This window comes from Pinus tabuliformis, chromosome 9, assembly GCF_031772625.1.
Source record: "Pinus tabuliformis cultivar Carrire ecotype Pingquan chromosome 9, CPIR1, whole genome shotgun sequence".
NCBI classification, from domain to species: Eukaryota; Viridiplantae; Streptophyta; class Pinopsida; order Pinales; family Pinaceae; genus Pinus; species Pinus tabuliformis.
In genome coordinates, this window is record NC_142307.1 from 53,686,745 (window position 1) to 53,830,923 (window position 144,179).

A 144,179-nucleotide genomic window follows, 5' to 3' on the forward strand; every position below is an offset into this window, starting at 1 on the left:
CTTAAGCAGGGACAACTCAGAGCTAGGGGACATATAAGTTTTCGACTAACTCGTCAGACCATTGACCACATCTTCACCCTCCACGCTATGATTGAGTAGACATGACACAGCTCTTCAAAAGTCTACTGTTGTTTTGTAGATTTTCAGAAAGATTTTGAATTTGTTACGAGGGAAGCCTTACTCCAGAGACTCACGGATATTGACATCTCTGCGAACCTATTGATAGTTATTATGCGCCTATATGAGTCTGTCCTTTGTCATCTTCGTGCAACTCATGGGATGTTTGATTTCATCTGAAGCACCATTGTGGTTAAACAGGGTTGTCCACTGCCCCCTACCTTGTTTGGGATCTATATTGATGAGTTGGAGGGTGCATCATATGTAACGCATCATCCATAAAGTCTAGTAACTCCTGTTCCGTATCGGTAAGTGAAGGGGTATGGGGTGGGAACCCGGCCAGCAGTCATTTCATAAGCCAGTAACTAAGCAAGTAACGAAAGCAGTAATGATGAAGCATTATATCTTTTATTATACCAACCGTGCATAATCATAAGTAGCTGAGTCCAATCGATTTTGAGGAGATTATGAGTCTCTAGTTATAAATATCACATTTCAAATACTAGCACTACTTTCAATAGCCAGGCACCTTTTGCCAGAAGCCATAACCTTATTCCTCCTCTCTCTCACTTTATTTAGCCGAGTCCAACAGATACTGCCTAAACAGCAGCAGGTCCAATAACAAGAGAAACAGATGCCTTCATTTTACTTATTGGGTGGCCCCTCTCAAATAAGTAACTAAAGAGCAACTAAAGTTTCAATTTACTTATTGGGTGGGGGGGCTTATGGTCGAGCCCCTCCGGTCCTCAATTTCGTAACCTCAATCGAGTCCCTCACTATCCAAGAAACTGATGGCTTCCTTCTTCACCAGGTGTTTATATCTATTCTACTCTTTGTTGATGATGTGATCCTCCTCTCCTCATCCCCAGAAGGATTATAGAGGCAGCTGGATGTGTTAGGCCCCTACACTAGTAGTATAGGGACCTAACAGGATGCCTTAGCTCTGTTTTGTGATCTTCGACAATTGACGGTCAACCTAGGTAAAACCAAGGTTATGATCTTCAATGGGGTGAAGAAAACTTCAGACCTTCACTTCCTATTTAGAGAGGAGGAGTTTGAGATCACCAACAAGTATACTTACTTGGGGGTGCAATTCTTAGGTCCCCACTTTAGTTTGTGACCAGCGCTTCAACTCAGATAAAAAAATGATATGGATCCTTAGCCCTTCCTAAGAGACAGTGCTTTCGACATCACTTCCAGGACATCTCGTCCAAGATGAGCCTTATGGATACCTTAATCCGTCCCACTGTTCTATATTTCTCATAGATTTAGGGATCGTCTTTACATATTGGGCTTCAGATGAGAGAGTCCAAATTCTTCTTCTTTGTCGCATCATTAGATGCAAATAGACAGTACCTCAACACATCATCCTCGCAAAGTTTGGAGCTAATCCCTTTCGACTTGAGACAGTCTTCATATTAGTTTCATTCTTGCATTGCGTCTGGAGCTTTGCAGACTCAATAAAGAGTAGGGACAAATATCCTTACTTGGAATATTGCTCTTCCGAGACTATTTCCTGTTCTACTCCCTCGGGCCAGGCTAGATGTTGGTTTACAGGATTTTCATATCTTTTAGAGTAAATGGACATTAAGTTTGATCGCATCCCTCCTTTCTGATATTCCTTGGATGCACCTAGTCACATTTTACCTACTAGACAGGAGTTGAACAAGATCATCAAGGAGGACATCTATAGGATGTTCGTTTAGGTCACCTGGGTCAATCCTCTGGTAGGGTTGTGCCCAAAGATGGCCTTCTACGTTGAGCACTTCTTGGAGTTGACAAACGGGCTCATTGTTTGACCACATTATATGCTTCATCACTCGATGCATGCTCTTCGCATTCCTCTAGCTAGTTCATAGTAGGTTCTCATAGACTTCGAGCAGAGACAAACCACCAGATTAATAGACCAGACAAAATTTTCCAAGTATTTCATTTACAAGAAGTGGAGACCAAGGTGCACTTCATTTTTGGATTCTCTGTCTACTACGAGAGCAGAGCGAGGTTCCATTGCTTGTTTAGATATTTTCAGACTCTCACCAACTTTTTCAAGTATCCCGATCAAACATCTTTGGCCCTATATATGTAGGAGGCTCTCAAGTTTCAAGCACATATTCTTTAGTCTCCCATTAGACCAGACCCCACACAGAGGATCACGACGTTTTTCAGGGTACTACCTTCAGACAGGGGCACCAAGAGACCGATGGATACCAATACACATCCAAACTCTAGATCAGTGAGGATCTATGGGACCTCACCTCGCCACACGAGATCTCAGCAGCATATATGTCTCAAATCCATCCTGGGAGACAGACTAGGTCCTCCAGACCTTAGCAGCGAGCGAACTCCCCCAGGCAACTATTTAATGGATAGTTCGCACTTTCCACCGACTTTTTGTCGAGCCAACAAACTTTGTTGAGTTTCTTTAGTGTTCCTCATTCAGCCTTGGATGTTAGGGAAGATGGGTCTGATCCTCTGACCTATTAGTTCATGGATCTTCTCTGTCAGGGCCAAATGCTAATTTACTTCATGCATTATATCTTTTATAGGAGACCATTTGGTTCTCCTGCTTTGTATGGACATCATTATACTCAACAATCCCTTTGACCTACTTTGTGGTCAATAGTTGGACACAAATATAATTATCTTATCTTATCTTATAGGAAAGCCATCCGTTGAAAGTGGGAGTGCCTTTCTCCTGGAACACATGGTTGCTGGAATTTTGAAAGCATTCTGCATATTTTATAACATTCGACTTTTATTCTCCCACAGGATGTAGTGGGCAGTTTTCTTGCCAAATTTGGTGGAGAATGAAGGTATTTTTCATGCTTTATTATCATTTTTCACTTCTTTGGAGTGTCATTCAATTTTCCCATCTGTGATTGCTTTCATTGTAGACTGTCAATTAAGAATGCTTAAAAAAAACAAAAGCAAATATATCATAGAAATGTAATAAAATATGACCTCAAAATGCCTTGAAACCTATAGAAAAATATGAGCTCAAAACACCTTGAAAAACCTCTGGTCAACATGAATGAAGCTCTAGTCCGCCTGTGAATGAAATAATGAAGCTCCAGTGCAACAGTATTATGAAGCTATGCTTGGTGCGTGCAACTAGAAGCTCTTATTGGTGCAGAGACTTCACTAACAAAATCAATCATTCAACTCATCTTGTTATAATTGAATTTCCTTTTATTTGAATAATTTTCCAAGACAAACCAAGGAAAATATTGAGATACACGACAAATGGGGGAAAAGAAAAAATAAAGAAGTAGGATAAAACACAAAAGTCCAAGAAATTAGAAGTTTACTTATGCATAATAACTTACTTATTTGTGAGCAGAGTATTTTTTGTTGTGCAGTATAAGCACTAATTAGTAACAAGTTATTGAGATGGAATTTCCAGTAAATATTTATCCTTACAAGAAATTTCAAATATGTGATATGGTATAAAATCGTAAAATACATGATTAGAGTGGAGAGAAACTTGGATTTCAAAGCATTTTAATTTTTTCGGTAGCTACTCTAGATGGTCTGATATATTTTTGTATTGCTTCAATTACTATCCAAGTATAAAGCAATGAAATGAAGGTCATGATAAAAATTTCCAACTCCTAATCTTCATTCAGACATTTCTAGTTTACAAACAAAAATGAGATCTATTATTACTTGAAATGTGTCAGAGAAAAGACAACAATCCAATCAATTACTGCTGGAGAAAGGTGGTTATATTTCACTACCACCCATTCATAAGTTTCACCCTGCAGAAACAATGATTAATTTTATGCAATGATTAATTGTAACATAAATATTGGTAAGCAAGAGCTTCATCATAAAACATGTTAAGATTTTCATAGCATATGAAATATCAATCCAATGTTAAGATATTTGTAAATAAGATGGGTTAAAAGTTTTCATCAAAGAAACAAGAGGAAGAGATATCACATCAAAGCAACAAGAGCCTTAGGTAAATTAAAATAATTTTACTAATATACAACAAATAACCAAAATAATAGAACTGGAAATACTAAGCTAAGCAATTAGCTCGCATCTTAAGATTAGCTCTATGTTTTGTTTCATTTCCATTAAAATTAGATATATAATTTATGAAACTTTGGTTTAGGATCTTGAAATTCGTTTTAGTCCATGTAATCGTTCAAAATCAATTATTATAGTCCATGCCCAGAGAGACTAATAATTATTTTTTTATAATATTATTAATTATTAATCATAACTATTTTTTTATAATATATATTTTTATAGATGTAATTAAATCATTCTATTGCATAATAATATATAGTTTTTTTTTTTTTTTTTTTTTCCGAAGGTGACAAAACCTATCAATAATAATATATAGTTTATAATAATAGTTAGCAATATTTTTCTTTAATACTGTATTTAATTTATTATTTACATTGTGTAATATATAATAAATTTTTGTATATTTAAAATGAAAGTCAAATTAATTTTATTTCAAAGTAATTATCATATGCTTGTTATAGACAAGAGAAGGATTTTTAATATAATATAATCTAACCATTTTGACCTAATTCTTTGTTCACATTTTTCATTTTTAAACTCATTGTCAGGGTTTCGGGTTTCTGATCCGGGTTTTATTTAATTCGTCAGGGTTTAGGGTTTCTCAGGTTCAGTGTGGAGTGTTTCCACATCTACCATTTAGGGTTTAACACAGATTTGTTTTCGCGGCGTCATAGATTTGGGAAGGGTTTTGAGGCAAGACGGATTCGCATCCATCTACAGGTTCTCTGACGGGCACTGTTGGTAAGTTTTAATTTCAGTTTTCCTTCAGCTAATTTTCTCTGCGTCAATTTCCATGGCTAATACAAAGAGCAAAGCCCAAGCCCCCTCTAGATTAAGCCATGAAAGGGTGGAAAAAGGAGTGGACGCCCTTTTGAAATGGGTTAAGTCTAAGGCAAAGCATCAGAAACCCCAGCTTCTGGAACATGACGACCTGCTGTATTTGGTCGTTACGCTGAAAAGGATCCCTGATAGGGAAATGATCAATCCTTACAAAATCCGAATACCTCATCCGCTGTTTTCTTTGGATGGAAGCCAGGAGGTTTGCTTGATTATCAATGACAAAGAAAATGGTAGTGCCGACGTAGCCAAGAACAAGGTTAAGGAGGAGGGTTTAGCGATTTCAAAAGTCCTGAAATACTCAAAGCTCAGGACTGATTATAAGCCATTCGAAGCCAAGAGAAAGCTTTGTGGCTCTTTTGATCTGTTTTTTGCCGATAAGTCTGTGGTTCCTCTACTCCCCAAATTGTTGGGGAAAGCATTTTTTAAGAAGAAAAAGCATCCCATACCTGTGGATTTGACCCGGACGCAATGGAGGGGACAGATCGAGTCAGCCTGTAGTTCGGCTTTTCTCTACCTTGGGAAGGGTTCTTGTTGTGTTATTAAAGTTGCTAGGGTTTCTCAAACAAGGAATGAGATTGTAGAGAATGTTGTTGCTGTGATCGATGGTCTTGCATCCGTGATTCCAAAAAAGTGGAATAACATAAGGTCTTTGCATCTGAAATCCTTGGAGTCTTTGGCACTTCCAATTTATCAATCGATTCCCGACATGCCCCTTAGAATTGAAGGTGTCAAAACAGAATCGCAAACGGATAAACCAGAGAAGAGGGAAGTGCGTGATCAAGATGTTGAGAAGAAAAATTTCAAGAAGGGACAGATTCGCGATGTTCGATACATGGATAATATGTTGGGAGATTTTTCTGATGGGTTTACTGGTGGTGAGGACGGGGATGAAGTTGATTTGCTGGATTCCACGGGAGACAGAGAGAAAGATGTTGATTCTTCAGACGAGGAAAAGGAAATAGCAGGCAGGTTTTCAAGTAAGAAGAGAATTGCCGATGCAGAAAAAACCGCTGGTGCAAAGAGGAAGAAAGTCTTATCTTCTGAGGGCATAAAGGGCTCTTTGGATGGTCAAGGTGTTGATGATAGGGTACCAAAGGAGGGTTCTCACAAAAAGGGCATAAAGGGCTCTTTGGATGGTCAAGGTGTTGATGATAGGGTACCAAAGGAGGGTTCTCACAAAAAGAAAAGCAAGTCAGTAGGATTGCAGGGCGAGGCAGTGGCTAACGGTGTTGAGGCTGCAGCCAAGAAAGCAAAGTCAAAGAAATTGAAAAAATCTGTTAATGCTGTATGAGTCCGTAGTTCAAAGTGATTTTTGTGTTTGTACTAACAGAGGCTTCTGTCAAGGGGAATGCCAGTACTAGACCGTGCGGTTTCTACTCCACTGCAATTGGAATCCGGATGAATAGCACTGCGTGAATCCAGAATATTTTATGATGTATTTTGGTCAATTTGGCCTCTTGCTTTCCCTTTCTCGGTAATTGCTGCTTGTTAGGATGTCACGAGGCTCTGATTCATTTTGATTTAAGGGCATGAATGACCTAATGATTTAGGAAATCGTTATGAGCTAAACTTTGCTCCATTTGATTCAAGGACATTAATGAGGTCATGGCTTCAGGCAATATTTAGGACTTCTTCTATTTTACCTTCTAATGTGTAAGGAATTTAATTCTTAATTTTCTTGTTTCACGTCTTTGTTGTTAGAATTATCCATGTAACATAATGTACAGAATAGTAACTGGCAGGAACAGAAATTAGCAGTCTTTAGTTTCATTCTGGCTTTATGCCATTGCTTTCTTGTTATTATTGTTTTTTTGCTTGCGTTCATGGGAAATCAATGTAAAAATGTTTTTTTAGTTGGTTCCTTATATTTGGCATTGGTGCCTATGCAAGGAAATGCTCATGCACTGAAACACAAAATTAATGATTTCTACAATTGAAAGCTGTAAAGAATAATTGCTGAAATGTTAATGTCAAAATTAATGGTTTTAACAATGCAAAAATGTAAAGAAACTGTAGTTGCTGAAATGATAATATCAAAGAAAGATGTTTTCTTTATTAGTAAAAAGATGTGTGGTTATTTCTTATTTTTAAAATATTTATCTTGTTGCTGTAACATGTTAGTCAGATATGTTAGCTCGAAGGGATAGTTAAGTTGGTCCAGTTCCTGTTGCTGATTACCTCACCTATCAGAAGATCATAGGGTCAAATCTCCTTGATGCTTTTGGAGTTTGACCGGCAGGTAAGTTGATCTACCTAGATTTTCCCATGGATGTAGCAGCAGCTCAGTATCCCTGAACCACCTTTAAAAAACGTATCTGTAAAATATGTGATTTTCTGTTTTATCTATTAAATCTAGTTCTACTGGTGACACAATCGTGCAATTGGATGGGATTGTTCTTTCATTCAACATTGCAAGTTAGATCTGGTCTCTTCCCTTGAGAATTTAAGCAAGACATGGTGCTGTGATTCCTAAAGAATTTTTGTAAGACATGGTGCTGTGATGCATATCGAAAAGATGAAATAAAAAAATTAAAGTCAGAATTGCAATCTTAAGTTGACTGGATAAAAAGAATACAATTTCTCAAGCTGTTGAACAATCATTATATCATATTATATTATTACATAGATCTAGATCTGTACTCATATATCATATTATTTTTATTACATAGATCTGTTCTCATTACGGCTCTATTTCTGTAGGCCAATGGAAGCGTTTGAATTAAGTTTCCCTGTAATCCATTTTTAATAAAGAGACTCAAATATGATTATTTATTATTATATCAAATTATCAATATAACAAATAGCTATCTAATTGTTTAATCATATCTATTTTTCAAAAGTAACATATTTAATATCAATTTGCTAAAAACTAATTTATCCATGACATTATGAGGATTTTTTCCTTCCATTTTTATGGGTCTTCTTTATCATGCTGCAACATGTGTAGACATCCTCTTTCTACCCTCTCTCTACAATACTAACGTAGTTGGTGGTTTTGCTAAAAACTAATTTATCCATGACATTATGAGATTTTTTCCTTCCATCTTTATGGGTCTCCTTTATCATGCTGCAAAATGTGTAGGCATGTGTAGACATCCTCTTTCTACCCTCTCTCTACAATGCTAATGTAGTTAATGGTTTTGGTGACATGCATATGGTATGGTGCATATTGTAAAAGATGAAATAATTGAATTACATCACAATTGCAATCTTTAAGTTGATAAGAACATAATTTCTCAAGTTGTTGAACAATCATCATATCATATTATTTTTATTATATAGATCTCATTAGGTCTCCATTTTTCAAAAATAAAATATTTAATATCAATTTGTCAAAACCTGATTTATCCATGACATAGTGAGATATTTTTCCCTCCATCTTTTTGGCCTCTTTTATAAGGCTGCAAAATGTATATAGGCATCATCACTCTATCCAATACTAACATAGTTGTATCAATATAACAGATAGCTATCTAATTGTTTAATCATATCTATTTTTCAAAAATAAAATATTTAATATCAATGTAGCAAAAACTAATTTATCCATGACATTAAGAGATTTTTTTCCTTCCATCTTTATGGGTCTACTTTATAATGCTGCAAAATGTGTAGGCATCCAGCATCCTCTCTCTACAATACTAACATGGTGTTTTGGTGCATGCATATGGTGTTGTGATGCATATTGTGAAAGATGAAATAATAAAATTACATCAATGGAATCACAATGGCAATCTTTAATAATAAAATTACATCAATGAAATCGCATATGGTGTTGTGATGCATATTGTAAAAGATGAAATAATAAAATTACATCAATGAAATCACAATTGCAATCTTTAATAACAAAATTACATCAATGAAATCACAATTGCAATCTTTAATAACAAAATTACATCAATGAAATCACAATTGCTATAAGAACATAATTTCTCAAGCTGTTGAACAATCATCATATTATATTATCTTTATTACATAGATCTCATTAGGTCTCCATTTTTCAAAAATAAAATATTTAATATCTATTTACCAAAAACTGATTTATCCATGACATTACGAGATATTTTTCCCTCCATCATTTTGGGCCTCCTTTATAAGGCTGCAAAATGTATATAGGCATCCTCTCTCTATCCCATACTAACATCGTTGGTGGTTTTGCTAACATGCCTTGTGGAGGCGTTTGAATTGTTGTCATCATCTATGATATCATTATAATTGTATTCCTTTCAACATAGCTCTTTTCTTTGATAACCATATCATTTGATTTGTGTCTATTTCTCCTATTTCTTCTACATTTTGAGGGGAAGTCTTTCTTTTTAGAAAATAAACCACTACCTTATTTCTTTCTTATTTTAAAATAAATCTTGCTTAATTTCCATCTTTTTGGAAAATAAACTCATCTAATTCTATCTTGGATTATCTTTGCTTCTCCCTCTTTCATCCATTCTTGAATTTATACAATATGCTTCACAGATTCTTCAATGATTTCATGTTTTTCTTTGTTCATCTATTCTTGTATTTATGTAATATGCTTACAAATTTTTCGACAACACTTTGTGTAAAAGTTTATCAACATCTATTGAGGGCTGGAACACTTTTTAGTGATTATTCATCTACCATATGAATGGATTCACACTAGAATTATAGGTAAATTATACATCTAATAGGGTTGGATATCATAGCCTTGATAAATCTCCAATGGTGCTAAGTAAATTCTCAACAAGATTTTATACATAGAGTCGATTTCTTTGTGTTTGTGGGCTTTGGTGTTCTAATAGCATGACCTTTGCATTTTTAGATGGCAAGTTGAAAAACCGTGCTCAGTCACTGTGGTAGGCAGTTTTCTCTATCAAACATTCTGTGACCATTTGAAAAATGCATTGTTCATTTCACATGCTTTATGACATTGATTGGTCATTTTTCTATTTAAGAAGTATTCCTAAAATCAGAGTGCAACTCATGTATAGGTGAACCTTTACACTAAGTTGATCATTTGAAATTATAGCCTTTGAGAAGAGTTGTAGGTTGGTGCTTAGGTTGATGAATTGAGCTTGAAGACATTATTTTCGAGAAGTTATGACACTTCACTGAAGATATGGACTTACAATGTGTTGCATTAGTTCTTGAAATGGGGGACTAAGGGGGTTGGGGAGGGTGGCAAAGTGTTCAGAGCAACTAGAGCACATCTCCAAATTTTTCAAGGGATATAGGGTTGGGGATGACAATAATATATTAAAGAAGTTATGACACTCACTTGATAGATTGAGCTTGAAGACATCATTTTCCAAAACTGACGGCACTTCATTGAAGATATGGACTCTATAGAATAAGGGGGTCGGGGGGGCAAGTGTCTAGAAAAACTAGAGCACGCCCCCAAATTTTTTCAAGGGATAGCAGCTTGGGGATGATAATAATATATATAAAGAAAATTTACAACATTGCAATGGAACAATCTACAACACGCACTTGTAGAATCACTAGTGAAAGTCTCAAAGAGATACACTTTGATGTTAGAATCAAATCAAGGTTGAGATTTGTGTATCTAATAAGCCAAACATGAAACATCCATCTGAATCTGACGAAGCTCTATACACAAGAACTCCTTCCCATCAAACCCTTCAAAGTAGATGGCAATTGGTATCTCCATTAATAAAGATAACTAAAAACAATTCAAGCACACTATACTCACCTCTTTAAGACTAGGTGAGCATCATGGGATATCAATATAAATTCTACAACCCCACTGTGAGGTAGTACCATTATTATGGTGCATAGATAGTTTATGTTGTATCAACTAACCTTAAATAGTGTCGTTTAAAGGGGTTTCACTACTCAACCATACAAGCTTCTCAACCAATTTTTAACCCAATTGGAAAGCTACAACATAAGGGATGTCTAGGGATCCTCAAAAATCCAAAGGAATGTGGGGATGATCCCTTAAAAGTCCCCTAAATTTTTCCTAGAATTTTGGAATGGTCCTGTAAAAGCCCTCAAAACCCTAATGGAGCCCTCGAGTAGTTCAAACCATTCTAGAGGAGTTCTGAAATCCCTGAAATATTGAAACGACTCGAGTGTCGTTTTTTAAAGTGTTGGTGGTACCTGTGTAACATAGACCTCACATGATGCACATCCCAATATAATGATCAAATATCCATGTGGGAAGAGCATCTTGCTTGTAGGAGGTAGGTATGGACTTATAGTTATTGCATGGGACCCAGGATATGGCAAAAATACCTTTTCATGAGGATTGCCTAATTTATAGGAGGATAGAAGGCGTCTAATCATCATTTTCTAGGTGAAATGATTCATGAGAAGCATTGGCATGCTTGAGCTTCCAAGTGGTCCTAAAGTCATTGTTTTATGCATGTAACATGGGTACAATGACTATAAGAGGAGTTGAACGATAAATGTGGACCTAGAAGAAGATTCTCTCAATTTGGGGTGCTAGTCTCGAAGGGATAACAAGTGGCCCCAAGACCCCTTTGGATGGATGTAACAAAGTCAATTGCACATCTATTGCAGAGTGCCCAATGTGGAGGCCCCCAAAAGTCACAATTTGGTATATTTAACAAGGTTAACACATATTCTAATTGAGGGTTGTATCTTGGGAGATGTGAAGTCACCAAGTGGAGAAACCAAGTGGAGTTCTCCCTTTCAAACCCAAAAAGAAGGATCATTTCATACTTGTCAAGGAGCGCCCTACTTGGGGAAGATTCCAAGACACTATTTTATGATATTATGGCAGGTATTGAGGATAGTAACTATTATATTATTTCCCAATATTTTGACCTAGTCATGCCATTGTTTTAAAGCAAAGATCTAAAAGAAAGAACTCTCGTTTGCTAGAGGCAGATTCCGGTAGAGGAGAATACCACTATAAGCCGCCAAGTGTATTGGTTTTGGCAGGCAAGGCAGAAATGGCTTGTGACAGATTTATGTGTCCATTATGGTCTTTTTTTGTAGGTTGAATTAAACTGCAAGATTGCCATCGTAAATATGTTGGTGTACTTTCTTACATGAGATATTTCATTAATTTTGGGAGTTGTTTTTGGCTGAGGTAGGAGGTTTGGTTATGATATGTTGAGCCTCATGTGCTTGATGTAATCAGAATTCTTAATAAAGAAATTTTGGTTTGTTCATTCAACTTTGAAGGTTGTTTTATTGTTCTCCTTTGCATTGATAGTTGCATGATACACTGGTTGATGTTTCTTGGAGGTGAAGTTGAATCTTTATGAGCATTTCATTTAGTTTGCACCTTTATTTGGTTGAACTAATTGATAGGGTTTATTCTCAACCAACCTTACTCAATGTCTCCATCTTTTCAAAGCTTATGTGTCAGGTTGCTGCCTAGATTCCATAACCCAAAGGATAAGGCTCTTTTCCTCTTGAAATCCACATTATATTACAAAAACATTAAGAACAAGTTGAGATTCAATTCCCACAAATGGCATGTTGGCCCATTGTGATAAGGCTAGAAGGATAGATGCATTGCGAGTGGGACCCCCCTTGTGGATGTGTCTTCAAACGCCTTGACCCTTGTTGAGGCACAAGTTACCTACTAGGCATCGACTTGCATGTTGTTGGCAACATGGCACTAGCCTAGCGGTTATAATGGAAGCTAGTCAATTTTGAACCTGGGCCTTGCCTAGGTGATCTTGGTGAGTTACCAATTTCTAAGTACCTAAAAACCATCCACTTCTCTAATCTGAATTTTAGACCTGCATTCAAGGACAAGTTAGTGATTTTATAAGTGATTCCTCCCTTATGTTGGGAAAGAACCATCCTAAAATGAGAGAAACAATTGTTGTTTTAATAACGGGTACTGTTCCTACATGCCTAAAGGTTGCCTCATTAATGTCAAGGACTTGATATTTAAAGGTACCATTTTGGGAGGTAACAATTGGTGTCATTGTCAAGTAACAATTGGGGCCATTGTTAGGGACAAAACCTAGTTCCTTGTTTCAATAGAAATGTTAGGAATCACGATTGTCGTTAGACCAAAACCCGCAGGTATTAGTCAATGATTGCATCGCCAGAGATGAGGATCCATGAGAGATAATTAGTCCATGTCGTGAAACACACAGGGAGCATTGGTTTATCCAATGTCCAACAATCTCCCCCCCCCAACACGAGTCGAGTGTGTATCGAACTAATGACCTACGCTTTGATACCACTTGTTGAGAATCACGATTGTCGTTAAATTAAAATCTGCAAGTAGTAGTCAATGATCGCATCGCCAGAGATAAGGATCCACGAGAGGCGGTTAGTCCATGTCGTGAAACACACAGGGAGCATTGGTTTATCCAATGTCCAACAGGACATACAACCATGTGATGAGACATTCCTTTTGAAATATATTTTCTCATTTAGTGACTCTACTAAGAAATGAAGTCCTCATTCCTAAAACTCTGAAGTGTATTGTTGTTTGTAGAGGTGAGAATAACCAACAATGTTTGAGGCATTTCAATAGTTGTTTGTCGACTATGTTGATACAATGAACAAATTTGAAGATCTATCGCATCGTTTTGAGAAGATTGATGGCCTAGTTGTTTGCTCCTTCAAACTTTCAGGGATATTTTGGGATAATATCTAAACTAAATCCCTACTCCAAGATGGAGCAAGCATATTTTGAAGTTTCATGGATGTAATGGTTCAGCGAAGTCACATGCCTTGAATTTGTTTTAAATATTAATTTGTCCATGAGGATGTTTCGATGCAAATGTTTGTATATGCCTTGGAAGATGAAACAAACGAATGATTTAAATGTTGTGGTAAAGGGAAAATATCTTCATTTGCAATTGTTTGTACATACTTTGTCAGATGAAGCAAACAAATGGTTTAAATGTGGTGATAAAGGGAAAATATCTTCATTTGTAGGGTTCACTGAAGTATTTTACAAATATTGGGACCCTGTTATGCAAAAGAATAATATCTTGAGGATTTCTTTGTGAAGGTGGTCAGTGTCCTGTTAGAAGATCCATCATCATATTGTATTGCAGGTTCAGATGAGAAATATGGACAAAAACCTTGAAGATATAATTGCAATGCATCAAGATGAATAACCTAAGGACAATAGATATATTGGAGATCTTTTTTAGGATGTTGTGCTCTCTTGTTCTAGAAGCACCTTGTGATGTCATTTAGACCCTCTTTTAGAGGACATTCTAGTGGCCACCATAATTCTTAGTGATGACAAGGGTTTGGTAATTCATGTTGATATTCCTTTTCAAATTTGTGAATATGATGATGACTCTCTTGATGTTTTGGAGAGGGTGGATCTTGCCACAAAATTCTTGGTTGATGGTGAAATTTCATATGCTTCCATTTGTTTCATGTGATGAATATTATGGCAACAAGGCTTTGATCTTTATAGTTCGACTAGGTACTCCTATACAAACCCAAGTGTATAGGCATGCAAAAAATGTCCAAAGTATCCCTAGGACACTTGCTCAAGTATTGAGTAAGTTGGTATTCTAACTTAGGCTAAGTATAATTTAGGAGCACCACACAATTACTTATGTTGGCTATTGAGCTAAAAAACTTAACTAAAGTAAAGTATTTACTTTAGTGATTATGTTCTAAGCTCAAGTTAGGCAAAATCTAAATCTCGAACGTTCATCACTTTGGAGATTAGGGTTAGGGATTCAGCGCAAGGAAAAGTTATAAAAGCGAGGCTTAGGAGAGGACACATCATACAACAACACAAGCAATTGAGAGAGAAATTTTCTCAAGTCAGAAGTGAGATGCTCAAGTGTGTCAAGTCTGAGGAAGGTGCAGGGTAATAGCATTAGAGACCCAGATCAACTAAGCAAATCAAGCAAGATCTTGGGCTTGATCAACTGAATTGGATCCAAGGTACATTGAAAATGTATTTTCCTCATTTGGGCCATTATCAAAGGACGAGAGCCCAAGTAGGTTCAGATTATTAATTTAACGAAAAATTGTTGATCCAATAGTATTTGTCTGTGTCATATGTGATTGAAATTGGTTAATATTTTTGTTTTAGCTAAATAATTATGTTAAGAACCTAGTTGTGATTTTATTTAGTAGATTAGTAATAATCTGCTGAGAACTAATTATTGGGTGCTAGGTTTATGATTAACATGGTATCAAAGTGTGGATTTTGAGAAACCAATGTAAAAAAAATTGGGTGCCAAGGTTTGTAGGAGCTAGGTTTGGCCTTGATCGTACAAGGCATAAGATTTTGTTTAGGCCGGAATCAAAAGGATGTATGGACGCCATATGCCATAGGATGGCCAAAGAAAGAAACAAATGTGTTGAAAACTCAAATTGTATGGTGATCAAATTTAAAAGTGAAATTAACAAAAAATTAAAGAATAAACAAAAACATTTAAAAAAAAGGGTGTCACAACTAAGGGTCCAGTCGAGGGTGGCCGATAGAATTGGCTATCAAACCCTGCCACCAAGACCAACAACCAACCAACCATGAGGATCACAAAGGGTTTAGAAAGGGCCGAGAAGCAAACATCGACGTAAACAATGGACAAAGCAACAAGGTTGGAGCTCAAGGGGGTAGACACACAGGGAAATTTCGAGCTTGCACGGATGTAAGAGATAGTGGGAGCATTGATCAAGTAAGTAGAAGGGCTACGAGAGGGCAGTGACAACTAAGGCTACATAGTTGCCACACACCGCACAGTTGCCGCTCATCTCACAACTAATCAAATTGTAGGTGAACACCAGCAAGGAGTAGTAGCATTGTGGGGTCTAACAATAACAAAAATAGGATGCAAGCAAGTCGACAAAGGGTTGTGCGGAGGTTTCCAGGGCATGAACAAAGCTAGGTAGGAGTTGCAATAGTTGGGTAGCCGTTGCAATAGTTGGGTAGCCATTATGGGGGTTTGTGTCAACAGAAACAACATCCAAGAGTTTCAGGCAAGAGGTTCTAGGAGTATGGGCAATAGTAGCTACATATTCAGGGAATAACAAGAGATTTGGGTAGCAAAGGAAATTTTGGATGTGTTTGGGTTACTTATTGGGTAGTGGCAAGTTTCCAAGCAGGCATTTAGACATCTAGTAGAAGGAAATAGGATCGGTTTGAGATTAGTAGGATCAGTTTGATGCTTAAAGGACTAAGCAAACTAGTGATCAGGTTGTGTTGTTTTTCCTCTAGAAACTTGGTTCTAATATCAAATTAGTGTCAAAAGTTGAATTCATCTATTAGTTCATGAATATAACCAACTTGTCAATGCTACACAATTCTTCTATCCATCGACTAATAGTTGACTGCATAAACAAGCCTACCGCCCATCAACCATAAGCATGGTTTACTACCACCAACTATGTAGTCAATTCACTGTTCGTCGATAGTATATGCGAAAATGCTATCTGTCGACTAAACATAATAACAATGTCCACCTGGTATCAATTCCATAGTACAACATCCAATTCTTCAAATACCAATTTTGTTCAACATTCTAGTTTTCTTCCCAGATCTAAGTTAGCTACCTAGGCACCTCTGGTACCTCAATGACACTATTCACGCATGTTTATTGCAATTACATGATATGTAACAATATTTATGACCAAAACAACAACATAATCATGCATAAACACCTAAATGTATAAAACAACACTTAAACCTTCAATACATATATGAATTGCACAATAATCTAATGCAATTCACCCACTACCTATAGACCTTAGACTTTCCACCTAGTCATAGGTCACTGTGCTCCAAATATCGGCCATGGATCACCCTTGCGCTGGCGCTATAATGCCATAAGAGCCAAGGCTTACCTAAAGATAACTACAATCATACAAATGGTACCAAACATGTACTAAGCTATGTACCAACTCTAGCAACCTCCCTAACTACAATCTTGCATCCCCCAACCTGCACAATCCAAGGTAGTGCACCCATTCTCTACCTTTGTAGTCCATCAAGTTGTGCCACTACTCTTCTTGGGGTTTCATCACAGGCCAACCAGTAAGTCCCAAAGTACAATAGCTCTGAGAGTTCAAACGACCCTTAGGAGTCATCTTCCAGACACCCCTTTGTGCTCTCAATAGGCAATTCTATCAAACCAATTCCCTCTCGAAGCTCCAACCTTACCGAAGATGAGTAGAGAGAATTGAACATAAAATTCCACCAACAAACATAACATAGTTTTCCCAAGTTATAGGTTCAATGGTTATCCAAGCTCACTTACCCTCAACAATGAACCTACAAGGAATCTAGGAGTAATGATGGTTGAATGATCAAAAATTGATTGGGAGAATGATGGGAACACAACTTTTGTATGCATGTGATATTTTTGCCAAATATCACACGTGGAACTAATCACCACCACTTTGAGACTTACGTAGACAACTCCCCCTAGACTTTTGGACTTAGGCTTATGTCATGTATTAATAACTTTGGGTTATGTTCATAAAATCACCTTTGAAATATATCATTATTTTCATGTCTTAGAAACCATGTCATTGTTCTACCCCCTAAACTTTCCCTCTTGTGAAATCCTAGACCCCCATCTCCCATCTCTAACTTGGTCTACCACAGTGGTGTATATTATTAACATGAATGTGATTTACACATTACATTGTTAGGCTTGTTGGCCTTAATCGCACATGCTCTATGACCTTAAAACATATAAACATAGGCATGTAGACGCCAAAACAAATATATCCACATGGGCATGTAGGACCAACACAACTTGACTGACCAACCTAATAGAAATATGTACAAAAACAACATAGGGGTCATCATAGGGTTGTTATAATTTCAACAAGACTTGCATCAAATTCAAGGGCTAGTTCAAAAGTTCAAAACAATTTGACAAGTGGCCCAATTTGTGTATCAAACCCAATCCAAAAAATGAGGAAGATTGGACAAGTACCAACAAAAAACAAATGATCTGATTAAAATTTAAAATGTTGAACCCGACTTCAAAGTCAAAGAGAAATTCAGAAGGAAAGTAAAGGGAAAAGGGGCAAGGTCCAACCACAACATCAAATTTTGGCTTTAAACTCAAAAAACTTCAGATTCAAACTTTAAAATTCAAGACTCCAATCTGGAAACCAAGGTTGATTTTGAGATCAAGAAAGAACCAAACAATCAAAAGAAAAGGACAAACCAGACCTGGTCTGAAAATCAAGAAGGCAATTCAAGTACCTAACCAAATTGGAAATTTACTGAGAAAGCAGCAGTTGAGTCATGAAAGATAATGAAACCAAGTCATAATTAAGCAAGTGAAACATGACGATTCAATTGACCTATCCATCTCAAAAAATGATTGAGATTACAAAGAAATGAGAAACCAAGATCCATGCAAAACCAATAAAAAAGCATATTCAATATATAAAGAGTATAAAGGCCCAGCCCCCAAGTTTTGCTCAAATGCAGGGGACAGTTGAGGCCTCAACATGCACTGCTACAAACACCGAGGAATATAGATCAACGTCCAAGGTGAAATTCATTGATGAGTTATTTAACTTCTATTTTGTTGGGTTACCTTTCCGTCAAACCAGCAGGTAAGATGGTGCAGTTGCAAATTCACAAGTCAGTGGACATGGCTTCACCTGTCTTATATTTTGGTGGATTTGTTTAACAAGACGTTGAATCTACACTCAAAACATTAAATATAAAACAACGATTTTGAGGATATAAAACAACCATTATTTGGGAAAAATAAATAAAGCATCTCGCTTGCTTGGTGCACTTGAGCATATAGATGTCACGATGCGATGTGATAGCTTCATCCCTCGATACTTGATGAAAGTATTTTCTCATGATTTTTTCCATGAAAGACTATTACCGCATTACAAGATCACTTTAATAGACCATATGTAAGAGTCCAAATATCAATATATAGAGGGAAATCATAAGCATTAACTTGAATTCAATTACAGCTACGTCTACCTTTATTTATTGTGTAAATATTTCAAGGCCACCTCAGCTTTTTAATGTTTGTTTCTATTTTTTGCAACTGTCCCCTAAAGTAGTTAGTTTGTGAGAAAAAATTATAAACAAAATGTTAATAAAGCTAATCAGGTAGATAATAGAATGTTGCTAATCTTTCAAATCATTAAAGAGATTCAAGCGAGCTAAAGAAATGTGTTCGTGCTTCATTATCCATCTAACGGTAGGGGACAAGCGGGAAACATGTTAGCTAAAAAGAACAAAGAACTTGTAAGACACAAGCTATCATACCTTTTCCAATTTTCCCATGTATTTTACTCCATGCGAAATGTAATGAACAAAGATAAGTATTAAAATCATGCTCTACAAATAAAATTAATGCATCCATGCACTTGCAGACTAATAATTATATATATAATCATGCTCTACAAATAAAATTAATGCATCTATGCACTTGCGGACTAATAATTATATATATAATCATGCTCTACAAATAAAATTAATGCATCCATGCACTTGCAGACTAATAATTATATATATATATATATATATATATAAACACAAAGAGCAAAGAAGACACAGAAAACAAAATAGTCTCCTTATGAGAGATCCACAATGAAACCAAACCCAAAGAAATAGATAGTATCATGTTACATTATTGGAGCATTGCAAGTAAAACAAAATTTTCATTTGTAATTCAATAACGCCTGTCTTGAATTTGCAATATAAATTTGTAAAGCTAATCAATATCAAGCCTTGCTAGACATCCAATTCCAGTGAGAGGGGCATAAACTGTGAGGTTCAGCACCATCGTTGTCCTTGACAGAAGCATCTGCACCATTGTCAACTAGATATTTGGCAATATCCTCCCGCTCACAAACAGTAGCATAATGAAGTGGTGTTTGGCCTTCCATATCCTGATAAAACAATTATAGAGTCAAATTAAAAATTAAATGTAACTACTTCTCCAACACTATTACTATTAAACAAGCATCCTGTGTACCTCATTGAAAACATTGATGTCCAAATTTCGGCAACCAAAATGTTTAAACTGGATAAAATATTTCTAAAATGTGTTTCGGTTCCGTTCTATGAATAATCGACGTACATATGAAATTCCAAGAGAACTAGTTCAGTAACTTGGAATGTGAAGAGTCAAATTTCATTTGTTTCAGCACCTCGAAGAGTCAAATTTCATTTGTTTCAACACCTCTTGGTTCATGCTAGTAGGGACCATTTCTCACCAGTAAATTAATTATCAGCCCATCTAAAAAAATTGGTTTTGCACTGATATTCATTGACAAATTCTGGCAAGCCCAAATAAGTTCAACTGTGTTATAACCAGTCTGAAAGTTATAAGTAGCTCATAAGCTAATCTAAGTAGAAGCTATTTGTAGAACACCTAATGCACATGATAACTTATAAGTCAGCCGCTAAATAAATCCAGAACTGATTTTCTTTATCATATCGCAGAAGCACATGCACATAAATTACAAAATGATGAAAATGTGAACCCCACTGTGCATGCCAGGATACCAGAATGATAGTGCTAACTATCATGTTTATTGCCAATGTAATATCTACCATCTTAACAGGCATCCTATTGAAATATTACAGGTGCTTGCAACTGTATTTAACATACCCTAAGAGTTGCCAACGAATGAATGAATCTACTTAGAAGGGCTGAATAACATTGCAGGTACCCCATATATTTTAGGTCAAATAACATGATCCAACTCTCAAGAGGATAACGATGAGAACAACCAACAATCCATCCATATAAAATGACTGAAGCATAACTTAAGAAAATATTAAGTAGGACTCTGATATACATAACTCAAGTCTGACAATGGCACATAGCCATTAAGCAAACAGGAGAAAGTGGAAACTCCTCACATGACAAAATCGATCATAATTTGCATCTAAAAGCCCATAATCATAGGTTTACAACACGAAAGCATTATAACAGCTTTCAAAATGTTTTATCATATCCTGCATACAATACCAAGAAATCCTTTTTTTATCAAACCAGATGAAATGATTTTGCAGATGGGGGTTTCCACAAACTAATGTCAGGCTTTTTAGGTCAACTGGAATGTCATATACAAGAAAATTTACGATGAAACCATCTCTTAAATGACTACAATCAATCCCCTTGTGAATTCTTGTGACAGCTTGATCCATTTGTGAAGGATGTTTACGGATTGAGAAATTTGAATTCTTTTTACTCGTTACCTGTCAAATAACCAACGCAATCTTCATGTAGAAAGGAATTTTTGCTTTTCAATTTCCGAAGAGGTAGTGATTACATGTTTGTCAAATAGATGGATTGCGCATGTTACTAGGCCATGATAAAAAATTAGCCTTTATGCACCAACCATCCACTACAAAATGGAATATCGTGTAGATGGTTCCTGCATATACAAAAATGAAGTTGGGCTTGATAATGGCCATTCTCTGAATAAAAACTGTAGGAACAAAGAGTCGGTTCATGTGTTGCCGAGAAATTATCAATAGCATTGAATAATAAGACAGATGAACAATTAACTCTATTTCGGAGTACATTTTGTGAAATTATGATGTCTTGTAGTGGTAACTAGTACTAGTAGTCTCATCCTTGAGTTTTTGTCGAGGTACAAATTATGACAGTATAATTCCATGCAACTGGTATGATATCAAAAACATTAGTTTTTCGGATATAATTTTCCAAATATCACAACTTTCTGACAAATTGCAACATTTTCAAGAAATAAACTAGCAGCTCCCATTCAAAATAAATTACTTCATAACAAAGTCACAGAATACAAAGAAGCATAATCGGAAAGCTATACACCTTGGCATTGACATATGCTCCTTTGGAGATGAGAGCTTCAATAATGTTCATGTGACCGCGATCCACAGCCCAGTGCAGTGCAGTCCTGCCCTGATTATCTGTAAAAAGGGTTGAATGAGATTAAATGTTTCAACTTTCAGAACATCCTTATAAATTATAAAGACCATAGATTAAGTTTACTTATCATGATACTACAAACCAGTGTCACAGGAGTTGCAAGGCAAACTTGCTGAATCACAAATTTGACTCACAATTATATACTGATCTCAGTTTTTGTAATTGTGTAATTCTTTATGTTTTTTTATGTATATTTTTTAACATTTTGTGTACCTGGTTTTTCACAATCCAAGTCAAACTATTGGCGTTTCTACCTCACGAAGTTTTTCCTAATTCCAAGTCTGGTAACTTTTATATGAACTAACGTTGAAAAACAGATCAGTTATATGGCTAGTAATCTCAGGCAAGTAGATGCCAAACATCAGGATATTACTAAATGTATCTCAAACTGTTTGTGCTTGAAATAAAATGTGACAAGAAATCATTCCTACGGAAATAAATAAAAGTTCCATGTCTAGTGACTTTTTGTATTGTGTGCATTAGCCCATTTTAAGATTAGGAGTCTTTAAAGGCAAATTGGCTTCATAGCTTTCCTATAGCTTTCCTACAGTACAGTATTGAATTACAAAGGAATACGAATGCCCTGACAATTTCTTTTGTGATTTATTCAAACACAATTCATATTCTTAAGATTTTAAAAAGATTCATACATTAAAGAGACGGCCTTAGATCTCCAGAAAGAAAAGAGATCGCATGGCATCTTGTATTATGTATATAATCTTTGACATAGGGGCCATGTTCAGAATAAAGGAACGGGGCAGGAAAGCTAAAAAGGCATAATACAGGCCCCGTAGGGAAAAACAGGGAGAGAGAGGAACAATTACAAATGTATAGAGTAACTAAAAGCAGTAGAGGAGATTCTTAAGATAGTATGGCATTTGGATGACTGTAACTGCACAGTACAAAATCAAGAAGACAACTATGAATTACATGCAACAAAGAGATATAGTTTTATACAGCATTTCAAATAAAAATTTAATTCAGTCATATTTTGTAGAATTTGAACTGCATGGGAGTTGATTCTACATGTTAAAAGCAGATATCATTGAAATAGTAATAACAAGTACCGACTTAAACATTAATAACAAAAAACAGTCTGAACATTAATTAAAAAAACTGGCCTTAAATGGAGTTTTTTCTCCCTAGTTTGCTTATTATTGCAACATCAATATTCAGGAAACATAATTAGAACCAATGTTATCAGAACTCCACTGGTCATTGAACCAGTCAACCCCAAAAATGTGAACTAGACTAAAATCAGAAAAAAACCTGAATAACCAGTCGACCAAAAAATATATAAAATATTCAAATTTTGAACCATAAAAAAACATATATATTCATATGCATCCATATGAATCCAAACCATTATACACATCCCAAGTTTCTCATATATATAGCAAGCAAGCTGCAAGGGTGCATCTAACCAAACTAGCACTGAGTGCAATCCATCATTGAACCAAAAATAAAATAACATAGAGGCTCTAAATGGCCTCTAGAGTCCAAAACAAAAATCATGTTACAACAAATAACTACATATCATCAAAATCATTGCCTACATTGGGATATTCATCATCAATATCACCCTCTAAGCATTAAAATAAGATAGAAAAAGGTAACATTCCAAATCAGTGACTTTGCTTGAGTGAAGGGTACATTTTTCTTAGGATCATGACAGAGGAGTTCAACAATGAATGGTACCAACATTGAGGTACATAGATGGTTTCATGCTCTTGATTGAATGCTAGTTTCATACCCTTATAAATGAAAGAATCCAATGGAACCATTGCAATTCTGCCAATCCTGAAATCCTGGAATTTGTTTAGTCCGTTAAATTTTGAATGTGATATAAAATTTTACTTTCTCCATATAAAATCCAATGAGGCTGGAATGACTCTCAAACAATCTGAAACAATTTGCAATTTGTGTGGGGTCTTGGAAGGGAGACAAATAATCAAGCAGAGTATCTAGCCCTCTGGAAAGGTTTGGAGCTTGCTAGTGAACAAAGGATTACCCGAATCACTATCTTTGTTGACTCTATGTTAGCTATCTGTCAATTCACCAGAGCTAAGAAGGACATTTGTTCTAAGTCCCCTCTAGTTCAAAGAATCCAGGCCTCAATATCTCAATGTGAGAAGGTGGACTTTTTCCATATTTTCAGAGAAAAAAAGGAGCGGATATGAACCAAGGAATTATAGAAATAAAGCTTAAGATTGAGTCCTCCAATCCCTTAAATGGCTCTTAATTATTTAGCAGTTGAATTGACAAGGAGCGCTCTCATTTCTCCACTCTCTAGACTATGGTTTCTATGGTTTTATTAAGAGGCACCCATCCTCACACAACAGTGGATTGTCGGGCCCATCTTTTCTAGTCAGCCCCTCCCTTTTCCCAACCTTTGTATTGCATGGATTAGTCTTGGTGGCACATCCAGGCAAACAGGTGGCATCAATTGTCAGTCTTGTCCATCCCTTGCAGTCTCGTCCATTTATACTGCTCTGGCCCCGAGTTATTGCAGTTTGTTTTGGCTGTGGCATTTTCTTATGCGTACAAGACTATGGATCTAATTCTCCCAGTTGCGATGGGCTCAAGTCATCTCCTCCCTGTCCTGGTGAGAATTTCGTAAAGATATGGATGCAATTGTCTCAGAATGGTTTGTGCCATGGTTTGGGATTCAATTATATAGGAAATCCTCAAGTATTTCATTCCAAATGCTCAGGCGTTAGGGCAATAAGATGTTGTGCAGATCCCTTAAACTGGCGGTAGAATAAGGGTTTACAATTCATACACGACATACTGATAGGTTAGTTCTATTCCCAGATTGATCAATAGGCACCTCGAGAGTGGTACTCGAGGATTGATAGGTACTTGCAACAGATGGGTTTTCAGAGGAGTGAGGATCCTGTTGGTGAAACTCAATCCTACCGACTAGACAAGATAAATAAGAGTGCTCGACCAGTCATTTTCCAGTTGTTGCATGCTCCCACATTCGCCCTTCCTAGTTCTTGAAGCTAATGGTTGGAATTCTCTCATCGCCCTGGGTTGTGGTGCTTTGGCCAATCCCTCCCATCAATTTACACCTTGGTCTGGTGGGAATTTCCTCGCAAATATTTGTGTTCCACGTTCCAAGAACAAGATGGCCAATTGCTCATACCTCTAGAGTTCCATTAGCGCTTCAGAGCTGATTAACAAACTCTTGGACTCCACTCAAGCTCTGGTTACCTCAATCACCAACCTCGAAGATATGATCAAGCGTTAGAAGAACTCATTCCAACTCTTTGTTGAAGCCAAGTTACTAGTGCACCACGCCAATATGGAGGACTCTTTGGATAGGCTCAGTGAGGAAATCCTTTAGCTTAATGCTCAGGTGGCGGTTTTGAAGGTCTTGGCCTCCCAAGCGAAAAGAGTGACAGTCGGTGGCAATGCTTCTGGCGCTTACGCGGAAAGAAGGAGAGCTCATCGTGTCTGAGACTCAGAAGTCAACAACCGTGGGCCGTGGTGATTTCAACTCCTCATCTAATGAGACAGATTTTTGTCTTGTAATTTATTCCATCTATATCTGGTCTTGTAATGTTGGTCTATCAGTTTTGTTTTTTGCTTGGAAATTTCTATAGAGTTTATAGTGGACACTTGTTTTGTTTTAAAAGTTTAATCAGTCATGGAGGATGTAAACATTTTGTTTACTCTATTGAAGACCTGCTTTTTGCATCAGATTCAAGATGTAAGGTTTCTGGTCCCAATTCCAATCTTTTATTAATATAAAAACCCTTACCTCTTTTGTTGGGAAAAAAATTTGTTACTAAATGGATTGCAACTCACTATCTAATGACCCTTCGCAAGCTATGACGAAATGCGCTATCACAAGATGGTACAATTACTACCATATAGATTCAACTTCCATGGTTCCTCCTGTCAACAATGCCATAATAGAGTTTACTTGAACTCGCCTTCCGCTATGTGTTTGAGTGCTTAACATGGTTGCTAAACAGGCCTTGGAATTACGCTACACTTAATTTTGCCTTATGCAACTTCCACCGTAACAATTATTTGCTAATCGTCCATTAGGTATGTCGTGGCCCACACAGTTGGTCACGATAGTTTTCATGCTAGTGTGCATAACTGCCGACGAGAGCCACCACTATAATTTACATTCGCTGCTCTGTAAACCTCACATTGGCATACACTCTGTTGAGCCACTATTACCACGATCGCTTTGTTGATCTACGAGGTAAACTGCCACAATCACCTTCACTTATTCGCAGGGTAAACCGCCAACATCACCTTCACTGACTGCTCGCCAGGTAACCCGTCACAGTGAGATGCTTTCGTTCTTCAAACCCTTGTGCTAAGAGTTGTTTTCACAGTTCACTGATTGGCTAGCTAAACAACCCACACTTGACGTAATTGTAGTTTGTTCCTCCTATATGAATCTGTCGGAGGTCAATCCCCAGAAGAATCTCTTCTTGGCGTGCCACAAATAGATAGTGTTGTCGCAAATCTAGGCCTAGAATGCAATGCAAAATGACTTGAGTGCTCTTGAGTTAAGATTGTTTATAACTTTAAGTACTTAGTTATTATTGATTTTACGACAGAGAGTACTTAACAATGAATGAGAGGCAATCTTAAACACAAGATATAGTGCTCAATATCACAAGTGCCCACAAGATACAAGAGATAGCCAAGAGATATATGACAACAAGCTAAATGCTCTTGCCCAAGATAAAATTATCATTCACAAATAGATGTTAACTATGAAACAAAAATGATAATGATGGCAAGTAAAAGATACTAGAGCACGTATTTACCAAGAACAATTGACCAAGGCTCTTACCAACACTCATATGAGATAACCCATGAATCAAGAGATTGCTCAAAATTTAGATGTTCTTTAAGCACAATTAGCAATTAACCAATTATAATAATGTCAATTATATGTATGGCAATTAGATCTTAATGCCAATGTGAAAGAACGAGTGAATATTCCCAAGTTCAATTGATCAATTAGATAATACCAACTCAAGCAATGTAAACCATTTAACAAGATATTCAACCCTTGAGATTACTGTGTTAAATGCTTTATGAGTGAGTTACTTAGTGCGAGATTCAGGTTTCTTAGATTATGAAACTCACAAGCAAACAAGAAGCAATGTAGCAACTAAACCAAAATCCAATATTACCAATGCTAACAATCCTTTCCACAATAGGGCATTAAACCAATTCAAGAAACCTTATGTATCTTATGTTCCAATGGCACTTAATGAGCAAAATCAAAACTTTTAGGACAAAATATGAGATGCCTATGGGTGCAAAAATGCAAAAGAAGTAACCCAATATCAAGCCACTTAGCCAACACAGGATTTTCAATGATCTAAGCTTCTTCTAGATGCCAATGTCACTATTATATATCAGACCTTAATATGCACTTCAAAACAATATGACAGTTACCCAAATTTGTGAAATTTGCCCAAATAGTGAATGCCCAAGTGATGCAAATGATTTAGAAATGTCTTAGGTGATGTTATGCCACTTGAATGAGTTATATGTCATTATTATCAAGTAATTATATGGCCGTAAGTAAAACAGTGAGGAAGCAAGGGTTTGAGAGAGCAAACCACTTGGTCTTCGGGCCTTGGAAATGGCACACTTGCTTGCCCAAAATTCTCCTGGTGAAATGGTCACTGCAATCACCAATGTTAGCTTTAAAAAATTGGTGCAAACACAAGTATTAGAGGAAAAATCAGATGATAACCCAATGAATGGCTAAATGGGATAAGGGAGGCTAGGAAAAGGGCAATGCTAGGACCTAAAGGGCTAGCGTTAGCGCTGGAGAGGGGTTGCACGGCCAAGTAGGCCTGCGGCTAGGGCAGTGAGGACCTTAAGGCCTACACTAGGGCTAGAAGAGGCCCTTAGGGCCTATGGCAAGGCTAAGGAGTGAAGACGAGAGGGAGAAGAGGGCAGACGGAGGAGAGGAAGGTCGAGATAAGCCTACGGCAAGGGGAAAGCAACCCTAAAGGCTTTGCGTTAGAGGGTTAGAGAGAGGTCGGGGGCCTTAAGGGCATCCCCAAGCCCATGACAAAGGAAAAGGAGGCAGGCCGAGGGGGGGAAAGGCTTGTAGCCAAGGGCAACAACCCTAAAACGCTGACGACATGGAGGATAAGGGCCACGACAAAGGCCTAGCAGGCCTTAGAACTTGACGGCAAGGCCTTAGAGTCCTATTCAGGCCTATGACTAGCCAAGGAAAGGGAAAAGGGAGTTGCAGCTAGGGTTAGGAGGATTGACGATGGGCCCAGGAGGCCCTAAAAAATTTCAAAACCCTACAAAAAATGAATTTCATTTCAAATCTTCGAAAATCGTTCAAATTCACTGCAAAATCTTGGATGTTGGCCATGCAAATTTTATGGAGACTAGATCTTAGCCTCAAGGGCCTAGATCTAGCTCAAAGCCCCAACAAAATCTTCTTAAATAGCTTGAGTCTCACCTGCACATATGAAAATAAAATTTTCCCCAAAACCCCAATATATATACAAAATTTCAAATAAACCCTAAGTACTGCAAAACAAGGGTCAGAATTTTTTTTAAATATTTACACTTATCTAAAGCGAACAAAGTTCCTTCTAAAAACTAATTACTCCAGAAAGCATGGAATATATAGATATCCATTGAGGATATAAATATTATATTAAAATGAATAAGAATAGAATGAATGATTTACAAATGAGAACGAGAGGCTTGCTTATATACCAAGCGTCTCTTCATGAAGAGTCATGTCCTATTAGACATGCCTCTTCAACCTAATTACTACCTTAACTAACTATTATTTATGATTATTATCTTTTACATTATATTTATATTATTTATATATTTTATTCATTACATTGCCTCCTTCCTCAAAAAGCTTTGTCCTCAAAGCTTGTTGATGACAAAAGGCTTGATCTCTTTTTCGGCTTCAAGCGTCTTTCTATCTTGGAACAGTCATCTTCGTCGATACAAGCTGATATGATCTTCTTAGAGACAAACAGAATTGTCGCACTGAGAAGGGATCAGACCATCCCAGATTAATCTTCTATATAGTACTCTGATCACTGGAATTTTGTAACGACTTGTTAGCATAAGACTGGATTGATTTTACGTCATTATTCTCTAAGACATCAATTTGTTGTTTCTGATTTGAATGGTCCCGATAAGTAGCATGGTTGAGTTGTCTACTCTCATGATTCGGATGTCGATATAAAGTTTTTAGATTTTCTTCTAGCGAAGATGTTGTTGAATTGGTTATGGAACATTCACTTGGGATGTCTATTATCTGAACTGCAACATCTACGTGTGCCGTTTCTTCAACTGACTTGTCTTCTTGAAATATCGTATTCACGGGATCGGTATTCGTTCCCTTATTTTCAATTTGAACTGTTGCGACTGGAGATTCTAATACTTCTACTTGAGTGACTTGTTCCAACTTATCTTTTAATGCTTTCTTATCCTCCTTAAGTTTCTTAGTTTGATTCAGTGTTGCGGGGGAGCGCCCCCCCCCCCTTCGAACCCGCTCCCGAAGCGCGCTCCGGGCGGGAGCGGCTCGGGAGCGGGTCGGGAGCGCGCTCCCAAAATCGCTCCCGGACGGGAGCGATTTTCGGGAGCGCGCTCCCTTAAAAAAATTTACGCTCCCTGCTCTGATAGGGAGCGTTTCAGGGAGCGATCGCTCCCGAGCTCCCGGAGCGTTTTTTAATGCCCGGGAGCGATAGGGGAGCGATCGCTCCCTAATCGCTCCCGGGCATTAAAAAACGCTCCGGGAGCGATTTTTAACCGGCCGGGAGCGGTTCGGCGGAAAAAAATTCCGCCGGACCCGAAAAATTAAAAAAATTTAGCTAATTTTTTTTGTTTTATAAGCCCAATGGGCCAAAAACTTGTCATTACAACTTTGTTGAGCAAGTGATTGAGAGCTTGAGCAAGAGATTGAGAGCTGGAGCAAGAGCTGAGGAGCAAGGAGCCAGAGCTGAGGAGCGAGGAGCAAGTGCCAAGGAGCGAGGAGCAAGCTTGCAGAGGTATGTAACTTAATCATTTAGTTAGTTTAGCTGGTTAGGTAGTTAATTTGGTTAGTTTCATTTACCTGTTTGAGTTTAAAGATCATTAATTTAAATTAAATTAATAAATTAAATGAATTAATCCCAATAAACTAAATTAATTTGCAGATTCAAGACTCAAACCCTACAAACATCAAACACGATGGACCTGAGCATTTTTATTGGCATTTTCCTCTTCCTGGTCCCCTTTCTGGTTATTATGGTGGTGGAGAGTAGGAAACGGAGGGGGCCTGACCCTGAAGAGGTGGATGAAGAAGCCGGAGGAAGTCAAATAGGTGAAAACCCCAGTGAGGAGGATGTGGAGGGTGAACATGAGGGTGAAAAAACTAAACAAGACCAAACTCCATTGTGTAAATATGTTCAGAGGCCTGAAACAGGGAGAGGGGGTGGAACCACTAAATTTCATTGCCCCCATTGCAACACTGATTTCACAGGCTCATACACCCGTTTGAGAAGACACCTTTGCGGGAAAAGGGCATGGGATGGAGAGAAACAAATAGGAATCAGAACTTGCAACGGGGTGTCAACAGTTGATAGAGCCAAATACATAAAGGAAGAGGAGGACGCCCAATACAAAGCAAAAAGATCAAGGGGTTTCTTTGAACCAAGCTCACAAAGAACTCCTTCAGCATCCTCCCAAGGCAGTGGATATGGACATGGAGGCTCAGGGTCATCATCTTTACGCCGTAGAAGCATATCAGATTTCCTTGATGAGGGGTGTAGGAATGATGTGGATTCAAAAATTTACAGGTTCCTCTATGCAAATGGGATACCATTCAATGTTCTACGCTCACCTTATTGGCACGAAATGGTTTCTGCCATAAATGATGCCCCTAAAGGATACAAGAGCCCTGGGTATGACAAGGCAAGAACAGTTGGCCTTGATCATGAAAAAGCAAAAATATCACATTCTTTGAATAAAATGACAAGTTCTTGGACTGACAATGGGGTGTCCATTGTATCTGATGGATGGACAAATGTAAAAGGCAAGCCATTGATAAGTGTTCTTGCTGTGTCCCGAAGTGGTCCCATTTTTCTAGCTGCACATGATTACTCAGACAAGTTCAAGACCGCTATCAACATTGCAGAAGCATTGCTTGAAACAATTGAGCGTATTGGCCCATACAATGTCATCCAAGTCATCACTGATAATGCTCCTAATTGTAAGGCAGCGGGAGCAATTATTGAGGATAGATACCCGAACATATTTTGGTCTGGATGTTTGGTTCACACATTGAACCTTCTGTTGCATGATATTGTCAAAAACAAAAATGAACAATACCAATGGATTGGGGATTTGTACAAGAGAGGAAAAAAAATGATAAAATTTATTACAAATCATAGCAATACCCATGGCCTTTTCCGCAGTCACTCGAGATTGGAGTTGCTGAAGATTGCGAGGACTAGATTTGGTAGCTATTACCTCACCTTCAGGCGCCTTTTGAAGGTAAGAGAGGGTTTAGCTAGCATGGTATCAAGTCCAAATTGGCAGGTGTTAAAGGAAAGGGCTACAAATGTAGCTGACATTGCAGGTTTTGATACGGTGGAGGAGGCCGCTCTTGATGGGCAGTTTTGGACAGCTGTGAGACAGGTATTGGATTTCACCAAGCCAATTTATAACATGATTCGGTTTGCAGATACAGACAAACCGGTGATTGGCGAGGTGTATGAGCAAATGGATACCATGTTGGGGGAAATAAAAGACATTGTTAATAACAGAGATCCCGACTTGTACAATCTGATTCACGATTGTGTGTGTGAACGGTGGAAAAAGCTTAACCTTCCACTACATTGCTTGGCGTATATCCTTACGCCAAAATACTACTCAGATTCTTGGTTGGGCAAACCTGCAGCAGGGGGTGGTGTTAGGACCAAACCCCATTTAGATCGAGAGGTAACTAAAGGATATCTGGATGCATTAGAAAAGTTGGTGCCTGACAGGGAGGAATGTGCAGCTGTGCGCCTTGAAATAGGCAGATACTTCACTGGCAGTGGTTTGTATGGTAACTTCCATGCAATGGACGACAAAGATAAATTTGATTCTCTCACATGGTGGGAAACATATGGCGGCGACGGACTTTTGCGAAAATTGGCATTGAAAGTTCTTGCACAGGTTGTAAATTCTTCTTCTGCAGAGAGGTGTTGGAGCACCTACAGTTATATACATAATGTGAAAAGAAACAGGCTCAACGAAAACCGAGCAGAAAGCTTGGTTTATGTGCACTACAATTTGAGGTTGTTGAGCCATTACTGTGATCGGGCCAATGAAGATCCCACATATAAAATTTGGGACAGTCACCCTGAGGACGACAATTTAGAGGATGGCATTGTACATATGGAAGAACTAGAAGATGAGCTTGTACGGGATGAAGCTGAAGCAGCTGCAGCAGCCATGCCACCTCCACCTCCACCATCCAGTAGCAGTTCTCGGGGCCCGAGTCTTGTTCCATTGCTGTCGCCACCTCCATCGACACCCTCGCGTGGAGGCTCGAGTTCTGGTCGTCGGTCTGGGAGGGAGACTCCTAGAAGACCGCCAAGACCTACTTATACTCCTGGAGACTCTCGTGGCAAGGGCCACTTGTAGATTTACACTTTACTTGTCTTTTTTAGTTTCTATTAGACTTGTCACTTTAGTTTTCATAACTGTTCAGTGTTGAGTTTTGAGTCCTTGACTCTTGACTCTTGACTCTTTCATATCATTATGACATTATGATATTTTTTGTAAACATTATATCACTGTGACAATGAAAATTTGAAGTTTGAAGTTGGGCCTTGGCAATTATAACTCATTGGTAATGATTGTGAATTATGAATATGATGCTTTGTGAAAGACTAAAGTTGTTTCATTTCATCTCATTATTCATGTTTCATTTTATAAATTTTTAACATTTCATATCATGTTAACAGTTAGAAGTTAGGACTTAGAAATATCTTCGATATTACTTCTTGTAATGGTTAAACTTGGCTTACAAGTACAACTTGTTACTTTGGTGATCAATGATGATAAATGTTATTGAATTGAATGTTATTTTAATTTATTATTTTACTAAGGTTGATGACGATTATAATTTCTAGATGATTGATGTGATATGGTTCAATGATCAATTTATGTTTTTTTATGTTTTTTATGTCTATTTCATCATTCTACATGTTTTTGTTGACATATATGTATCAAAAATTAAAAAATATAAAAAATATATATATTTTTAAAAAATCGCTCCGGGATTCGCTCCCAAACCGGGAGCTTCTGAAAATGGTCGCTCCCGCTCCCGCTTCCGCTCCCGCTCCCCGCTCCCGCTCCCGCTCCCAAGTAACACTGGTTTGATTGAGCGGACTTTGATTATGGTTTCTCAAACGTAAAAGTTCTTTGGTTTTTTATTCATCAACCTTATTTTCAGTGTTTTGAATTTTAAGTTTTTCATCTTTTAAATCTTTGATTTGTTCTAATAAATTTTTATTAAGGTTCTTTAAACGCAAATTTTCCTCCTTGTTCTGATAAATGCTGCTTGAGTTCTTTCTTTGAGACTTTAGTCTTCTTTACTTGTGCCGGTAATTTTTCGACGTGGTCCTTGAGACGAGAAATTTCTTCATCCTTTTCCATTATTTATTTGTAATGTATATCCACAAGATTTTTATGTTCGCAATCTAACACTTCCTTGCTTTGTTGAATTTTGGCTATTTTGTCATTCTCTTGATCTTTTAGTTGCACTTTCTCGGTACACTGGATAACATCATTGTGTGGAAGTGATGATGGATATAGAGAATCAATGAAGGAATTCATTCTCTTTCTCTCCTCAACCCATCGCTCCATTCTTGTAATTAATTGTTCTATTTCTCTTGCGATTGATTGGTTTTGTTCCCAACTCAGGGATTCCATATTTTTTTCTTTTTTTCTTTTTTTTTTAAATTTACTTCTCTCTTTTAAAAATCTAATATATATATATTTCAAATATTCTCTTCTTATTCTTTTTTTGTTCACTCTTTTAATAAAATTTTTGTATAATAATAATTTTTTTAATATATATAACTATAAATTATATATATTATATAATTTTAATTTATATATATTATAAAATTATAATTATATAAAATTGATATATACTTTTTTGAAACCCAATTTTCATTTTATATGTAACTATATAAGGCTTATATAGTATCCTTTTTTATAAGTATAATAATATTTTTTTCTCAGAAAATTTGGATGAGACGTGAGCCTTGGTACGGTCACAATCTTTAGATTTGAAAGATTAAAATTATTTAGATCACACCTTTTTTCTCCAATGTTATCAAAATATCTTTTACTTTTAAAATACCATGGGCTATTACCATGGGTTGTTTTTAAAACCTCCTGTAAAAAGTTTACCTTTCACGTAAGAGCTTTTGTATCCTTGTTTTTTCTTGAACTTTTAAAATACCATGGGCTATTACCATGGGTTGTTTTTAAAACCTCCGTTAAAATGTTCTCCACGTAAAAATTAAAACGTATTCCTTTCGTTTTTTGTTTTTCCTTTTTTTCCTTTTAACTTTTTAAAATACCATGGGCAATTACCAGGGGTTGTTTTTAAAACCACGGGCTTCTCCACGTAAAAAGTTTTAAATAAAAGGAGAAACTCCCAAATATTGAGCAAAATGCTTCAATTATTACGGCAACAAGGTTGACGAATTTGGATAGTCAAAGACTTGGATCGGAGAACGAGCTTTGTGCACAGGTCAAACAACCACTGCTCTGATACCAAATGAAGCGAACAAAGTTCCTTCAAAAAATTAATTACTCCAGAAAACATGGAATACATAGATATTCATTGAGGATATAAATATTATATTAAAATGAATAAGAGTAGAATGAATGATTTACAAATGAGACCGAGAGGCTTGCTTATATACCAAGCAAGTGTCTCTTCATGAAGAGTCATGTCCTATTAGAAATGCATCTTCAACCTAATTACTAGCTTAACTAACTATTGTTTATGATTATTATCTTTTACATTATATTTATATTATTTATATATTTTATTCGTTACATTATCTACAAATATACAATGTTTGTAAAATGAAATTTTACAAAGATGCACCTACATCAAGAACATCAATGATTGCTATATCCATGGTGATGATTTTGTAAGGACAGTTAGCTAAGGCAACCTATAAGTCTTTAACCCTTTAACCACACCAAGGACTTCAATTTTATTAGATTCCATTAAGCAAATGTTGTGATAAGGCCTTGAAATCCTTAGATTTAGCTAATCCATAACCTTCTTAGTCATGACATTGGTTGAAGCCCCAGAATCCAGCATGCAATTATGAAGGCGGCGGTCATTAACCTCTAAAGTAAGAAAGAAAGGTTGATTATCCCCATTAGTCATTCAGCAATTTAATCCTTCAACTTTATTTCTTCGTCCTTTGGGTTATTGTCAACCTTATCCTGTTGAGCCATGCATAAAGCTTTGAAGAATGTTGCTCTCTGTGTGAAGGGATCTTCAAAAGCTCTAAGATTGGGACAGACATTTTAATACTATTTATCCATGCAGCCCAGTCAACTTTTAATCTTGATTTATAACTTTCAGAGGCAACCTGCTTATTCTGATTCCAATCTTTACTTTACCTTTGATATGTGTAACCTTTACTTTTAGCAATTTCTAAAACCAGTTCCTAAGATGGAGTTTCACCATATATTTGGGTTATAGGATCCTTTTGTCACTGAAGTTGTTTATGGTAAAGGATGAGGGAGTCGTATCTGTGCAATGACCTTCCTTAACCAGTTCCTTAAATGGAGTTTCACCATACATTTGAGTTATAGGATCCTTTTCGTCACTAAAGTTGTTTATGCCAAAGGATGAGGGAATCATATCTGTGCAATGACCTTCCTTAGAAAAATTTTGACTTACATTATTTATCTGTTCATTTGTTGCTTCATCCAAGATTTTTCTAGCAATAGCACATGCACTTTCTTCATGGAAACTTTCACATGGTCTGCAAAATGGGATAGGTTGGTCAACAACATTGGCAGACTCAAGTGGAGTGGGAGGTCTCTGATCATTTGGAGGGTTTCTTCTTGGCCATGGATTGTTGTTACCTCTGTTATTATTGTTATTTCTAGGTTGCACATTCTAAGTTTGATTTCTTTCCATTTGAATCAACCTAGATTGCATGGCACTTATTTCCCTAGCATGCTCAATTCTCATTTCTTTAATCATTTGCATTAACTCCTTAATTGGGTCATGCTCTACCTCCTTTATTTCCTTTCCTTTAGATTTAACTGGACCTCTTTCAAAATCGGGAATCTCTGATTTACTCAAAGCTCTCTTTATCTTTCTTTAATTCTTCCACTGTAGCTTAGGCAGTAGCTAAATTAGCAGGCTTGGCACGTCTTATCTCATATTGAGTGTCAACACAAAAGGCCTTGAGATATTGTTCCAACACTGTTTTGTCAAGTGGCTTGTAATCTTGAGTCATATCTTTAAGGATACCATTGAATCTTTGATTAAACTCTTCAACTGTCTCATTTTCCCTTTTCTTAATAGAGTTAAGTTCTTTGACCAAATATTTTCCTTCTCTTTTGTCCCCAAATTTATCTTTGAATGCACTAGTAAGATCTTGAAAAGAGTCAAAAGTATTATCAGGCTTGTCCTGAAACCATTGCAATGAAACAAAAGTATTATCAAATTCAAGCTTGTCTTGAAACTGTTGCAATGCATCATCTTCTAATGAAAGGACAAAGAGTTTCATTCTGACATCCTCATGATTGTATGCAGTTGCATGGGCATATCTTTGCAGAAAAATGAACTTTTTTACATGAGTATCAACATTGACTGCATTGTTCCCCTGGAAGATCGAAAGCTTGTTTATAGCAGAATCATATGGAAGGTCGGGAGGATACCCTTGAATGTTGGCAAAGTTGCAAGGCATGTAATAATCCATGAAGTCCTGATTTATAGGATCAGGGAAAAGCAAGTGGATATCAGGGAAAGCTTCCTGTCCGAGAAAGATTAAATACTTACTAGATTGTACATTGCTTAACTAAGCTCTTAGAGCCTTTTCAGGATCGGGAGCAACGGTAACCAAGCTACCAGGATTTTTTCTAGAGTAAGCTCTTGTAAATGGATGTATAAGTGGAGTCGCCACCCAAACAAGAAACCAACCGAAACATCCAGGGGCTAAAGGTGCGAATAGAGAAGATGAAAAGATTAGTAAGAGGGCAAAGGATACGGTGATGAAAAGATGAAGAGATAAGGAAAATATCGCAACAGCGCCAAAAAATGTCATGTTGTTGGCTAAAATGAGAAGATGAAGATTGAAAGATTGAAAGATTGAGAAATTGTCGTTGAGGTGTCGAGAACAAGACAAACTTATCCCCGACAAGGGCGCCAAAAAACGTTGTGGCGTTGCCAGCTAAAATGAAAAGATGAAAGATTTAAGGATGAAGATGTCATCAACGCCAAGGACCAAAGGATTAGTCCCCGACAATGACGCCAGAAAATGTCGTTGCTCAAATTGTACAGCGACTGCGACAACAACTCAGGGCAAGGGATGTCACTATGATTCCTGCCCTCTCTGTTCTTGTTGTCTCCCAACAGCAGGCTATGGGGGGTAGTCCCTGTGAAATGAGAGAATGCAAGACCCATTGGCAACCAACAAGTCTGGCAGACACGATTGAATGGCCTAGCCACTTGGTTGATTTTAGCAAGTTCTAAAGATTTGATCAGATTTATATATGAAACCAGTGCCTGATGGAGTCAACTACTTGCTTTAGATCAATTGAAGACCAAATGACCGAATGAACAACCACTGCTTAAAGAATGCTTATCTATCATATATGAAACGCAAACCCTATGACCTAGGTGGGATGCAACAATCTTGACTGATTTTAATTATATGCCTAGCTAAGTGTATCCCTCGATCCTTATCTATTTTGAGGCTACTCTCAAAAGTTAGCGGCAAAGAGAAGTCAAGGTGAAGCAAGAAACGATACTTTCCCTTGAAATCTAACACGACCAGTGCCTCTAACACTACAGAGGTTGTAGCTCTTACGACTGCAAGGTCACCGTTTTAACCACTAGAGAGGGTCTAGCGTTCGCAAGAAAGAGATGAAGGGTGTTTTTATCTTTCTATCAACCAAGCTTATGCTTGGAGGTAATTTAGTTAGTGCAAATCTAGGCCTAGAATGCAATGCAAAATGACTCGAGTGTCCTTGAGTTAAGATTGTTAATGACTTTAAGTACTTAGTTATAACGTATTATTGATTTTATGACAGAGTACTTAACAATGAATGAGAGGCAATCTTAAACACAAGATATAGTGCTCAACATCGCAAGTGCCCATAAGATCTAAGAGATAGCCAAGAGATATATGACAACAAGCTAAATGCTTTTGTCCAAGATGAAATTATCATTCACAAATAGATGTTAACTATGAAATAAAAATGATAATGATGGCAAGTAAAAGAGACTAGAGCATTTATTACTAAGAACAATTGACCAAGGCTCTTACCAACACTTATATGAGATAACACATGAATCAAGAGATTGCTCAAAATTTAGATGTTCTTAAAGCACAATTAGCAATTAACCAGTTATCATAATGCCAATTATATGTATAGAAATTAGATCTTAATGCCAATGTGAAAGAACAAGTGAATATGCCCAAGTTCAATTGATCAATTAGATAATACCAACTTAAGCAATGTAAACCATTTAACAAGATATTCAACCCTTGAGATTAATTTGTTAAATGCTTTATGAGTGAGTTACTTAGTGTGATATTTAGGCTTCTTAGATTATGAAACTCACAAGCAAACAATATGTTAGATCTCTTAAACAATAGAAGCAATGTAGCAACTAAACCAAAATCCAATATTACCAATGCTAACAATCCTTTCCACAATAGAGCATTAAACCAATTCAAAAAAACTTACGTAGCTTATGTTCCAATGGCACTTAATGAGCAAAATTTAAACTTTTAGGACAGCAGTGAGTTAATTCAACTTAGAGAACTTAGGATGCAAAACATGAGATGTCTATAAATGCAAAAATGCAAATGAAGTAACCCAATATCAAACCACTTAGCCAACACAAGATTTTCAATGATCTAAGCTTTCTTCTAGATGCCAATGTCACTGTTATATATCAGACTGTAATATGCACTTCAAAACAGTATGATAGTTACCCAAATTTGTGAAATTTGCCCAAACAGTGAATCCCCAAGTGATGCAAATGATTTAGAAATGTCTTAAACTTAGGTGATTTATGAGGTGATTTTATGCAACTTGAATGAGTTATAAGTCATTACTATCAAGCAATTATATGGCTCTAAGTAAAACAGTGAGGGAGCAAGGGTTTGAGAAAGAAAACCACTTGGCCTTCAAGCCTTGGAGATGGCACACTTGCTTGCCCAAATTTTTTCTGGTGAAATGACCACCTGCAATCACCAATCTTAGCTTGAAAAAATCGCTGCAAACACAAGTATTAGGGGAAAAATCACATGATAACCCAGTGAATGGCTGAATGGGGTAAGGGAGGCTAGGAAAAGGGCAACGCTAGGCCCTAAAGGGCTAGTGTTAGGGCTAGAGAGGGGCTGCAAGGCCAAATAGGTCTGCGGCTAGGGCAGCGAGGGCCTTAAGGCCTACGCTAGGGCTTGAAGAGGCCCTTAGGGCCTATGACAAGGCTGAGGAGGGAAGCCGAGAAGGAGAAGAGGGCAGACGGAGGAGAGGAAGGTCGAGGCAGCAGGGGAAAAGCAGCCCTAAAGGGCTTGCAACAGAGGGTTAGAGAGAGGCTGAGGGCCTTAAGGGCATCCCCAAGCCCACGACAAAGGAAAAGGAGGCAGGTCGAGGGGGGAAAAAGCATGTGGCCAAGGGAAGCAACCTTAAAACCTGTGTTGCATGGGTACCCGCACCCGGGGGTGGGGTTCTCGAACCCGTCCCAGGTTCCCGCACCCAAGTACCGGATTCGGGTACGGGTTCTTCCCAGATGAACCCAGAAGAACCGGGTTCTTCCATGAAGAACTGGGTTCTTCAAAAAAAAAATTGGGTTCTTTTCCTTTAACGGGTTCTTGGGTTCTTCGGGTGCTTGGGTTCTTCAGGTTCTTCGGGTTGGGTTCTTTGGATTCTTCATAAAAAAACTAAATTAAAAATTTAATTTTCAAATAATTTTTTTTATTGAAATTTAAAAAATAACTTATAACAAAGGTAAAACTTATAACAAAACCTAAAAAACCCTAAATCAATTCTTGTAAATCAATTTGGAATGAAACATTCTTCCACGGTCCTTACCATCAAAACTTGTGTTGCATGGGTACTCCCACCCGGTTTTTAAGTTTTTTACAAGTCTTGTTTTTTAAGAATTCTTGTAAATCAATTTGGAATGAAACATTCATTCCCGAACCAAATAACCATCAAATTATAAACTGTAAATGCACACATACAGGTTCAGACATTTTCGGTCAAATAGAAAGTAGGATTGAGACCAGCCATAAGCTGTAATCAGCTGATGCTGTTAAATGGCGAAGGGCTATTTTGGACAATGGCTAAATTAAGTATCAAATTCTGCCAATTTCTCACAGCATTCTGATAGCATCATGTTAAGATTAAAACTAGGAAAATATGCCTAAATCATATATGGTCTCTACAGACTTGGACACCAAGTAATCTCTAAAAACTGCGAAGTTGTTTTATGTTTATATAATTAATATTCAGGCAGAGCTTCGCACTCAAAGACAACTATCCCTCAAGCCATCAGATGGCTGCTGTGCATTTTATTGGGAAACAAAGACTGATAAGCGTGTTTTGTGGAAGGGTAAGGCTGCCACTGTTTTTGGGATTGCTTTACCATAGAGCACACCATGCATGGGCAGGTGGATGATTAGACATCAAGAAAATTCTAGACCACTATCAGGTTGAGAAGAATCTCCTATGAAAAAATTGTGTTTTTATATGGGAGAGACTAAACATTCAAAGCAAAGTTACAAGCTCAAGCTCCAGCCAGAATGAGCAATTTCAATAACGAGAGAAGCTGTCTTGAAATTAGAGCAGGAGGCAGAAATGCTAACACTCCTTGGCTGTGTAGGAGGAAGGGTCTGTACGACCACAGCCTGATTCATTGATAGGCATCCTTGCAAATGAACCTACGCTGCATAGTTATTTTAAAGCCTGTGTGTGACAAAATTTGTCCCAAGTTTCAACAAAATCGCTGAGTCTAGCAGTATGTATTTTGAATTTTCAGTTTTAGTAGTAGCCTTGAGCTCTCTCACATAGCTGTCACAGTGTCATGGTTACACGGAAAAGATTCAAAAGAACAGTTTTTTGGTGATAAATTTTGAAATATCAATGTCAATGTTGAATGTTCAATGATGTGCATGTTTAAATGATTATCATTAAAGTTTTCTTGTTTAATGTTGAAAAAATATGCAAATTCAAATTTCATATATATTATTAACTATAAATTTATAATTTATAAAATATAATTATTAAAATTTAATATTATTATATTACCCGACGAACCCACGCACCCTGTTTCCAAAAATGTCGTCCCCGTCCCCGTCCCCGTCCCCGCACCCACGTTTCCTAGCAACATAGCTTAAAACGCTGACAGCGGAGAGGATAAGGGCCACGACAAAGGCCTAGCAGGCCTTAGGGCTTGATGGAAAGGCCTTAGAGGCCTATTCAAGCCTACGGCTAGCCAAGGAAAGGGAAAAGAGAGTTCCAGCTACGGCTAGGGGGATTGATGTTGGGCCTAGGAGGCCCTAAAAAAATTTCAAACCCCTGCAAAAATGAATCACTTCAGATCTTCAAAAATCGTCCAAATTCACTGCAAAATCTTGGATGTTGGGCCCTGCAAATTTTATGGAAACTAGATCTTACACTCAAGGGCCTAGATCTAGCTCAAAGCCCCAAAAAAGTATTCTTAAATAGCTTGAGTCTCACCTGCACAAATGAAAATAAATTTTCCCCAAAACCCCAATATATATACAAAATTTCAAATAAGCCCCAATTACTGCAAAACAAGGGTTAGAAAAAAAAAAAATATATATATATATATATATATATATATACAAAAAATTTACACTTATCTACAAATATACAATGCTTGTAAAATGAATTTTTTTGAGAAATAATTTTTAAATAATGACAATGGATCAATGTGTTTCGAAAGTTATAGTATTAACCACAGCCTTTAGCGAAGTAAGAAAATCACATAAAAATTCCCAGAGCCCAAACAAGGTCAACTCTTCTCCAAAGTCTATGAACTTGGAGCCCAAGGGCCAATGTACCTGCAAATCTCTATATATTTCTTCAAGCAAACTTGTTAGACATATGGTGAATCAGATCACCTAAGATAGACCCAAAATCTACCAATAGAATGTTCTTATCACTGACAAATGAAATAACAAGCTTATATAAAAATTTAGCACAATATAGGAAAGCACATAACCAGCACGTACCACAGATCAATGGACAAAGAACACCATGAACTGAACCCCAAAGTCTTTTTATTATGATCTCAAACGTTCCCAACAGATCAATGGATCAATACCAACGTTACAAAATTACATAGACTAGAGTCAGAATTTTTCATCATGACTTGAGAAGCAAAATGGCTTCTAATTTATAGATAAATCATCCAAGTGGAAAATAACGGCTAGTTGCCTTGATACCCGTGAAAACAATCTCAATAATCCAAAAATCTCAATAAATATTTTGGATTAATTTCCTCAAAATTTTGACTTTGACTTAACCACCAAGGTCCAAGTGTTCAATTTTTCTTAAAATATCCATTTTTGCCTTGGTGGGGGACCTCCAAAAACTTCTTTTCGACCCACGAATCTTTTGGTCATTTTCCACTTGGAAAAATTAATCTCTAAAATTAATTTTTGACTCTAAATTAATTAGTTTTATGGCTTTAGATTTAATTTTAATTTTGCCAAAAAAAAAATTAATTGACATAAGAGGGTATTAATTAATTTTTTCACCCTCAAATACTTTAGCCATGATCTCTGATTGTGAGGGACCATGCACTATAGATCTAATAGACCCATTCATTATAGACCTTCACAATATTTACCCAATTTTGCGACACAATATGATCTAATAGACCAAGTGATCTGTAATAAAATAATTTAGCCAAATAGCTTAAATTATTCTCAAACCACTTTTACAAAGACTCGATATAATATTAGGATTCACCTAAGACTTTGTCAATAAATTCCACCCTAGCTTTGGGGTTTAAGCTAGAGGAAAAAATTTGTCAATTATCTGTGTTTAGAAACACACATAATGCGGTGAGGTTAAAAAACCTCATAAGATGAAATTCATCGCCAAAAGCAAAGGCTTACCTAGGTGTTGTTACATAATTAAATGGTCGTACTAGCATCATTTACATTGCAATTTGCAGAAATTGGGTTTACAACGATACATCAAAGTGTTGGCTGATGATTAGGAACTTTGAAAATATTTGCACAATTGCTTCCCTGGCCATGTGACAAAATAGGTGCAATAGATAGATCGGGTGACTTAGTAAATTTCCACGGTAATTTAATCCATGAATTCCACCAAGGTAATCCTTGTTGCCTGTTGAAGAGAGTCTTCGGTAGCCACATGAATAGAGTTGGTCTTCGTTTCTCTTTGATCAACAAATTACCATAGAGAGATCACATCCTTACAGCCAACCAGACCAAAGTTGCTTCATATTCTTCTTCCTTGCAATCCAAGACATATGCAAGCTACTCCCAAGAGAATATGTTATGCTAGACAAGATAAAAATCTTCAATCCTCAAACCCAACCAAAGTTTCTCCAATGACTTGTGCCAGAACAAGGAAAAGAGTGTCTAAGTAGAGTGGGATCAGCTCCACCGAAACTAGACAAAAGGATTAGATATGGTGGGATCGCCTCCACCGAAGCTACTAAAAAAGAAGGGGTCTTAAACCCTTAGAACCTCAGCTCAAGAAACAGAGATATCAAGTCCAAATTCATGATCAAAATGATTCTAACTCTCTTGTATTTATAGATTTCCTTGTGGGGGTTTCTCCTCCTTAATTAATTGAAAGGGGTTCATGGCAACCCTCAAATTTGGGCTTTTTGCCCCATCTACCCCAAAACTTACCCCATGTTATCTAAACATTGGGTAATTGAGATTTTCCTCTTTATCAAAGACTATATCCTACGAAGATTGATAGGCTACTACGTCCCCTGGGCAATTAATTCATTGGAGACATTTCATTTTTTGAAACCATGGAACAACTTTGTACGAGGGATTGCTTCTAGAGAGAAGATGACCAATTGGGAGAGACTTTAGAATGATTTCATACAAGACGAATTGAGGCTTGGTTCAGCCTCTACTAGTCAACAACATGGAGATGATGAGGAAAATGTTGCTCTTTCAACAAAGGGCAAGAAAAAGTCCAAGAAAGGTCCTAAAAGTGGGGCCAAGTCAAAGTGTGAACAGAAAAAGGACATAAGCAAAGTCAAGTGCTTTGCATGTCATAAGTTTGGGCACTATGTGGGTCAGTGTTCTAACAATAAGAATAAGAAACAAGTTGCATCTTCAGCTGAAGTGGATGAGTTATCCACTTAGTTTGAGAGAGAGTTTTCATTGCTGACTTCCACAAGTGCATCATCTACAAGTGTTTGGTATATAAATATTAAATAGTGAAGCCTCCAACCACATGACAGGTCTATGTGACCACTTTATAGATCTTGTAGAGGGTGGTGTGGATCTTAAGGTAGTGTGGTGTGGATCTTAAGGTCAAGGCATTTGGGCACAAAACAATTTATTTTCAGAGGGAATTCCAGCAACGCATGATAGTGAGGGATGTCTTGTACACTTTGGGATTGATAAAGAACTTGATATCAGTTTCTACTGTTGAGGACAAGGGGTGCCGAGTATTTTTTTGAGATGGACAGGTACTCATTCATCCTAAGGGATCTAGCTAAGTTGCACGATACGAGGAAATGGGTACGAGTTTTTGAAACGGTACGAGTACGAAACATGACGCCCCCAACTTTTGGAAACGGGGAAACGCAATATATATATATATATATATATATATATTAGGACATTTAAAAAATATGTGCAATCATAAAGCATAAATGATACATTATAATTTATTACATTATGATAAATTGTCCAATGTCAATGCATAAACTATAAGTCTCTAAATTTACATCACATTTACTCATGAATGATCACATAATGAAAATCGCAATATCCAAAATCAGCCACGAGAAAATTTCTAATTTCTTGTCTCGTGCTTAGGAAACGCAATATATATATATATATATATATATATATATATATATATATATGGACATTTAAAAAATATGTGCAATCATAAAGCATACATGATACATTATAATTTATTACATTATGATTAAATTGTCCAATGTCAATGCATAAACTATAAGTCTCTAAATTTACATCACATTTACTCATGAATGATCACATAATGAAAATCGCAATATCCAAAATTAGCCACGAGAAATTTCTAATTTCTTGTGTCGTGCTTGATTGGGAGTCTCCTCCTGCATAGTCGAACGGCCTTAGTGCTCTTGATTAAGTACAAGTTCCATACCCTAGTACCCTAGGTGCTCTTGATTATTGGGAGTCTCCCCTACATAGACGGCTTGGTTCTCTTGATTAAATACGAGTTCCATACCCTAGTACATGACAAAATCCAATGTAAACACTGCAATCCCCCCAATCCTGAAATCCTAAAAAAATGATAAGTCTGATGGATTTTGAGTGAGATTTAAAATTTGAAATCCAATGAGGGCGAAACCACTCTCAAACATCCTGAGTCATTTCATGGTAATGTTAAAAACGTAAGTAAAAGGATCCTTTTACTTTGAGAATTTAACATTACCATGAATTGCGTATCAACACTAGGGTCATAGGCTTGAACATTAGGTTGTGCCACTCAAAAAAATTGTTTCCAATCTTCAATAGCTACCTCTATCACTCCTTAATTGGCAAGGAGTGAAAATCAAAATCAAAACGAAAAAAAAAAGCATACAAAAAAAGTCACTTCATTGTCAAAACATGGTCATATGTCCTAAAAACGCGTTTCAGGTCGTACTGGACCACGTTTCCCCCACGTGAAACATGGCAGTGCGGCCTAAAAAGCGTTTCCATACCTTTTCTGCCTAGAAACAGGCTCAGACCTAGCGTTTCCTACAACATAGGGATCCAGTGTCGCTACAGCGAAAATGATTGGGATCAAACAAGGGAGACTATACAGGTTAATGTTTCATCCTGCACATGCCTTGGCACTCAACAGCAGTGGCAGTGCCTTATGTGAGTTATGGCATAGGAGGATGGCTCATTTGCATCATGGGACTCTTAGGATTCTGAGGGAGATTATGACAGGTCTGCTAGAGTTCAGTACACAGCGTCAAGATGTGTGCAAAGAGTGTGCGCTTCGAAAGTACACCAAGGCTATTTTTCCAAGCATTGACAACAAAGCAAAAAGGCCTCTAGATTTGGTACACCCATATGTATGTGGTCCAATGTCATCGGTCTCTTTGAGTGGGTCTGAGTATTATGTTACCTTTATAGATGACTTCTCCAGGAAGACCTAGATTTACTTCATGAAGACCAAGAGTCAAGTCTTCAGCCAATTCCAAGATTTCAAAGCTCTTGTGGAGAACCAAACAGGGAGGAAAATCAGGGTGTTGAGGTCAAATAATGGGGGTGAGTATACCTCCAATGGCTTCAAGAATTTGTGCACAAGAGGGCATTAAAAGAGAGTTGAAAATTTTGTAGAACCTGCAACATAATGGGGTTGCTGAGAGAAAGAATAAAGCCATTGTTGGACCAGCAATAGCCATGTTACATGATCAACGTCTACCATTTTTCCTTTGGGCTGAGGCATGCAACATAGTTGTTTATATCCAAAACAAGAGTCATCATAAGGTGTTGGGGAGTAAAACACTTGAGGAGGCTTTTACAGGGAAGAAGCCCGAAGTTGGGCACTTGAAAATTTTTGGGTGCTTAAGTTACATGTCCCTTCAAAGAAGGGAACAAAGCTATAGCCCACAGCAAAGAAGGGAATACTTGTTGGGTATAGAGAGACTTCAAAGTCTTACCACATATACATTCTTGCTTTGAAGAAAACCGTGGTTAGGCGGGATATGAGATTTGAATAGGATCAAGCTTTTAGGAAGTCATATGAGTTATAAAAGGGGGAGCAACAAGATCCTAAGTTTTAGGTGGATACATTACAAGTTATAGGGTCAGAATACGAGTTCGCAAGTTTCAAGAGTTGCAAGTCCCCAAGTGATAGGTTCACAAACCACTAGTGCACAATCTTCAAGTGCACGGTCTTCAGATGAGAGGGATGAGAATTCTATTCCACAAGAGGTTACTTCAAGGAAGCTAAAGCCAAGATGGCTTCAACAAACTTGAAGGAAGCCTAGGCATTTGTGGGGAGTCCCAAGAGGGTTGTTAGAAAGAGCAAGGCACCGAAAAGGTATTGCAGTGATATGGCTTTGGTGAGTAGTATCACTGGGTCTAAGCCCTCTACTTTCAAGGAGGCAGCAGACCAACGCGTCATGAGGGATGCCATGGTGGAAGAGTATAATTCCATCATGAAGAATGATGTGTGGGAGGTTGTATCGAGACCTGAGGGGAAGCCAGTGGTGACTTCCAAGTGGCTCTACAAAATCAAGTTGCAAATGGCAGCATTGAGAAGTACAAAGCACGGTTTGTGGCACAGGGGTTTTCACAAATAAAGGGAGTTGACTATGAGGAAACCTTCACACTAGTTGCGAGATACACTTCGATCAACACAGTGATCTCCATTGCAATAGAGATGGGTTGGAGGGCACACCAGATGGATGTAAAGACACTTTTTTGTTGGGTTGGAGGACACATACAGGAGGAGGTGTATATCAAGCAGCGATTGGGCTTTGAGGTACATGGGAGACAATGTGTGCAGGCTAAAAAGGGCCTTATATGGACTAAAGCAAGCTCCTAGAGCTTGGTACTCGAGGATTGATACCTACTTGCAACAAATGGGTTTTAAGAAGAGTGAGACATATCCCAACTTATAGTAAATAGTGGTTGGTGGAGATCCTCTTATTCTCATACTATATGTGGATGATTTGTTCATTACAGGTGTAGAGAGACTCATAGTTGGTTGCAAGCAAGATCTTGCTTCAGAGTTTGAGATGAAAGACATCAGTTTGATGTATTACTTTTTGGGATTGGAAGTTTGGTAGGAACCAAGACACATTTTTCTAGGACAAGGCAAGTATGCAGTTGACATCCTGAAGAGATTTCAGATGGAGAATTGCAAGCCTATGTCGAAACCTGTGATCACCAATTGGAAGAAGCTAACGGCTTCTGAGGGCGCATAGGTTGATCCCACATTGTATCGTCAACCAATACAATCATTGATGTATCTAGTCGACACTAGGATAGATCTATGTTTTGTCAACACTCTCAGTCGGTATATGGTTGAACATAGAAGAGTGCATTGGTATGCGGAAAAACATGTGCTCAAGTACTTACAAGGTACAATGGATTATGGACTAGACAATGCGATATGGAATAGAGTCAAATTGACTAGCTATATAGATTTTGTTATAATCTTTAAATTTTCTAGCGCAATCTTCAATTTTTTGAATTGCTTATACGAGCAATTTCTCCTGTTGGTTCAAAAGCATTTTCAAATAAATCCAACATAATTAGTTTGGCCCAACAAAATAAATTTAGCCTAGCGAATAAATCTGGCTTCTACAAATAAACTCGGCCCTGCAAAAGTCCCCCGACTTAATCTTTGGCATGATCCCACTACAACATTTATCAAATAAAACCATTCAAGCTTGCTGGAAAACCAAGTATGATACCACTATAATATCCCTTTTATTTAATTAACAAGAATTTCAAAGGTTTGAATTAGAAATTTATGGCATTAAAAATTCTATCTCAAAATTTCCTTAGAATCATATAAACTCACATATGGAAACACAAACAATTGAATTAAATGTGAAATTTTCCTTGAAATGCAACAACTAAAATTAATTCTTCTAACTGATTAAATTATGCAATTTATTTTGTTACAACAAAATAACGAATTAATCACACTACAATTTCTTCACAATAAAACGTTGCAGAAAATAAAATGTTGGAAACTGAGAAATATAGAGCACGCACACAAAAATATGACAGTGATTTTTGCACAATTTTCCCCAAAAAACCCATTGTGGGAAAACCGGTGCAGCAGAAGAGGGTTTTATTATTATGCAGCAGTGAAAATCTAAGTACAATCTGGATGTCCAAAAGTAGCAATCCTCTACCAGATAATTTGGCCACAAAAATTAGTGAGACGAATTTTGTCTCACCCGACACTGATCTAGATCCACAACTGGCACAAATTGGGTTGCTCGAAACCCCTTTGTTAGCCTTTGTGCTGCCTCTATGCAATAAAAACTCATATTGCCTAGAAGTTGCTCTAATCAAAACGTCCAACCCAACTCAGCCTCTGAGAATGACTCGCTATTCCTTCTGGAATTTCTCCAGGCCTCCAGCGACTGAATCGATGCTCATTCCAGTTGAATCGAACTCCTCCTCTGAAGAAGCATGTGCAGTCCTTGCCCAGCCTCACTAAGGAAAACTCAGCCCTCCTATAACTAACTCTCAGAAACTGGAATCTCCTCTGGAATCATTGTCCCTGCTCCCTCTCTATCTTTGCGTCCCTTCTGGCTCGAACTCTTCTTCCTGGATCAGTTGTTGCCTTGCATTGCCTCTACGCAAGCCAAAATCGCACTGCCTGGAAGTTGCTCTGATCAAGACATCTAACCCAACTCAGCCTCTGAGAATGACTCATTAGTCTTTCTGGAATTTCTCCCAGCCTCCAGCGACTAAATCAACCCTCACTCCAGTTGAATCGAACTCCTCTAAATTTATCTGCACAACGTCACTGAGGAAAACTTGGTCCTCCTGTAACTGACTCTCTGAAACTAGAATCTCCTTTGGAATCACTCTCCCTGCTCCCTCTTTGTCTCTGCGTCCCTTCTGACTCGAACTCTTCTTCCCGGATCAGTTGTTGCTATTGGATAGCTTGATTTCTGTCAAAGAACTCGACCTCAAGTGTGTCTTACTCCAACCCCATTGATCTCCTCTTATAATCTCTCGTTGGCTCACCAACGGCCATGATTAAATCCTCATCAACAGCTAAGATCATCTTTGAGTCGATCCATGTGAGTTTTTAGAAAGATATCACCTTTCTCAATTAATTCTTGTTAATTAATCACTTTTCCTAATTTAGACTTAGGAAACTTTTAATTATTGACTAACTAACTTAATTGAGCCATCTCTAGGTGTTTTCTCCTGAAACTTTTTCTGGGTTCTAGAGTTCTTGTGTTTCGAAGCCTCTCTAACCAAAGTCAAGACTAGAACACCTATTTGATGCTACAAAACCAACACTCCCTCTTAGCAAGGAAGGTGTTCTACCATACTCTTTGTCTCATAAAATCTCCTCCCATACACGTTGTTGGTGTCTGACAATTGTGACAACCTGCCACTACGCAACTCTAGTTCCTCTGCTACTCTAAGTTGAACCATTCCGCATTTGTGTTGCTGCTAACACTGCATTGTACAACCCTGTACCACTGCCAACTCTGCACTGCACTGCACTGCAACTAATCTCATGTTGTTGCTACTGCAACTACTGCAACTGAGAACCAAAAGACTCTAAATCAACTATGTCTTATGAACTGCAATAGTCTCTTAAGTCAATGACTGCTACATGTCTTTGCATTGTCCACTGGATCTATTTGCACTGCAACTGAATTGTGCCCCTTGGTATCTAACTGCAATTGTCCCTCAAGAACTGACTGCGCCATCTGACCGTGATCCATCTGCTACTGAATATTGTGGGCCCCTGTAGCGAGGGTAATGATCCAAGAAGAAACACCTGTCTGATGCAATGTTCCTTGGACTCTATCCAAACCTGCAACTTTGAACTTTGATCTACTCATACTATTGTTGGTATTGCTTTGTTGCTATCTCTACACTGTTGTGGCAACTACTACAATAATGAGTCTGATCTCCCCAAATCTGGAAGCACTAGCTTCCATAAGGTTGCTCCCTCTGATGCTAGACTCCCTCTGAGTCTCGATCTCCTTATGGGAAAACTCTTTGCTCCCTCTTCGCAACTCACACTGTCCTCCTGCACTAGAAATTGGATTGTGTAGCTCTACGCTAGGAATCTTCTACCTAGAACTGTATCTCCGTCCTGCAACTAGGCAATTCGCACTGCCTGTGTCACTGCAACTAGTTATGCCGACACTGTATCCTGCTATTGTGATATTGTGGGCTCTTGTAGCAAAGGTGATAGTCCCACTGCAACAATCTGGAATTGATTTGATTGATCTCCTTGTTGCAACTACACTGGACCCTGCCCATCTAGCACACTGGAGTCTCATACTCCTCTTGGATCTGGTCCACCACTATCTCCTTTCAAACCTAGTCCCTAACTGGGACCCTTCTTCTCTTTCCAACTTGCACTAGACATCTCGCACTTCCTCCAACCCCTGTTTCCGACAACTAGAAGTCGATCTACTGCCCAGATTTGCATCCTGGTTAACTTGCATGCACTGCTCTAGCAATCTCGTACGTCCATCTTTGGAAAGCTGCAAAATCTATGAAACTCAAATACAGGAAATACGCAGGAATCTCATTTTTTCCTGCTCAGTTGCATGCACTGCAACTCGCGCTCCTTCTTGGAATTTGCAGTTCTGCCTCTGCAACTGGAAATTTCGAATTTCCTTTAAGATTGAAACTGGAAACCCTCTAAGAAAAATCCCTCTGTGTATGCTTCTCTCTTCCACTTGGCATTGATTCCACCACTGCAAAACTATTGCTAATCAACTAGCCCAGATCTGCTCTGCGAATTTATTGATCTGCCCACCAGAACTGCTTCCCGACTTCAGCACTGTCTACTAGAACTACTATTGGACAAATCGAACTTTCCTGCATTCTGCAACTGGAAAATCGAATTCCTGTCTAACAATTCAAATTCCCTGGCCATCCTCTCCGCAGACCCAGACTCCCTCTGAACTGCGAAATTTCTCCCTCTTCGTCTTTGAGCCTTTCATTTGTCAAACTTGCTCTGATACCATGTGAAATTTTCCTTGAAATGTAGCAACTGGAATTAATTCTTCTAATTGATTAACTTATGTAGTTTATTTTGTTAGGACAAAATAATGAATTAATCACACTGCAATTTTTTCACAATAAAAGTGTTGTGGAAAATAAAATGTTGGAAGCTGAAAAATATAGAGCACACACAAAAATATGACACAATTATTTTTGGACAATTGTCCTCGGAAAAACCCAATGTGGGAAAGCTGGTGCAGCGAAAGAGGGTTTTATTATTATGCAACAATGAAATTTTAAGTATAATTTGGATGCCCAAAATTAGCAACCCTCTACAAGATAATTTGGCCACAAAAATTAGTGAGACAAAATTTGTCTCACCCGACACAGACCCAGCTCCACAACTAGCACAAACTAGGATGCTCGAAACCCCCGCGTCAACCTCTGCGATGCCTCTGCGCAGGCCAAACTCACATTGCCTAGAAGCTACTCTAATTAAGACATCCAACCCAACTCAACCTCTGATAATGACTCACTAGTCCTTCCTGAATTTCTCCCAACCTCAAGCAACTGAATCGACCCTCACTCTAGTTGAATCGAACTCCTCTGAAGCTGCATGTGTAGTCCCTACATAACCTCAATGAGGAAAAATTGACCCTCCTATAACTGACTCTCCGAAACTGGAATCTCCACTGGAATCATTGTCCCTACTCCCTCTCTGTCTCTGCATCCCTTCTAGCTCAAACTCTTCTTCCAGGATTAAAATGCTACTACTGGATAGCTCAATTTCTACCATGGAACTTGACCTCAAGTGTGTCTTACTCCAACCCCATTGATCTCCTCTTATAATCTCTCGTTGTCTCACCAACGACCATGATTAAATCCTCATCAACGGCTAAGATCATCTCTAAGTCTATACATGTGAGTTTTTAGAGAAATCTCACCTTTTCTCAATTAATTCTTGTTAATTTATCACTTTTCCTAAGTTAGACTTAGGAAAATTTTAATTATTGACTAATTAACTTAATTTAGCCATCTCTAGGTGTTTCCCCCCAAACTTTTTCTGGGTTTTGGAGTTTTTGTGTTTTTAAACCTCTCTGACCAAAGTCAAGACTAGAACACCTGTCTGATGCTACGAAACCAACATTAAAATGTGCAAACCTAGAAATTAAAATGTCGCAACTCCAACATTATTTATTAGAAGAATTCTTTGGAGGAATTTTTACATGAAATTTTGAGATAGAACCTGGAAAATGTACTTCAAAAAAATGTTTTCCCAAAATATTGAATCAACTCAGCCCTTCCACTGAGAACTTGGCCAAGCAATGTGGCCCCGGCAAAAATTTGGAACTCGACCCCAGTGCAAATACCATGAACTCAACCTTGGAAAATCACAGATTCGGCCCCAGCAATGAGCTCAGCGTACACAATGGATTGTGAAATTGTCCTCCCGAATTAATCTTCTTGGCGATGTGATCAACCTGCAACACAATAATTGGCTAGGGTGTGTCTCTCAAAAACGAAACCAACAATCTTCAGATAGGGTGTGTCTTTCAACACCAAAACTAGAAAATATTAAGGTTTCCCATTTCCTTAGGAGCTCCTAAAGCTCCTTGTCAATTTCTTCAATAATTTATTCTCATGCCCTCCTTCAATCTCCTTCCCCCTTTTAAGAATAATTTCCTCCTCCAAAAACCATGGATAATGTTAAAGAAAGTGTAACTAGGTTCGGTGTTCATAAATGTACTTTTGATATTTGTATTTATTCAAGAAAAGATATATTATTTTTGTTATATTTATCAATGAGTTTCTTGTTCATTGAAGTAGGTCTAGCACATGTCAAAGTGCTATAGATAAGTCAAAGAGTCAAAAGAAAATGTTGAAGACCCTTAAGGGCATGTTACACCATGTATATATTTGTATAAGAGTCAAAAGATATCCCTCCAAGCAAAGTCAAGTCCTCTCCATGCAACGACATCTTCAAAGAAGCAAAAACGATGAAGAAAACTCAAGTTGGCCTCAAGTCAGCCTAAAGGAGGGACAGTCCTCTATATATAGAGGTTGTCCACTCCTCCAACAACAAGCTATCACATCTCTGAAATCAGCAAGAAAAAGAGCCAAGAAAAGAGTGAAGGAAAAGCAAGATAAGGAGCCTCTAGTGCAACGAAGGAGGAGACATAACCGAAGTTGAAGGGACTGTTTTTAGGGTGAATTGCAGTCACACGTGCGAGGAAAGGAGGGTTGTCTGCGGTCACTACAGCAGCCACATCACAGTTGCTCATCTCTCATCGTTTGGGCTAGAAACTTAGGCCTACAAGGCCTCCTACTTAAGCGAAGAAGACTCTCTCTCAAGCGAAGAAGAAAAGGATCAAATACACAAGGAAACCTCTCACACATGTGAGAAACTAGGGTTGCAATACTGTCACATCAAGTCTGCAACCTCACATCAAGAAAAGGCTTGGTTGGTCAAGAGAAGGAAGGTGTCTTCATTGGTAAAGGATCTCATTAAGGATCAAAGGTTGGAGTCTCTTCTAGAGCCAGTATGGCAAGAACTATCAACATTTGAAAGAAGAATGAAGTACCGGAAGGAGGAGGACGAAGTGCCGGGGAATGAAGTGTCAGAAGAAGTAGGAGGAAGTGCCAGGGAAACAAAGTGCAAGAAAGAGGAAGGACTTGACTTGTGCTTGGAGGATATTCGTGTCAAGGGTCTAGGGTTTGGCATTGATCAATAGAGGCTTCAATAAGAGAAATTACGAAAGGGTTTTCCTCTCTAAAAAAGAGAGGTTTTGCCCTGGCAGAGAGCCAACATCTTGTGTTCTTGTTTCTTGTGTTTTGGTAGCAATTTGATGAAGTAAACACACATGCATTAATAAGAAGAGAAGAAGATTAAGCTAACAAGATAAATTGTAAAAATGCTTCACAAAAAGTTATCAAGTCTAGAAGAATCCTACTATATCTAATTGCCCTAGATTCGTCAACAGGTAATACCATGGGTCACTCAATTTCCCAAAAGTCACTTATTCCCCTTTTATTTAATTATTACCTATCTTATTATGGTGGCCCCTTTATTTTTCCTATCAATAGTCGATGGGATCTAGATAGGTTATGACTCAACCTCCTTTTGCTTCTAAGGGTAGCACTAATAGGGCTCTCCAAGGCTCATTTTTATAGTTATTTTCAACACTATCAAGGTGAACTTGGTATGTTTGTAGAAATATGGTGATAGAATTGCAACTGCGCAATAAATTTAATCTAAATCAAGAGACACAATTCTACTCTACTGCTCTGTGGAAATTAATTCACAATTTAGAACAACATAAGCAAACATGCAATAAGAAAAACCACACATGCACAATATTTTTCTAGGGGAACCCAAATAAGAAAAACCCCTCAAGCCTCTTCGCATTAATCAGATGAATAGAGAATGTATTACAATTGTTAGCCCGCTCTGAGCACACTCTGCAAGTGAAAAACCTATCTCTCTACTCAATGAGATGCTTTGACCCAGACTTAGTCAATTTATGCCTCTGCTTGATCCCCTATTTCCTTGCGCAAATCCTAAGGAATTAGCCCCTACTTTTTAGGAATTTTCCTCCAATTGATTGCACAATTCCCAAGGATTGATCATCTGATTGCATGCAACACCTATACACTCAAACTTGTTTACAACTGCTTGTTACACTGCCTTGGAATCTCCACACAGCTGAAGAACTCAAATTCTTTACATGCACTAGCTATTTTGAGTTGATTGATCAGTTAACTGGATCATCACTGAGTTAGACTATTGTCCCACTACACAATTGACCTTCCACTAGTTCCATTAACTGCTAGAACTAATTTAATTGAACACAATTGGATATAACTGAATTGGATTACTAAAATTTAGCAATCACACATGCTTAACTGAACTCCAAGCCCTCCAACTTGAATTTACTGAGTTAACTGAGTGACAAGAGCCATGTCACACAAGATAACTACCTCCAAGTTATATGCTGATGTGGAAATTCGAAGTTTCTCAATTTGACCAAGTCAAAGTCAAATTGTATGCTTGGATCGATCATGAAATACTGGATTCTCAAAGAGCTTAATGTAACTTTGATTATCACAATAGATCACAATTGGATCCATCATCTAACCAAACAATCCCACAAGTATCTTTCTCATCCAGATCGCCTCACATGTTGCTTGACTTGCAGCCATGTATTCAGCTTCTGTCGAGCTGAGTGCCACAGACCTCTGCTTCCTGTTGTACCAGGAAACCGTTGCGGACCCAACACTGAAAATTCCACCTGATGTACTATTTCAGTCGGATGGACTCCCTACCCAATCTACATCTGTGAAGCCACACAGCTTCACTCCCTCTATCCATATGTACCATAATCCATACTGGGTAGTGCCTCTAAGGTATCATAAAACATGCTTAGTTTCCTTCCAATACAATTTGGTCGACCTAACCATAGCTTGGCTTAGTTGGTTGACTGCATAGCACATATTTGGTCATGTGTTCACAAGATACATCAGTGAACCCACTAGCTTCCAGTAAATGGTAGCATCAACCTCTTCACCTAAAGTGGCATTATCCTTCCTCCAGTTGGTCACTAGAGGTGTCTCCATGGGCTTACAACTCTCCATGCAAAATCTCTGCAGTATCTCGTTGGCATACTTGCCTTGAGACACAAACAATTCCCCATTGCCTTGCCATACTTCCAGCCCAAGAAAGTAGTGCATTAGACCCATGTCTTTCATCTTAAATTCCCTTGCAAGGTCCTCCATGCAAGAGTTGATCAGCGGCTCATCACCTGTCAATATTAAATCATCAACATATAAAACAATGATAAGCAATTTACCTTCTAACAAAATATGATAGAGGTTCGCATCTGCTTCACATTTAGTGAAGCCCAAACCAGTGAAATAACTATCAATCCTGGTGTACCAAGCTCGGGGTGCCTGTTTGAGACCGTACAATGCTCGTTTGAGTCTGCACACATGAGACTCCCGATCAAATGTCTCAAAATATTCTGGTTGCTCAATGTACACTTCCTCCTCAATAACACCATTGAGAAATGTTATTTTTACATCCATTTGGTGGATATTCCACTCCATCTGCACAACTAGTGCAAGAATTGATCTAACGGATGAATACCTTGCTACAGAAGCAAAGGTTTCCTCATATTCAATTACCTCAACTTGAGAGAATCCTTTGGCCACAAATCTGGCCTTATACTTCTCTATGCTTCCATCTATTGCATGCTTAACCTTGAAGATCCATCTCGAACCCACAACTGATTTATTTGTCAGTCTTGGGACCACTTCCCAAACACTGTTCTTCATTATGGATCTGTATTCTTCCACCATTGCATCAACCCAAACAAGTTGCTCAACTGCTTCCTCAAAAAAGGATGGCTCAGTCTCTACAAGCTCAGTCATTAGAGGCATGTAGCCAGTGTACCTTTCAGGTGACCTCACTTGCCTGTGCAAATTTGAAGGAGCTCCCACATTCTCGCTCGCATCTTGCACCAATCTATCAGCTTCCCTGGTTCTTTTTTTGCCTTCTCTAGATGTTTGTGCTTGAGTGGATCTCTCCACTTTGCTTACTCTTTGTTCCTCCATTTGTGATTGCTCCACAACTTACTGAGGCTCCTCCTAAGGCTCCTGCTTTGGAGCTAAAAGCTCCGCTTCTGGTGGGATTTAAAGCTCCATCTTAAGAGAGCACTCTTCTGGTGGGATTTGAAGCTCCATCTCAAGAGAGCACCGCATCGCTTTCTCCTCATCAAACATTACATCCCTTCACACAATTGTCATTCTGAGGGAAGGTAAGTATACATGGTAATTGTGTGGAGTTTTAGTGTAACCCACAAAAACTCCCAACTCTACTGTCAGCTCAAGCTTTTTCCTCGAATCTTTAGAGACATAGCAGTGAACAGAGGCTCCAAAAATTTTGAAGTGAGACATCCAGCTTTCTCCCCGAGAAAGCCTCCTCCGATGTAATCATACCAAGAATTCGATAAGGACTTTGGTTCTGCAAGTAGATTGTTGTGTTACAAGCCTCTGCCCACAAATGCAGTGGTAGGCCTTGGTCATGTAGCATAGCTCTCACAATGCTCTGGTTCTTTGTCTCAGCTACCCCATTTGTTGCAGGTTGTGGGGTGTTGTTAGCTCTCTTCGAATTCCTTCTTTGGAACAAAATTCCTTGAAGTCATTCGAAACATACTCACCTCCATTGTCGCTCCTGAGAGCCTTCACCTTCTTGCCAATCTCTTTCTCAACTAGTGCCTTGAATTCTACAAACTTTGAGAATGTCTCATCCTTCTTTCGCATGAAGAAGATCCAACACTTTCTTGAGAAATCATCAATAAAAATAACAAAATACTTATGTCTAGTAGTGGAGGCTGTCGAGAAAGGTCCACAAACATCATAGTGGACTCTTTCCAAGACTGCATGTGCTTTGTTGTCTCGATCATGGAATGTGGATTTCACATACTTCCCCAAGGTACAACCCTTGCAGACATCTTGTTGCTCAAGTGCTCCTTTCGGGAGGCCAGTGGTTATTTGCTGCATAATTTTCAGGGCACCATGATGCAAATGGCCCAATCTCTTGTGCCAGAGCTCAGAGACATCGCAACTTTGCATTATCTTTGCCTTACTGCTTAATGCAGCACAATCTTCCACATCCAACTTGTACAAGTTCTTCACACGAACCCCGATTTGCTTCACCTATCCAGTAGCTATGTGCCTTAGAAAGGCTTTACCTTTACTGAAGATTACATAATAGCCACGATCTTCCAAAACTACTACAGAGATGAGGTTATTCTTTAGGCCTGACACAAACATGACATCTTTGAGGTGAAGAGGGGATCCCGACTCCCTCTTAAATGGTACTGTACCAATCTCAGTACCATTGTACCTTTTGTCATCCCCAAACTCAATATGCATTTGGAGATCTTTCTCCTCCAGGTCATTGAAAACTCTCTACACCCTGTCATGTGGAACGAGGCACCGGAATCCAAGTACCACACACTCCCCATCACAGAGCTGGCCATGCATGCAATAAAGGTGAAGTCTAGCTCAAACTGTGAAGCCAAAGCTTCACCTGCTGCTCCTCTTGAGTTCTTCTTGCTAGACTTTTTATGTGGACACTCTGTAGCATAGTGCCTGAATTCATGACAATTCAAGCATGTTATTTTGGACAAGTCTTCTTGCCCCCTTGGCTAGATTCTAGTTTGGTTTGAGATTTCTTCCCTTTGCCCTTCTTTCCCTTTCGAACCAATGCAAATTTTTCTTCATCCTCTCCCTTGGATGAGGTTCCATCTCTGGTATTCCGCCCGATCTCTTCTTGTACAAATTGGACCACAAGCATTCCCAATTCGGTAATTTCTTCCTCTTGTTCACAGAGTCCTGTTAGCTATGCAACTTTTGGGAAGGCCTAGAAGAGGCTCACCAGGTCATCTTCTGCAACATTCACATCAACCCCTCCAAGCTCATCCCAAACTTGTGTAAATCTAGTGAGATACTGCGGAATAGTATCATTCTTCTACATCTTAATATTTCAAAGTTTGTCTTTGAGGGCCAGTTTTCTATTGGCCATTGTTACTCTGGAATAGCTTTGTCAGTGTTTTCCACATTGCAAAAGGAGTTTCTTTCCCATGGAGATTTGAGACAATGTGGTCTTGCACTCCCTCCAAGATTATTCTCCTCGCCTTGGCTACATATTTCTTCCATTGGGCTAGGTTTTGGGCATCAATTGATCCTAGTTTTGGAATGTTTGTCTTGACATAATCCAACAATCCATTGTCATCAAGCATTGCCTCCATGCAATGAAATTTGAGCTGCCTTCCGAGGCATACTCTAATCTCAGTTCGTTGAAGGTCATTTTCCTGATCCTAAAGAAATCTTGCTACCCTGAAGCTGCAAATTCGAACCTCCTGAGGAACAACTTCAAAATTCTTGTTCTAATGTGAATCCTGCTCTGATACCATGTAGAATTATGGTGATAAAATTGCAACTACTCAAGAAATTTAATCTAAATCAAGAGACAAATTTACTCTACTGCTCTGTGGAAATTAATTCACAATTTAGAACAACATTCCCAAGCATGCAATAAGAAAAACCATACATGCACAATATTTTTCTAAGGAAACCCAACTAGGAAAAACCCCTCAATCCTCTTTGCATTAATCAGATGAATAGAGAATGCATTACAATTGCTTGCCCACTCTAAGCACAACCTACAAGTGAATAACCTATCTCTCTGCTCAATGAGAAGCTCTGACCTAGACTTAGTCAATTTCTGCCTTTGCTTGAGCCCTTATTTCCTTGTGCAAATCCTGAGGAATTAGCCCCTATTTTTTAGGAATTTTCCTCCAATTGATTGTGCAATTCCCAAGGATTGATCATCTGACTGCATGCAACACCTATACACTCAAACTAGTTTACAATTGCTTGTTACACTGCCTTGGAATCTCCACCACAGCTGAGGAACTCGAATTCCTTGCATGCACTAGCTATTTTGAGTTGATTGATCAGTTAACTGGATGATCACTGAGTTAGACTGTTGTCCCACTACACAACTAACCTTCCACTAGTTCCATTAACTGTTAGAACTAGTTTAACTGAACACAACTGGATATAATTGAATTGGATTACTAAAATTTAGCAATCACACATGCTTGACTGAATTCCAAGCCTTCCAACTCAAATTTACTGAGCTAACTAAGTGACAAGAGCCATGTCACACAAGTTAACTGCCTCCAAGTTGTCTACTGATGTGGAAATTCGAATTTTCTCAATTTGACCAAGGCAAAGTCAAATTGAGACTTTCTTGCTACACTTCTCAACAATGCTATTTGCAGCTCTCTGTCAAAATAATAATCACAACGACTATTCAATAGTCGGCGTAGTACAAGTTCTAGATTGTTAGTAATTAATAGTCAGTTGGAGTTGGTTGGAGTCGGTGATTTCACTATAGATTCTACGGCTTGCTTTATGTATAAGTCACAATATGTGGAATGCAATTGTCAAGTGTTTTGTTCTAGGCGTTATCCTTTGATATGGTATCGGGCCAGAGTCATGAGGGCTCGATGGTGTGAAGGGCACATGGAGTCTGCCCTATTGTTGACGTTGTTGGTGAGCGTTGTTTAAGAGCTGTGAGAGAGAGCGTGAGCTCAAAGGTAGATGTTGTTGTGGGAAAGCAACATAGAAGTTTGTGTGAGAGTTGTTCGAAGTCATAAGCAATTGTGAGGAGTCGACGCAGTGGTGTAGTGGTGTTCGGCATCCTTGTTATAAGTTGGAGAAAATAGATGTGCGAGTCAGTAAGCTTTCATTTTCTGTCGAACTTCGACTAGAGAGGAGACAGTTGGGTGTGGAGGAGCGCACCAACCCACAAGAAGTAGATTTGTTGCATTGTTGCAGAGGCGTGAAACCCTTAGCGCGGAGATTAAGGCGAAGGTTTAATCTTAGTTCGAGTTGTGGAATTGACCTGCACATCTATTCTTCAAAGCAACAACATTGAGTTGAGTTGGAGGTTGAGGTATGTGATTGATCTCTGATGTATATGTGTTGAACGTTTTCTAGAGGTGTTGTTGAGCAGATTCGAAAGGTCTTACAAGATCCTGCAAACCTGTGTTTTGTGTGCGTTGTTTTTTGTGACTCGGAGAAGTCAGTAATGGCTTTAGAGCTGTTGCAGGCCGCATTGGTGAAGGCCCACATAGCTGTGGTTGTTGCGGGTTGTATGAGCATGGGAGGAGCTGTATCTATTATTGGAGTTGTGCTCACTATTAAAACTAAGCATTGACCTGTGGTGTGGCAATAGTTTTTGTATGAAGGAACCCGTCAATCAAAAATTCAGAGTTGCTACACGTTGTGGATCGGCTGAAGCACCTAAGGACCCCTTATTCCTTTCGACCCTAGTGACTGGAACTACTAGCAAACACAGTGGCGTAGCAGGAGCCTAGTACGATTTAGAGCTTACTCCAGGTGAATATGGAGTATCGGTAGTAACCCAAGAGGGGAAGAGATTTGTTGGAGTAAGCCCAACTTTCAGAATTACTAGTCTCTTGAAGAGATGGTGGAAGCAGGTATGATGGCAGCAAGTGTCAATCGGCGTGAAGTGGGGAAAATTGTTAATTTTAGGTATGTTCTATGCTTAGAGCAATTTATTTCAATTTTCACAGTTAGCTCCATATCTTTTCCAGATTAGCAATCACATCAGCATTAAAGTAAACTGCAGATAGAACATAAACATAAATCGCAAAAGACAAGCCAAGACAAGAGGACACAAGATGTGGCGCTAGCCAAGGAAAAACCCCAATGTGGGGAAACCCTTGATCAATTCTTCTTATATGTTCTTCAATAGTTCAGCAGAGAGAGAGAGAGATAGTACATTTACAACAGAAGTCAACACTTTGACTTATCTAGATAAGAGCATAGATCATCTCTAAGAAGATGATACATGAGATCAGTTGAAGACATGCTGATTTAACTAATTCTCCAAGGTGACTCCTTCACCTATCGTTGTGCTGCATTTCGTCATCATGCTGCACCTCACCGCACTGCACCATGTTGCACCCATCATCACTATGCTGCATCTCATCATGCTTCATTAATCATGACTGTACCCATCATTGTACTGCATTATGTGCCATTGCTGCACCATGTTGCCATCCTGGCCTATGTGTTGACTGCACCTTGCTTGCTTGTTGTCGCTTGCTTGCTTGTTGTCCCTAGCATGATTGTTGTCCTTAACATGCTTGTTGTTGCATGCTAGTTGTCCCTTGCATGCTAGCTGTAACATTGCATGCTTGGTGTATTTGTTGCTAAGTACCATACAACTGTCCCAATGTTAGTTAGCTGTCCCTTGCATGCTGCTCTCCTTCAAAGACAGAGGCTCCAGCTGTTTCAGCAGTTCTGGCAGTTCTAGCAATTCCGGTTATTCCCGGCAGTTCTGACTTTTTCGGCAGTTCCGACTCTTCTTGCAGTTCCGGCATTTCCGGCTTTTCCGGCAGTTCCGACTTTTCCGGCAGTTACGACTTTTCCGGCTTTTCCGGTATTCCCGGCAATTACGTCTTTTCCGACAGTTCCGGCTTTTCCAGTAGTTCCAACTTTTCCGGCAGGTCCAAATTTTCTGGCTTTTCCGACAGTTCCGGTTTTTTCGGTTTTCTGCCCTCTGGATCAAGGCAACGTTATTCCTTAGGATCTCTCCTCCTACTAAAACCCAAAGACAAGTAGAGAGAGGAAGAGATCCCAAGTGTGTTGAAATGACTTGAAGGCCACCTTTATTTATACTAAAACGTTGAGCACATGTGGGGTTTATTTGGTTGCTGGCCAACCTTGACAAATTGTCTTATAACGCAAATAAATTCATAACTCCATGAATACTTATTAGAATCGAATGATCTTTAGATCAAATCCTACACCTCTCGATGAAAGGGATCTAAGAAAAATATCAGCTGCCATAAATAAAATGACCCACATGGAGTTTGGCCCTAGTTGTCAATTTTAACAAAAATGCATAAATGAGATTTATCCGCAAGAAGATCGAGCCCTCGACAATTCAATTTCGAGAGATGTACAGAAAATCGGGCAAGGATCACTGTGTTGTGAACCTCCTTTGTATGTAAGGAGGGGTTAAGATATCGATGTCGCGGCAAAATACTAAAGAGGATCTTGAGCATTTAATGCGGAGGGTGTAAAAGAGTTCCATTATTGGCAGCTATAGTGTGCGATGTAGCTGAGTATGCATTTGTAGCGGTCGTGTTAAAGCGCCAATGTATTTTATTTAATGCGCATCTCTCGCATGTGATGGCCTTGAGGTAAATTTGGAAAGATAACAAGGGGTTTTCGACTGTACTTGTGGCCGTTGTGTCTTTTTGGCTTTTGTGGCAGAGTCATGGGTCAGGAAAGGAAAATTAAATAGTTTTGGAGAGAATTAGAATGAAAGGGCAAAAGCTATAGAAGAATATCAAATGTTTCCAGCCATAGAACCCATGTCTAATGAAGACATAAATCCAAATATAGATTTGGATCAGCCAAAAGAATTTGAAGAAACTGGTGCAATATTAAAATGATTAATGTCAGTTCTGCCATCTTTCTTAGGTAAAAATTTTAAGCTTTGGGCAATTAAAATGGAGGGAGTGCTTGGTTCAGTGGATTTATGGGAATTTGTTCAAAAACTTCTAGAAATCCCCGAGATAAGCGTAGAGGTGCAGTAGCATTGCTTCTTATTATATCAACACTGGATGAAAATATTTTGTCTAGTATTTTGCATGAATTTGGTGAAGTATGTAATGCAAAAATATTTTGGGATATTTTTGAAATGAAGTATAGCATGAAGTGGAGTGAGAAAGCTAAAGTTGATAAAGGTATTGTTAAAAATGGTGAGAGTGTTGAAAGCATCATAACTGGCATCAAGACTGAAAGTATGTCTGTAGTTCACAATAGAGTAGCATGTGATAGTAAGGAATCTCCCTGGTGATGTAGTATTTAATGATGAATGTGCAACAATTTATGAAACACTATATGATGATGAAAACTTTTCAAGTGAAGGTTGGTCACAAATGTTGCAGGATGTTAAAATTGGCAACTAGGGCCAAACTCCATGTGGGTCATCTTATTTATGGCAGCTGATATTTTTCTTGGATCCCTCTCATCGAGAGGTGTAGAATTGATCTAAAGATCATCCGATTCCAATAAGTATTCATGGAGTTATGAATTTATTTGTGTTATAAGACAATTCATCAAGGTTAACCAGCAACCAAATAACCCCCACATGTGCACAACGTTTTAGTATAAAAGGAGATGACTTGAGAGTCATTTCACACACACTTAACTCATGATTTCTCTCCACTTGTTCTGGGTTTTAGTGGCAAGAGAAATCTAGATGATGAAGCCCTAGCCGCAGTCCTAAGGAGGATGCCCTAGCCACAATCCTAGAGGGGAGATCTAACCCTAGGCACAGCAAAGTCATGGGTCTTTTGGAGGACCAAGTCGCTGTAAAGGAGGCCGAGGAGATTTTGGGACAGTGTGGGAGAAATCTGTGGTTGAAGGTCGAGTTGCTAAAGGTGCAGTGGATGTATTTTGAGGATTGTTCACACTTTCATGGAGGCTGAGTTAGGAAAGAAGAATTACGAATTGGTTGAGGGCAGCAAGAGGTAAGGATTGACTGTTTTGGAGGGTTTTTAGGGTGCCGCAGAGATCTATGGTAGGCCATAGGCCTAGCCACTCCAAAACAAGGCTGCGTGTAGACTTGAGAGGTTACCATATGCCCAGACAGCAGCATGAGAAGGTAGCACTCTACCTTGACTAGGTCGCAGTCATTTAGAGGGCAACTCTTGTTGTGTGTTGGGTTAAGGGCAGTGGCACATGCCCTAACCAGAAGTGCAAGCACAACAATGCTTAAAATGGGCAACAACAATGGCATGGTGCAATGGGACAGTAGCAATGGCATGGTGTAATGATGGCACAACAAGACAACAACATGGTACAACAATGTTACAATGGGACAGTGGCAATAGCATGGTGTTGCAAACACATTGGGACAGCAGCATGGTACAACAATGTTACAATGGGACAGCCATGGTGCTACAAACACAATGGGACAGCATGGTAAGCATGGTGCTGCAAGCACATTGGGACAGATGTATGATAAGCAAGGTGCAGCAAGCACATGGTGGCAAGCATGGTGCAGCAAGCACATGGGGCAATAATGACAAGCATGATGCAGCAAGCACAAGGGACAACAGTGACAAGCATGGTGCAGCAATGGCACATGGGACAACAATGGTACATGATGCAGTACAATGATGGGTACATTCATGATTGGTAAAGCATGATGAGATGCAGCTTAGTGATGATGGGTGCAGCACACTAAGGTGCAGCATAATGATGAGGAGCAGCACAATGATAGGTGCAGCATAATGATGAGGAGCAGCACAATGATAGGTGCAGCATGGTGATGGAGTCACCTGGGAGAATCAGTTGAAGCAGCATGTCTTCAACTGAGTTCAGTTGCCTCATGTATCATCTACTTAGAGATGATCTATGCTCTTACTTAGATAAAGTGTTGACTTTTGTTGTATATGTACTATCTCTCTCTCTCTTCTGAACTATTGAAGAACATATAAGCAAAATTGATCAAGGGTTTCCCCACATTGGGGTCTGTCCCTAGGTAGCGCCACATCTTGTGTCCTCTTGTCTTGGATTGTCTTCAGCGATCTATGTTTATGTTCTATTTTCAATTTAATTTAACACTGATGTGATTGCTAATCTGGAAAAGATATTGAGCTAACTATGAAAATTGAAAAAATTTCTCTAAGCATAGAACATACCTAAAATTAACATGGTATCAGAGGTGGGCGAAGACAAAGCCCAAGCAAGTGATGCAGGAGCATCATGGTTCCGAAAATGTGTACATTTAGTAGAATCTAGGTGGCCTTGTGTTTTCAAAAGAGAGGTCTTCCTAAGTATTCAATTCATGTAATTTTAAATATTTTGAGTGATTTAGGTGAGACATTTAGAATAGGAGTTAATTAAATATTGTGAGGATATTTGTACATGTTCTCAAATGTAGGACAACATGAGTGATGATGAATAATTAGTATGGATTGAGATATTGTAAATCTTAGAAAGTAGTTCATGATTTATGGAGGATCCTTAGGATTAGTTGAAAGTTGAGATCCTCAAGGGATAAAGAAGATATTTTAGGAACTAATTGAGGACTTAGAGGATTCTTAAGATTTAGTTGAGAAGATTGAGGATCTGAACCAGAATTGGAAACAGAATCCTTTTGTATAAATATAAACCTCAAAGGCATAAGGCAAAAAGGCAAAATGAAGAATAATCCTTAGATAGGAAATAGATAGGGTTTGGATTGTGAGCCTACGGGCATTGAAGCGAGAGAAAGACTCTTTTGTATATACATTTGTTTTTGAATACAGAGATTCGTTTTCTGAGTTATATAGTGTGTATTAAGAAATTAATTGATAAATTATGTGTGTAGTGGAGAACTCTATTTAATATATATATGCATGAGAATTTCGAGCAGAGAACGAGTGCAGAGAAGGAATACAGAGGAGGATAGTGGTTAGATTGTATGAATCCGATTAAAGAAATCAGCGCAAAGCTCAGAAGTAGTAGTTTTAAAGAAGCACGTGGAAGAATAACTCAAGAGAAGAGTCACGCAGAAAAGGGAACCAAAGACAAAAAGGCTGAGAAGAATTCCTTTATGAATTCGAGGAGAATTGACAGAGGACCTAAGCAGATAAGAAGAGAAGATATGGCCAAGTGGAGATCAAATTATGATCACGGTGAAACGTTCTAGTACTGTTGGAGATAATCGCATGATTATGGAGGGTGTAGATACACTGATAAAGAAGTCAAAGGGTAGCATTGACCTTACGCTAGACCTGTATATGGTATCAATAAGAGGGAAAGAGCACGATGTTGTGTGGATCATCAAAATTAAATGCTCTGTGTAGCAAACCCGGAGATGAAGTCTGATTGCAAGGTGGAGTGGAGTAACATTCAACGATCCACGTTGAATTTAATCTGAGTGCCAAAGGAAAGCAGAAATTGTGTTATAATCTGTTGGAACAACAGATGGGAAGATCTGCGTGTGTGGAGTTGGAATGTTATAAACCGGCATGAAGATTTATCATGGAAGTCTGGTTCCTGAGGAATTGGAGCCAAAGTGAAACAAGCCAAGGTGAAATGCGTAACTGAGGATTGGATTGGAGCTGTAAGTTGAAGGAATACAGAACAATGTTAGAAGGTATCTAGAATTGCGTGTTGGGATCCTTAGTTTCATAGCTTGGATCAGAACAGGGTCAGAGGAAGGAAATCGAATGTTGAATTCGATGTCATGGGAAATATGCTTGGAGAAGAATGTTGTTAAAGTCATCATGTCAAGAGCAGAGAGGCACAGGATATTAATGGCGAAGGAATAAACTGCGGGGATCAGGAGTGTATGAATGTCTTGATCGTGGCTGAAGGCCCGTGCTAAATCCTAGCCGTCGATCTCATTTTCAAATGCTTACATCACAGTCAACTGCAGGGCTAAGGTATTTGTTAAACCATGCGCTAGTTGAAGACTCGCAAGCCGTAGATCTGATGACCTCGTATATCCAACGGATATCGGGTCAGTAAAGTGATCAGACTTTAACTTCAAAGTCGGACCCGAACATTTATAGATCAAGGATATATAATCCTTATCGGCTTCGTAAGGCCGGTTAAACATTGCGCAGGTAGCCCGTGCAATATTGCTGCTGGCAATTGGATCAAGTGTGTCTTGATCAAACAGTGGAGGATCGCCGATTAGGATGGTTGATCAAGTGAACCATCAACTGTCGGATTGGGTAGAAGATCAACGGCGGAGAATTAATCCAATAAGATTTGTGGGAAAGGCGGAACCGAGAAGTTTATGGACACGGGTTTATATTATTTGAAGTCCGGTCTTGTGCATTGAGGTGGGACCAGCGTTCGTTGGCGGATTATGTGTTAAGCATCGTTTGGTGATTGGTCGGGTTTTTGTTTAAAACCCACCAACGTAAACGCTTCCAATTTGTATAGGTGGTCATAACCCACAGGCCACATAAGGATATTATGAAAGTCAGGGAAATTGCCTTTAGTCGGTTTTTCCTGCATCAGCAAGAGTGAAAGAGCAATCACCAAAGACAGTTGGGAAAGGACAATAGGATCAATGGATTCCTCATCCCTCTTCTAATTCACCAAGAGTGAAGTCAAAGCAGAGAACATTATCAGAACGGCGCAGCAGAAGCTTCTGATGGCCTACCTAAAGATCACTTCAATGGGAAGTACGGATCTAAGGGTGGAAGGAAAGGCAAATTCCTTGTTTGTAATAAGTTTGGCCATTATGCGAAGGAGTGTCCGAATGGCAGGGACACATCCCTTGATGAAGAAAACAATCATTCCAGGGATATCTTCAATGATCGAAGGAATCACAAGTAATGCAGGTCATCAAGGAAATAGTCGATTCTTCGAAGAAAGCACGGAACCCTAGGTATGAAGAATCAAATGTTGTTTCTGATAAGATAAAGAAGCATTATCTTATATTGGCCCTCTCCTCCAGACTCTTTGGGAATCTAGCTTATTGATTGTTGTGCTTCAAGGCACTTCATCGTTAGAAGGGTGCTCTCTCTAATTTGGTAGAGATGGAAACACTCGTGGGATTATACTTGGAGTTAATGCCACCTATCCCGGAAAGGGTGTAGGGAACGTTACCTCTCAATTGAATGAGGGTAACTCGATTCATTTAAAAGAAGCTCTTTATGTACCTGATCGCAAGAAGAAACTGCTATCCATTTCGACAATGGAAGTCAAAGGTTTCAGGGTTTATATTATTTGGAGTCCGGTCTTGTGCATTGAGGTGGGACCAGCGCTCATTGGCGGATTATGTGTTAAGCATCGTTTGGTGATTGGTCGGGTTTTTGTTTAAAACCCACCAACGTAAACGCTTCCAATTTGTATAGGTGGCCATAACCCACAGGCCACATAAGGATATTGTGAAAGTCAGGGAAATTGCCTTTAGGCGGTTTTTCCTGCGTCAGCAAGAGTGAAAGAGCAATCACTGAAGACAGTGGGAAAGGACAATAGGATCAATGGATTCCTCATCCCTCTTCTAATTCACCAAGGGTGAAGTCGAAGCAGAGAACATTATCAGAATGGCGCAGCAGAAGCTTCTGATGGCCTACCTAAAGATCACTTCAATGGGAAGTACAGATCTAAGGGTGGAAGGAAAGGCAAATGCCTTGTTTGTAATAAGTTCGGCCATTATGCGAAGGAGTGTCCGAATGGCAAGGACACATCACTTGATGAAGAAAACAATCATTCCAGGGATATCTTCAATGATCGAAGGAATCACAGGTAATGTCGGTCATCAAGGAAATAGCCGATTCTTCGAAGAAAGCACGGAACCCTAAGTATGAAGAATCAAATGTTGTTTCTGATAAAGATAAAGAAGCATTATCTTATATTGGCCCTCTCCTCCAGACTCTTTGGGAATCTGGCTTATTGATTGTTGTGCTTCAAGGCACTTCATCGTTAGAAGGGTGCTCTCTCTAATTTGGTAGAGATGGAAACACTCGTGGGATTATACTTGGAGTTAATGCCACCTATCCCGGAAAGGGTGTAGGGAATGTTACCTCTCAATTGAATGAGGGTAACTCGATTCATTTAAACGAAGCTCTTTATGTACCTGATCGCAAGAAGAACCTGCTGTCCATTTCGACAATGGAAGTCAAAGGTTTCAAGGTGGCATTCATCGATGGAAAGGTACGTGTTTGAAAATAGAATTTTCAAAGAAGCTTTTACTCATGGGTTCAGGGTTGGCAATTTGTATCGAGTTGCAGGATGGTCCATTCAGGGCCATGTCAGTTGTCACATCTCATCTATAGCATCGGAGGTCTACTTATTATGGGGCCCTACCCGATGTGAGTCAGATGGTGACAGGGATGCCTGAATTCAAAAAGAGCATGAAGGTACATGTCTGAGATGTAGCGGAGGAAAATCTTATAAGGGGACCATTCCCCCTCATGTAGCAGGTCCACTGGTTTGGAACAACCTGAGGGGTTTGAGATTCATGATCGAGAATCTCATGTATGTAGGTGGAAGAAAGCCCTCTATGGCTTGAGGCAAAACACCCGAGCTTAGTATGAGAGGATTGATAGCTGTCTAATGAAGTTGGGATTCACTATGAGTGAAGCCGATCCAAACCATTGTTGAAGGTTGTGGATGATAGACCTCTCATACTAGCACCTTATGAGGATGACCTTTTTCTGACAGGTGCAAACCCTCTCATTTGCAAAAGTAAGAGTGAGTTGGATTCCGAATTTGGAATGGTAAACTGCAAGCCCGTGACTACCTCAATGGAGCTTAACTTTCAGAAGTTATGTGATAGTGATGCCGGACCAGATTTGGGAAATGCCTCTGAGTTTCATAAACTCATTCGCATTGATGTTCTTGGTGAACTTCCGTCCAAATATATGTTTTGTAGTTAGCATGTTGGGCTTATATTCGGTTGAACCTCATTGGATTGGTGCCATGAATCTTTTGAGATATCTTCGAGGCACAATCTCTCATGGATTGAGATACACTGCCGAAAATGTGAAGCTGCATGATTATTCGAATGCTGACTGGGCAAGCAGTGTGGAGGATTGCAAGAGCACTTGAGTGTTGATTCTCTTTGGGTTCTGCTTCGATATCTTGGATGAGCAGGAAGCAGAAGTCAGTTGCTATAAGCACCGCTGAGACCGAATACATAGCTACGAGTATGACCTCGTGTAAAGCTGCCTGGTTGTGGAAGCTCTTCAATGAGATGTTTGACACATGATGGATACCACCGTGATCTTCTATGTCAACCAGAGGGGGATTTGATTATTGAGGAATCTCGTATTCTATGATTGCTCCAGCATATAGACATCAGATACTACCTTATCTGGGATATGGTACATCGATGAGCAAGAAGGCTCCATCGCATTGGGACTGATGTGCAAGTCGCATACATTCTGTCAAAGCCCCAAGGAAAGGTCAAATTTGTGACTTTTCGAGAACGACTTGGAGTCATTGGGAGACCCTCTTATGAGGGTCCTACATGATGCATGCGTTGAGCTCTGGGAGCTCTGGGGGGCTTGGGGTACTTCTTGGAGCAACAAGCGACCATAGGGTGACTCACCCTCCCCTAATGGTGTGTTGTGTACAGGGTGAATGGTTTAGCCTTCCCTTGTGATACCTCGTGACGACTTAAGGACAGGACGAGTGGTTCTCCTGTAGAGGCATCCTACCCATGCAGTCTGGGACTCATGGTAAGTACCTCTCATCTGGCCAATGAGTAGGGAAATGGGGTTAGGGACCATAGTAGTATTATCGATGGACGCATCGTTGTATCTACCGTACTCCCTATGCTAGGATGACCTCCATTGATCTGGGATCAGTTTGAGTGATTTGAGACACTCTCTTTTGATATTGATCTGGGATCAATGAAACTGACTTCGGGTCAGTAAGAGTGACATAACTCACTCTCTTTTGGAACTGATCTGGGATCAGTAAGAGTGACATAACTCACTCTCTTTTGGAACTGATCTGGGATCAGTAAGAGTGGTATGACACACTCTCTTCGTATGGGACTGACTTCGGGTCAATAGAGAATGGTATGAGACATTCTTGATCAATTCTTCTTCTTCATGGTTCAGCAGAGCATAGCAGAGCAGTGCAGGGCACTGTTGGCAGAGATAGTATAGTCTAGCAGATGGATCAGCGGATGGAGTTCTCCCTAGTTGAGAGGGAGTGTTAAAATTGGCAACTAGGGCCAAACTCCATGTGGGTCATCTTATTTATGGCAACTGATTTTCTTGGATCCCTCTCATCGAGAGGTGTAGGATTGATCTAAAAATCATCCGATTCCGATAAGTATTCATGGAGTTATGAATTTATTTGTGTTATAAGACAATTCGTCAAGGTTAGCCAGCAACCAAATAACCCCCACATGTGCTCAATGTTTTACTATAAAAGGAGATGACTTGAGAGTCATTTCACACACACTTCACTCTTGATTTCTCTCCACTTGTTCTGGGTTTTAGTGGCAAGAGAAATCTAGATGATGAAGCCCTAGCCGCAGTCCTAAGGAGGATGCCCTAGCCGCAGTCCTAGAGGGGAGATCTAACCCTAGACACAGTGACAGAAAGAGCCCTAATTGCAGACACCTATATGCTACCCAAATAGGTCTTAGCCACAGCAAAGTCATGGGTCTTTTGGAGGACAGAGTTGTTGTAAAGGAGGCCGAGGAGATTTTGGGACAGCGTGGGAGAAATCTGTGGTTGAAAGTCGAGTTGCTGAAGGTGCAGTGGATGTATGAGGATTGTTCACACTTGCATGGAGGCTAAGTTAGGAAAGAAGAATTGCAAATTGGTTGAGGGCAGCAAGAGGTAAGGATTAACTGTTTTGGAGTGTTGTTAGGGTGTCGCAAAGATCTATGGTAGGCCACAGGCCTAGCCACTCCAAAACAAGGCTGAGTATAGACTTTAGAGGCTGCCATATGCCCAAAATAGCAGCATGATGAGGCAGCACTCTACCTTGACTAGGTCGCAGTCATTTAGAGGGCTAGTCTTGTTGTGTGTTGGGTTAAGGGCAGTGGCACATGCCCTAACCAGAAGTGCAAGCACAATAATGCTTACAATGGGACAGCAGCAATGACATGGTGCAATGGGACAGCAGCAATGGCATGGTGTAATGATGGCACAAAGGGGTAGCAGCATGGTATAGCAATGTTACAATGGGACAGCCATGGTGCTGCAAACACAATGGGACAACATGGTAAGCATGGTGCTGCAAGCACATTGGGACAATTGTATGATAAGCAAGGTGCAGCAAGCACATGGTGGCAAGCATGGTGCAGCAAGCACATGGGACAACAATGACAAGCATGGTGCAACGAGCACATGGGACAACAGTGACAAGCATGGTGCAGCAATGGCACATGGGACAACAATGGTACATGATGCAGTACAGTGATGGGTACAGTCGTGATTGGTAAAGCATGATGAGATGCTGCATAGTGATGATGGGTGCAGCATGGTGCAGCATAGTGAGGTGCAATATGATGATGAGGAGCAGCACAATGATAGGTGGTGCAACATGGTGATGGAGTCACCTGGGAGAATCAGTTGAAGCAGCATGTCCTCAACTGAGTTCAGCTACCTCATGTATCATCTACTTAGAGATGATCTATGCTCTTACTTAGATAAGTCAAAGTGTTGACTTCTGTTGTATATGTACTATCTCTCTCTCTCTCTCTCTCTCTCTCTCTCTCTATTGAAATATTGAAGAACATATAAGAAGAATTGATCAAGGGTTTCCCCACATTGGGGTTTGTCCCTGGCTAGCGCCACATCTTGTGTCCTCTTGTCTTTGCTTGTCTTCTGCGATCTATGTTTATGTTCTATTTGCAATTTACTTTAATGCTAATGTGATTGCTATAACCTGGAAAAGATATTGAGCTAACTGTGAAAATTGAAATAAATTGCTCTAAGCATAGAACATAACTAAAATTAACACAGGAGAAGAAACTTGTAGATGATTTGTTAAGTGGAAGAGTAACTCTGCTTACATACCAATTTGATGAGCCAGATGAAACTAAATACAAAGATTTGGTAGAGGAAGACAAAGATGAAGATGAAAAGCACTCAAATTATGATTTAGTGAATCTCATGAATGTTTCTCAGTGTGCAGATATTGGTAGCAGCCAGGAAGAAGCAACAGAAAAAGAAGAATATAACTCAGTTGTAATGTCTATCTACAATCAAGACTTGGACTTTGTTGAAAACAACATGAATGAGTCAATTGAACAATACTTAAAAACTCTCAATGATGGAAGTGAACATGTTGAAAAAGGAGTTGAAATGAATTGGCATCATCCTAGTTGTAACAAGGAGCAATATCCAGTGTTCATGATTTGGAGTAAGAAGAAGAAGAAATAAGTTTGGAGCAACAAGTTCAAGAAAAAGTTTCATCAATATACTGTAGCAAAGAAAGTCAAAATGAAATATTTGAGTCATATTTGTAAGCCTAGTTGAGACTTAGACCAGCAGGTGAGTTAACATATAGGTCATGATTAAGGGGAGGTGTCAGAATAATAATCACGACGACTATTCAATAGTCGGCGTAGTACAAGTTCTAGATTGTTAGTAATCAATAGTCGGTTGGAGTCGGTGACTGTTGGTGATCAGATTGTAGATTCTATAGCTCGCTTTATGTATAGATCACAGTATGTGGAATGCAATCGTCAAGTGTTTTCTTCTATGTGTTATCAGTTCCTTGTAGGGTTTCCCATTTCCTTATTTGAGTCATATTTGTAAGCCTAGTTGAGACTTAGACCAGCAGGTGAGTTAACATATAGGTCGTGATTAAGGGGAGGTGTCAGAATAATAATCACGACGACTATTCAATAGTCGGCGTAGTACAAGTTCTAGATTGTTAGTAATCAATAGTCAGTTGGAGTCGGTGACTGTTGGTGATCAAATTGTAGATTCTATAGCTCGCTTTATGTATAGATCACAGTATGTGGAATGCAGTCGTCAAGTGTTTTCTTCTATGTGTTATCAGCTCCTAGTAGGGTTTCCCATTTCCTTATTTGAGTCAGATTTGTAAGCCTAGTTGAGACTTAGACCAACAGGCGAGTTAACATATAGGCCGTGATTACAGGGAGGTGTTAGAATAATAATCACGATGACTATTCAATAGTCGGCGTAGTACAAGTTCTAGATTGTTAGTAATCAATAGTCAGTTGGAGTCGGTGACTGTTGGTGATCACATTGTAGATTCTATAGCTTGCTTTATGTATAGATCACAGTGTGTGGAATGCAATCGTCAAGTGTTTTCTTCTATGTGTTATCAGCTCCTAGTAGAATTTCCCATTTCCTTAGCAGCTCCTAGAGCTCCTTGTCAATTTCTTCAAAAAAGTATTCTCATGCCCTCCTTCAATCTCCTTCTCCCTTTTAAGAATAATTTCCTCCTCCAAAAACCGTGGGTAATACCATGTGGCATGGGTCACTTAATTTCCCGAAAGTGACTTCTTTCCTCTTTTATTTAATTATTATCTATCTTATTATGGTGGCCCCTTTATTTTTCCTGCCAAAAGCCATGGGATCTAGATAAGCTATGACTCAACCTCCTTTTGCTTCTAAGGGTAGCACTAATAGGGCTCTCTGAGACTCATTTTTATAGTTATTTTCAACACTATCAAGGTGAATTTGGTATGTTATTTACATCTCTCCTATTTAATTATTGACACAATACCCTTCTATATAGTGATCTTCCTTGACTCTGTTTGCCAGAGATTTGGTAGGCATCACTACTCTTGTGGTTTTCCTTCATCTTTCCCTTCTCACACCACTCACTATTCCATTATACTACTACCACCCACTTTATTAAGGCTTAATCTTCAAAATACACCTTATGTAATCTATATTTAGGAAAAGCCCCCCTTTTGTTGGAGAAGAGACAACCATAGCTATTGTGGAAGAGTTATTGTGGTGATAGTGAGTAGTCTTCCTAAGTGCACAAAACTAGCCCCTTGATGCTTAGGACTTTACATCATACAAGGGGGCTAGACTCTGTTGTAATAGTGACTAAGAGATTAATTCTAACTAATGACTCAAAATAATGGACTTTGACTCATAAGACTCAAAATAATTATAAAATCGCTTAGAAAAATTACATAATCAAATAAATACTATAAAATAAAGAAGGTCAATAGCCTTAAGAAAGATGAACGAATCTAAAATTATTATTTTTAAATAGGCAAAGCCCCTTTTTTCTCTTGGTTTATGCTACAAGACATTTCTTTTCTATTTAACATTTTTATGGAAAGAGATATTTCAAGTATTGTGGATAATGTTGCCCTAACATTCTTTTAGTCTAAAATGTATTTCACGAGCACTTCCTGTAGTCCGAAATGCATTTTTCAAAAAAGTGTGGGACGAATGACAAAAACTTCTGGAAATGCCAATTTGGAGGTGTAACTTCTATTTTTCCATTCTATATGCAGGTAGAACAAAAAACAAGAGTCCTATACCTGCTTCCCCTAAGAGAAAGTAATGACTAAATGAGAACAATAATATAAACAATTAACAAATAATAGTCAGCGTAGACATAAGAAAGAAAATACCTTCCAAATCAATAGGGATTCCTTGTTCTAAGGCTTGAAAGAGGCTTGTAATATCACCTTCACTTGCATGTGAATGGATAGCTTCCAACATTCTGTTTAAAAAATAAAAAAGCATGTGTTGAAGTTATGTGAACAAAGAGCGTTAGCAAAATCTATATAAAGGAAAGAGGTAAGGATGAGTGGCACGTGAATAGGGAAAATAACTATCAAAATCCAATTATAAAACTGGGGAGAAATAATTTCATCAGAAGAACAATTTCTCTTGATAAATTAAGAGTATCAAATCTGCTTCACAATCTACTTATAATCCATCATAATCCACCTTATAACTGGGATGTAGATGCTTACATCTCATCATCAGATCCCTCTGGATTAATTAATGTGCTGAAGACCGGTCCAATTACTCCTGTCCTAGTAGATCGTTGAGAACTCTCCTCTTCTTTCTTTTTACATTTCTGAGAGACAAAAGAAAGAAGTCAAACAAGTGACAGGCAAGAGATGGTAAATGCAAAATAAAAGAGCTCAAAGAAATGTCACAACTTTATTTAGTATTCAATACTTACTTTCTTGATGCCATCAACCCACTTGGGCTGTATCTCAGTGAGGAGAGTGATGTATTTTTGCATAGCCGCTTCTGGAGACATAGTTCCCAATCTTTGCCAAGCATTCCTTGCACATGCCACCAAAAATGGTCCCCGGCATCACTCAGCCATCCCAGCTCTCATGCCCTGTCATTATACTTATTGTCATCCAATAGCCTACCCATCGAGCTACCCATTTTATGGAGTGCCTATCCCATCTAAACCCAACAAGCAGTGTGAACTAAGTGGGCTACACCCAAGTTTCGAGGACACAAATAAGAAACATTAATTTGACCAAGCAATAAGTTTTTCTTTTATGTTCAATAAATGTGTTGCCTTTCATTTCCAACATCTGGACTGTGACAACAAGTCATGAGAAACACAGTTTGAGCAGTTGGGTGAGATATATTTTAAAATGTTACAATGGTATCTCAAAATAAGAGAATTTTGAACAAGATAAAAACCCACACATCTCATTCAAACTGATTTATGCAAAAACTTAAACAAAATTCTTAAAGCCAAAAGGACCAACATTTCCATATCAAAAGCAATATCAAACAAACGTATTGTGAGGCAAAAAACAATTTATTTCAAAACAGAACTATCTTTTATTGGTTTTTCAATTACTCTGATGCAGCAAGTTCACCGTTCCAAAATCTGGGAGAGTTTCTGGTTACTGTAGGCAACTTACAACATTCAAATCAGAGTCCCCCAGCTAAGGAGCCACAAATGGGAGTGTTTATTCCATTAAAGTAACACAGTACTTGTACCTGACCACCACCACTATCACAAGTACAGCACACAACAAGCACAGGTACAATGTCATTACAGGGTCTTGAACCTTGGTGATGAGGCTTTCACTAACCCGGCAAGCCATAACAAAACCAGAATAAGGTGACTAAATCGCCCATTTTCATGATAAAATACATCCCTTAAAAAAAGGGGAGAAAATTTGTCTAATTAGAGACCCATTTTAATAATTACCCGGTTATAAACTTATAGTGCATGCATATACTATCCCTAAAACAAAGGGAAGAAAAATAGTCTAGTCAGAGACCCATTCTAATAATAATAAGGTTATAGTACACGCAGGAATCAAAAACATTAACTCGTTGCAAGGGAATCTAAAGTCAAATAAAAACAAGAGAAACTGGATTTACTTTTAGCAAGCGAACACGTAAAGCCAAAGTTAAGCATAAATATACTTCCATAATTCAGAGTTGTGTCATTCGAAGCCAAAGATAGATCAGTTTTTGCAATCAAAAAATAAAGGTTAAATAGATGAGAATAATTTACACTCAATTTTCAAGCAGGAGAAAATCCATATTTTAATTTAACACATTTAGAACTATCTTTGAAACAATAACAAAAACAATTTCTATCAAAAATTTTAAATGTCAAAGCGAGTTCATGGAGGGAGATCACTTTAACTGAATGAGTAAAACGTCAAACCTAGACAGCAACACACTCCAAAAACAGCCTTGTCGTAAATAAAGATCACTGCAGTACTAAAAGAGCCATAATCTTAAAACACTTAAAATACGAGCCACGTTCCATTCAACTAAAAAAGAATTCTAGGCTAGGCTAAGACTAGTTTTTCAGGAAATTACTTTCTTGCTAGTTTTAACCCAGTGAAAGTTACAAACACATTACGCCCAAATTTAAAGTGCTAAAAATATATTGGATTCCTTTAAGTGAAATAATATTGTCACAAACCCAGAAAGCTAAACATTCAAGAATGAAAAACTTGCAACTATTTCAGCTTTCATTATAAAATAACTATCAAAACAGAGAATAATTGAGCAATACCATTTGGCTCTGGCAGTAATCTTGAGTGCCGAAGGCTGAGGAACACCACACGGGCCTTCAGTGGCAATCTTGTAAAGGCCATAAAACTGCAACTGAACATCATTCGATATCTTCTCAGATGACTGAGCAGCGATTGATGCAACATATGAAGTTGCAGCCCCGAAAGTATCTTCCAACTCCGTGCTCTGAACTCCTTCCCAATCATCATCCTCATCCAAATAAACTTCCCCGTATAAATCACCAGAGCCAGATTCCTCCATTGTCTGACCATCAAAACCCTCATCCTTAAGGCTTTTGCCCTCATATTCTAGGGTTTTGCTATCACTTTTCATGGATTTTTCGCCAATTTCTTCCTTGTACTCGTGAAGCTGTGATTTTTCTTCTGTGCTGTAATGCTTTGCCGAGGTTTGTGCCTTGCTTGGAGTTTCGATCATCGATTCCACTGTCTGCGGGCCGGTGATTTCTGATTTATCGTTTCTGGACGACGAGAATCGGGATATTAGTTTTGCTATCATGAAGGCGAAGATCAGGGCAACGCCCGCGGATAGCGCAAGCTCCTGCCAATCCCCCATTAAGTCTCTTGTTTTCCCTTCGATGGCTCTCTGGCTCAAGTTCCGACTTACTAGTAGAATAACGTTCAAACGAATTAGAGTGGACAGTAACGCGGAGAATCATAAAACGATCCAATACACGCCGAAGTGGATGGTATATGGAAAAATAACATCAATAAAAACATTTGCATGTGATATGTTATATTATTTTTGGTTAAAATAGGGAAGGTCATGAATAGCACAGGGAAGAATAGTATCAATGAAAACATATAGATGTGATATGTTATATTATTTTTAGTTAATATAGGGTATGTCATGAATAGCACATGGAAGAATAGTATAATGAAAACAAATGTGATATGTTATATAAAGAACGTTGTAACTCGATAGTATATGGAAGAATAGTATTAATGGATAGTATATGGAAAAATAACGTCAATAAAAACATCTACAGATGTGATATGTTATATCATTTTTAGTTAATATAGGGAATGTCATGTATAGCACATGGAAGAATAGTATCAATGAAAACAAATGTGATATGTTATATAAAGAACACTGTAACTAGATAGTATATGGAAGAATAGTATTAATGAAAATATATATGATATGTTATATCATGGTAATCAATATAGTATTATATATGATTTTAATTATAAAAAGGGATGGTCTATTATGACGATGAAACATCATAAGTGTATAGCATATGGAAGAGTAGTATCAATGAAAACCTATGTGATATGATCTTAGTCAATAAGGCATCATATATGCTCTATTACAATGATTGTCACTTATTAAAGATTTCCCATAATCCATCATCTTAATTTGATCATTCTAAATTTTTAAATTGACTATTTAAGGAGCTTTTGAAGGATGTTTGGTTATGGAGGTTGAGTGGATGTTTTGAATGAGATCAATGAGGCCACTATGAGGGAATTTGTTTATTTACATTGTGGAGTTTGTTCTTGATTTTCATGGTAGACATGGGATCATTTGGGTCCACGAGGAGGGATATTGAAAGGCTAAAGCAATGTGACAAGTCGTATACAAGGATTATTTTCAGTTAGGTACCCCACAATGGTGTAGCCAAGCATCCAATATTGAAGATTATTGTTTTGAAATTGTCAAAGTTCTTGGTATTAAGAATTATGATTCATCATCTTGAATCCATTTGTTCCAAATGTTCAAATGACTATTGAAGGAGCTTTTGAAGGACTAGTAGTTGCAAAGGTTGAGTGGATGTTTTGAATGAGGTTAGTGAGGCTATTGATTTTTTCTCTAGATTGGGGAGCTTCTTGATTTGCATTGTTTGAGATGTTCTCCATTCTCATGGTAGCCAAGGAACCAGGTAGGTCAACTAAGAGGGTTATCAAAGAGCTGCACCAACATAATGAGCAAGGATTGTTTTGGGATATGTGCCCCACAATGATCTAGCCAATTTTCTAATAGTGAACCTTCATTATTTATGTTGCAAAGGTGAATCTTTCACATGGTTAAATTCCTAATTTCAAGAATTATGTAGAAATTTCATAATTCTTAAGAGGAAAATGTATGAAATCTTATGGCTCTAATATATTAGAAAGCCACAACACTTTTATGGGTTATATAGGTCATAATAGTTACCATACATTAAACCGAAAATTGTCAATTCTTTCCTCAATGTTAATATTTAGAATAAGCAATCGATCCAACTTGGAGGTTAATTGAATCATCTAAGACATAATTGGACGAAGCAGAGTAGAGTAGGAGGGGAACGTCTTATAGCATAAATATAAAATAATTATAATAATAAATATTTTGAAAAAATATATATAATATTAGGGATATTAATAAATATTTAGGGTTGGAGTATGTCTTAAAAGTGTTTTTGCTTAGTTAAGAGTTCATCTTCTTCAAACGTAAGGAAATAGGTTAACAACCCAAGACCTAGAGGCATCTGGCAAGAGTGAAAGATTTCCCCTTATGGACCACCAACGTGTAATTTCAGGTGACGTGGTTTTCCTTGAATAACGGTCATGAGTCATCCTACATTCGCAAATAGCAGTCAATGATAGCTATCCTCATTGTTGGTTTGACAACTCAATTATGATAGTTTTCCCATTATGTAAACAAATATTAATAAATATTTAAAAATTTATAATAATAGCAATATTAATAAATATTTAAAAAATTATAATATTAATGATGTTAATACATATTTTTAAAAATATTGGAATCAAAGGAGATGGCGATATTGTGTCTTGGGGTTCTCTTGAACAAAGCCCTACCAAATGGCATCGTCACGTATGGGCAGGTTTCGAGTATCAATGGAGTTTTTCAGAGCAAGGATGCGCAAATATGTAATATCCATGGAGTATTTGATAGGTTGTATTGTTTGTTGTAGGTTACAATTTGTCCCAGCTGCATATCTTTGAGCGATGGGTTAATGAATGTAATAAATATATGTTCATAGAGTTTTTATGGTGGGATTTCAACCATGGATGACCGACAAATATTTTTTTGCTATCAGATCTAGTCCACGACACACTCACTCTAATGATGGAAAGTTGGATCGAGGAGGAGACGTGTTCTTATGGATCAATGGGGTCTCACAATGCACAAATTTGTGGCAGCTTGATCCTCCCCCTATCACTAATATGGTTGAAGAAACAACTGAGAAGCTTTTGTGGATTGTGAGGTTGTGGTCTTTGTTTCAGATCTGGATCTTGTCTCGGATCAAGCTCACGTTTCATTATGCTCAAACCCTCATTTCTTAGAAAACAAATATGGATGTGAAAGGATCCTTTCTAAAATTCTGCAAAAACCCTTAATGGGAAATCACATCTCTTAGAGGTTCGGGTCCTGGATCTAGTAAGAGATCTAAAAAACAAAGCCCAAAATAACATGGGTATACCAACAAATCTTCAGAGCTTGATTTATGAAGGAAAATCATTGCAAGATAACATTTGGTCGAAAGACTACGACATCGAACATAACTCCATTATCATCATAAATTTTGAGGTTGTGGGGAAGGAAGTCTAGAAATGAGTAACCCTAATAATACAATCCTAGAAACTCTACTTGATCTATTTCTTTCAAGGAATGCATTAAAAGTAACGCCTCTCGCTTTAGTTGATAGGGTTCAAAATCTACGAGGTTCTTACACTATTGAGCAAATGGACAAGGTACCAGCTATAGACGTTAAAACCCTATAGGTGATCCAAAATGGATCTTGGATATACTTTTAAGTCTAAAGTGTTCCTCAAATAGGAAATTGAAAGTCTAAGTATGCTCCTGGAAATAGTCTCATTGCAGAGATCTTTTCATTCTGAATCTACTGCAACTTGAATGGGCTAAAACGGACTTCGGATGATGAAGTTATCGCAAAAAGAAGCTTGCTTTTGTTCCTTTGAAAAGGACGCAAATTCTTCTAAAAATGGCATAAAAGGCCTTATAAAGGAAAATCACATCGGAAGGGTTAAGCGGAGGACTTAAGGCAAGGGCAGAAGGAACCCTCGACTGCGACCTCCGACTTATCACATCAAAGGTAGGTCGTCGCCCGATATCGGGACCCCAGGCATAACAACATGCGACTGGGCGATATGTGATGGAGCAATTGCGATATCGACGTCGGCGAATCGGTGTCAGCGTATGCCATGGTATAACGAAAGAACCCCTGGGCTATAGCGAATGCGATATGCCGATAGTGACTTGCGATCTCAGCTGTCGGATCAGGAAAAGGGATCAACGGTTAGGATTTAATCGGCGATCGAGAGATCGGTGATCCCCGCTACAAAGGGCCGATGCGATAGCGACATGCGATGTGATATCGACCGTCCGATCAAGGAGAAGATCGACGGTCAAGATTTGATCAGCGATCGGGTGATTGGTGATCCCCGATACAAAGGGTCGTTGGGCACGCGACTTGCGATAAGCCGATAAGGGCCGGACCCGATGGGAATTATAAGCCCGATTGCATAAAATTTGAAATCCGGGTTTTTCGAATTTTCTGTGTATTATCCGTGTATTGGGTTTTTAAGCCCTACACATGTGCGATCGCAATTTGAGATGACAAGATGGACCCGATGGGTTTATAAACATGATTCTATAATATTTGAAGTCCATCTAAAAGGCAAATGATGTGTTTTTAATGTGTCTTCCAGTGTATTATGTTATATTGTTGTTTTCGGGTTTTTGCCTGAAGGAAGGCCCTGATTCCTTTGTAACTGCCCCTGATCATTGTGCCACGTTGCAAGCAGGCATTTTATAGACAATGATGCGTTTGTAACGCAGAGAGAGTCACAGAGCCAGATGGCCAGTCGAATAGACAAGGAGCAGAAGAAGCCGCAGAGCCATAGAGGAATGATTACACGCAGAGAAACGACTGGGGAAGCCACAGAGCCGAAAGAATGCCTCAAAGAAAGACAAAGAGCTCAATTGACGAGGTAGCGGGAAGCGCAAGCAGCTTAGGGAATTTTTAGAGTCACTTGGAGGTCGAGCAAAAAACCAGAGAGCTGAAAGCTGTTGAGGAAGTCGCTTGGAGGTCGAGCGAAAAACTAGAGTGCTGAAAGTTGTTGAGGCAATCGCTTGGAGGTCGAGTGAACTACTAATAGCTCAAAGAAGCCAGAGCCAGAGCCAAGAGCTAGAGCTAGAGCCAGAGCCAGAGCCAGAGCCGAGAGGCAGAGCTAGAGCCAGAGCCAGAGCCACGAGCCAGAGCCAAGAGCCAGAGCCAAAGTCGAGAGCTAGAGCCAGAAAGTCGGAGAGCTTCAAAGCCAGGGATAAGATGGTGCTTTAAGCCCATTGTATTCTGTGTATACCAGTGGAGTTGAGCATGGAGTTTGTAAAAGGACTTTCCATGATCCCAGAGAGCATAGTCAAGTTGAATAGAGCTCAAGGAGAAGTAGCCCAAGAGTTTTGGGTGAACTCCATATTAAGCTTGTTGTCTTATGGTTTGTTTACTTGCTAAATCTATTGCTATGTGTATGATGTTGTTTGTTGCACTATCTCACTGTATATGTTGCATATTAGTTTAAGTAAATAAACTAAAGGCATTTGGTCAGTTAAAAATAAACACAAGCATGCACCTATTTCAAGCATTATTAATTCTGCAATTGGTTAATCATAATATCTTGGGAATATTTAAGCTTTGGAAGTGGGAGAGGTTCTTGTAAGCTGATAAGAAGCCTTTAGTGCCCCATTTTTAGATCAGGTGGTATCAGAGCTTAAGTTTGATTAACCCCACCTTCAAAGAAGGTGATATCAAAGCTGATTATACCAGAGCAAGTGGTCTCAAATCAAAATGCTTGATTGACAGAGCAAAGATTGCTTGTCTGAAAGGTGTCTAAATAGTTAGAGGTTGATTGTATGCTTGTTTGCAGACTGACTATTGCTTGAGTTTGCAGAGGTGAAGGGAAAGCTATTGATAGCTCAGTCCAGGAGAGGACAAGAAGGAAGAAGGGTTGAAGGCATTCTTCTTATCCCAAAGGACCTCAAAGCAATCCATGAAGCACAAGAGGTTTGTTGCAAAGGGTTGCTTGAATAAGCTCTTTGTTAATCTTGTTTGAAGTTCTTTTATTCATTTTGATAATGACTACTTCTACAAGTGAGTCCTCAAATTCCTCCTTCATCACAAGATTCTTTGATGGAGACAGGAAGCAAGACTTGTTCATCATGATGGACAAGGTGAGAGAGATGTATGAGGATGGAAGGAAGAGCAACATACTTAGAGAGTAGTTGAATTCCGTGGAGGAAGAGAAGCAGTTGCTTTCTGACAAATTGCAGGAAATGGAGAGGCAACTTCATATTGCAAATATGAACTTGGAAAGGATGCATGAGTTGGAGACACAACTCTTTGTTGCCAAAGAAGCCTTAGTCAAGTATCAGCTTGAAAAAGAGGTAAACCATTCCAGTTTGTCTTCAAATTCTTCTAAGAATGCTTGTATTGGTTCTTTTGAAAAGCATACCAAAGGCATAGGTTCCAAGCTAATGTCCAAGATGGGCTATGAAGTAAAAGGCTTGGGTAAACATGCATATGGTATTGTTGAGCCAATAATGATTGAGGAAAGGCCTAAGTATTTGTGTCTTGGCTATGGACAATCTTATGGAGAGAGTTCCAAAGCTGCCATGAAGGCCATTGAAACAGTTCCAAGCAGGAGTTTCATTTCAGGTCTTCTACCTCAAGAGTGTAAAGGTTGTATTCGTGGAGAATGCAATAGCTTGAAACATCATTTGCAAGATGCAGGTGTTCAGAAGCACACACTTGAACCAGAGAGTTGTGGAAACTCTAACAGCCTTGAAGAGATTGATGGTGTTCCAAAGGAAGCCACTTATTCATTTGATTAACCTCCTCATGAAGGCAATAAAGGTGAAAGAGAAAGGTATAAATTTGGTTCTAAACATTTTCCTTTTGATTATGTTCAGCATGGTAAATTTCGACATAGATATGGGAAAAGAATTGCATGTTCCTTTTGTGGTTTGGATAACCATAATGTTTCTAGATGTTGGAAGAGGATAGCCACATGCAGGAAACTTTTGAAGGAAAAGAAGCAAGAAGCCAAAGGTCCATTGGACAAGGCAAATCATGTTGTCAAGAGGATGCACATGTGTTGCACTTACTGCCATAAGCAAGGGCATCATGCTGAAAGGTGTTGGACTCTGAATCCAGCAATGCTTCCACGAAACTTGAAGAAGGTGGAAAGAGAAGATGGCAGAAATGGAAAGGAAGTTTCCATGGATGATGTGTTTTAGGATGATTCACATGTTGATGCTGATGTGCATACAAAGGAAAGACCTTTGAAATGGAATGGTAAGAAATGGTTAGAGTTCTTATCCAATTAAGATTGCATGTCTATTGATATAAGGCATCTGTTTGCATTTCGTTGTTGATGGAATGCAATTTAAAGGATTTTACCAAGAAGGTTAATGGAGAAGTTGAGTAGGAGACTCACTTTGTTGGTGCAACATTATATTTCGTTTCAGCTTAGAAAGTACAGTGTGCTTAAGCGAAAGTTGAAGGATGAAATGCATGCATGAGAATGATATGCATGAACACAGGGATGTGATGATTTCCTATATTTGAACATGTACGTGTAATTAACTTGCGAGGTTGATTGCTTTGGCATGCATGTAATGTTAATATTGACTTGGGAAAAGTTGATTTGGTCTCCAAGATGGAGATGTGGATGAAGTGTTTCATCTTTTGAAAAGAATCCTTGAGATCTTCTCCACATGCTCGACTTGAAGGGTCATCTGTTTTAAAGGCATGTTTTGTGGGATTGTTATCTAGTCCATCATTTGTATGCAGATGTAAGACATGGAGGTGTTTACAAGATGTGAAATATGTTTCTTTTATTGAAGCAGGAGTTTAGGCCATCCAGTTGTTGTCTGTATTTCTGTTGTTGTTAACAGTTGTTGTTGGCAACTTGTCAAACAGGTACAAATGAAATTTTTGTGAAGCAGATGTAACTTCACATTGGTTTGAGCCACCTTGGATCATTGATCAAGGAATAGAAGTTCAAACTACCTTCTGTGACCATTTCAGCAAGAGTTTTGCATGAAGTCAAGGAGGAAAACAGTTCTTCCCAAGAGGACCAGCACATCCAAGAAGGAGAGTGGTCAAAGGCTTTGGTTCAGAGGCACTAGCCATGAAGGCAAGTGTATGAAGGCTGAAAGAAGAGGGTGAGGTACTCTCATTGTTCAGATCAGTATATTAGACTTTTGGGGACCAAAAATTCTTTTAGTGGGAAGGCGTGATCCAAAATGGATCTTGGATAGACTTCTAAGTCTAAATGGTTCCTCACAGAGGAAAATGAAAGTCCAAGGATGCTCCTGGAAATAGTCCCATTGCAGAGATTTTTTCATTCTGAATCTACTGCAACTTGAATGGGCTAAAACAGACTTCGGATGATGAAGTTATCGCAAAAAGAAGCTTGCCTTTATTCCTTTGAAAATGAGGCAAATTCTTCCAAAAATGGTATAAAAGGCCTTATAAAGGAAAATCGCATCAGAAGGGTTAAGTGGAGGAATTAAGGCAAGGGCGGAAGGAACCCCCGACTGCGACCTCTGACTTATCACATCGGAGGTAGGCCTTCGCCCAATATCAGGACCCCAGGCATAGCGACATGCGACTGGGCGATATGCGATATGCGATGGAGCGATTGCGATATCGGCGTCGACGGATCAGTGTTGGCGTATGCCATGGTAGAAGGGAAGAACCCCTAGGCCATAGTGAATGCGATATACAGATAGCGACGTGCAATCTCAACTGTCAGATCGGGAAAAGGGATCAACGGTCAAGATTTAATCGGCGGTCGAGAGATCGATGATGCCCGATAGAAAGGGTTGATACAATAGCGACATGCAATGCGATATCGATCGTCCGATCAAGGAGCAGATCAACGGTCAGGATTTGATCGGCGATCGGTGATCCCCGATACAAAGGGCCATTGGGCACGCGACTTGTGATAAATCGATAAGGGTTGGACCCGATGGGAATTATAAGCCCGATTGCATAAAATTTGAAATTCAGGTTTTTCGAATTTTCTGTGTATTATCCGTGTATTGGGTTTCAAGCCCTATGCCTGTGTGATCGCGATTTTCGATGACAGGACGGACCCGATGGGTTTATAGACACAATTCTATAATATTTGAAGTCCAGCTAAAAGGAAAATGGTGTTTTTTTAACGCGTCTGCCTATGTATTCCATTATGCTGCTATTTTCGGGTTTTTGCCTGAAGGAAGTCCCCGATTCCTTTGTAACTGCCCCTGATCATTGTGCCATGTTGCAAGTGGGCATTTTATAGACAATAATGCATTTGTAACACACAGAGAGCCACAGAGCCACAGAGCTAGATGGTCAGTCGAAGAGACAAGGAGCAGAAGAAGCCGCAGAGCCGCAAAGGAAAGATTACACGCAGAGAAATGACTGGGGAAGCCGTAAAGCCAGAAGAATGCCTTAAAGAAATCCAGAGAGCTCAATTGACGAGGTAGCAGGAAGCACACGCAGCTGAGGGAGTTTTTGGAGTCACTTGGAGGTCGAGCGAAAAACCAGAGAACTGAAAGTTGTTGAGACAGTCGCTTGGAGGTCGAGCGAACTGCTGATAGCTCAGAGAAGCCAAAGCCAAAGACAAGATCCAGAGAGAGCCAGAGCCAAAGCAAGAGCTAGAGCCATGAGCCAGAGCTAGAGCCAAAGCTAGAGCCAGAGCTAGAGCCAAAAGCCAGAGCGAGAGCCATAACCAAGGATAAGATGGTGTTCTAAGCCCATTGTGTTTTGTGTAAACCAGTGGAGTTGAGCGTGGAGCTTGTAAAAGGACTTTGCCATAATCCCAAAGGGCTTAATCGAGTTGACTAGATCTCAAGGAGACGTAGCCCAAGAGTTTTGGGTGAACTCCATATTAAGCTTGTTGTCTTATGGTTTGTTTACTTGCTGCATCTATTGCTATGTGTATGATGTTGTTTGCTGCACTATCTCACTGTATATGCTGCATATAAATTTAAGTAAATAAACTAAACGCATTGGGTCAGTTAAAAATAAACACAAGCATACACCTATTTCAAGCATTATTAATTCCGAAATTGGTTAATCATAATATCTTGGGAATATTTAAGATTTGGAAGTGGGAGAGGTTCCTGTAACCTAACAAGAAGCCTTTAGTGCCCCATTTTCAGATCAATAGGTAAAATCATATTTTGTTGATTCACAAACTTTGGCATTGATTTGTCGTTTTAATGGTTTCCAGCCAAAAACTAAAGACTTATATCATTGGGTATACTCCTTTTAGACTACAAACTGTGATATCTTCTTATGCTTTAAACACTTCTTCGCCATACAATTATTTTCGCATCAAGATGTTGGCAAAGTATTGAACGAAGGGCCTTGGTTTTGGGGAGAGTTGGGCTCTTTGTCAACCCATGGTTTCCAAATTTTTATGCTATAGCCTAGTGGTAACTACAATGCCATTTTGGGTGAGGTTGCCAAACCTCCCTCTTCCTTTTTGGAAACACCTTGGGCAAATTCAAAAAGGTGGATTTGGACAAAATAACAAAAGGTATTTTTAGTTTTCCTAGGCTATATGTAGAGATCGATTTGAGCAAAGGTCTTATTGATCCAAGATCTTTTGCTTATAGATGTATTAAAAAATTACATGGATAAATTGCATCTTAACCATAGAAATTTAATGTGCACATGAGAGAAGAGGAGAAACACATAAAACCATGAAAGAAGACAAGAGACTTGATAATAGAGGTCGTCCAATTTGGACTACGTCTCTGGGCCCTACTTTGTCAATGGGGAGGCCTTCATTCATTAAGTGGCATGAGAAAGAAGAAGTACAATCAACATTTACAAAAAGGAGTCTTATACCTCCAATATGGAAAATGGTCGAAAAATGGAGAGCTTTGTTGTAGAAACTGGCATCACCATTGAGTTCCTGTAGCTGAGAGGTGCAAAATCGATATAAAACTTGCCCAATTCTGACACTGGACCAAAACTGACCCCCTGGAAAATGTGCTTAGGCAAGGTTCTGCTCCCTATCACAGGCCTACTCATGGTTCTGCCACCTTCAAATCATCTGTGTCGAAATACGTGCTCACTCTCCCCTCCACGGCGCACTGTTCATAAGTGTTTAAATGTAAATTGGCAGGCAGATAAACCAAGAAGTATCATTGGGCACATTGGTTAAAAATGAATAATGGTTGAGGAGGGGTTGGGGGATCAAATCCTGCCCCTCCCAAATTTAACACATAAACATTTTGTTGTTTTAACCGTTGGGTGATGGGTCCATTGTTTTGGTGGCTCGTGTCCCCCTTTTCCGCCGGCGTCCATTGTAATAGGTGAGGTGGAGAGGGCAGCGGGGTTGACAGCCTGTGCCCCCACCATTAATATAACATATTGGTTCTGGTTGGTACCGGGGGTGGCGAGGTCATGGCCGCCCACCCCTTTTTTATAATATTTTGTGGTGGTTCCAGGGGTGGCAGGGTCATGGCCGCCTGTCCTATTTTTCATATATATATATATATATATATATATATATATATATATATATATATATATATATATATATATATATTATTATTATTATTAAAAAATAAATGACCACCTCTTTTAAAAAAAAAAAAATTCCAGAACCTTAGGCATATTAGACAAATTAACGGACCCACAATTTCACCCAAGAAACTGGCCGGATTCTGGTGCTAGGTTCTTGCCAAATTGCGCCCTCCTTAAGCCTACCACATGTGTAAGTCATCCCACAACTTTGACTGCTTCTATCTTCTTCATACGGACTCCGATTGGAGTGTCGTTCACACTGTTGGAATCAGGGCGACTAGAACTTCGATCTGATGTCAAGTTAATCGACTTTTTGCTACATTGAATTTTGAGCATTTTTCATGTTGCTGGTGTCTGGAGATCCACCTGGATCAATCCTCCCCATTGATGAGCTTTTCAACTGCCAAAAGCTTTATCAGTCAATTGGCAAGTGAGGGAATTGTTCCCTCACTCTTCCTTTTTCCATCCATTTTTCCTTGCTAGGGTGCATCCCTTTGAAAGCAACTCGAAGGTATTCCATACCTCCTTGTCGTGAATTCCTGGTTCTTCTCTCAAGGATGATATCTTTAGGTAACTCATCAAGATACTCTGGTGAAAAATCATCAACTGTAGGAACTGATCCCACATCTTCGGTGTCCATAATCAATGGTGGCTCATAAAGCTTTAAGTTTCCACATTCATTATGGATTACATTCGCATATATGTCGACAAATCGAGACAAAAGGCATTGTTTCCAATCTTCTCCAAGATGGTGAATGGACCATACCGAATTGGTCGCAACTTCTTCCCTTCTCCCTTCATTATGTCCTTGCTGACATGGAACCACACTTTGTCACCCACTTGAAATTGATGGTCGACTCGGTGTTTTTCATGTCGAGCCTTGTACTGGGCTTGACTTTTCTCCAACTGCTCTTGTACTGCTTGGTGAATCAACTGGATCCATTGAATGAACCACTGGGCTTGACTTTTCTCCAACTGCTCTTGTACTGCTTGGTGAATCAACTGGATCCATTGAATGAACCACTGGGCTTTGTCCCTGTCATCATGTCCACTGGAGTCATCTTCCCTTCCAAAGACCATATCAAAAGGATCTTTGGGTAGGTAGCCAAAACATGTCTCGAATGGTCAACGATGCGTAGATGAGTGCATTGCTCAATTGTAGGAATGTTGCACATATGGAAGATGCTAATCCCACAACTTAGGATGTTTCCTACAATAGCCTCGCAACAAGTGTACCACGGTGCGGTTGACAATCTCTGTCTATCCATCGGTTTGTGGATGAAATGTCGTGCTTCTTTTCAACTTGGTGTCCATCATCTTCCACAAGTTGGTCCAAAACTCTCCGAGAAAGTGAGAGTCCCGATTTGACACAATTGATGTGGGCAACCCAAAATGGACCAAACATGCTGAAAGAAAAGATAAGTAGTCTGCTCTGTAGTGATCTGCCTTTTACAAGGCATTAAAATACACATCTTACTAAAATGGTCAACGACGACATATAAATAGTCGCGACTTTTTCTAAACAAAGGCAAACCTCCTACAAAATCCATCGACGCACTTTCCCATGGATGACTCAGAATAAGGAGTGGTGTGTAGAGCCCGAGTTTTCTATTAGAGGGCTTTGAAACAGAACACATCACACATCCCTTTACATAGCGATTCACAATGTTCTTCATATGAGGCCAAAAGCAAAATCTTTGTACATGACACAAAGTTTTTTCAACACCAAAATGACCAGACAGAAGGGAGGCGTGGGCCTCTTGGATTACATGTACCCTTTCCCCTGTGGGTATGCATAATTTACCAAGGTGATATAATAGTTTCCCTTGCAAGTGATAGTTGTCCACCTATGAACCATGGGTTAGTTTTGCATAAATCTCCTTAAAGTCATCATCATTAGCATATTGTTCAGCATAACTTTCAAAAGATAACGAAGCATTATGCAAAATAACATAAACGGAATAGGAAGGCGAGATAACATATCGACCGCTTTGTTGCTAATGCCCTTCTTATACTTTATTACCAGATGAAATTGCTGAAGAAAACCCGTCCACCTGAAATAACGAGCTTGCTGCAACTTGGTTTGTGACTGAAGATACTGCAAGGGCTGATGATCTGTATGGATGATGGTCTTCTTGCCGATCAAGTAGTGTTTCCACTTTTTCACACTCTGGACCAAGGCATATAACTCTTTGTCATAAGTGGGATCGTTTATCACATCTTGAGAGAATTTCTCTGAATGGTAACATATCAGATTCTTTTATTGCATCAGTACAACTCCCATGGCATATCCGTTGGCGTCTATCTCGATCTCGAATGGCTGTTGGAGATCTAGTAAGGCTAAGACCGATGTGGTGCTGATCTTTTCTTTCAATGTTTCGAATGATTTATGTTGCTTTCCTCCCCATTGAAATACTTGCTTTACACTTGTCAATGTGTGTAGAGGTGCTATAATAATGGAGAAATTGGCAATAAATCTCCTCCAATACTATACTGCACCCAAAAAGTTGCAAACCTTGGTTACACTAGTACGCTTAGGCCAATTTACAATTGCTTCAACTTTAGAAGGATCAATTTTTAACTCACCACGACCAACAATATGACCTAGGTAAACTAAAGAGGTTTTCCCAAACTCACACTTTGACAATTTTACATAGAGTTTTTATTTTTTCAATACATCGAGCACTTTCTTTACATGGCATACATGTTCATTCCAATTTTTACTAAAGACAAGAATATCATCTAGATATACAACAACAAATTCATCAATGAAAGGCCTAAAGAGATCATTCATGACCCTCATGAAAGTGGTTGGAGCGTTGCAAAGTCCGAATGGCATCACCATCCATTCGAACAACCCCTGTTTGGTCTTGAAGGTGATTTTCCACACATCCTGCTCTGTAATTCGGACTTGATGATAACCACTACGCAAATCCAATTTGGTGAAATAGATAGCATTCTTTATTTGATCTAGTAAATCATCAATGCGCGAAAGAGGGTAATGATTTTTCACCGTGATTTTGTTTAGTGCTCGGCAATCCACACACATCCTCCATGTGCCATATTTCTTTGACAGTAAGACAATCAGTGATACACACAGAGAAGTGCTCGGTCTGATGACCCCTTGGTTCAATAGTTCCTGCACCTGCTTTTTGATCTCCTCCATCTCAATAGTCGACATCCTGTACATTCCAATATTTGGTAAGGGAGTGTCATGCTGCAAATGGATCTCATGTTGGATTTCCCTCTTCGGAGGTAATCCCCTTGGTTCCTGAAACATCTCATCATAGTTAGAAATTAATTCACATAATTCCTTTTTATGCACATGATCACAACCATGGAAAGCATCAAATAATTCTACATCTTTCCCCCTTACAACAATAAGCATGCAACCCTTACTGGGATTCACCAACCTCTTCATTTGTCCTACACTTACAAGGTTGGCATTGATTTTAGTTTGATGAGTCCTTACAATATATTCTAACCCATCTTTTGTGATTTGGTATTTGTTTTCATGACGGAAGAAGATTGATTTTTTATCATATAGATATGGACTCCCTAACACCATGCCACATATATCCAATGGTATCACATCAAGTTCTACCTCATCCACTAACTTAGAAGCAATCACAAATTTAACCTTGCACTGCTTAGTTACATTCAATTTTGCTTTATCATGTATCCATCCAAGCGAGTAAGGTTTTGGATGTGGTTTGGTTTCTAAGCCTAGCTTCTTTACCAAGGACTTTGAAATTAAATTTGCTTGGGATCCAGTATAAAATAGAGTTTCCACTTTTGTATGATTTATGACAACTCTAATATGAAATAACTTAATTCTCTTTCGTTCATTAGGAAGAGACTCATCTATTGAACTAGTGCCTTCATGTGATTTAGAATTAACATGAGGTGTAAGAGTACCTTTTGTTCCTGTTGCCGTGATCAATTCTTCATCTCTGGAATCGGATCCAAGGTCTTGCTACACAGTTGCCACTGTCTTTTGCTTGCCTTTTCCTCCATACTTCTTTGGTCTTTTTTCCGGTTACAATTTCCAACAATGATTGTCGTCATGACTTTCCTTTTTGTAGTGAGTGCAATAAGGCCTTTCTCCTTCATCTTTCTTGGTTGATGTCGTCCTCTTCTCCTTTCCCTTTCCTTTCACTTTGGATTTGCCATTTGGAGGTTTGAAAGGTGGTTTCTTGGAATGATCATATCTTTCATTTTTGCCCCTATTCTTAAGATGAATGGCCTTTACACTGGCCACGTCAATAGTAGTTGCTTCAAACAATAATAATGAATGTCTAATGTAACTATGTAATGATCCAATATACTTAGTTACTACTTCAGGTGAGTCAAGTGCAATGCCCAAATTAAGTGCTTGTTTTCTAAACTCCTCAGTAAATCTTTGAACTTCCTGACCTATGCCTTGCCTTAAGTATTGCCAATCCATTAAGGCTTTTTGCTTATAACCCAAGGGATACAATTGTTCCTTTAATGCAAAAATAAAAATAGGCCATGAGGAAAGAAGATTACCCACACTCTTACTGCTTCGCAATTTTCTCTCCCATCAGACGAGAGCGGTGCTACTCAGCCGAAGAGAGGCCAGCTGGATCTTTGCCTCGTCCTCTTTGACCTGCTGAATCCTACAGTAGATTTCAGTCTACCTAATCCACTTATTATGCTTTTCTGCATTACTTTCACTGTTATACATGGGAAGATAAAATTTGACATCTAATTTAAAGAAAGGTTTCTTAGATGCATCCCTTGAATTTCTATGATGATGGTGATGAGAGGAAGAAGAAATTTCACTTGTGGAAGGAGAAGGAGGGGGTTCTTCTCCACCATTTTCACGCACTGAACCTTGTTCTTCTAGATTTCTCTCTTCTACTTTCTCCAGCCTTGAAAGCAATTGACCGACATGTTCTGTCATTATATAAAAGGTTTTGCAGAAATTGTGCTCCTCTTCATGACGAACCCCTTCATCTGCCATGTTTCTCCTTCGATGTGCACGCCTCGCTTCGGGATCGAAAGACTTTAGTTTCCCTTCACCTCTTCAGAGCTTGTTTCTTGTTAGCATACAAACATGCAATTCACATCTACAAAGACTTGCTTTGATACCACTTGATCCAAGATCTTTTGCTTATAGATGTATTAAATAATTACATGGATAAATTGCAGCTTAACCATAGAAATTTAATGTGCACATGAGAGAATAGGAGAAACACATAAAACCATGAAAGAAGACAAGAGACTTGATAATAGAGTTCGTCCAATTTGGACTACGTCTCCAGGCCTTGCTTCGTCAATGGGGAGGAATTCATTCATTAAGTGGCATGAGAAAGAAGAAGTACAACCAACATTTACAAAAAGGAGTCTTATACCTCCAATCTAGAAAATGGATGAAAATGGAGAACTTTGTTGCAGAAACTGTGATCCAGGTGGATGTTGGTGGCCACCCACCTATCCCATTTGGACCCCCACAACTGTCTCTTTCAGCTTTTTCAGTTTCCTAAATTGTAGCACAGTTTACTATTTTTAGCAGTTTTTCGGGTCGTGAACTTCCGGAGCCATTTTGAGGCCCTAAACGACGTTTTTTTGGGAATCTAGGGCAACATGGGTCCATGGACCGGTGTTGCCTCCCAAAGTGGTAGTACTCGGATAGATCTTTCTAACGAGCTATTGTGCGCGTCAAATGGAGATCGTATGCCAAAGTTACGACCCTGGGAAGTTGGTGTACTAATTTACCCAAACGGGGCCCACAGTTTGGCGTTTCATCTTCTAGGGTTAGGTTTTGGAATATTAAGGGTTGTCCATTGTTTCTCAACAATAAATAGGCATTCAAGCCTCATTGTAACACAGTTCGAAACAGTTGAGAGGCATGTAGCCGCCACATCTCTTCTCAGAGATAAGCTACCATCGCCCGAGCTGGTTTCTTTCCATTTCTATTTGTAAGCATATTTCAGTATTTTACAGTAATGAAATGAAGTATTATTTCCGTTGCATATCTATGTTTATGGTTATATTTGTGTTTTATTGCGTTCCTGTCTAAATCTGGATCAAACTGGCATCACCATTGAGTTCCTGTCGCTGAGAGGTGTAAAATTGATATAAAACTTGCCCAATTTTGACACTGGACCAAAATGACCCCCTGGAAAATGTGCTCAGACAAGGTTATGCCCCCTGTCACAGGCCTACTCATGGTTCTGCCACTAGCAAGTCATTTGTCTCGAAATGCATGCATGCTCTCCCCTCCACGGCACACTATTCAGAAGTGTTTAAATGTAAATTGACGGGCGGATAAACCAAGAAGGATCGTTGGGTGCATTAGTTAAAAATGAATAATAGTTGAGGAGGGGTCGGGGGATCAAATCCCACCCCTCTCGAATTTAACACATAAACGTTTTGTTGTTTTAACCATTAGGCGGTGGGTCCACTGTTTTGGTGACCCTTTTCCGTTAGCGTCCGTTGTACATAGGTGAGGTGGAGAGGGCAGTGGGGTTGACAACTCGCACCCCCACCATTAATATAACATGTTGGTTCCGATGGGTACCAAGGGTGGCGGGGTTGACAACCCGCACCCCCACCATTAATATAACATGTTGGTTCCGGTGGGTACCAGGGGTGGCGGGGTCATGGCTGCCCACCCCAACTTGAATTTTTGCTATGGTTCTGGGGGCGGCGGGATCATGGCCGCCTGCCCCTTTTTTAAAATAAATTTTGTTGTGGTGGTTGCAGGGGTGACGGGGTCATGGCCGCCCGCCCTATTTTTCATATATATATATATATATAATAATATAAATAACCACTTTTTTTTTTCTTTTTTCCATAACCTTGGGCATACTAGACAAATTAACAGACCCACAATTTCTCTTGGAAAACTAGCCGAATTCTTGCCAGATTGCACCCTCCTTAAGCCTGCCACATGGGTAAGTCAACCCACAACTTTGATTTCTTCTATCTTCTTCATATGGACTCGGATTAGAGTGTCATTCACACCATTGGAATCAGGGCGACAAGCACTTCAATCTGATGTCAAGTTAATCGACTTGCTACCACTTTGAATTTTGAGCCCTTTTCATGTCACTGGTGTCTAGAGATCCACCTAGATCACTTCTTGATTATTGTCTTTTAAAACATGGAAATTTTCAGTGGACACAGGTATTAGATTATGAGAATACGAAATTCAAATGACATATTGTTTTCAAACACGACACTTGCATAACACATGTCCACAAGTTAAAATGGCCCTAAAAGGGAAAAAAGGTAGACCTCAAGGCCAAGGGGATGGTAGTTCCTCGACACTTCTGAAGATGAAAGAGAAGAACCTAAGGAAAAGTTTCCTAACACAAAAGAACATACTAAACCTGGCAGTCAGGAAGTCCTTGGATCATCAAAGATCATAGTAGCAGAGCAGGAGAAAACACAAACATCCACAGAAATTGAAACTGAGGCATAAAGAGATCCCATATATTTGAGAGCTCAGACTTTGATAAGGAACTCCCCTCATAGGTAGATGGCAATCAAATGACAATAGTAACAACAACTCCTAGTCAAGGAGTTTGGCGAAATGTGGAGAAGAGGAAGGGAAAAATGGGGAAACTAGGTGATTATTATCACAGATAGCCCTGACAATCTATGTATTTTTTATATTTTTTTTTCTTTTTCTTTGTAACACCCTCCTCCCACATCTACCCAAGCAACCGTCCAATCGGGGTAAACATGCGATGAGAGGCCACTATGATATGATTTGACCTCCTAAGTCACCTTAAGGAAGTGGAACCTACAGAAACACACCATACAGACAACCAACATCATCAACAGAACCCTCAGAGGACAAGTCAACCGCTCATACAACCTATCCCTACGTCTCACTGTTGTTTTAGGTCTCTTGGGCCACAGTCGCTCTCATTCTATGGGCAAGGGAGCAACCAACAACCTAAAGTTGCTCTCACGGGCCTGCCTGCCAACAACTGTGGACCAAAATTGTCAGTGTTGTGCCAGCGAACCTGGGATTTAAGCCACTTTTTGCAGGCTCAGAGCTTAGGACACTACCCAAAACTGATCCATCTCTTCAAATCAGTAAAGCAACATGGAAATGAAAGTACTAAAGCAAATGCTTGGTCAAGACCTTGACTAGATCCCTACTAGCCATGACGGGCATTTCGTCAAACATATCATTGACATGTAACCTATAGGTGTAAACAACAGAATTAAGTGTAGGGAACTCATACTTATCTGAGAATCACTATGAACCATTGTTCTCTCATGCCATTTGTTGCATTGTCATCTATTCGGTGATATGCACATTGTCCATTCACATACAACTAAAAACATGATGAGAGCCATGCATAGTTGTTGTCATAAAATTTGCATACAGCCAGCATAACAGGAATAGAAATACAATAAACATATCAACCATCAAATCCATAAATACATTAGTACCTTTACACATGAAAATCAAGGAAATGGATTTCTCATTAATGAATGCAATGAACCAACTGGAGATGGGACTACCACGTTCCATCCGACCGTAGAATGGTTGTGCCAAATCTCTCTTCAATAATTCACTCTCGTGCCATATTCCAAGCATGAATGTGGGGTCTCATAGAACGCATCAATCAAAACTCATCCAGGGCTTCCAGAGGCCATCCACCTCAACCATTCAAATAGTGATTACACCTCATGGTCAGACATCACCAAAATCATCATCAGATTGGTCTCCATCCAAGCCTTCCAGTTCTTCCAGAGCGTTTGTCTAACCAAGGCTTCTAGAACTAGTAACTCAACCCACAACTTATACAGGGCTTCTAGAGTGTTTGTCCAACCAAGGCTTCTAGGACTAGTAACTCAAACCACCAAGGGCATCTAGAGAATTTGTTAAACCATGGCTTCCAGGACTAATACCTCAACTCAAGTTGTTACAGGGCTTTTAGAACGTTTGTTTAACCAAGGCTTCCAGGAATAATAACTTAACCCAAGCTAAGGAAACATGAGAACCAACCAAAACAAAACAACGAAAGTAAACCTACAATCACCATGGTATCCAAGGAAATGGCAAGGCTAGGTAATCCATTGTCGATCCAGGCCATCCTCCATGCCAATGATAGATCACAACCAAGAACCCACATGCATATGCCATGCATGTCAAAACTGGTGAAGAAATCATACATACAACTTGGTACCTACAAGGAAATATGATGTAGTTGCTGATGTTGATGCCTTCTTGCGCTTTCCTTCTCTTCCTTTGCCTTCTTGCTCCAAGAATCCAAGTATGCCACACCCTCCAAGAGTGCTCCAAGAAATCTCTAAGTATTCAAGAGTATGAGAGAGAGAATACTGAGAGAGAGCTCCAACACGAAATTGACAAAAAGTTACCAACTGATCCTAAGAAGCCTTTTTATGAATGAGGTCTCTATTTTCTTCATTTTCCATTTTTTCCCTTCATTTTCCTCCTCACATGCAACATGTGACATTTAACCTCCTTTTTCTCCTAATTTCCATTATTTTAATAAATAAATGTGCCAAAATGTCTTTTAATGCCTTTGCCAATTTCCTTAGCCATAAACAACCAAATGAACATCCCCTATGATGTCTTGCCCAACATTCAACTTAGAATAAGTGTCCCAGTCATCCGTGATTATTGTTTTTAACATTTATTACATGAAATTTTCACCAGGTTTGTTATAGAACCCTCCCCTTTAGGGGACACCGTTCTTAGTGTTCAATCACACATATACCTCAGCAACCCGTTGAAAGAAGACATACTGCTCATGGAGCTTTATAACACAACTCGATGCAGTATTTACAATGAAAGATTTGCTCAAGAGAAAAAACATCATGACAACATACCACATAGTGGAGCTTTATAACACAACTCATTACGATATTTACAATGATCATCTTGTTGAGTGCCAACTCATATGACATCATAACATCATGATAACATAACCACATGATAACATAATAACATAACACCCATAACGCATAGTGGAGCTTTATAACACAACTCGTTACGGTATTTACATCCATGCATAGGTGTTTATAACAACTCCATCAAAATATATATACCAAAACATATGCCAAATCATATATCAAAACATATACTAACATCATATCTAAGCATATATATCAAAACATCATATATCATATATCGATCACCATAAATAATATACTAAAACTACCATGAAGCATATACCAAGTGTTACACATCATTTTGTCATTGTCCCTGTACTCCTCGTTCCTCGATCCTAGAGGACCTCTACAGCGAAACTCATGTGTTTTCCTATCATGAAGAACATGTCTTTACATTACTGTTCAGCTGCAGAACATTTCCCTCTTACATCATTTCCAGAGAATATTCCTTCCAACTCAGTTTTAAAGGTCGGCACTATCCCTCAGTTTCTTCCCCATGCCGATTTGCAGAGTTTAACATTGAGCCTAGCACCAATAAGTGCTGGTATTTATCCATTACCTGCGTCGACCCTCATTTGGAAAGTTTTTAAAAATGGAATTGAAGCTTCCAGGTCTAGAAGTTTCGTGAACGGAAGTCTGGTAAATGGTTAGTCAAGGTAGAGCTGAGAGAGATTGTTTGGGCTCCTTTCCCCTATTAAAATGGAACAAACCAAAAGAGATAAGACCTCTCCCATCATAAGAGGGTCCATATCCCCTCCCTCAAACTATATAAACTTCTATTATTTCAACTTCAGCTAGCTAATGAAAGGGCTGGAATAATCTGCAAATATTGAGAGCTTTAGCCTTCTAGTTTATGCTTGTAAAGGGAGAATAAGTTTATAGTTTGTTTGGTTTAGAGCAAAGAGGAAGAAGCCTTTAACTTCCATTGTTTGAGGTGAATCATGAGATGCTAACAGTGGTGTTGGAACCCAGACACATCGAAGGAAACTTGCAACACTAAGGCGAAGGTTGTACTTTCCTTTTTGTCATAATAATACAACTTATATTTTTTTTCCTATATCAATCGCATATGGTATTTGGTAGCTTAAGACTCCTTAGCCTCTTAAGTAGGTTGAATCTGTTGTATGCTATCATGTGTGCTTTGGTTTCTTGTCTATTTGTTTCAGGTGCTTGATTGACATTAAGGAGCTGATCGCTGGAGCAAAGACAAAAGGACTTCATGAAACAAGGATAAGTGATACAAGAGGTAGGATCTTATCCATTCTCAATATAAGGGGACTTATGTTAGATTGTCTTGTTTGTGGGGAGAGGGCTAGTTTGTTTATTTATGGTCTTATAGACCTGTATTAACCTGTTTGAAGGCATACAGACACTAGCCCACCCTCTGATGTGTTAAGTCTGGACCTGTGTGAAGTTATTTTTTATTTTTTCCTTGAATCCCTCAATCAGCGCTAATTTTAGCCTGACAGTCACGCCGATCACGCCGATCAGCGCTAGTTTCAGCCAAAAAGTCATGTTGGTTTCCGAGTTAAGAAAAAAATCAAAGTTTCTCCCATTCCAATGCCAGTGTGTCTTGACCCCTAGACTCTCTTCTTCCACCCAGAAGTGACTAGGATACTTAGTTTGCTGGGTTTGATTGATTAATTGGCTTGAAGTTTCATTGTGTGATTTTTTGAGTTTTTTGGATGGTTTTCATGACCCTAGGGAATCTAGGTCAGTTACCGTTCATTTGCTTGTTTAGTGATTGTGTCAAGTTTCTGATTTGCTGCTTCATTTAATCCATCTTTCAGTCACAACATCTTCATTGCTTCATTTTCAATTGAATGTGTTAAAGAGTCTCGTTTGTTCTCTTATTTCGAGTGTCTCTTTTCTCTTTCCAAGCATAGATTACATTGCTTGGTTTGTTGATTGAAGCATTTATGTGTTTGGTTTGTTCAATTAAGGGTAGAAGTTGCTCGTAGTTTCATTTATCATGCTTTGGATTTGATCGATCCTTGTTTGTTCAGAATTGTGAAATTTTTCATTAAAGTGCTTTATGTGAAAGATTCATTTTGCATTTTATGAAAAGAAGAACATCATTCTAGTTTACTTAAGCGAAAATATTGTATTAGTAGCGTCATTGAGAAGCTAGAAGTGCATCATCATAAGCATTGGAAATGAAATGAAACTTCTTTTGTTGTAAGGGAAGATTAAGTGCATTTAGGACATGTATTAGTGAAAGATTTCATTATTTGATTGTTGCATTGATTGTGTGCTCTCTATCCCTCAATTAATGTTAAATTTCATCGAAGAAATATTTCTTTTCTCATACAGCTGCATATAGTAGTTTTCAGATGACATCGGTAGGGCCTTGGAATTGAAACCTAATTCAAGATCAACCGTTAAAATTTATTGAATTAACCTAAGGAAGCATTGAAACTTGACTCTCACATTTAGTGGTCCAGGCTAGAGACGTGTTCCGACGTCTTTAAACCTAGCAATTGTTGTTAACTTTAGACAGCGCTAGTACGAACTTGTGCTCCCTATACAGTCATGTATATAAAGGGATACCCCTATAGGTTGCAATCCTTTATCCATAGTAAGTTGAGTCTGCCGCCTTGTAAACGTGATACACCAAACACAACATTCGGGGAGATAGCATGCTCGTACTTTTCGGTTTGCCAGGAGGTATTATGCAGTTCACTGTTATTTGGTAATCCTTTTGCCTAGATGATCCTGAGTAGTCATTTTGATCTTTTTGACTCTTTAAATTTGAAAATATCAACGAGCACTTGTCCTTTCGAGCTCGTTAACTCTGAAAGCGACTAGAGTCACTTTTCGCTCTTTTCTCGACTCTTTAAATATGAAAAGGCAAAGTTTTGTTTCAGTGTCTTAACAATAATTACCCACAAAATATTCCTGGTTAAAGTTATCTTCCTTAGTGATTCTTTAGGGTCGATTCCAATGGCAACATTTCCAGAGTCTACCAGTTAAGGATCCCCCTTGGATGGGAATCCTGGTCCTTTTCCTTCTTTTGGAAACGTTGGTGCTCCTTATATGGCAACATTGTCCCTCCCTGGGTTAACCATTGGTTTACCTATCTAGTTATTTTCGACCTCGGTGGTCTCGAGTGTCCCAACTCCTGCCCAGCCATCTCCTTCATTTGAACCACATCATGTTGATTCTAAGGTTGACCTCTCACCTTCTTCCCCTATTTCTTCACCTTCCTCTTCTACTTTGCTTGGTGAAAGTTTAAAATCCAGTAACCAGGAGGCTAAGAAGAAGAAGAAGAAGTCAAATAAGCAAGAGGCCAACCGTGTAGTTGTTACTCCAAATGCACCTCCCATAGACAAACCTTCCAATCCTCCACAGAAGGTCAGATTCCCTTGCAAATTCAAGGGTGAGCATCTCCTTCAAGACTGTCTTGGCACTCCCAAAGTCTTAGAGGTATGGTCTCAAGACCTGAATCGACTATCCCTGTCGACCTATGGAGATCATGTCGATGCTACACCTTCAACTAATGATGGTAAGAATAAGGGAAAGATTAGATTTCCCTGTAGGTTATGTGAATGGAAGCATCTTCTTCACCTTTGTCCTCTTATGTATAAAGCTTCCAAAATTTTGGAAAACCTTATAGCTCCTCAAGCCCAACTCCCTATTGGTTATCAGAGACTTTCTTCTGACCCTCTCCTAGTTGGTAAAGAGATTGACTTGGATTCATCTCTTGTCCATCCCGCTCTTCCTAAGCATGACTCTCTTCTGTCTATTCTCGACCAACCATTAGTAGGAAAGAGTGGTGACTTGGCACCGCCTTCAATCATTCACTCTATTCTGAAGAGAGTGATGATCATACTACTCATGTTCTTCTCGTCTCCTCAGATTCTCATGAATCGAAGAGTGACCCTCCCATCCTGGTTGTTCAGGGGAGTCCTTCTCCTATTCTCGTAGAGCATGGGGGGAATCATATGATACCCCCACCAAGTAGTTCTGTCATTTCTTTTGATTGGAGTCAATTGATTGCATTTTGCCTTCCATCTTATGTGTCTTTCCAGATCACAATACAAGCCTCTAATATGGTAGTACATGACACTCTATTAGATGAAGGCATGTTTGTTAGCATCATGTATTCTACTACTGGGCAAGATTTGGGTTCCCCACAGCTTGTGCCTATCACCCAGAATCTGTTGGCTTTCAACGAAGGAACCAGACAACCCTTAGGGATCCTTCCAAAGTTCCCTATTACTTTGGGAGGAAATATCGTCTATATAGACGTGATGGTAGTCCAAGGTTCCTTAGATTTCAATCTTCTCCTTGGACGCGACTATGCTTACATCATGGGAGCTCTTGTTGCCGTGTGGTTTGTTTTCCACAGGAAGAGAGAATAGTGACCATTGATCAATTGTCGTTCATTGGTCACCAGGTGCCTCTTATGCAACCATCGTCCTTGTTGTCCCTTAAGAAACCAATTTCTAGGCTGTGGAGAAATTGTGCTTAAGACATTAAAATTTTATTATGCATGTCACTTATTTGTATAATGTGTCTTCATTTTGAGGAGTATGAAGAACATGATCTTAAACCCTTAATATATAGTTGATATGAAAGCCCCAAGATGCCATGTGGTGCTGGATATAAATGTTGTGTGAAGAATACTTTGAGAAGTTAAAAAGTAATATGTTGTGTTTGACAAAAACTATTAACTTTAACTTAGAATAAATAGAGATTAAGAAGTTTTAAACATGGGAGCATTATTTTAAGCAAATTTAACCTTATTCACAGAAGTAAACAAAGACCTGCAGCTTCATTACCATATTTAAAGAGAGGAAGAGACAAATGACACATAATGGAGAGATTACAAGTCATACCCAACATTGTATGGAAAACTCCTGATTCTTTCATTAATCATCAATTTATTAAGTACAAAATGTGTAGTCTTCAAATTCTCCAAAAATCGGGCATTTCCTCTTTTTATACATCATAGGACAGTTGGTAACTACCAAAACTCTCAAACTACTTAACTACTTTCTAACTTCCTAAAGTAAAAAGTCGTTTCAGAACATTACATTGGAGGGTAAAAGACACCTCATTTTCCTCAAGAAATAAGATAGCATAAAATGGAAAGGAATTAAATTATGATTGGTGATTGTTGGTCACTGTTCGAATCAGTAGCTTGAGTAGATGGTCCTGCTGGTGCATCTTTTGTCTGCTCTATCATCCACTCTTTGCATTTTCTCCACAATGGTACATGTGACTTTGGTGCTTCTTCCAATTTGTTGAATGTCATTCTGCATGTTGTAATCCTACTATAAGTAGGCTTGTTTGTAAACAAAGTCTTCACCATCCATAGAAGCTTAAAATCCTTATTAAGATAATTCACAATAGTTGCTCCCTTCAGTACTACTGTCTTCTCATGGGTGTTGTCAACTTTACTTTTTGCCTCAACTAGAAAAGTCTCATATGTTTTCCATGGCAGCAAGTTTCCTTGTGAATCCCAGCAAGAAGGAAGCCCAGCTCTAACTCTTTTATCAAACAGGATATTAAACTTGGAAACTGCTCCTTTTATTCCATTTATCTTCTTCTCAACAATATTTCTGTAGATGTTTCTAAGGATCATCTTATTAGAACCCATTGCACATAGTGTTCTGTCTGTAATGTCATGCTCCTTTAGCTCTGAAGCAGACTTGGAATTGATAAAATTAATCATTCTCTTTGCAAACTTTGGTCTGTCTAATGCTTTATGTTTGTCCTGCATAACCACACTTTCCATATCTCTGACAATTGCTTTTTCATCAAACATAATAACAAGGAACTCCCAGATGCTCCTGATAACTGCAATAATTTCATCCCATAAAATCTCCCTAGCTTGAATTAAGGACATATTGCCCTTCATCTTCTCCTTCAGCCTTTTAATTTCCTCTTCAACCCTTAGAAGGTCTTCTCTGTATTTCTTTGTGTTTCCCTTCTCCATTCTAGCTTCTTCTTGGCTTAGGTTTAAGAGTTTATAGGTTGTTTCCATGTCCCTTTGTGCTTTCTTCACATCATGCTCGACCCTCTTTAACTTTGTCCCTAGCTATAATATCTTTCCTACTGGATCCTTTGTATTGGCTGACATCACTACTATGCAAAGATGAGTATCCCCCTGTTTTTGCAGCTTATCCAATGATTCTTTTAGTAAAGAAACTTCTTCAGTTTTCTGCAATACATCCTGTAACAGCTTCTCATTTTCATTCTCAACTTCAGCTATCCCTGCAGCCATAGGATGCTCACCTGTAGGCAGATTCAACTTCTTCTTTAAATTTCCAATCTCTGACTTAGCAGATTGCAACAATTTTTGTATTGCAAGTTCATCATCATGGTTGACTCCTATTTTAATAATAATTTTCTTAATTCATACACCTCGGCATTCAAAGCCCTGGAGTTGGCCTTTTCCAACTTTAATTACTGAATTAATTTATGTAACATTTTCTCTGCTTTAATAACAGCTTCATTTGTTTTATGTAAATCATTGACTATCAATTGCCCAGTCTGCATGTGCAAATTGATCTTGTCAAGCACATGAAGTTTTTGAGTATCAGTTGTCAAATTGACAGTTTTGAAGTTACTAGAGGACCCAACTGACATCTCTGTAGGATGAGAGAATGCAATTTTAAGTTGACTTTTCTCTAACTCCATAGCAGGCAATAACCGGGTTTGCTAAGGAACAACTTGAGACTCATCCTGAGCCTCCATATTTGACTTTACTTTTTGGTTTCTCTCAGCTATCTGGGCAAACATGCTTTGTATTAGAGGAACCTGATCATGAACAGGTTCTGTGGAGGATGGAGAGGCTGGTACCCTCTGTTTCTCCCCATTGGATTACCAAACTAGGTTGTACTGAAGACACTGCATCCAAAAGTTTAGTCCTTTTTGCTGTTTCTAATTCTTCTCATCAAGGTCAATAACATCTTCTCTAGCCCTTTTGGCACCTTTTTCTAAAATATTAGGGGTTTCAATCTCTGCCCCTTTGGTGCTCTGTAGACTCCCATTTGCCATTTCTCCATTTCTGGTCTACTTTCATGCACAAAGGCTGAATAGCCATTCTCTAACTTTCTTTTTGAAATAATTTGTTGAGGGTCATGAGCCCACTCAACCACCTGTAAGAGAAACATGTCATCCAACAATTTCTCAACCTCTTGAGCAACCTATCTAGTGTTCACAATGAAGGGTCCTACTACTCTGGGAAATTGAAAGAAATAACCCTTCTTCATGGGAACAAAATGAACCTGATCCACATTCAAGCTATGTCTAATAAACTCAAGAGCAAAAATCCTCATTGGCACAAATTTCAGTAACTGATATGGTTTGATTGAGGCTCCATAAAGCCTAATCTCTGCATGTTTTTCAAATATGAACCAGTCTCCACACCTTACATCCTTGCTCAATTGAAGGAATTCTTGAGCTTTGGGAAGAAATGTTGGGTTCAAGGTTCCGTTCAATATCTTGTAGGCCACTGGAAGGAATAAAGAAGTGAATTCAAACAGGCCACCATCTCTTGGATCACCCCTTATCAAGTCTGTCTAGAATACCATTGACTGCTTCTTTTTGTTAATGTCAACAATATTTAGTTCCAAACTTGCAAAATGTTCAGCATTCTGGTACAAAAATAAATAAGTAATAACTGAAGGAAACTTGAAGGAACCAGTAAGTGATAGAGTCATGAATTGAGTATTAATAGTGTCTACCCAAAATGTTGGAATATCTAGTACTACTTCTGGTTTCATCATCAAAGAGAAAAATCCCAACACTACTTTATCAACCTGTCTTGAGTCCTCCTTCCCCAAAATATTAGAAACCACCTGCAAGATTGGTCTTATATCTATTGCAAAGATGTCTAAAGAAAACACATTTCCATCTGGACAGAAATGTCTAGATTTAGGAGCTAAGAATGAGGTAGCATAAGAAAACTCCTGGGATGACAAGTTATCATAATATGAGACCAAGGACTCTTCAGTAAAGGTGGTATAAGTTCCAGATACAGGGTAATTCAAAGCTTGGTGAATTAACTGAGAGGTTTCTTGGAAAACATTCTCCCCTGACTGATTCATTACAAAACACTCCTTAGGGTACATTAATGAGGCCAACCACTGAATGAATTCAGGGAATAAGTGAGTTTTTGGGACAAATGTTGTTGAAACACCATACCTAACCATTGCCATGAATACAGGGAACTTTTTATGGTTAAGAACGACTTCTTGATATAGGGAAAGGTGCTTAATTGGGTAAAAGGTGTCAGAAATATCATGCTCAACGTCCATTAATAGGGTATGGATGACAGAGGAGGAACTTACTTGTTTGGCCATGGCGTTTGTCAATGATAGTTGCTGACTTGGAATGCTGAACTGGAGGTGAAGTCGCTCGGTACCGAAAGCAAATGACTAATGCAACGGGGTTTTCACTTTCCTTTTATATATGGTAAGCAAAATGGAGGGAAACCTACAATTAATGTAACGAATTAATGGAGTGGCAGATGAGGTGACGAGGTATGGTGGGTGAGATGGACGGAAATGAATGGGAGTGGCAGATGGTGTGGTGGAGGTGATGTGGAGTAAACAATGTGGGGTGGCTCGCTATGGGAGAAGGGAGTGTACGGGAGTTTGATCAAGGTTGAACCCCCGCGGCGATCATGGGCTGTTGATTTCAATTAGCCATGTTGACGTTAGGGTTAATTGTGGGGGTTGGGCTATAAATTATAACTCGTGCTCCTTGTTCCCCCGCAGAATACTTTATCTGTCTTCCTCACTGATCTTTGATCGCACTTCACTGACATGTTCGGGATTTAACCGATGGATCGGGCCCACTTTCATAACATTTTAAATGTTGCTGTCAGTGTAACAAATACTCTAAAATTTCTAATTCTCTTTTGATTTTCAAAATTTAATATTCCATTTTTTTTTTTAATTTTTTTAATTTTGAGTAATATAAAAATGAAAATTTAAACGACATAGTAGGCTACAACAGTCCCCTATTGGTTCTTGTTTGCAGGGAGTACCCTCCCTGCCACAAGTTAATTATGTTGCTACTGTTTCGTCTCCACATCTACTAATGATCACACAGATGGTATAGTACATTATGTATTGGGGGCATTGGAACCCGACCTGTCATTTGTACTATTTCTGGGAAAATTAGTGTCTTGTCGAACTGCTGACCCTCTAGGTTTGGTAGCTACCCTAGAAACAACAATTTAAATCAATTCAAAGATTTTTCCTATGTATAACAGATAAGAGAAAGATAGTGGAACCAACCTGGAACTTCCGCTTAATCCCTTGCTTGATCTCCCTCTGGCAGATCCTGCAACTCCTCCCCATACTTAACACGCTTGGAGAGTACCTGCACAAGTACAGCAACAAAGAACCGTCAAAGCATCGTGATCTATTAGAACATAAACATTACAGAATCAGATATATAATGAACAAAATTATAGCATTTACAATTGCACAATTGTATGGGAGAAAACTTAAAGAGCTTTATTAATAGAAAGGAGAATTACAACCCAGTTGTCTGATCCAGCACCATCCTCCCAACTTCAATCCTTCTTCACCTCATGAAATGGCAAGATCACACCAACAAGAATACAATACTCTCTCCTCAATTATAAACTATCAGCACTTACTTGCAATGCGCAACATTCTAGCCTTCTGATCTCTTGGATTGGAGATCCATTTATAGATATTTTCAAGGGTGTGAGTCATCCATGGGGTTTGATTAGTGCCATTCCACTTGTTACAATTGGTTCCACAAGAGAGGGGAATTGGAGATGGTTTCCTAATTCCCTTGGTCATCCTTGGGCGAATTCAGAGAGGCAAGTGGCACAAGAGAAGTTTCTAGAAGATTCCATGAGCAACCAACTAACAAACTGTCCCAGAAATTGGTCCATCCTTTCCCATCGCACCCTATAGAAGGCCTCAACAGTATGCATCGCACCCTGACAGTGTAGCAGTCGGTATTCATCACGCTTTAACAGTGGAACAGTCAGTATGGTTCAGTTTAGGTAGTTTCTGGATGATTTCTAAGATGGAACTTTTGTGGAATGATGCACTCAGATGACTAAGTTCCTTTAGGGTATGAAACAACTCTTTTAGGGGTTGATGAGCCCTAATACATCGACATATAAGTTTGGGGTTGATGTGCCCAAATATGTCTATAACAGGTACCAGTTGACATGTATTCCTCCCAGACCGTGATTCTCCTGTCTAGTGAGGACCTCTTGGGAGCCATGTTCTCATATGGTCCATGAACAGGGGACGAAGCATAGTTCTTTGTATTGTGTCAAGCTCGTTAAAAATGAAACAAGGGGTTGGAGCATAGTTCCTTGTCTTATGTCAAGCTCATTAAAAAATGAAACATATGTCTGAGCATAGTTTCTTCCTGTGTCTACCTCGTTAAAAAATGAAACAGATGTCCGAGGATAGTTATTTTACTATGTCAACCTTGTTAAAAAAATTAAACAACTCCCTTTTCCAAATTGAGTCTTTGATCAAGATCTCGTAAAATCCCAGTTGAGTCTTTCCTGGATCTCGAAAGTGAAGCTTCATTCCGTCCACCTAGCTGACTGAAATGAAGCTTGGGGGGTGTTGAGCCTCAAACCTGCACCTTCCTATACACCCTCTCAGCCTTCCTTTTCCGCTTATTTCATCCACCCAACTGTTAAATCATTGCATTGTAGTTTAAAAAGAGCTTTTTACATGGTTTTCTGACTATGCTTATGACTGTTGTTTGGTTTAGTTTTTTTGTTCATGCAGCTGCGGAAACTTGTCAGTTTCCGCAGCCAGCACAGGATTCCGCAGCTATTTTGTTAAAAGCTGTGCTACAGGTGTCCTATGAAGAAACGAGCCACATGGGCAAGCTCCAAGTGACGGATACATGAAACGTGTCCCTTCAAATCAGCCAAATCATCCATAGAAGGTCACGGTCAACGAAGGTCAAAGGCAAAGCCAACCAAGGAGTTCAGCGGTGGCACGTCTCTGTTTTGAGCATGTGAGCGTTTACGTGGCACAGTCCTCAACTCACAAAGACACCGGCACACTTGGAGATCATTCCCGTAACTTGAATTCAATAGTTACCACTCCGGAGATTTAATAGACATGATGACAGTTACGCTAGATCTCGGCTGAAGGGATCTACGTGTCTTTGACAACACAGTCAATAGCGTAGAATCTAGTTAGTTAGTTCAGCACTTTTCATTATAAATAACGCGTCAATGAACGCTATAAAGAAGTTTTTTTTGGATATGTAAATTCTGAACTGTTGTGTTATCACCCCACTGTTTATATATGTTGCTGTTTTAATATATGAGAAGACTTTTCTGAGTTTATTCGTGTGACTACTTGTTGACCGGCTAAAGTGGCAGAGGGCCCCTGCGCGCTGAAGCCTTGTAAATTTTTCATTTGGTTTTATTATGTTCTTGTATCATTAGCTTGTACATAACACACTGTTTGATGTTTCTTAACTCACTGCTGTTTATATTTTCACCTCTATTTTCTTATAACTGTCAACTGATCAGTGATTTTTTGCAGGTTTTATTAGGCAGCCCGGGCAAATTTTCATCTTTTTGATAACTATTGACATATGAGATCATCTTGTCCTTCCTGCTAATTTTCATTTTCTGAAGTTTAATTTCAGTACTGTCTTTTCAAGATTGTGATTTGCTTATTTTTTTTTTTGTTATTTAGATATCATACTGCTCATCAATTTATGGTTTCTTTCTATAGTGAAGTGACTCTATTAGCAAGAAATCAGAATATTACCAATTGTAGTGTGATTTAGTTATCATATTGCTTAAATTTATTCATGATTGCTTCCCACAAGGTAGATTGAGCTGAAGGGTAAAGGATCAGAAGAGTTGAAGTAGTGTGATTAGTTTCCTTTCTGCAATTTAATTTCTTGCAATTTAGTTATCATATTGCTTAAACTTATTCATGGTTGCTTCCCACAAGGTAGATTGAGCTGAAGGGTAAAGGACCAGAAGAGTTAAAGTAGTGTGACTAGTTTCTTTTATGCAATTTAATTTCTTGCCATTTAGATAGCATATTGCTTGACTTATTCATGATTACTTCCCACAAGGTAGATTGAGCTGAAGGGTAAAGGATCTGAAGAGTTTAAGTAGTGTGAATTAGTTGCTTTGTTTTTGGTTTGAGTTGCTTTAAGTTCAGTTTTTACTTTCTTTTCATTCAGCAGCAAGGATACTGGGCCATTGTCATTAGTTCACTGTTTGATGCATTTACTTTCTCTTAAGAATTGATTTCAGTTTAGTTGTTCTAAAGCTTTCTTCTTGAGCACTTTCAAGTTTGAGAAAATCACTGTAGAAACCACCATCACCATCCATACTCCATACTTCACTTTCATTTTCGCCATCACACATTAGGGAAAGATAAATCCAAAAACAAACTAAAAAAGACTCAAAAACGACAAAAGATTAACGAAATGGTTATCTAGTACATATAGTACACTTCACTTCGTTATTTTACGAACCCCGGATTGACATTTTAAATAGCAATTTAGATCACACTAAATTGACCAAACATTTTGGCGCCGTTGCCGGGAAAGTGAAATTAGGTAGCCAATTTCTAAAAAAAAAAACAAGAAAATTTCAAGGAAGGAAAATTGATAACCTCTCAAAGTATGCTCTCCTCTTGCACTTAGTGTGATCTGGAGGATCAGAAAAGAGAAAGTTATTGGTTTAATAGTTTCTTGAGTATGCTCTCTTCTTGCACCTAGAGTGATCTGGAAGATCAGAAAGAGAATTATTAGCCCGACTTGAAGAAAAATAAAAAAAAATGACATGCATAGAGCAAGAGATTCTAGGGGAAGGTTTTTAGCTAGAGCCAAGAGTTCGATTTTTACAACTCCATCTACTTCAAGGAATAGACAAGAGACACCTCCATCATCTCCAACTTACACTCCTAGCCCTAGGATTCCTGGAATTCAAGAGGCAGTAGTTGACTCTCCCACACCTTCCATCGAATCTGAATTAGAAATAGATCCTTTCCTTCCTTCTACAGAGAGACAAATTGTAATTGAAGAAGTAGAATCATCTGAAGAAGAAGAGGGAGAAATTCCTTCTCGTTCACCCTTAGTAGAGGAACCAGAGGACTCTGAAGTCTCCAGGGAAACTACCATGACAGAGGAAGGAGCAAATGGATTTGGTAGAGGTAGAGGAGGAGGAGGAAATAATGGAGGAGGTAGAGGTAACATTGGGGGAAATAGGGATGGAGATAACTCATTCAGATTTCCTATAGTCGATGAGGACTCCCGAGCGACAATGAAAAACATCTTACCATCTGTCCTCCCAAACTTCCATGGGTTAAGAAATGAGGACCCTGAAACATTTCTATTTGAGTTTGAGGTCGTGTGTCGAACTTATGATTATTTGGAAGACTCTCAAAAACTCAAACTGTTTCCTTCAACATTGAAAGGAGAAGCCTTGAAATGGTTCATGGGATTACTCACTCAATCCATTAGGACTTGGAATGATATGAAACAAACATTTTTGGATAGGTACCTGGACTATTGTATGCCCACCAATCACAAGGATGAGGTATTCAAAATGGTGCAAAGAGAAGATGAAAACTTGGAGGATTTACTTGAAAGATTTCAATACAACCTGAAAAGAGCAAAAATGAGTAACTTAGATGAGGAGACCTTAAAAGCCCTTCTATTAAAAGCCATTAGAGATGAATGGATAGATATTTTGAACATGATGGGAAAAGGAGACATATCTCAACTTCCACTTCATGATATAGCAGAGCTATGTGTCCATCTCTCAAGGGGGAAATCTAAAACTCAAAAAGGGCCTAGAGATCCTTCTCTCATCAGAGCAAACAAATCTGCAACTGGATCAGTAAGTAGGGCTGAGATTGGCAACATGCTTGATGAATTCAAGACTGACATCTTAGGGAGTCTTAGTGAGCAACTAGACACTCTTAAGATTCACAAAAAGCAGAAAGCAGAAGCTGAGGCTTTGGCCATCTTTTGCCCAAAGTGTAGAAAGAAACATGCTCTAAGGGAATGTCCCTTGGATGCAAAAGTTGTAGAAACATGTGTAATTTGTTCAGAGAATCATCAGACCAAGGATTGTCCTTCAATTCCTGGGCTCAAAGCTGTCTTTCAAGAAGATCCAAATACAATCGAGTCTCTCTGTTTTGTTGCAAGGAGACCATGGCAGGGGCAACAAAATCAAGGGTTTAACAACTCTATGAATTTTCAACCCCCACCAAATTGGAATCCTTGGCAACAACCTTGGTCCCAACCTCAAAATCCTTTTCAATCATGGGTACAAGGTATGCAAAATCCTTATGGGAGATTTGCTCAATTTTATCAATACCCTCCATCTTTTCAAAACCAACAAGCTCCACAACTTCCAAATCAAAACCCACAACTATCATTTCCATTTCCACAACAACAACAACCTTCTCAACAGAATCCAAATTCTCAACTCTTGCTTCCATTCCAACAAAAGTCAAATCAACTTCCTTCTCAGCCATTGCCAAACCCCAATAACAAAAACCCTCAAAATGCTTACATGATGGAAGGTCAACAATTTCCTGCCTATATGATTGTTCCTCTCAATGATGTACAACTCAGATCAGGTAGAGTCCTAGATAAGCCTTCTATAGATGCTCAAAAGCAAAGCATTTCTGAGGAAGATTCTCTTGAAGCCAATAAGGGTTCTGAAGCATCTCTTCAAAACCCAAGCACTCAAAAAGAAAAAAGAAAAAGAGTTAACCCCCACAACTCCTATAGTTGAGCAACCTGCACCTTCATCCACACCTCCTTTTCCTGAACGATTACAAATTGACAAAGGGGTGGAAAAACAAATCTTGTTGCCTGACTATGATTTTCTAGATGAATTGAAGAATGTCTGTATCAAGATTCCCTTGTTACAAGCCATTAAAGAGATTCCTATTCTAGCGAAAACAATAAAGGAGTTGAGTCTTAAAAGACCAGGAAGGAAACCAAGAGATACAAGAAGAATCCACCTGGTAGGAAAAATTGCAGATATCATGATGGGAAAAATTACTATGCAGAAGTATGTAGATCCCGGTAGTCCAATTGTCAAAACACATATCAATGGGGTAGAAATACCAAATACTTTGATTGATTTAGGGGCTGCTATCAACATCATGAGTAGACAGACTATGGAACAGCTAAAACTTCCTAATTTTCTTTTTACACCTACTTTATTGCAACTTGCAGATCGATCAATTATTAAACTAGATGGTGTATTAGAAGACATTTCAGTCTCCTTAGACTCTTGGGAATATCCAGTGGATTTCATGATTTTAACTCCCAAGATTAATCTAGGAGGACATCCTCTCATCTTAGGAAGACCTTGGCTAGCCACAACTGATGCTTTTATCAGTTGTAGGTCTGGGGATATGTATATTTCTGATGGTAATTCAACAAATAAGTTCAATCTGTATCCTCCAGCAAAAGAAATTACAGAAATAGGAGATAATGAGTGGGTTGATGATGAAGATACTATACAACCTGTCTTTACCATTTCTGAGATCAGTGAAGATAGTCAAATTCTGAACACATTAGAAAACTTTGAAATATCTTCAGAATATGACCACACACAATTTCAGTTGGATTCTGACATTGAGTGTCTATCATCTAGACAAATGTCTCTTTTCTCTATGGAAGAGTTTGGTAGTTCCGCCATTGAGATTTTTCCAGGAAAAACATTGAATATCAACAAAAACTTGGAAAAATCACAACAGGAAGAGCTAACCAAAATCTTGCAAAAACATTCTACTGCATTTGCATGGGAGTATACTGATATGAAAGGTATTGACCCTAAGACTTGCATTCATCACATCTACATTGAGGAAAACAGTAGACCAATCAGACAACCTCAAAGAAGGATGAATCCAAACCTTAGGGAGATAGTGAAAGAAGAGCTCCAAAAGTTACTTAATGTAAACTTCATTTATCCAATTTCAGATAGCTGGTGGGTTTCTCCTTTGGTTATAGTACCTAAAAAGAATGGTAAATGGAGGGTTTGCATTGATTACAGAGAATTGAACAAAGCAACTTTGAAGGATCACTTTCCTTTACCCTTTATTGATCAGGTATTAGATACTTTAGCAGGCAAAAAGTATTTCTCATTTTTGGATGGTTTTAGTGGTTACAATCAGATTCAGGTAGCACCTGAAGATCAGGACAAGACCACATTTACTTGTCCATGGGGAACTTTTGCTTACCGAGTACTTCCTTTTGGATTATGTAATGCACCCGCAACATTTCAAAGGGCAGTACTAGGAATTTTTTTTGATCTAATTCATGATTGTGTAGAGGTTTATATGGATGATTTTACAGTTTATGGTAATTCATTTGAAGAGGCATTAGAGAATTTGGAAAAAGTCCTTATAAGATGTAAAGAAACAAACCTTTCATTAAGTCATGAGAAATGCTTTATGATGTTTACTGAAGGGATTGTTTTAGGACATCATATTTCAGGGGATGGGATTAAAGTTGATAGATCAAAAGTTGAAGTCATCTCCAAGTTGCCTATTCCAAATTGTCAAAAAGATGTTAGAAGTTTTCTTGGATTCACTGGATATTATAGAAGATTTATTGAAAACTTCACCAAAATAGCATCTCCACTCTTCAAATTACTTACAAAAGACTGTGAATTCAAGTGGGATCCTGATTGTCAATCTGCATTTGAAACTTTGAAAAAAAGAATATCTGAAGCACCCATTTTGAGAGGGCCAAATTGGAAACTTCCTTTCCATATTTCTATAGATGCTTCAGATACAGCTCTAGGAGCTGTGTTGGGTCAAAAGGATTTAGTTCCTTATGCCATTTACTACACCAGTAAAAATTTGACTCCCACTGAGTTAAATTATACTGTGATTGAGAAAGAGTTCTTAGCTGTTGTTCATGCAATCAACAGGTTTAGACATTATATAACAGGCTATGAAACTTTTGCCCATACTGATCATTCTGCAATTAGATATCTCATGAACAAACCTGTTACTAATGACAGAGTTACAAGATGGCTTTTACTTTTACAAGAGTTCAATATTACTGTGTTAGATAGACCAGGGAAACAAAATACAGTAGCTGATTTCTTGTCTAGAATCCAAAATACTAACGAAGATTCTCCTGTAGAGGATAAGTTTCCAGATGAATATTTGTTTGCAGTAACTACTAAGACTCCTTGGTATGCAGATATTGCTAACTATTTGGTTACAGGGAAGCTACCTCCACACTTATTTCCTAATGAGAAAAGGAAAATTATTCAGGAGAGTTCAAATTATTCATGGATTTCTAATGAATTGTTTAAAACAGGGCTAGATTGTGTGATCAGAAGATGTGTTTGGGAAGATGAAATACCTGACATCCTCAAGGCATGTCATGATGAACCATGCGGTGGACACTTTGCTGACAAGAGGACGACCTATAAAATCCTTTCTTTAGGATATTATTGGCCTTCTCTCTTCAAAGATGCAAAACAATATGTCAGAAGGTGTGACGGCTGCCAGAGAGTCGGGAGACTGACTCTTTCAAATGAAATGCCATTACAGCCACAGGTACTCATCGAACCCTTTGAAAAATGGGCTTTAGATTTCATTGGAACCATTAATCCACCATCTAGACAAAAGAAATATATATTGGTTTGCACTGATTATGTCACTAAATGGGTAGAAGCCAAGGCATTGCCTTCTGCCACTGAAAATTCAGTTGTTCAATTTCTTTTTGAGGATATTTTTACTCGTTTTGGTGTCCCAAGAGAAATTGTGACAGATCAGGGAAGTCAATTCACATCTAACTTGATGGAGAAGCTGATGGAAGAATACAAAATCAAGCACAGAAAATCTACTCCTTACCATCCTCAAGCAAATGGTCAAGTGGAATCTACAAACAAAGTTCTTGAGAGCATAATCACCAAAACTGTTCATCTCCACAGAAGAGATTGGGAAGAAAGGCTTCCTGAAGCCTTGTGGGCCTACAGAACTACATGGAGGAACACAACAGGACATTCTCCCTATGAACTTGTTTATGGGAAAGAAGTCCTGCTCCCAATTGAGTTTCAAGTCAAGACTTTCAAGATGGCAGTTCAGTTGGGGATGAATCTATCAGAAGCCCAAAAGCACAGAATGGAGCAGCTGAATGAGCTAGATGAGATCAGACAAGATGCAATTTTAAGGACTAATCTAGTTCAACATCAAAGAGCTAAGTGGCATGACAGATATATTAAAGAGAGAAAGTTTCAAGAGGGAGATTGGGCTTTACTATTTGATTCCAAGTTTAAAGACTTCAAAGGGAAGTTTCAGACTCATTGGCTTGGGCCATATGAGATTGATAAAGTCTTTAACAATGGAGCAGTAAGAATCAAGACCATTGATGAATTTCAGACTCATCTTATTGTGAATGGCCACCGATTGAAAATTTATCATAAGCCACTTTCAAAAGAGGAGTTTGTCAAAATGTTCCAAGAGAATTCTGCAATAAGGCTGGGGGAGAAGAATCCTTCTCTCCCACCAGCCTAATCTTTGTTTCTTTCAGTTTTGAAAAAAAAAAAAAGAGAAAAAAGAAAAAAGAAAAAATGTGTATAAGCCTGAAAACCAATCCCAGATTGGTGGTCTTATGCAGAAAATATAGAGTGAAAATCAGGGACACCTGACACTCTATATTTTCCATAAAAAATCTCCTCTCCTTCTCTTTCCATCTTCACTTCATCTCACTTGTCATTTCACTTCACCTCCATCTCATTTTCATCTCCATTTCACTTCATTCCACTTCATTTTCACTTTATTTCACTCCATCAATAAAAAGTCCCCTTCAGGACTATTTTCATTCAGTTAGTTCTTTTCTAACTATCTTTGTGCAGACAAGGGGGTGCTGTCTCAGTTTCCGTAGCTGGGAACCGTTTCCGTAGCCAGAAGCAGTTTCCGCAGCCAGAAACGATTTCCGCAGCCAGCATCACTCTGTTTTCAAAAATACAATCAACTGTTAGTGCCATAATCATGAAATGCAGGTGTAATTGAGCTAAAGACATGGGGCATCTCCAAGATATCAAAGAAGAGCAACTGGTTAGAAGCCTTGAGCAAGAATTGACAAAGTTTCCAAAGGTATGATAAAAAATCTTTATCAAATAACAATTCAAGTCATAATTACGTATAGTTATTAAACCATAACAGGTTCTCCTATGTGCAATGATTTGATATATTAGCCCACTATCACTCTTATTCCACAATATCACTCTACACACCTCGCATTCATTTCCCTAACGGTCTCATGATTACTCCGAGTTTGAACTCAAGTATGACTGCACTTCTAGTTATTACCCGTACTCTTGAGACATGACCTATTGTGTTACGGCTCTTCCCAGCCGTAATTTCCGCAGCCGTCTGTTGAGACGTGTAAAATCTCATACACAGTCATCCGACTCGAAAGAATCCTGCCGTTACTCCACTCGCTTATCACTCCACTCATACTCCACTTATACCATACTCCTTGCATGCGTCCACATTTCATTTTATGAACTCGTTTACCACTACTCACCCGCTGTTCCTCCCGTAATTCGGGTATTTCCATTCACTGTTCTCTATTTCCGACTGCAGTCACTACAGTTTGCTCTAAACCCCGATTGCAGTCACTGCAGTCATCATAAACCCTGACTACAGTCATTACAGTTTATCCTAAACCCTATAACAGAGCTATTTTTTCCCTTAACCCTCACACACATAAGAACTCTCAGTGGAATTTAAAACAGAGGATGGGAAAATTACTGAGAGCTGAGCCGGAAGGATCGAAATACTTGGAGGGTTATCCTCAAGTTAAGGAATTGCTGAAGAAAGTCAGATGGCTACGATTTATCCAGAAGTTTAAAGGTTATAACAAGGAGGTGACCAAAGCTTTTGCAAGGTCCTTTAATGGACAAACAGTGGAGGTTGGAGACTTGAAATTCACAGTCCGAGGCCACAGTAGTAGCTGCCACGGGCCTACCTCAAGAGGGTGAAAGGTGGTTTAAAATAGAAGTGTGGACGATCAAATATGGAGAACCATGCTACAAAACCAAGGTATGGATACAACCGTATTTACAAGAGGCATCCCTGTTCATGTATTAAAAGAGGAATGGTCTAGTCTACTGTTAGTCATCCAGAAATTTATCACATGTGAAGGTCGTTTTGGCTCTATGTATATGTATCATGTTAGACTGATGATGAATTTCATAGACGGTCACACCCTTAATTTGCCTCATTTTCTGTTATCAAGTTTGAAAAAGATGAGTTTTACAGTTCAAAAACATGTAGGCAATATTGAACCTCATCTCTACCATCATGGGCTCATAAAAATTCTTATTGAGGATCAGTTGAAGAAAACTAAGGATACTTGAGGGCAATTCTTGACAAGAAACTACTTCCAAGAGCCATCTGAGGCCTCTGGAAGCAGTCCACCAAAGATTCCAAGGAAAAGTAGGAGGAAAGAAAAGAACATTACAATCCAAGACTCCCCTACAATGAAAATTCAAGAAACAGTCCAAAAAGAAAAAGAAGATAGAGCTAGAAGTAAGAAACAGAAGAAGGAAAAAGACAAAAGAACCATCCAAGAAGTCTATCCATCCCCTGAGCAATCCATAGAAGAGGACTATCAACCTATGTCAGAAAGATTAATAGATCTTCAAGCCGCTGCCGTAGCCAAGAAAAAGCAAAAAGGAAAACAGAGTGCACAAGAGAAGAGTACTAGTTCATACATAAGAAGGAGCACTAGGCTAAAAGGGAAGGGGAATAAAACCAAAGAAAAACAGTCTCACTTTATTGATTTAGATGAAGAGGCACTTGAGAAATCTCCAACTCAGCCAAGCATTGAGTCAAGTCCTCCACGTGAGGAAAACCCTTTTCGGTCGGAAAGAGAGAGCAGTCCTCCTCCACCAGATTTTGAGTTTAGGCCGAGAAAGACACCTGAGGTAGATTCTAATCAGCAAGAGGCATACAATTACCTGGAAACCTTAGAACAATCAGCTGCAGGACCAAGTACCTCTCTGCCACCTGATGCACAAGTTCAGTCTTTGAAACAAGAAATATTTGAGTTAGAAGTCCTAAATAGGCATATCATACAAGAAAATGAAGCACTCAAAGAGCAGAGTAAAGTAGACAAGATTGTCCATGATAATACTATGCTCCATTTAGGATTGTGGCAAAAGAAAAACAGAAAACTGAAGAAGAAGTGCAAAAAGTTAAGCAGAGCATTGATTAACCTCAAGTTCAAATGCCTAGTCAGGAAGCCAAGGATGATGTTAGCATCAAGGAAGAAGAAAAGAGGGCTAGATGTCCTTGCAGAAGCATCAGAACATATGGATTAGAGGGAAATAACTCAATTTTGGTTGCATGAGGACATGCAACACCTTCACAGTGGGGGTATGTTGAGCCTCAAACCTGCACCTTCCTATACACCCTCTCAGCCTTCCTTTTCCACTTATTTCATCCACCCAGCTGTTAAATCATTGCATTGTAGTTTAAAAAGAGCTTTTTACATGGTTTTCTGACTATGCTTATGACTGTTGTTTGGTTTAGTTTTTTTGTTCATGCAGCTGCGGAAACTTGTCAGTTTCCGCAGCCAGCACAGGTTTCCGCAGCCAGCACAGGATTCCGCAGCTATTTTGTTAAAAGCTGTGCTACAGGTGTCCTATGAAGAAACAAGCCACATGGGCAAGCTCCAGGTGACGGATACATGGAACGTGTCCCTTCAAATCAACTAAATCATCCATAGAAGGTCACAGTCAATGAAGGTCAAAGGCAAAGCCAACCAAGGAGTTCAGCGGTGGCACGTCTCTGTTTTGAGCATGTGAGCTTTTACGTGGCACAGTCCTCAGCTCACGAAGACACCGGCACACTTGGAGATCATTCCCGTAACTTGAATTCAACAGTTACCACTCCGGAGATTTAATAGACATGATGACAGTTACGCTAGATCACGGCTGAAGGGATCTACGTGTCTTTGACAACACAGTCAATAGCGTAGAATCTAGTTAGTTAGTTCAGCACTTTTCATTATAAATAATGCGTCGATGAACGCTGTAAAGAAGTTTTTTTTTGGATATGTAAATTCTGAACTGTTGTGTTATCACCCCACTGTTTATATATGTTGTTGTTTTAATATATGAGAAGACTTTTCTGAGTTTATTCGTGTGACTACTTGTTGACCGGCTGAAGTGGCAGAGGGCCCCTGCGCGCTGAAGCCTTGTAAAGTTTTCATTTGGTTTTATTATGTTCTTGTATCATTAGCTTGTACATAACACACTGTTTGATGTTTCTTAACTCACTGCTGTTTATATTTTCACCTCTGTTTTCTTATAACTGTCAACTGATCAGTGCTTTTCTGCAGGTTTCCTTAGGCAGCCCAGGCAAATTTTCATCTTTTTGATAACTATTGACATATGAGATCATCTTGTCCTTCCTGCTAATTTTCATTTTCTGAAGTTTAATTTCAGTACTGTCTTTTCAAGATTGTGATTTGCTTATTTTTTTTTTGTTATTTAGATATCATATTGCTCATCAATTTATGGTTTCTTTCTATAGTGAAGTGACTCTATTAGCAAGAAATCAGAATATTACCAACTGTAGTGTGATTTAGTTATCATATTGCTTAAATTTATTCATGATTGCTTCCCACAAGGTAGATTGAGCTGAAGGGTAAAGGATCAGAAGAGTTGAAGTAGTGTGATTAGTTTCCTTTCTGTAATTTAATTTCTTGCAATTTAGTTATCATATTGCTTAAACTTATTCATGGTTGCTTCCCACAAGGTAGATTGAGCTGAAGGGTAAAGGACCAGAAAAGTTAAAGTAGTGTGACTAGTTTCTTTTATGCAATTTAATTTCTTGCCATTTAGATAGCATATTGCTTGACTTATTCATGATTACTTCCCACAAGGTAGATTGAGCTGAAGGGCAAATGATCTGAAGAGTTTAAGTAGTGTGAATTAGTTGCTTTGTTTTTGGTTTGAGTTGCTTTAAGTTCAGTTTTTACTTTCTTTTCATTCAGCAGCAAGGATACTGGGCCATTGTCATTAGTTCACTGTTTGATGCATTTACTTTCTCTTAAGAATTGATTTCAGTTTAGTTGTTCTAAAGCTTTCTTCTTGAGAACTTTCAAGTTTGAGAAAATCACTGTAGAAACCACCATCACCATCCATACTCCATACTTCACTTTCATTTTCGCCATCACACATTAGGGAAAGATAAATCCAAAAACAAACTAAAAAAAACTCAAAAATGACAAAAGATTAACGAAATGGTTATCTAGTACATATAGTACACTTCACTTCGTCAGTTTACGAACCCCAGATTGACATTTTAAATAGCAATTTAGATCACACTAAATTGACCAAACAGGGGGCATGTACCTCGAATTGAGTCTTTATGCTAGGGGCATGCAAACTTAACTCAAGCATAGTTTGTCTTTCTTTCAAGCTTGTGTAAAAATGAAACCAAACTCAAGCATAGTTTTTCGTTTCAAGCTTGTATAAACATGAAACTGAATTCAAGCAGAGTTCCCCATGGTTCAAGCTTGTGTAAAAATGAACCCATACCCAATTTACATCTCGTGATTGTTGTTTTTATCAGTTAATTTCTTCTAGATGAGCCTTGGTTGTTTCATTGCATCGCCACCATCTCTTTCGCTGATCATATGATTCACTTGGTTGTTTTTTCCTTTCTTGAGGAACCGCAACACTGAGTGGTTTCACTAGCTAGCCTCTTGACCATTCAGTGTTTTGAGAAGTCCCCCCTTAACCGAAACCTGTTGCTACCCTTTATACCACTCGTTCCTCCAGCACAAGTCACCTTTAAGCTCTTTTCTGACTCGTAAAAATTTGAAAAGACTACCGAGTATTTTTTCCCTTTTAGACTCGTTAAGGTAAAAAAAAAAGCAGGGAGTCTGCTTTAAGCTCTTTTCTGACTCTCAAAACATGAAAAGATTGCTGAGCTCTTGTCGTTTTGACCTCGTAAACGGTTTCGAAATGTCGCTTACCTAGTATGTCTTTACCCCTTTTTTCGGGTTGGGATAAACTATTTACGAAAAAGGAATACCTTAGTTGAACATGACTAGGAGGTTCTCTCGGATATTATTTTCTACCTTTTTGGGTTCGAGGGACAACTTTACGAAAAGGGACCTTTAGATTTTTCTTTTTCGCTTCTTTTTTCAAACTCTCTAAAAAATGAAAAAGATGTCGAGTTTCACCTTTGTCAGACTCGTTAAAAGATTAAACAACATATGACTTGTCATTATGACGATACCAAACTACTCCTTCCTAGGGCTCGTAAAACTTACTAGGATGGATCCATTCGAAGGATGGAATTATATTAAAAGCATATGCTATCCACGTCAAGCTTGTGTAAAAATAACTGGGGTACTCGTCAGAAATGGTGGGGGGGAATTGGAAGTATTTTTGATCAGTGGTATTCTTCACTTGAGGCAACATGTCGCTCTTGAACATTGATACTCATCTGTTGTTCGTGTCGGATTTTGGGACATCCTCACTCTGTCACTTGCCTCCCTAGGTTTTGGCTTATCCATTTTAAGCCTCTCATATGATCTCTACCACGTCACCATGACCTTTTATCCTATGATGTAAAATGCTGCCAAACTTCGAAGTCATGTCATCCACATGTTCAAGAGAAGTCTTCCTACCTGTACATTGTCTAATCATATGTCACCATCTTGGATTACTCTCATTCATTGTGTTTCCCATTTCGAGTCGATGATGAAGCATTCCTTATGACTTGCCTTCGACATATCACTTCTGTCGACTTTAGCTCATTATCCAGGAAGTTGATCTAGAAACTCCTTTCCAGTACCTTAGAGCTTGCATGCCTCAATGACAAGTTCTTCACACTTGATGATAGGTTCTCATCATTGGCCTTCGATCAAATGATTTAACAGGTGTTCGACTTCAGTTCCTTATTCACACTTCGTGAATTGTACTGATAGTACCTTGAGAGCCATTGACATTATGGGTGGTTTCTCTCGCACTTGTTAACGATTCACATCATTGGCCGGTAGCCAAGTGATTTTCTACCATGTTCTACTTCAGCACGTCTATTCACATGTTAGAATTTGTACTTTGATCAGGTCGTGTTGGAGCGCAAGACCCTATGCTTAGATTACAAAAGTCTAGGTTGCGAGGAGTGATGAGTCATTCATGATTATATACATGATTCTTTAGACGGATGGCTGCGACCATGTCGTGGGTATCTTTTTGATCCTGCTTAGTCGAATGGCTGCGACCATACCATGGGTCTTTTTATTTTGATCCTCTCTATACGGATGGCTATCTCCATGCAGTGGATATTTTTCATATGATCCCTTTAGTCGAATGGCTGCGTCCATGCCAAGGATCCATGCACATGATCCTTTTCTTGATGGATAGCTGCGCCTATCCCATGGATTCATGTATTTTTATATGCCTCTCATGTTTATCAAGCATGACTATCAGATTTCAGATATGTACATGTATGTTTTGTTGGAAATAATACTGAGAGGGGGGGGGGGGTGAATCAATATTAGTCAAACCAATAGATTTTTCTTTTCATACTCTGCTTTATATACGCTACTTAAATGAAGGTAACTCGCGTGTACACACAACTGTATTTAAGACAACCAGCGTGTATCCAACAAACTTATGATTCAGTTAATTCTTCATATGTTGATCTTTAATCAGTGCATCAGTACTTCATTAATCAGTAACCATGTATAGTATAAACATAATAAACCATCACATATAAGCAACACACATGAACACCAAGATTTAAGGTGGAAACCCAATGTGGGTGAAAACCACCTGCTGTTGTCGTCTCTGTCTTCTTTTAATAATAAGAAAATATGTTTACAATTTTGTACTAGTGCAGACTCATACCAGTATGCAGGCTTCTACCTGCAGAAGGTTACAACCTTATCTCGTTCTCCAACTTCTACTGGAAGGGGCTACAACCCCCTAGCTCTTGTACTAGCCAATATGTTCACTAGTATGTAGGTGCCAGCCTACAGAAAACTCCACTCTTCCACCAGGGACCACGTTTCATGAATTTTCAGATTGGATGCTCCTGGCACATATCAAAACATATGAAGACCTTGACTCATCAATAACCCTTCAGAAATTTAGAAACTCAAACTTCATCAACCAACATGCAGTTAATCTGAAACAATCAGATCACTGTCATCAAAACACTGTGCTGAACCCATAAACCTACGTCAACATTCAGAACCAACTGAAACTTCAAAAATTCATGTGTCAGACTGTATACGCTACTTCAATGAAGAAAACCTGCATGTATATGCTACTTCAATGAAGAAAACCTGCATGTATATGCTACTTCCTTCAACCCAGCCTGTATATACCTCTAAAGATTCTAAATCATAAAATATCTAAATCACAAACTATACCAACCAACAATATATTGAACATCTACTGTCAACTTACAAAACTTTACACAGGCAGGAAACAAACTTCTTCTCACTTATATAATCAATCAAATATCAACCTCCTTATGCATTCAGATTTATATTCAGATCTAAGAAGACTTCATTGACAAACAATAGTAAAATAGCAACAACAATAAATCAGCAATATTGATCTGATAGATCAGTCATCTTTGAACATCAAACCTTTCTTTTGTATACGCTACTTGAAAGAACCGAACCTGCATTTATACGCTCTTTGGCTGAGACAAACATGCGTACATATCTACAAATATTGACTCAGAACTTTGCTACAATTCCAGACTTCAAACAAACCTAGATCATGATAGATAACGAATAAAACAGGCGCAAAACATCAGATCTAGCCTCAACCAATATCGGATCATTCAAGAATAAGTCATTTCAGGTCTCATGATCCTGATCCAATATTGAACTCAAGGTGCACATAAATATTTCAGATCTAGTCCCAAACATAACCCTGCAACATAAAATATACTTCAGATAGAAGTACTCCTTAGAATCTTATTGTTTTTCCCACAGGCCTTATGATCCTCTCTTCTTTATATGGTTTTTGGCCTTTCTCAATACCATGGACCGAATCCACTTAGGGCCAATACCTTGGATCAAATACCACAAACGAATACCTCAGACTGAATACCTAGGGTTAATACCATGGTCCAAAAATACCTTGGACCAAAACCATGGTTTTCAACATGTACGCGCTTTGCCTTCTGTGGGAGTGCGTGTGTACGTTATACGCTTTTCTGTTCTGAATACCTGCGTGTATACGCTGCTTGGACTAAGTGAACCTGCGTGTATCTCTTAAACTGCTCTTACATCATATTCTTCCTTCAACTTCTTTATTCTGATCAATAGTCCTTAGTTCCATCTTCCTGATCCTCTGTACCACTGCCCTATTGCCTCTGAATATTCCTGTTAGCTTCTTATCAAAACTGAGTTGACCTGTAGAGTTGCCATCAAGGATAATACTTGTATCATAATGCCAACATGTTTGTGTTGCAGGTCTTCCAATGTTGGTGTTACAAGTCCTCGCTCCGTCTTAAATCATTTCAGCCATCGCTCTTAGCTCTGACTTCATGCTTTAGGGGGCATTTGTTACACAATAATTTGTCACTCTCCTATCAATCCTCGTTCGTGATCTCGGAGAACCCTAGTAGTGATTACTATGTTATAATTTCACCATGGAACCTATGCTCTTTCATCCCTTGAAGTTTGAAGAAAGTAGTCCCCACTCCCTTCAGAACATTTCCAGAGAATCCTTCTTAAAACCCAGTTTTTAAGATCAGCGCTCTTTCCTAGTGTCTCACCTGCACCGATGGCAGAGTTTTAGACTGTGACCTGCGCCGATCGGCGCTACTATTAGCCCAATACCCATGCTGGTCTACTTCTGGAAAGTTTTGTAAAAGGAAACGAAGTTTCACGTCTAGAAACTTCTAGTGGCGATGTGTTGGATGTTCGTTTGGTTGGATAAGGGCTGAAAACTCCATATAAGGTTCTTTACCCCTTAAAAGTGGGCCTTCCCAAGGAGATAAGACCTTCTTCCCCCTTGAGTGGATCTCATTCTTATCCTCCTCTCCCTATATAAACCACTTCCTCTTACCCTTTTTGGTTACACAATACAACACATAGTGAAAGTGGTGGAGAGATAGAACCAACTGCAAAATTCTGAAATCTTTAGCTTTTGATAGAAGAAGATTAGTCTTAGATGACAAAATACTACTCTTTGGTAGCTAAAGCATGAGGAGTGAGAGTTAGAGCTTGGAATCCATTTCATGTCAAGCTAGAGGAGGAAAAGAGTGTTGAAAAGGCGTGTAGCAGGACTTGGATACCACAAAGGAGATCTCCAACGTCAAGGCTTCGGTTGTATTTCTCTTTGAATTTTATTTTAATACAACTAATGGTTTATTTCCTATATCGGGTGTAATATTACATTTGATAGCTTAGAACTCCTTGACCTTTTAAGTAGATTGGATTCGATTTTATGCTATCACGTTTGTTGTTGTTTCTTGCATGTTTGTTTCAGGTACTTGAACGAAAGGAACGAAAGGAAGCTAGAGCAAGGAAGCAAGATCACCATCAAGTGGATTAGTGTTATAAGAGGTAGGCCCTCTTATTCGATTCTAATCTAAGGAAATTTACATTAGATTGTCTTGTTTGTGGCTAGACCCACTCTCTTGGGCTAGAGAGATAGTTTCTGTCCACAAAGAGGATATTTCTACACCACACCAAGCCATGATAAGCAAATACTAAACCACAATAAAGCAACTACCAACCACCATAATCAATCACCAAGCCACCACATCAAAGTTGCTTTGCCTCAACTAGAAAACAAGGAATGATACATGGCCCACATCTAATCTGCCATCTCCCATGTAGCTTCATCAGGCCCAAAGTGCTTCCATTGCACTTTAACTTGCTCTATTGCTCGGTTCCAGAGCATGAGCACCTTTTTCTGCAATATAGAATGAGGCTTTGTCTGGAATTCTCCATCTGGTTCCACCTGCAATACAGACCGATTAATTACATGATCAACATCTTTAACATAATTCTTAAGCAAATATACATGGAAAACATCATGGACTTTCACTGTCGGAGGAAGTGCAAGTCGATAAGCTACTGGCCCAATCTGCTCAATAATATTGAAGGATCAACAAAATTGTGGTACCAGCTTGGCACATGAGTCAATCCACAAGGAGCTCTTCTTCAGTTTGATGCGCAAGTACACATGTTCCCTAACCTGAAACTCCTTGAACAACCTGTTCCTATTTGCATAACTCTTCTACCTATCTTGTGTTGCCTTTAGATTCTTCTTGATTACCTACATTTCATGTTCCATGTCTAACAACATATCTGGTCCAATCAATACCCTGCTAATCAAATCACTCCAACTATTGAGAGTGTTACAACTTCGCCCATACAATGCCTCAGAAGGACTCATCCTCAGTGACTCCTAATAATCGTTGTTGTATGAAAACTCATCCAAAGGGAGATACTCTTCCCATTTGCGCTGCTGATGCATCACATACATCCTCCTATAATATCATGTTGACCCTCTTCGTCTGTCCATCTGTCTGCGGGTGATAAGTTGTCTTGAAGGCTAACTCTGTGCCCAAACCTGCAAATAACTCCTTCCAAAACTTGGAAGTGAACTTTGCATCACTATGTGACACAATCTTCTTCAGAACACTATGTAGTTTAACCACGTCTCTGATGAATCCCTGTACCACATCACTAGTTGAGAATGTAGACTTCAAGGGAATGAAGAGTGCAACCTTTGTTAACTTGTCCACAATGACCATGATAGAATCATGATGCTTCATTGTCTTAGGCAACCATGTGATAAAGTCCATGGAAATGACCTCCCATTTCCACTTTGGAATTATGATCGGTTGTAGCAGTCCACCTAGATGTTTGCACTCTACCTTCACTCGTTGACAATCGAAACTTCTAGCCACAAACTCTGCTACATCCCTCTTCAAGTTTAGCCAATAGTAATATCTCTTCATTGCGGTCAGTGTCTCCTGGTAACCTGGGTGACCTGAATATGGTTTCGCATGAAACTCCCTCAAGATCACCTTCTTAAGATCACTGCCATCCGGCACATATATACTGTCTCGGAACCTGACCAATCCATCTTTCGTAATGCAATAATACAAGCCCTGTGCACTTGCACCTGTACCTGTACCATACCTATACTTGTACATATTCCATCATCTGTACCTATACCACTACATGTAACTATACTATTACCTGTACCTGTACTCTGTTGCAACATGTACACAATCTCCATGTATTTGACATCCTATTGTCATGCCCGCAAGATCATGTCCTTTAAATTTGTCCCATAATAAATCATAGCTGCTAAGTGATTCACCTGTACTCGTATGTTAAAAGCATCTATTGCTCTGTTCTCCTTGCCTTTGATGTACCTGATCTCAAAATCAAACTTGCTAATCATGGACAACCATCTAGCCTGCTTAACATTCAAATTCGACTAGTCAAACACATACCTCACCTAATGTGATCACTCATAAGCACAAACGGCATGCCAAGAAGATAGTGCCTCCACATCTTCAGTGCATGTATAATCATTGCTAACTAGAGATCATGCGTGGGATAGTTCTGCTCATGCTTGTTTTGTTTCCGGGACTCCTAACATACCACATGTCCATCCTACATAAGGACTCCACCAAACCCTCTCTTGCAAGCATCTGTACATATGTTAGGTCCCTATATGTTATGGCTCTAACCAAAAAATATATGAGAACACAAATATACCCAAAAATAATAAGATAGAAATAGATAGAAATGCTTCTTTATTGATCAAACCCTTAAGGTAGGGCAACACTACACATTCACTCTTTAAGGAAGGAGAACACTCCACAAGCCATATGCCTGTTCATATAATATTCCTTGACACCTCTCAATGTGGAGTCTCTAGCTTCTATATAGGCCTCATACATACAATACCACGGGTCATTACCATGGTTCCCTCAATACCATCTATCTAATACCATGGGCCCATTACATTATTTCTAACTACTTGTGGTCCCTTACATGATACGGGTTAACCACCTTATTTATTACTATGGCCCATCCCATTATTACATTATTCCCTTGGGTACTTCCCTTTGTACCCCATATTATCCCCCCTAGGTATATAACAATCCACCCCCCTTAACATGTTTCGTCCCTGAAACATGGGAAGAACACAAATAATAAGATCTACTCAAAAGAGTAGTCCATTGGTACCATGCACGTGCATCTAGCCATCCAAGAGAAAGGTGAACCCTCGATCTCGCTGGTGCCTCGCTCGCTTGAGATGGAAGTTGACCGTGACAACTCCTTTGTGTTGATGTGTAGTAGGTGGATCTTCGCTCCTCTCTATCTATCATGCGGGGGTTGTTGTCCTTGTGGCTAATTGGTTGCCATCTTGTTAGTTGTTGTCTTGTGGGGTGATGTGGGTGATGATATGTTGAAGTTTTAACCCACGGTGTCTTTTTCTTTAATTCACCCCTTACTGGAGCCTGACTGTTATCTGGTGTATGTTGTGGTGTCTTATCTTCCAATATTACTTCAACCACTGAGCCCTCATCTGATGTATCAGCACTTGTAACCTTTTCTGCTTCAGCCTCTGTTTGTGTTTGATTGTCAATCATCATTGGCTCATCATCTGATATGTCAGTCCCTAGAACATCTTCTGCTTCAACCTCCATGTACTCTACCTGTTTATTGATGGAAATATCCTGTAATGTAATTTTCTTCTTTTTATACCAGAGTTTCAAGAATTTCTTCTGCACATTAATATTGATAGTACCCACAGATTCCATCCAAGGATATCCCAAAACAACATCCATGTTATCCATATCTGACATATAAAAATCACCATGCAACACATACTTATCCATTGAAAGCTTCAAATATTTATAAACTTGCACATCCTGTGTGTTTTCAATGTGTTTTGCTGGCACCTGTAATTTTTTTGCCAAATTGACATTTATGAAATTTTACTTGCAACTAGGATTTATAGACACAATGATATTTTCCTTCTGAATAAATCCATGAACCTGCAATAAGGATATACCAGTAAGAAATAACCTCACCTGTTTTTCCTTATCTTGTTTTCTAGCATGAGACCATTTTTCTAAAAGAAATTCTTCTAGTTTTTCATGAGGAAGTCGCATCACTGAATCGTCAAGTGAGTCCCACCATTTAGCAGCTTCATCTTTTAGATAAAATAGTAGGCGACTTACCCAAAATTGTTTGCATTGAGATTTGGGATATTCTATAAATTCTTCAATAGTAGGACCCTTATCATTCCCTGTAAAAAATTCCTTGCTAGAAGCCATGAAGGTTTGGAAAAAAATTCACTTACTTGGCGAAAATTTGAAATTGTCACAGTTTAGTCAATATTGATAAGAATCCCTATTATGACCTGTTTTTGGAAATGGAACAACCATTCTGCATCTACCCATGTGATAGAAATCCTGATCCATGCACTGGAATTTCAAATCTGCGCTACAACTCTCACGCCGTCACCAAAAATTCTGAAAAAAAGAGAGCTGATTTTAAATCAGCGATATCTCCCTCATCCGTACTCCGATTCGACTGATTTTTTTTTGTTTTGAAATTGGGTATTTTTTCACAAAGAATCCATATCTTTAATTAGCTTTTGCAGATCTTGCACCGGGATGTCTAGATCTGTGCGGCAAACTTGCTACCCCAAAAAATTGTCTGCAACACCACTATTTTTTAGATCAGTGATATCTCCTTCATCCGGACTCCGTTTCGGCCGATTTTTTATTTTATTTTATTTTTATTTATATTTATTTATTTATTATTATTATTATTTTAAGTCGGGTATTTTTTCACAAAGAATCCAGATTTGCAATTAGATTTTTCAGATTTTGCCCCAAAGCGTACATATCTGATCTGCAAACTCGCCGCCCTAGAAAGTTCCTGCAAAAAATTAAGAAAAAAAAGTCTCCACTTTTTCCCAAGAAAGTGCTCCGATACCACTTGTTGGAGTCACGATTACCGTTACACCAAAACCCGCAAGTGTTAGTAAACAAACACATCGCTAGATTTAAGCACATGCCACTAAACACATAGGGAGCATTGACATTCTACACCGCCATTAACGGGGAGCCAACAATCTCCCCCCTAATGCGAGCCTAGTGTGTTTCGAAATCGAGACCTCTGGCTCTGATACCACTTGTTGGAGTCACGATTTCCATTTCACCAAAACCCGCAGGTGTTAGTAAATAGACACATCGCTAGATTTAAGCACATGCCACGAAACACAAATATATGAGAACACAAATATACCTAAATGATCCGGAACTGATCCGGATTTAAACAGGAACGCAACAAATTACAGAGATAACCATATACACAAAGATGCAGCGGAAATAATACTTCGTTTCATTAATGGAAAATACTGAAATATGATTACAAACAGAAATGGAAATGAACTAGCTAGGGCGATGGTAGCTTATCTCTGAGAAGAGATGTGATGGCTACATGCCTCTGAACTGTGTTACAATGAGGCTCGAAGGCCTATCTATTGTTGAGAAACAATGGAAAAACCCTTAACATTCCAAAACCTAACCCTAGGAGATGAAACGCCAAACTGTGGGCCCCGTTTGGGGGTAAGTTGGTACATCAACTTCCCGGGGTCGTAACTTTGGCATATGATCTCCGTTTGACGCGTACAATAGCTCATTAGAAAGATCTATCCGAGCACTATCATTGTTGGAACGGGCAACACCAGTCCATGGACCAGTCCATTCCATGGACTCGTGTTGCCCCCGGATTCCCCAAAAAACGTCGTTTAGGGCCTCAAAACGGCTCCGGAAGTTCAGGACCCGAAAAACTGCTAAAAATAGTAAGTTGTGCTACAATTAAGGAAACTGAAAATGCTGAGAAAGACAATGGTGGGGGTCCAGGTGGACTTGGCAGGTGGCCACCAATATCCACCTGGATCATTCCTCCCCCCTTAGGAAGCAATGGTCCCCATTGCGTTGAGCTCCTCCATGAGATGAGGAAACTTCTGCTGAACTTGTTCCCTGGTGAGCCACTTGCCCTGCTGAAGGAGTTGGCCCGCTTTGACAACTCGATATAGTTGGATATTCTGTTGGCGAGTGTTCTTGATCTGTGTGTCCATGATCCGATCAGTTGCAGCTTGTTCCATGCAATCTGGATTTAATTCTGTGGGTTTGAGCTGTTCTGCAATGTCGGATGTGTCTAGCAATGGTGGAAAGTATGGTCGAAGGCGGTCCACATTGAATACTGGGTGCAGGCCAAGGAATGGGGGAATGCTGAGCTCAAATGCATTGTCTCCCATAGCCTTAGTAATGGTGTAAGGACCATATCAGAGTGGTCTCAATTTCCGATAGGCTCCAGTAAGGCGTTCCTTTTGCAAATGCAACCAGACTTTGTCGCCCACCTGAAACTTGTGTGGCACCCGATGTTGATCATGTCGCTGCTTGTACTTGGCATTTGATTTCTCAAGAATGTCATGGACCTGCTGGCGAATATGTTGGATGCGCTCAATGAAGCTGGTGGCCTTATCTGTTTCGGACTGGACATGAGCTGAATTCATGTGAGTAGCTGCAAGTGGCATGGCCACATCAATGGGGCATAGTGGCTGGAATCCCAAACCCACCTGAAAAGGGCTACGACCAGTGAAGCTGTGAAGAGCTCGGTTGTAGCTGTGCTGAACGTAGGGGAGGCTCTCGTCCCATGTGTGTGGATGCTTTGAGTTATACATGCACAGAATGTGCACAATCATCCTATTGACAACCTCTGTCTGGCCATCAGTTTGAGGATGGAAGGCTGTGGACTTCGTGAGTTTGGTGTCCAGCATTGACCAGACACTGGACCAAAAGGTGCTGAGAAACCGACTGTCCCAATCTGAGATGATAGACTGTGGGATCCCAAAGTGCACCCACACTCGTTCAAAGAAAAGTTTAGCAGTGGCTTCTGCTGTGATATTCTTCTTGCAGGCCATCATAATGGCCATCTTTGAGAACCTGTCGACGACCACAAAAACACAGTCATTTCCATGCTTAGTAGAAGGAAGGCCTGACATGTAATCCATGGAGATGGATTCCCAAGGTCGACTAGGGGTAGGCAACGGGGTATAGAGGCCTTGCTTCTTAATGGTCGGTTTGGCAATGGCACAGGCAGTACATGATCGGATGTACTTCCCAACATCCTGTCGAAGATTCGGCCAATAGAAATAGTTTTGCAGTACTGCCACTGTTTTCTCGACCCCGAAATGCCCAGCAGCCCGACTGTAGTGTGCTTCCCAAATCATCTTGGCACGCTCGCTTGAAGGAACACAAAGGTGACCGAGGTGGCATAATAGGGCATCCTGGAGGTGAAATCTACAACCTGCCGACCCTCCAAGAGTGTCTGGTATGTGTGGCCGAATTCTGGGTCGCTTTTGTAGAGAAGTGGCCAATCAGAAGTCTCGTGCCCGCAAGAGTTGAGCACGGTGGTTAGCGCCATGATCGGTGGTCGACTGAGGCAATCTGCAACATTATTGGTGCTGCCCTTTTTATACTTGATATTCAAGTGAAACTGTTGCAGGTATGTAGACCACTTCTGATGGCGATCATTCTGCAATTTCCCTTGGGTCTGTATGAACTGCAGAGGTCGGTGGTCTGTGTGGATGACCGTTTCCTTCCCCAAAATGTAATGCTTCCATTGTCGGCAGGCCTGTACAATGGAATACATCTCTTTATCATAAGTGGGGTACTTCCGGACTGTGTCTGAAAGTGTTTCACTGTGATATGCCACTGGATGTCCATGTTGAGTAAGGACTGCCCCAATAGCATAGTCAGAGGCATCTGTCTCGACCTCAAATGGTTGTTGTAAATCTGGTAACGCGAGCACTGGTTCCGTGCAGAGGTGATCCTTCAACTCCCTGAATGCCTTCTGTTGAGATTCAGACCAAAAGAATTTTGCTTTCGCCCTGCCCTTGGTGACTTGACTCAAGGGCCAAGAAATATGAGAAAATCCCAACATGAACCTGCGGTAGAAGTTGGCAAGACCTAGAAAGCTGCGGAGCTCTGTTAGAGTGGTTGGAGAGGGCCAATCCCGAATGACTTGGACCTTGGCTGGATCGACATGCACCCCCTGTTCATCAATGATGTATCCCAGATACTGAACCTCGGTCATGCCAAAAGTGCATTTCTCCAAATTGGCACATAGCTTGTGTTGCCGCAGTGTTTGGAGAACCTGTCGGATGTGGTGGAGGTGCTCTTCCCAACTCTGGCTGAAGATCAGAATGTCATCCAAGTATACTACTACAAAGGAGTTGGTGAATGGCCGCAAGATGTCATCCATTAGCCTCATAAAGGTTGCAGGAGCATTCGTCAATCCGAAAGGCATGACCAACCATTCGAAGAGGCCCTCCTTGGATTTGAAGGCAGTCTTCCACACATCTGAGGGTTCAATTGGTACCTGGTGATATCCTGACTTCAGATCGATCTTGCTGAAATATTTCGCCCCCTTTAGTTGGTCTAGGAGGTCATCAATCCGCGGGATCGGGTACCTATTACGGACAGTGATCTTGTTCAGCGCCTGATAGTCAATACAGAGTCTCCACGTCCCATCCTTCTTCTGTACCAACACTATCGGGCTCCCACAGGGCGAAGAACTCGGACGGATGTGACCTTTCTGCAGGAGCTCCTGAATCTGCCTCTTGATTTCATTGTTCTCCAGAACGGAGCGCCGATAAATTGGTCCATTGGGTAGCGGCGCACCTGGGGTCAGATCGATGGAGTGCTTGACTTGACAGTGCAGAGGAACCCCTGCCGGGGAGGTGAAGATGTCTTCGTACTCCTCCACAATCTTGTCCATCTGTAGCTGTCGTGCAGAGGGACCCCGTTTGGAGGCCGCGGCCACTGTCTTCTTCTTCCCTTGAGGGTGTATCATCAGGAAAACAAATTTCCTGGTTTTGGAAATGATCTTACTGCATTGTTTTGCAGTAATCAAAGAGATGGCGGCAGGTGGTGCTACCTCTGGTATCCTGAACAACTTAATTCCCAATGTAATAATAACAGCACGGGGCCTTGATTCATACACAGCATGTCGCTTCCACAAGTATGGTTGTCCTAGTAATATATCACAAACTTCAAGGGGAGCAATGTCACACAATACCTCATCCGTGAAGGGCTTGATGTTGTATGGAAGGCGACACTGCTGGCTCACGCGGAGATCTCGCCCTTGGTGAAGCCACCCAATGGTGTATGGTTGTGGATGTGCTGTGGTCGGTAAGCCCAACCGCTTCACGACCTCTGCCGAAATGAGGTTCTTTTGACTCCCGCTATCAACAATGAACTGTATCGGGGAGCCCTTTACCCACATCTGGGAGTGGAAGAGACGCTCCTCCTCCTCTGGATCTTCGGGTTCATTTTTCTGGATCTTTGCGGTAGCAACAGTGGCGCTGGGATCCACATCAATGATCTGCTTCCCTTTTTCATACCCTTTATCGGGTTCTGACTCAGAGTCGGAACATGCATCTGATTCTGAAACCTTTAGCTCAGCCACCAGTGACTGCTTGGCCCGACACTCACTTGTGTTGTGAGTGGAGCTCTTATGGAACTCGCACCATTTTCCAGTGTCCTTTCTCGGCTTCGCGGCGTTGCTCTTTGCTTGCAGCTTCGGCTGGTTGTCTTGGGCTGTCCCGCCTTGGCTTGGTCCTTTGTTCTGTGGTTTAGGGGCACCTTTCCCCTGCTTTGGATTCGCAGATCCAAAGTCTCGCTTCTTTTGTTTAAACTTCTGCTCGACCTTGACGGCATACTGGTATGCTGCGCCGAGCGAGGGGATGTTTAGGAACTGTATTTCTTCTTGGATGTACTTGTGCAGGCAGCCACTGTTGTTGGGAAAATTATCCAATACGGAATGACCCTATCCCACTCTAAGGGTGATAGTACCTCAGCAACAATCGAAGCAAAGCTATCTAAGATTTCTTCTTTATGAAAGTAAAATAGGGGAGAAAGAGATCCACTAACCGATGTCTTTCGCTAATGGTAGATCCAATCTTCTCTCCTTGCTGCTTGCTCCCAGCTCCTTGCTCTTTCACTGGCCCAGCTACACCAAGATCCTGCAAAATGGCAAGAGAGGGAAACTACAAGAAGCATACATTCATAATTGATTCAAGGATTAGAATAAATCAAATACACAAGTATGACAATACATCATTGAGACACATGCATATAGAAGAACCTCAAATGCTTTATTAATGGAAGAAGTAAAGTTCAGGAAGTGATACAACCATAAGAGGCCCAATCCAGCATCACCTTCCCAGCAGAAATCTCCTCTTCACCTCCTTCAAAGCAAATCACCCAATAGCTCTAAACTCAAACCAACAGCACTTCCTTACATTCACAAGATTCCAGCCTCCCTAGACCTCATGAGAGAGCTCTATATATAGGAGTTTTGGAGAAAGGATGAGTCAGCTTGAGAGTTGACTAGTGTCCTCTCTCACTTCAGTTATTCTTCAGTTCTTGAGTCCACTTGGAGGTTCTTGCTTCCACTTGGAGATCTAGACCCTCTTACTCATCACCAGTCGAATTCCTTGATCCAAGTGTCATTTTGGAAGCTTCCTGGGCGCTGACACCTTGAGGAATGACTGTGCCACTTGTCCAAGTACGCTCAGCGCAGGTGGCCTTCTTTGCAGTTGACATTCAGCGCAGGTACAGAGTGGAGCACTTGACATTCAGCGCAGATGCTCAGTGGAGCAGTTGACATGATCCAGAATTTGCTTGTTTTTGAGTGTTTTCAGGTGGAGAACTGTTATTCAGTGCTGTGGTTTGCTGACCTTGTTCCTCTAGGGGTAGGAACAACATGTTTAGGGACTTTGGATCCCTTAGATTATGGACATTTCATGCTTCATGCTGTAAGGCACAAAAATGTCTATAACAACCACGGTATTTGAGTATCAAATGTTGCTCCGAATCCTTGATACCCAACTTTGTGCGAAGGGTATGGAAAAGATTGGTGAACTCCGGCACGTCTTGGTCCCTTCCCTGCCGCAGCGTGGTCCACTTTATGTATTCATCCTCATAGCTTCCGACAGGGTAGTACTGCTCCTTGATGGCATCCCGGAACGAATCCCAGGTGGGTGCGGCTGAAAATAGTGAGCCAGTACTTTCATCCTTCTGCTCGCAGTAGGTTTCCCACCAGTCCTTGACGTGGGGGGCTGCTTTGAGAAGAGCAAAAACAATCTTTTCCTGACTCAAAAATTCATGAACAGAAAAATAACCCTCTAGCAGATTTAACCATTTATCTACGGCATCAACGTCTATCTGACCCTCGAATATGGGGATTTCAAAATTAACTTGTACCTTAAAGGGTGTGGCGTTTCCAGAGGAGCTGCTGGAAGCCGATGCGCCACTTCTGGGTAGCCGCTGAAGGATCTGCGCAAAGCTGTCCATCATCGCATTCCGTTGTCGCTCGAGCGCTTCTTCGAGCAAGATTTTGATGGGATCTCCTGCCCCCTCGTCTTTCTTTTCGTACTACCATTTCAATCTTTTAGATCTTGGGGGCCTCCTCCCAAGATTCGGATCAGTGGTACAAAATTTACACAAACAAATACTAGATCTGGATTCCTCTCAAAAAATCACCCAATTTCAAAAAAAAAATTGGTCGAATCGGAGTTCGGATGTGGGAGATATCGCTGATTTAAAATCAGCTATTTTATCAAAATTTTTGTGACGGCGGAACTGTTGCAGCGCGAATATGAGATCTCAGAGTGTCCAGATAAGGATTTCCAACTCATGGAAAGATTCAAAATGATCCTTCTGCTTCCAAAAACAGGTTATAATAAATATTCTGAGTTATATTGGCCGAGTTATGTCCATTTTAATTTTGGAGCAGCATTCGGAGTGGGTTTTCATTGGAGACGTGCCCTCCCACCCCACTTTAGTAGGCACCTACTTCACGTTCATCAGTTTCAACATAGCAGCATTCGACTTGGGTTATTTGGAGACGTGCCCTCCCACCCCAGGCTATGTAGGCACCTGCTACTTCATCAGCAACCAACATCACGGTTATGGGTCATCCACAAACATCGAAGTCCATTTGCTAGGCCGCACACTGTCATCATCACAGTTGGTCACAAGCATTACAGGGTATCTCTATCCTCGGATCTTCATTTATCATGGTTATGGGTTAACCACATAAAACCCTTATCTTCTATGGCTCTTCATATTCCACAAAGGCTTCGCAGGAGGGAACTTTACGCAATGGGGACCATTGCTTCTTAAGGAGGGAGGAATGATCCGAATGGAAAATGGCATCAACCCATGGTACTCATCCACCCATATTATTCATCGACCCATGGAATTTACCCATGGTATTCTAAATGGCATCCGCCCGTGGTATTGTAAAATCCACCCATGGTACTCATCCACCCATGGAATTTACCCATGGTATTGTAAATGGCATCCGCCCGTGGTATTGTAAAATCCACCCATGGTATTCATTCACCCATGGAATTGACCTGTGGTATTGTAACTGAAAAATACTATAAGTAACAAGTCACATTTTGTAAAAGGACAGATGGTCCGCTACAAGGTAGCCTTTACAGTTCAGAGGCATGTAGCCATCACATCTCTTCTCAGAGATAAGCTACCATCGCCCTAGCTAGTTCATTTCCATTTCTGTTTGTAAGCATATTTCAGTATTTTCCATTAATGAAACGAAGTATTATTTCCGCTGCATCTTTGTGTATATGGTTATCTCTGTAATTTGTTGCGTTCCTGTTTAAATCCGGATCACTAAAAATAATAAGATAGAAATAGATATAAATGCTTCTTTATTGATCAAACCCTTAAGGTAGGGCAACACCATACATTCACTCCTTAAAGAAGGAGAACACTCCACAAGCCATATGCCTGTTCATACAATATTCCTTGACACCTCTCAATGTGGAGTCTCTAGCCTCTATATAAGCCTCATACATATAATACCATGGGTCATTACCATGGTTCCCTCAATACCATCTATCTAATACCATGGGCCCATTACATTATTACTAACTACTTGTGGTCCCTTACATGATACGAGTTAACTACCTTATTTATTACTACCCATCCCATTATTACATTATTCCCTTGGGTACCTCCCTTTGTACCCCATATTATCCCCCCAGGTATATAACACTATACTACTAGTGTAACCCCTTATTGTTATTAGTGCAAACCCCTTATTGTATTATTGTGTCCATACAGTCCCCATGTTGTTATTATTATGCCCCATAGAAGCCCATTGTTGTTATTGTTGTGCCTCTACAATATTATTGTTATGTAGGCTTTGATTGTATTGGGAACCCTTAGACTCCTATATATAGAAAGAAGGTCTTGTCATTTGTATCAGCCAAGAATTGTTCATTTGTGTAATGTAAAGGAGGTTTCCACCTCGAGGAGGCTGATTTTTAAGTCGTTTATCTATCTTTTTTATATTTTTGTGAGTTGGTTTCATAACATTTGGTATCAGAGCTTTGTATTATAGGGTTTCGCTGCTCTAAACAGATCATCGTGGTATTTTCGCTATACTTTTTTTCTATGATGTTTCAAAAGCTTAAATTAAAACCCATCTGAGCGGAAATCTCAGTGAACCTCGGATCCAAATTTCAGAGCTTTTCTCTCTATATTTTCAGAGATAGGATCCAAGGAAGTTAGGGTTTTTGTAGGCTCCCGAATTATATCTCAAACAGGTGACTTGGGGAAAATCGTCATAACTTTCTTTCTGAGCACCAAATGGAAATTTCATCAAAAGTTACAGAAATAAGACGACCTATAATTTTCTGTGTATTAGTTTCAGGTTCTAAGGTCGAAATAGTGACAGTGGCACTTCATACAAGTTCGCTCTACTGAACCAGTCTATAATCAGGTCATCATCGGAGATTTGGCATAACTCTTCCTTGGAGAATCCAATCTTGATCAGACTTGTGGGTTTGGAAAGAGTACTCAGAGGGCTACTGCAGAACGCAACTTCAGACTTTGTAGATCCGGAATTACAGAGATACAACATAATCAATATCTAGCTCCTACAAAGTGAAAAAGATGTGTAGTTTTTTTTTTTTTTTTTTGGTTAAGTTGGGTTTGAAAATTAGTTTGAAGGAATTCAAAGGGCATAGTGAAGCATTATTATCATTAATTGATGCCCCGAAGAAAGAAAATGGAAACACCTAGTAAGCAACCTGAAAGCTCTAGCATGACTCATGAAGAAGAGGAAGAAATGCAACATGATATATCAAAATTATGAGACCAAGTGCAACGAAATTCACTCTCACAAAATGTAACAGAAGCTAAGATGGATAGTTTAAAGAAAGGCGTGGAAGCTAAGATGGATGGTTTAAAGAAAGGTGTGGAAGCTAAGATGGATGGTTTAAAGAAAGACATGGAAGTTAAGATGGATGGTATAGAAGAAAAACTTAAAGGCAACATGGAAGATTTGAAGACAAATTTGACAAATTTGCTACAAGAAATGCTTACTAATGGCGAAAGGGTAGCAAAGGAAACTCATGATAAGAACAAAAGAAATGTTAATCATTATTTCATAGACTCTAACGTTGGATTGAAGACCCACCATGTTATAGAGATCGATATGAGGAAGTTTGATGGCAAGGATCCCGTAACATGGATACTACAGATGGAGCAATATTTCGAGCTCCATAATGTGCAAAACTTTATATTTGGAACCAAATCAGTTTGTATGGTATCGATGGCTTTGCTCTCGTAAAAAAATTGTCACTTGGGCAATTTTTATGGAATAAATGATAGAACATTACGAGGATTCAAAAAGCAACACCTTTTTTAGCCAATTGATAAATCTCAAACAAAAGGGTTCAATGATGGAGCACATTGAGGACTTCCAAAGATTGAATATAAGGGTAAATGATATTTCAGAGAACCATAGGATTGAAATCTTCATATGGACTTCAAATGATAACATTCAACATGAGGTTTGCCTTTTGGAACCTGATTCATTGGAGAGGGCATACAGGTTGGCAAGAAACATTGAAAGCAAAATTATGGCAACAAGGAAGACTACCACCCACAACTATAAAGATGGAAGTGTTGTTTCTCCCAGCCTTTCACCATCTACAAGGTTGAAACCACAACAATTAGAAGAAAAAAGAGCAAAAGGGATTTGTTACAATTGTAATAGAAAATACATTAAAGGTCATAAGTGTGATGAGAAGAAATTAATTTACATAGATGGGGAAGAGGAGCAAGAAAAGGAACAAGAAACATCAAAAGAAAAGGATATACACCAGGAACCAATACCAGAGAAAGAAGAAATGAATCCCACCATATCTTGTAATGCATTGAGAGGAATTACCACTCCTCAAACTCTCAAGATAGAAGGGCATATCAAGAAGAAAAAGGTAATAGTGTTGATTGCTCAGGTAGTACCCATAATTCAATTTATTGTAAGATAGCCAAGGAATTAAATTGCTTCCTATATCCATGACTAGAGTGTCAAGTAATGGTTGCAAATGGAGGAACCATAAATTGCTTCGGAAAGTGTAGAAATTCCCACTGTAGATCAACAGATTATGCAATATACTAAAGAAAAATACAAGATCTACTTCTACAACAAACTTGTGGAAGCTTAATTGAATATGAGAAAGATCAAATAGAACACATATAAAAGATGAAGAGAAATC

General features: G+C 39.2%; 2 protein-coding genes across 2 annotated transcripts; one reads left to right on the forward strand and one right to left on the reverse strand.

The window, feature by feature from the left end:
* The first annotated feature begins 4,679 nt into the window (after positions 1-4,679).
* LOC149147082 (putative ribosome biogenesis protein C8F11.04) lies at positions 4,680-6,765 on the forward strand. The gene has a single exon (XM_089438892.1). The coding sequence runs from the start codon at positions 4,949-4,951 to the stop codon at positions 6,284-6,286; it is 1,338 nt and encodes a 445-aa protein (XP_089295018.1). The 5' UTR covers positions 4,680-4,948; the 3' UTR covers positions 6,287-6,765.
* A 12,690-nt stretch (positions 6,766-19,455) lies between these two features.
* Positions 19,456-79,755, reverse strand: LOC149147083 (acyl-CoA-binding domain-containing protein 1-like). The gene is made up of 6 exons (XM_089446134.1): positions 79,043-79,755; positions 77,216-77,321; positions 77,001-77,107; positions 76,653-76,744; positions 21,708-21,805; positions 19,456-19,791 (listed from the first exon to the last, which is right to left on the reverse strand). Exons 1-6 carry the CDS (start codon positions 79,612-79,614, stop codon positions 19,624-19,626), a joined length of 1,143 nt encoding a protein of 380 aa, XP_089302260.1. The 5' UTR covers positions 79,615-79,755; the 3' UTR covers positions 19,456-19,623.
* Between the last annotated feature and the right edge of the window lie 64,424 nt (positions 79,756-144,179).

Excerpts from the sequence above, each read along its gene's own strand:
- LOC149147082 (XM_089438892.1), top strand. The coding sequence starts at position 4,949 with ATGGCTAATACAAAGAGCAAAGCCCAAGCCCCCTCTAGATTAAGCCAT.
- LOC149147083 (XM_089446134.1), bottom strand. The coding sequence starts at position 79,614 with ATGGGGGATTGGCAGGAGCTTGCGCTATCCGCGGGCGTTGCCCTGATC. Across the intron at positions 77,108-77,215 it reads GGGTTGATGGCATCAAGAAA|AAATGTAAAAAGAAAGAAGA; the intron begins GTAAGTATTGAA and ends TTTGTCTCTCAG. Across the intron at positions 21,806-76,652 it reads AATCCCTATTGATTTGGAAG|ATAATCAGGGCAGGACTGCA; the intron begins GTATTTTCTTTC and ends CCCTTTTTACAG.